Source organism: Peromyscus californicus, unplaced genomic scaffold (genome assembly GCF_007827085.1).
Source record: "Peromyscus californicus insignis strain IS unplaced genomic scaffold, ASM782708v3 Scaffold_8__1_contigs__length_139910024, whole genome shotgun sequence".
In the NCBI taxonomy this organism is placed as follows: domain Eukaryota; kingdom Metazoa; phylum Chordata; class Mammalia; order Rodentia; family Cricetidae; genus Peromyscus; species Peromyscus californicus.
In genome coordinates, this window is record NW_026294606.1 from 33917023 (window position 1) to 34061201 (window position 144179).

Sequence of the window (144179 nt, forward strand, 5' to 3'; positions counted from 1 at the left end):
TTCTGCAGGTGGCGATCCAGTGTGGCCAGCTCCATTTGTTGGTTAGGCTTTGTCCACTGCATGTTTTTGTTACCTTTGTCAAAAATTAGGTGGCTGTAGCTTTGATGGTTTAGTTGTGGATCCTGTCTTCTGCCCCATTGGTCTACCTCTTTGTTTTAATACTAAACTGTCTTTGTCTGTAGTGCTGTAGCATAATTTGAAGTCAAACCATGATACTCATTGTAAAAATTTTTATTTTAAAGTGTTTTGAGGATTTTATACATGAATGCTGTATTTACATCATTTCCACCCTTCCCTCTCCCCAACCAGCTCCTCCTGAGTGTCCCACCAAACACACACACACACACACACACACACACACACACACACACACACACACAGCCTACTGAGTCCAAATTAATGTTGCTTACATGTATATGATGTGTTTAGGGATGACCACTTGGGATTAGATAACCTACCAGGGTAGCTTGTTCCCTAGACAGCATTGATTCTCCCTTTCTCAGCCGCCATTGGTTGCCTGTAGTTCTGTGAGACCTTGTGAGATCTCCCCCATCCATGTTGACAATTGGTGTTGTCATTGTTCAGGTCCTGTGTAGGCAATCATCCTGTTCAGATTTCATGGGTGCAGCTTCCTGTCATATGTAGAAGATACTGTCTCAGGAGATTTCCCGGTCCTCTGACTCTTACACTCTTTCTGCCCCTCCTTCCATGATGTTCCCTAGACCTTACATGTAGAGGTTGTATTATAGATGTATCAGTTGGGGTTTGGCAACAAATGCTGTTGTGGATGCAGGGAAATGGGAACCCTCACAGTCAGTTGTTCTCCGCATTTGGTCAGTTGTGGATTTCTGTAACAGTCTACATCTGTTGCAGAAAGAAGCTTCTTTGATGAAGGTGAAGGCTACACTTTCCAGGCACACAGACACACACTCAGAAAGCAGTTACAATTACACTGGTTTGGAAAGTGTCAGTAGTGGAGTTCTTTTGTAGGGTCCATGACCTTATCAGCTAGCTTAGGGTCACAGTACCAGGCAAGAATTCCTTCCTATTGATAGGAGCCTTAAGTCCCTTAAGAAAACTGTTGGTGATGCCAAAGATCAAAGTGTCGATACTGTACCATGATAGCGTGCCAGGATGGCCATTGCTGTGGTTCATAGACTTTTTACAGCTGGGTAGGAATATTGATTGCTTTTTCCTAGGCAGCTTGCACAACACCATCAGATACTATGAGAGCTAGTCCTCAGGTATGAAGTTTACAGGTCAGTGCCAGCTCGATTCCTCCAAGTCCTGTGTTTGCAGTGTGTGATGTCTCGGCAACAGGGTCTTACTTTCAAGTCCTGGAAGACCACCAAGGACAGTGTCAATCGCCCATACTGTTTTGGGAAGTTCATAGATGCCCCTAACCAAGAACTCCAAGGGAAGTTTCCCATCCCGTGTCTAGCTGTTTGTAAGGTCTTGCTCATTAATTGTTGCCTTTTATTCCTAGGCAAATGACGTCCTGTTCTGAGAGCCCTTTCCTACACCTTGTCTTGAAGGTGTACTGCCTTTGCTTTCTTCCAAGTTTCACATTGAGCCGTCACTCATCTTTAAGGCTGTTGCGGGGTAGGGGGGTGGGGGAGGGAGATAAAAAACAGAGCGCTCTTTTGGGATCCATAGTCCCAGAAGTGAGGCTGTTTAAGTGTTTTCTACAGGAAGAAAGTATATTTGTGAACAAACCACTCTAGTGGGTCAAAAGACTGTGCTTCTACCCTCATCTCAAGTATGAAGGGGCCTAGTGATGCGTAGGGCTGAGCACTATAATCCCCAAGCTTCAGTTTCCTTAAATGCAGAAAGGAAAAACAATGCTTTAATTCTGAACCTGGTTACACATCAGAATTATGTAGACAGATAATTAATAATACTGACTCTGGGCATAGCCCCATATACACTCAACCATGATATCTGCAGAGGGAGACTCTGGGATGTTTGTAACCAAGACTCTGTGAGGCATCTCCAGGGAGCCAATGAAGTCCTGAGTAAACACATGTTGTTGACATTAGCATGGCCATGTCAAGGACACCGATGCCTCAGACCCATGGCAAAGCCTTCCCCAGGTCAGACTCCAGACATAGCAAAGCCTTGCTCTGGTTCTTGTGTGAATGCTGACTGACTGCACATACTCCTCCTCCCTGACATTTATAACCTGAGACTGCTCTCCTACATGCAGACTAGCTAATCCCTCCTCCTTATGCTGTACATAATAAGCTCACTGAGTTCCAGGGTTGTGAAATAGGTGCCCTCTGTCAGAGCAAGCACAACCCATCCAATCCCAGCTTTTCTGTATATGTGTCTGTTCTTTCTTCATCCACAAGTCGCCCCTGTCAGGTTTCCAGGACCAAAACATGAAGGATGTGGCAGGCATCCTTACCTTCATATCCCAAGATCTCTTGTATAGCTGGGGTTTTCTTCAGTCCTGCCCAGCACCACAGACCCCACAATAACTTATAAAATATCACTCAGAAACTTACATTAATTAAACTGCTGGGCCATTAGCTCAGGCCTACCACTGACTAGCTCTTACACTTAACTCAGCCCATTTCTGTTAATCTATCTGTCTCCACGTGTTCCATGGCTTTACCTGCTGCCTTTACATGTTGCTCCCTGGATGGCAGGCTGGCGTCTCCTCCAGCTCCCACCTCCCAGCCTCTCTTCTCTGTCATGCCTATCCTATACTTCCTGCCTGGCTACTGGCCAATCAGTGTTTCATTTATCAATCAATCATAGCAACATATGTTCATAACTTACAGGACATCCCACAGCACTCTTGCCTTATAGACAAGCTTGGAAATGCAAAGAATAGGTGCATAGCAACCTTCAAAAACACAGTATCTTAGCCAGTACAACTGGGGATCCTTACAGGAGGCTTAGCTGACTCTAGACATATCTTGGTCCAGTTTTTAGCTCCTTTTGTGTTCTCTGTCTTATCCAGTCTTTTCTCCTTTCTCTTGCCAATGTTAAGCAAAATTGGAACCAAGTATAGCGTTTTCTGGGATTAAGACCATTTCTAGGGAGCTGTGGGTTTGGCTCAGTGACAGAGCACTTGCCTAGCAGGCATGAAGTCCCAGCACTGAAAAGATAAGTCTTTCTAGCTAAGAGACAAACAACCCAGCAACTAGACACCTTCTTGTGCTTAAAGGTCACCAGAGCAGTCTACCTACCGGAAATTCTTCTCCTTGGACCTCCAACTTCTGTCATGCCCTTGCTCTGCTCCTCAGTCTCTGTGTTTAGACCTCCCAAAGTGTCATTCATTTCTAGAAAAGCAACTTGCTTTTCACAACAGCTTCAAATACCCAAAGTCCAGGGAAACTTTGAACCTTTGCATATCCTAAAATACATCAAGGGCCAGGAGCAGAAGATGCTAGCAGAAGACCTATATCTGCAATGCCAGCTTGGCTTCCACCCTCCTCCTTCACTCCTTGAGTTCCTTAGCTCCCCTGCCGCTTAAAGTAGAGATGAGGATTAATTACTGCTGCAAAACACAGCTCTCAGCTTAAATGGAATATGGCCAAGATTATTCTGAGCCACAAATGAGTGACTGTTGACCAGGAACACAGAATCATGCTGCCCTGAATGACTTGCTCCAATGTGAAAGTGGTTGCATGAACTTTACATCACATCAATTTCTCTACCCCTTGCATGTCCAGTAAGCTTCCAAAGTGCCAGGGCCAGCTAGGGTACATCTGGAAACCTCTGGTCCAGGTGAGTGCTAGTGTTACTCTTGGAACCTAAAGGTGTCTGTTGCTCTGAAAATAATCTCTGCAGTTGGAATGTAAAGTAGACCCTTGACTCATCCCATCCAGGATCCCAATCCCAGCTCCTCCACTATCTGGGTGAACTTGGGCCTGTTACTTGTGTTAACTAGAGTCTATGGGAGGCCACCATTTTGAACTGTGCTTCCACACTAGGCACCAGTAATCATAATCAAACCAGAATGCAATCAATTATGCTAAGGAAGCAAGTAAATTTCCAAACAGGTCTGTTTCTCCTAAAAGAAAATTTCAAATCTACCTTCATATCATATGAAGCACCCCAGGATTCACTTGTCACAAAAATATAAATAACCTGAACCAACCTGATGTCCCCCAGATTTTCCCATTGTTTCCACCTTATAGAACCTACTGTCTACCACTGCTCTCTGGTGACTCATTATATTTTGTCACCAGAAGCTGTTTGGTTAATGAACAACAAATAAAAGCCAATTGGACCTCCAGCTGAATCTGCCGTGACTTCGTCTCCACACCTATTTTCCCTGAGCCTCAGCTTCCACCTCTGCAAAGAAGTTCCCAGAACTGTAGGAGGGGAAACAAGCGAAAGGAAGCTGTTCATGAATGCTTTTGCTCTTCTTCACAGCTGGGAGTAGACAAACACAGGGAGTTTGACAAAGCTCATGTGAGCTGGGACTTTTCTAGGAAAATAACTTTCCTCGTGGGCCCCATAAAGTCACTTGCTGGGCCTGGAAATTACCTCTGCAGGCAGCCATGCAAGTGGAGCCTGCTTGATGGTGTAGCTGATGCCCTGACTATTTGCTTGAGGTCAATGTGTCTTCAGACAAGGGCAGATTTAACTTCTGTGGACAGCAGGCTAGGGGATGGCACAGTTGCTGTCCTGGGTAGAGCATTAGCCAGAAGAAATAGCCACTCTAAATTTGCAGGAAAGCAGGGGTAAGCCACCAGTCCAACAGTTTCCTAATTTAGGAGTGCTGCATGTTCCCAGGGCATCCCGGTGGTACAGGGGTCTGAACCAGATCTTCTAGGATCACTGTGTAAGGCATCTTTGACTTGCAGTGTCTAAGAATGTCAAGCCCACACCAAATACAACACATATGCTAACTAAGTAAATGCATTAATTAGTGAATGGAGGGAGCAGGCGGGTTCACACTATGTCAACTAGCTGTTTGAGTGATCCCCTACTCCCAAGCCATACCATGCTTCCAGCATCCTCTACAAACCTAGGCCTTTACCTCAAACACTAATTTTGAAAGGCAGGAACATTTCCCCGTGCAAACACAGCTCAATCAAAACTGTCAAGAGCAATGATGCATTAAGCTAATCCATTCAACCCTTTATTCACTCAACAAACACTTACTAAGTCTTCATTACACAGCAGGGCCTGTGCCAAGTGCCAGAGACAATAGGGGAAGAAAGATGAAGTTTCTAGACCACAGGCATTGATTTTTTTTTTCTAGGCTTCCTAAGTAGTTCAGATGTCCAGCAGAGGTGAGAAAGTGAGTCATCTACACACTGCCCAGACACTGGAAACGTTCAGCCCGAGCCCCACCAGTACCAGGAACAACTGTCAACTCCTATGTTCCTGTCCCAGCCTCCTCCCACTGCCCTTTCCTTTCACCAGTCGGAATCTCAGACTGAATTCCTTACTGCTTTTCTCAACTACTGAATAATATTGTTCCTTGGGGCTACCTAAAAAGCCAAGTACAAAAATAAATAAATAAATAAATACTAAAACAGACTATTTTACATTTATCTTTAAAAAATAAATAAAATCAGGAGCTGGAGAGATGTCTCAATAATTAAGGGCACTGCTGTTCTTGCAGAGGACCCATGTTCAATTTCTATAACCCACAACCATCAGGAACTCCAGTTCCACGAAACTATGTCCTCTCCTGCCCTCTGAAGGCATCAGGCACACACATGGTGCATGTACATACATGCGGGCAAACACTCATACGCATAAACTTTTTTTAGTTAAAAAAAAGGCAGAAAATATATTGATTTCAACCCAACCTCCCCCTGCCCATCCAACTCATTTTTATTAAAACACACCTTATATTACAGACAGCTTGGAAATCTATGGCAATAAATATAGTTCCAACCCTGGTCCTAAAGAGAAACCATACGGAAAAGGTTCTTGGAAAAATAAGGCTGAATTTCCCTTCTATGCGCTGTCCCTTCAGAGCTAATGAAAAGCCTCACAGAAGCAAGCTGGCTGCCAGCTCTCTCCTCCCATCACCAAGGTTCTTCTCTCAGAGGTGAGGATACTTAAGTACAGGAAAGTCTGGGAAGAAAGAACTTCTCTATTGCAGAAGTTCTATATGGATTACTCGCACCTCATGCCAATCCTGATGGCTACCGTTCTCTTCAGTGTGGGATTTTTGTTTGTTTTTTTTTTCCCCATGTTTGTACTTCACAATATTTCTGCTGGAGGCTCTGGTATGTTTTAGCACCTATATCCCACCGTTTATTACAAACACTGCTCTTGGGATTCTAAGGTGGGTTTGTCTCATGAGTTCCTAGTTAAAATGAAGTGAGCCTCATGCACTGGGTTCACACTACTTCACTACAACACTGTGGAGGAACTCGGGGTCCAGGATACTCTGATCCTTGCCTCTCAGCTGTTGCATGCAAGAAACCTCCCACTGGTTGTTGCATTCTCCCCATCACCATCAGCTTCCACACGTTTTCTCTTCTGCTATCTACTTCCTCTGGCTTCCTACTGGCTCATTTGTTTCTGTTTCTGCCACATTGGGAGGAGGGGATGGTTACACTGAACACATATAGGTATCTTCCTTTCTCTCTCCTAAACATCACACTATAACAATAATTTACCCAGAACTTACACTCTGTTAGCTACTATACGCAATTCAAGGACTGGTTAAAATACACAAGAGATTATGCATAAATTTTATGCAAATTCTATGCCATTTTACATAAGAAACTTGATCATCATTAGACTCTGGAATCAGAAAGTGGTTCTTGAACCAATCCCCCATGAAACCCCAGGAAGGGTTTTACATCCTCTTACTCAGCACCAAGACTGATACATACTTTAAAAGTCAAAGTAGAAGACTTCCTCATTTCACTGTCCTAAGACACACTGGAAGGGTACCTTGTAGCTAGAGTTTTCCTGCCTGGCCCACAGTCAGGACAAATCTCTCTCACCTGCCAGTCCCACAGCCGCTCAGACCCAACCAAGTAAACACAGAGACTTACATTGCTTACAAACTGTATGGCCATGGCAGGCTTCTTGCTAACTGTTCTTACAGCTTAAATTAATCCATTTCTATAAACCTATACCTTGCCACGTGGCTCGTGGCTTACCGGCATCTTCACATGCTAGTTGTCATCGTGGCGACTGGCAGTGTCTCTGCCTCAGCCTTCCACTTCCCAGCTTTATTCTCCTCCTTGTCCCGCCTATACTTCCTGCCTGGCCACTGGTCAATCAGTGATTTATTTATTGACAATCAGCAACACACTTGACATACAGACCATCCCACAGCAGTACCTCATGGAAAAGCCCATGGCCCTGGATTGAAGTCTCAGTGACATCACTAATTCTGTAACATGAGGCCACTAGCCAATGTCTGTACTCCACAGTCCCTTCCTTTGTAAGGGAATATAATGTGGTGGTATTGTGTTCCCCAAAATATTGTGCACTCTAATAAACTTATCTGGGGTCAGAGAACAGAACAGTCACTAGATATAGAGGCCAGAAAATGGTGGCACATGCCTTTAATCCTAGCATTCCAGAGGCAGAGATCTGCCTGGATCTCTGTGAGTTCAAGGCCACACTGGAAACAGCCAAGCATGGTGACTCATGCCTTTCATCCCAGGAAGTAATGGCAGGAGGCAGAAAGGTATTTAAGGCATGAGGATGAGGAACTATAGCCTGGTTAAGCTTTTAGGCTTTTGAGCAGCACAGTTCAGCTGAGAGGCATCCAGTCTGAGGAAACAGGATCAGCTGAGGAATTAGTGAGGTGAGGAAGCTGTGGCTTGTTCTGCTTCTCTGATCTTCCAGCTTTAACCCAATACCTAGCTCTGGGTTTGTTTTTATTAGTAAGTACCTTTAAGATTCATGCTACAATAAGCATACTTACAATGCTGTAAATGAAGATAAGAAATCATATAAAGAAACCAAAACTGTCCCCATTTCTGATGTAACACGGAGAGCACTGACCATGTTACAGTGCTAGAACTTAAGACAAAGAAAGCCTCAGTTGTGTACACATTTGTGAAAACACACACAAGTCGAGACAAACAAACAATTCTTCCATAAGGAATCATTTCCTAAAATAGAAATATATTATTTATTCAGTGAGAAACTGATTTTTTTTTATCATCTGATCAGATCAAATTTTCAGCTCCCAGGCCATTTGATTGAGAACACATCACTGAAGCATATATTCTATTATTATAATTACTATTATTATAATTATCATTATTATTATTTTCCACGTTTTAAATATGTGTTTCCTTCTTTCACACAGACTATTTCACCCAGTAGAAATGCCCCAAAGGAGCCACAGCACAATCATAATGAAGACAGAGTAGAGCATTATCATTCAGTTGCAGCTTCCCAGCATGACAGTTCACCTAAAATAAAGCTGCAATTGCATCCATTACAATGGAATTAATCCATTACAAAAATCAGCTTGTGTCTACATGTTGGCCATGATCACTGACACTTTCAACATATGCAGGGAGAAGACAGAGCCTCTACCTACTGAAAGCAATTATTTCTTGAAAAGGTATTCAGTCACCTTTGACAGTGTCAGTGTCTGGGTGCCTTCTCAGGGCCAACTCAGGTCAAGTCACACAGATCAAAGCAGTCAAAATGGAAAGCAGTAGCCCCCATCTGCTCCCCAGCTCCAGGGGCACACAGGCAGGAAACTTTCTGATTTCCAATCTTGGCTCAGTTCAGAAGGAAAGAAGGGAATGATGCATTTCTGGGGGAAGTAATGCAGCCTGCTGGAGGGCACATCAATCCATTCAAGCATTCAGGGTTAATCTTCCCAGTTTGTGGAGTTTTTTTTTTTCAACACCCTGAAAACATTCCTCCATAATCACTTCTTTCCAAGGGCGTCTAAGCATAGGAGTTGTGTCCACAACCCAGTAAGTCATGCAGCCAAGGGTCTGGAGTTGCCAGGGGAAAATCATGTCTGGGAAGGTTCTGATTTCAGAAATCTTGGACAAGTCGTCTCAGCAGACATCTCCTAAGTTCTGGAGGCAACGCCTGGATCCATGCATCCAGATTTCAGTAGGTGGAAATGATTTCAGAAGAGCTAACCCAGTGGCCTATTCTCTACACTGTGTCACTGAAAGGCCCTGTAATATATGAAGACAAAGCTAGACATGGTGATTTAACTGTACAAAAAAAAAAAAAGGATTTATAAAAATATTCCCTGCAGTGAAAAAAGACCGCATGTAAACATCTCCTCTAAGTCACTGGAGAACCCTCAAGTCTGTTGGTTTTGTCTTCACAATGTCCTGCAATTCTGCTGTTCAGCTTCTCTCTGTGGGTATCAGTCCACCTTCTTCTGTACAGAATTTGTACTTTGAGGCTTCCTTTGAAGCTGGTGTGGTTTGATTGGCAGGAAAAGGACTATCAGCAGACTTACGATGTGTAAGAAAAAGAACATAGACCTAGAAGTAAAAACACAAGAATTGCCTTTCAAAGAGGGGCATAAACGGAAAACAAACTCCATACACAATGACATCATCTTCAGCAGGGCAAAAGGAGGCACTGTGCTCAACAGCAGCAGTAGCAGTGAGGCACGATGCCTCAGGCTGGCCATGTGCTCCTTGTTTTGGCAGGCAAGCAAGCTAAGGATGGATGAAACCACAAAGCTGGGTGAGGCAAAGACAGACAGATGCAGCACTGCCCCATTGGCATAATCAGACCAAGAGAACTAACTGTGTGAAACCAGACATTTCTGCTGTTTCAAACACTGAGGATGACAGAGCACATGAAGTCCACCCACTCTGTGCTCCAAGCGCAAGCACAGCCTCATCTCTCATGTACTTCTCAAGACTGAGGAGCTCCGGTCTACATTAGAAACTGGAAAGATCTTGATTAAATCAAAAAACAAACAAACAAAAAAATCTTTTATTTTATGATTTGTTGTGGGGAGGCTTGCAAAGAAGTGCCACAGTCCATGTGTGGCCAGAGGACAACTTTTAGGCATCAGTTCTCTCCTTCTAGCATGGGTTCCTGGGATCAAACTCAGGTTGTCAAGCTTGCACACCAAGAGCTTTTAGCGGCTGAGCCATTTCACCGGTCCAGGGTCTGCATTTTGAAAGCTCCATTAGAGTTTGAAAATAACTTCCATCTAAACTAATAAAAACCAAGTTTTACTTTTGACAATGGTTGACTGTCATTGGCATAGTGTAAATGCCAAGTAAACACTGGGCACAACCTGTTAATAAACACATGTAACTAGAAATTGTTTCTGTTAGCATAACTATTCCAGATCCATTGGAAAGGCTAAAGTAATACTCTAGTCATCTCCCTCTGCCCTGCTTGCCTGCGCTTTTGCTCTCTCTGTCTCTCTCTGTGTCTCTCTCTGCCTCTGTCTCTGTCCTCCCCCCTCTCTCCTTACACCCTTCCCTTCTCTTGATAGTGAGGATTGAAACTAGGGTTTTGTGTATGCTAGGTAACACTCCATCACTGAGCTGTATCTCTAACCTCTCTAATGTTCTCTAAAGATTAAAGAAAACAGTTAAAAGACAAGGGATCCACAACTAATAATAATAATTAGGGTCCACGAGAAGTCCCACAAAAGACCACCAGACATGTATACAATCAACAAGAGCATTTAATTCTCCAAAGCAAACATTCCAGCATGCTGGGGTCAAACCATCTGACAAAGTGGCAAAATGGCAACCCCAAGAGATGCTTGCAGGCTCCTTTTAAGCACAGCTAGGGGAATTCCAGCTCTGGTTAGGTGTACTTTGAAGTGATTGGGTCTAGACCTCTACTGGTAGAGGAATCATTTTGTGATTGGCTCATGACATCTGGTCAGCAACTATGGTTGCAGTGTCAGGGACCTGTTTGACTGAAAATAGCAAGAACAGTTCCTTCTTGTGGCTGGGTAGGACCCTGATTGGCTACCAGACTGGACATACTTCCAGACATGAGTCAACGTAGGATGGTGGGGTAATATGGGGAGAGATCTTAGCAAACTGGCCCCTGGAGAAAGAAAAACAAAAACAACTGGCCCCTGCTAGGGTCAGTCCTGTTATAAGAGGGGACAGCTGCTTTGATATCATTCCTCAATAATGACAAGGCCAAATAACTCACATCTACCCTAAGCTGCTCCACCTTTAGCAAGAGGAATGGCTCCCTAGAAATATTTATGGAGTAGTCAAGAGCACTAAGGTATCTGCACTTGCTCATTTGTTCCTTAAACAGTAACTGCTTATGATGGATGAAGCACAGGGCCAGGATAAAGCTTAGTGGTGGAGCACGTGTTGGCATGTGTGGAGCCCTGGCTTCAATTTTCAGCACTAAAAAAGAAAAGAAAAAAAAAAACCCAAAATGTATTAAACTAGGATTTCCAAGAAAGGATGAGTTTCTACCCAGTTCCCTGGGAGAAGATCAACAGGAAAAGCACAGTGGTCCTTTGATACCCACAGGATATCAGTCCCAGGGCACCTACTTATGCCCAAATCTCCAGACACTCTATTTCCTTTATGTAACAGTACCATGCTTACATATAATCTACACAAGCCTCTCCTATGGTTTTTACCACATGTGGTATACTTAGAAAACTGAATAGACTGCAAATGGCCAGAGGAAAAGAGCAAGTGGAATGCTCTGTACATGTTCTACCATAGAACCAGTTTCCTCTGGACTTAACAGGACTAGCCCCATCTTGAAGCAGAATGGCTGTAGTGACCTACAGAAGACCCTGGTCTACAGTCATTATGGTGATAAACAGAACAACGTAACAAAAAGCCAATCCACAGAAAGGTTAAGGGGCTTTTTATACTCCCCCTTGGAGATAGAGAGGATATCACATGATGCTTCCCTGAGATTCCAATCACTTCTCCCTCCACACCAACTGTGCACAGTATTTAAGATATACAAAACTGACTGGGGTTTTGCTTTTCAGTAGTGAAACCAACATGCTAAAATTATTGATGGTTTGGTAAATAACCCCAGTAAATAAGCTGACTCCCCATCTGGTCTCAAGGGGTCTTTCTTTAATCTGTCAGCTTCTTTTCTATCTGGGGTGCAGATGTTTCTCTATGTTTTTCAAGGAAAGTCACAAGAGAGACATCAATATGGCACAGTGTCTTAAAAATATTCTCAGCCCATGGATCCGAGGGTCATCTGGGTATGATGAATAGCTATTTAAACAGCAAAGGAGGAGTAATCAACCATCTAACTTAGTGTGAAAAGAACACTGAGAGTGAAGGGGACCTCCTATGAAAATCCCTGGGCACAGACTGGATTCTCAGAGGTCATAAGCAGGGCTGCAGTAAACTACAACTTTAAAACGAACACACCTAAGATACTTTGTCCTTCTACTTTGTCCCATTTCCTGTGGGACATGAGGCAATCATGTTAAATTAAATCCAAGTAGACAATCAAGAAAAGCAAACTTCAGTTTCCTAGTAAATGTGAGTGACCTTTTCTGACAGTACACATCGCCTCTAAAACTATGTGCAATGTTTCATCTTTCTGTTATAGGAAGTCTTAAATCAGCTATCGTCTACTGAGCACACTCAACACTGACTTTGGTACTCCAGCTATAAATGATGTTTGTTTCCAAAGAGCTGGCTAGCTATAAAAGTTATTTACAAATTCTAACCTTCTTCTTTTATAAAGTGTGTGTTTGTGTGGTGCTTATGTGTGCATCTGTGTGGGAGAGCTAAAAGACTAGCTCGGGTGTTGTTCTTTAGAAACACTGTCCACTTCCTCTGAGGCTCGGTCTTTCACTGACTGGCCAGACACTCTCCAGTTAAGCTTGTCTGGCTAGGCAGTGAGCCCCAGAGATCCTCCCATCTCTGCCTCCCCAGCACTGGGATTATAAACGTGCTACCACATCCAGCATCTTATGCGGGTGCTGTCGACCTGAAGAGCATTTTGACATCAGACATGGAGATACAGAGTTTGCCCAGTTGGCTTTGGGTCTTGCTTTGGTCCAGTCTTTCCTCACTATGTCCCTTCTATACGTTTTGTAAAGGTAATATCTATCCTGTGCCATTATATGTTGGAAGTATGTAATCTGGTTTTTTTTTTTTTCTTAAATTTGGTTTTATAGGGGATTACAGTTAAGAAATTGCATGATCTCGGAAGAGACTTTGAACTTTGGACTAAATGCATTTTGCATTGTAATATTGTTACAAGTTTGTGGGTGTCAAAGAGTGTAATGTGGTAGTTTGGATGTAATTTGACCCCACAAGCTCATAGGGAATGGCACTATTAGGAGCTGTGACCTTGTTGGAGGAAGTGTGCCACTGTGGGGGTGGGCTTTGAGGTCTCCTATGATCAAGTGACACAGTGACACAGTTTACTTCCTGTTGCCTGCAGATCAAGATGTAGGACCCTCAGCTCCTTCTCCAGCACCAAGTCTGCCTGCATGTCACCATGTACCACCATGATGATAATGAACTAAACCTCTGAAACTGTAAGTCACCCCAATTAAATGTTTTCCTTAATAAGAGTTGTCATGGTCATGGTGTCTCGTCACAGCAATAGAAACCCTAACTAAGACAGGATCAGTCTCAGATCCTCAGCTTGCAAGGAAAGTGCTTTATCAAATAATCTATCCAAGGCCAAATTCTAACATCCTTACATATTGAATTTAAAAAAGCATTGTTTAAAGATAAGTAAGTGTGTGACTACTGGGTTTCAAACAATTCCATAGGTTTCTTTTTCTTTTCCTTTATTCAGTTTTTTTAACCTTTGTTTTTTAACAAGGTCTCATGTTGTAGAATATTATTTTAAGATGTGTTACATTTGTTCATGCTGTGGAACATTTGTTTAATGATACAAAGACATGTTGCATTCTTTTATGTTGCATTTGTTTAACTCTGTGAAGCTGTTTTACTGTGCCTGTCTAAAACACCTGATTGGTCTAATAAAGAGCTGAGCAAAGAGCTGAGTGACCAATAGCAAGGCAGGAGAAATAGGATAGGTGGAACTAGCAGGCACAGGGAATAAATAAGAGGAGAAATCTGGGAGGAGAAGATCAAGAAGCAAGAAAAGATCAAGGAGTGAGAGAAGAAGGAGGAGGACTCCAGGGACCAGCCACCCAGCTACACAGCAAGCCATGGAGTAAGAAGTAAAGAAAGGTATACAGAAACAGAGAAAGACAAAAGTCCGGAGGCAAAAAGTAGATGGGATAATTTAAGTTAATAAAAGCTGGCTAGAAACAAGCCAAGCTAAGGCCAGGCATTCATAAGTAAGAATAAGGCTCCTTGTGTATTTATTTGGGAACTGGGTGGTAGGCCTCCCAAAGAGCAAAAGAGCCAAAAGAGTGAAAAATAAACAACTACAGTCTCACACAAAGCATATTGGAAATGTAAATGCAAAAGACGGAGAACATCTGAGATGTGAATTTGTTTATAGCTGTCCTTCACTGTTGGCCACTGAACTTAACCCCAAACAAGCTACAGATCTGCAAGGCAACTACACTCATCTTCTCCAAATGGTCATGACATTTGAATTTCCTTTTACTAGATTTAGTGACTCTCTTTAGAGTGAGTCAGAGCTAGAGAGAGGGCTGGCTGTGCAAGCATGAGAACCTGAGTTTAGATCCCCAGTAAACATGTTTTTTGAAAAAAAAAAAAGCTGGGCATATGGGTATATCCATCAGGACCTGTAATTCTAGTACTGGTGCAAGGTTTGGCGCTGGTGGCGGGACGCAGGGACAGAGTCAGAATGATCACCTGGACTAGGCTTAGCCAAAATACGGCTGGAAGATTAGACAGTCTGAGGAAATTCCACATGAGCTCTGGATGCGGTGTTAAATCTAGTCTTTCTATCTGATCTGCTAAACATTCAGGCTTCAGAATGAGCACATTCAGGGGCAGTTCTGTCTTACACTTTGAAAGAGAAAACAATGATGCTTTGAAGAGGAAAAGAGAGGCAGGGACCGGAAAACAACCAGAGAGATTTTGGTTCCTTCAGTTCAAAGCATCAACATGCCTAAACATCACAGCTGGGGTACCATTCTCTGAGCGTAAACAATGGCACTGTCTATTTCTAAGTCACTCTTTATAACTAAACTATGTTAAAAAAAAAAAAACCAAACAAACAAAAAACTTAACCTTGGGGCTGGGGAGACGGCTCAGTCAAGCGCTTGCCACGTAAGCATGAGGACCGGAGTGTGATCCTCGGAACACACGTTAAAAAGCTAAGTATGTGCTTGTTTATCCCACGCTTGTCATCCCAGTTCTGGGCACCCAGGAGGATCTCTGGGGCTCACGGGCCAGTCAGGCCTGCCTCGTCAGTAAGCTCTGGGCCAAACGACAGCCCCCGCCTCAGAAAGCAAGGTTGACACCTTGACCTCTGGTCACCAAACACACACACACACACACACACACACACACACACACACACACACACACACTGTCATGCACACACACAAAAGTGAATCTGGAAAGACCTGGGTCATCCACTAAATGATGCATGTTAGCATTTACTGTGTAGAGGTACTGGCCTGCATCCCCCGCATGCCCCTCACTCAGTTCCCACACTCACTCCTAACAGAGATGCTTGGAGGCATTCTTAGCCTCCTTTTACAGTAAAATTACACAATTCCAAGGCCAAAGGCTCAAGGACTCCATGATGGGGAAAAAAATTAAACATGAACATGAAATATGAAAGTACATGATTATAAGTCATAGTTCATTTGGAACATAGACTTTCAAATACAAGGCCTGATAGACCTTTTCCTAAAATCTTCTGGTCCCCACCCTTGGTTCCCATATCCCCCACCATCATGCACATCTGGAAATATAAATCCCCATGCACACTCACTAGCATCACATCTCATCTGTAGGCACAGAGTGCTCAGTCAACCAGCAGCAACACCCTAGCGCCTACCCTCAGTCTGTCTCAGAGTATCATCCAACTCTCCCACACAGCTTAATCCTCAGGAAAAAGAGCCAAGGGCAAGAATTCACCCCTTGAGTTTGGGGGAGCATATTTGTAAGCTCTTTTTTCACCCTTTGTTTGAGACAAGATCTCACAGCCCAGGCTCAAGCTCAAGACCCTCCTGCCTCTACCTCCCAAGTGCTGGGATTACAGATGTATTCTACCAGGCAGACGGAGTGTGTGTGTATGTGGGGGGGGGGGGGGTGTAATCCTCTGAGTTTTTACTCTGTATCTATCCCTTCCAAATGCACGGCCACCAGAGCCCTTTCACATTAGGGATTACTTCGGAGATCCTTGTCAACCATCATCACAAGTATTGGAGCTCATGTTGGTATCTTTGGGACAGTCATCTGCTCTTCTACAGGCATTTCCACAGTCAAGTTACACTTAGCAACTCTTAGTACAGTCCCTTAGCATGTTGATCAGTTTATCAACTCTGAAGTCAAGAAAAGATAAATGTCCTAGGCATCAACTGAGAACACTGGAAACTTACTTGTATAAACTGATGGTAGGCTCAACTGCCAACATGACAAAGGGCGCTGCCGTGTAAGAGACAGCCAGCTGAGTGGTGGCCCAGGTAACCACGTCATAAGCAACCTTCCGAGCTTTGGAGGAAAGGAAGTGATGTCTGTAGTTGTTCCTCACCTGCAAACCAAGAAGGCAGAAGTAGGAGGCAGGAGTGAAAATTGAAATGACTTCCACTCAGTCACACACACAAGAAGTGGGACCACAGGAACACAGGCTAAAGAGCAGAACCAAACATCTGAGTTCCGTTTTCAACCAAAACCCCACCAGCTTTTCTTATTACATGTATGTATGTATGCATGTATGTATATATGTGTAAATATATGTGTGATACAATACATATATACGTATCCTTTTTAACATCTACCCCCCCCCAAAAAAAAACAGTTTAAGAACTTGGCACAGAGCTGAGCGGTAGTGATACATGCCTTTGATCCCAGCACTCAGGAGGCAGAAGCAGGAGGATCTCTGTGAGTTCAAGGCCAGTCTGGTCTACAGAGTGAGTTCCAGGATAGTCAGGTAGCCAGAGCTACACAGAGAAACTCTGTCTCGGGGAAAAAAAAAAGAAGAAAAAGAAAAAAGAAAAAAAGAACTTGGCACAGAGCCCTCCAAAGGCTTTTCTATTTATATGTATCTACATTTATAGTCCTAACGGCACTGGTGAATTTTTTAGCCAGCTTGATGGTTTTTTGTTTTGGTGTAATCTGTTGTATTCTTGTTGCCACATCCATAAATATTAATCTTCAATGTTATTTAAGGTAATTAGGGAGACTTAGCTTGTCTACTTGCCCCTTGTTTTGCTGCTACAGTTTTGTAGTGCATGCTCTTACTGATAAGTCTCTGTGTTATACCGTTTCCATGGCTACAAGGGTACAAGCATCAACTATTACCACAACTAAAAGCAACTGCTATTTACTGCGTGCTTCCTGTGTGCCGTGTCTGTGCTAATAGTTTACATGGACTGTGTCTGTTGAGTCTTCTAGCAAGCTACCAACACTTCCTGATGAAGCAAAAGACCTTTCTTAGGCTAGGGATGTACTCAGTTGGTAACTACTTGTCTATGACGCACAAAACACTGGGATCAGTCCCCAGCACTTCTTAAATCTGGGCACCATGGCATGGGCCTATGATCCCAGCACTCCAGATGTCCAGACATAGAGGCACGAGGATCAGTAGTTCAGAGTCATTTTTTACATGCATAGGGAGTTCCAGGGTAGTCTGAGCTACAGGAGATTCAGTCTCAAAATAACAGTAAACCGAGACAAAGACCCCACCAACAATGATTCTTTTCATCCACTCTCACCGCCTCAGAACAGAGTCTGGGGTTCCATCCACTCAGAAATGCTGGGCAGGAGGTGTGAAATTTTAATAGCTAAGTAGCTAACCTCCAGCCTTCCTGACTGCTGAGTTCATTCTCTTGCTAGAAAAAAAAAAAAAAACAACAACAAAACTGTAAGCTCTGCTCCATCAGTCCCCCTTCCCATCCCCTACCTAACTTACTTGTGAAAACTGTTTACAAGGCAGCAATAGACAGAATCTATATAAATCAAAGTCTGTTCCAGAAGAGGCCACTGGAGTAAAGATACTTTAAGGCATGATACTCTGAATACATCAACAAGCAAAGTGCTGACCTTTACTTCTTAGTTTGTTCAAGCAATCTGTTCTTTAGTTTTGATTCAGAGCTGGAGTTGGTACATGAAGAACAAACAAAAGATCTTTCCTGCTTCTTCTCATGTTCAAATATGTATTAAATATTCAGAATTTTTAAAATCAGCATGAATAGCAATTTTCTACCTTGTTCATATGTAGAATTTAATATATTTCACCTAAGTAAAACAGGAACCTTCAGGGGAGAGCTCATCTTATCCGATATGATATCTGGACACCTAGACACTGACTGGCATGTGACGGGGCTGCTGAAATATTCATAGAAAAGTACACTGAAGAATGAGTAAACAGTAAGAGCTCGGAAGATAACCCAGTGTGAACTGAATATCCAGAAGCCACTTTAAAAAAAGAAAAAACAAAACAAAACAAAACAGAAAACAACAACAACCAGGCATCATGGCATCCAACTGTAGTTCAGGAAGTAAGGGAGTGGACATAGGTAGATCCTTGAGGCTCATTAGCAGCCAGCCTAACCTGCTGTGAGTTCCAGTCCAGCAAGAGACCCTTTCTCAAAAAAAATAAAATAAAATAAAATAACAAAGGGTGCAAATTGAGAAACGACACCCAAGGCTGTCTCCTGTTCTACACACACACACACACACACACACATACAAATGCACCAACAAACACTCACCAACCCACACCCACACCCCATGCACACACCAGGCAAAATGAGTGAATAGCAAAATTTACATATAGTATAACTAACGTTATTGGAGCCTGAAATAAGAGAGACCATCATCATGATCAAAGAACAAAATGAAACCAAATCTAAAACTCTGTACTTAACACAGTAACTTTATGCTTAGATTGTATCAGACATATGAGGTTAGATCTGGTCGCCAATAGATGCGGTTCCTTAGGCTGCTACCTCACTGACTTCTCAGAGACATGGTGAATTACTTCTAGGTGTAGTATAATGACATGAGAAATTAAGCAGGGTATAAGCAAACTGAAGTGTGATAGAGCCTGCATTAATTAATAAACATGATCATCTGTACATGTACATTCAGTTTTTAATGATTAAAAATGTGTCTGTTTCTCAAGGGAGTCATTTGTTGCTTGTAAAATTCTTATTGTTTTACTCTCTGCAAATTAATCAGTTAACCACTTTTACAATGGCAAGTCTTATACGTTGAAGTATTTCTGTAATAAGACAACGTTTTATACATTATTTGAGTTTTCCAAATATCATTCCAAAAAAAAAACAAACAAACAAAAAACAAAACAAAACAGTATCCAGAGAGGAATTTATCACTCTGCATCAGAAAGTCACTCCCAACAACCTCACACCTTCACCACTGCTTAAAGCAGAACACGCACACACACACACACACACACACACACACACACACACATGCATGTGCACCCCAGGTTGCTAGAGGAAAAGAGCCAACAGCTGAAGGGAGCTTACCGCTCTAGCTGCCAATGTGACAGGGACTCCAGTTAAGAATGTAAAGTAGTATCCCGGGTAAACGCCATGCCACAGAGCAGACAGCAGGAAGGTGAGCTCGGTAGGGTACCAGGGGACCCGTTCATAGCACACACTGTAAAGAGAGGAAGGACCAGCAAACCCGTGGTGAAAACGCTGCATGCCTCCACCTGCATCCCTTTGGGGCAGACCTCATGGAAGTTCTGGATCCATTCTGAGAAGTGCCTGCCTGCCTCTTAGGAGGGGCTTGCAATGAAATGCATGTCACCTGTGCTTCTCTGGCATCCTGGAGCACTATCAGACATGCAGCTCATGGCTCTGCTATACATTTTAACCTCATTAGACTAAATGGTCTGGAGCCCATCACATGGTCTACTATAACAAAGGTCTCAGGGGTCTCTTTCAACTCAACACAAGTTCCTGCCTTACAGAAGCAGGGTCCACCAAAGGGCAAATCCACTAGAAGTACTGATATGAGTGTCAACAGCATTAAAATGCCTGGGCTCCAGATAAGCATCCGTAGAAATTATCTTCATTTAGCCAACATTAATTTATCTTTCCAACCAGGCCCCTATGACTAATCAACATGACAACCCTTTTTATCTTTCTGGTAGGAACCCTATTGAGAAATTAGTGTGACAATTAGAGGACCTGCTCAGAGCACATCAGATTTTAAATGAAGATAGAGGTGAGTAGCTCTTACCCCAAATGCCTGAGACAAGAAGCCTTTTCAATTTGGAATCTTTTTTCAGAGTTCAGAGTGTTTGCATACATATGAGTTATCTTGGGGTCGAGACCCAAGTCTAAAACACAAGCTCATTTGTGTTTTGTGTATACCTTGCACACACAGCTGGAATGAAGTGTCACCCAATATTCTAGTGTGTGTGTTCTGACTGCCATCTGTCACATGAGGCCAGATGGGGAATTTTCCTCATAGGACATCATGTTAGTGTTCAAAAGGCTTCAGACATGGGGACACTTATGGTTTCATGTTTTCAGATATGAGATGTTCAATGTGGGAACTATACTGAGAAGCTAGAAAAGTCAGCGGGTTCCTTTGAAGATCTTTGGCTCTTCTTGAGCCAAAATTAAAGTAAGTGATAAGAAGTGAAAGGGGGCTTTCTCCCCAGAACTCAGGCTATGCATTGCCAGTGGCAGTCAAGGTAGCCACTACATTCTTCAATAGTGACAGGGTCCCAATAGAAAATGCAACAGTAAATTCAAGCAGTTGTCAAGAATCCACCACTGATGGTTCAAAAGTAACTGATTTTTGTTGCTATCCTTGGCTGCACTGGTACTCACTGTAGACCAGGCTGGCCTCGAACTCACAGAGATCCATCTGCCTCTGCCTCCCGAGTGCTGGGATTAAAGGCGTGTACCACCCACTGCCCAGCAAAAGTAACTAATTTACACCTGGATTCAGGGTTTCATCTCTCTTTCATTGGAGGAAAACAAATGCAACAGAAAGAAAAACACAGGCTTGAAACTCTGTTCTCAGTAAGATTTCTTTTTGGTATGAGAACTAGGCATGCACCTTTTTTTTTTTTCTTAGTTCTTTGTATCTTTTTGCATGAGTGAAATATTTCATTCTCAATCATCTTGGGCTGTACACTCCTAATGGAAACTGTATGACTCTAGGCAAGCCAGGACTACTCAGCATAAAGAAATAAAGGCTGGTATTAAAATTGCTTACAACATTAATTAAAAACAATCATGTTCATATCAGAATTTAAAAACGACAGGAACGGGCAGTTTTCAGAGAGCATCACATCAGCTTTATTTGAAGAATTACTACATTGTGTCTCCTTTGCACCAACAGTTTTGAAGATTTATTATCATGTATGTATTTGCATGGTGCTGTGGGATGTTCTGTATGTTAAATGTGTTGCTCTGATTGGTTAATAAATAAAACACTGATTGGCCAGTAGCCAGGCAGGAAGTATAGGCAGGACAAGAAGAGAAGAGAATTCTGGGAAGTGGAAGGCTGAGGCAGAGAAACACTACCAGCTGCTGCCATGACAAGTGAGATGTAAGGTACCAGTAAGCCACAAGCCATGTGGCAACTTATAGACGAATAGAAATGGGTTAATTTAAGATATAAGAACTAGATAACAAGAAGCCTGCTGTGGCCATATAGTTTGTAAGCAATATAAGTCTCTGTGTGTTTACTCAGTTGGGTCTAAGCGGCTGTGGGACTGGCAGGTGAGAGAGATTTGTCCTGACTGTGGTCCAGGCAGGACCAGGAAAACTCCAGCTACAGCATGGAGGTTTTTACACATGAGTGCATGTGCCTTGGAGGCCAGAAGAGGGCACTGGATCCCTCAGAGCTGGAGTTACAGGTGGTTGAGACAACCCATGTAGATGATAGGAACTGAACTCGACTTCTCTGCAAGAGCAGTCCACGCTTAAGTCCACCCACCCCTTCAGCTTCGTCTCAGTGTTTAGAATTGTGAAAGACACTGCTCATCAAAAGCAAAACCTAGTCTCTTCCTATGCTCCCTGCAGGTTCAGGTGCATTCACGAGGTGGAGTTTGGTGTTCCAAAGACAGTATATTCATAGTTCCCTAACAAGTAATGCTTCCAAATTTAGAACACATACAGAAACAGGTCAGAGAAAGGTCAGTATAAACACAGGCATGTGGGGGATGGGGGATGGTAAAGCTCTCAGTGCTAGGAACAGCAGTAGCCCTCTTCAGGGATTTGATGTTGACACTGACTTCCTAAGATCTGAAAACTAGACTCTCCTGGGTATCAAACCAAACAGCAGAGAAGCCAAACGCCTAGTTCCGGGAACAGACCTTTGGTCCTGTATCTGTCACTCATAGATCTGTGACTTGGGGCACTCCATGTAACCGCTCTGCTCTCTTTCTTCAACTACAAAACAGAGTAATACTACTAATAGCATCTCACAGGATTGCTGCAAGGAATAAACGAGAGTGTGGAACTCAGTGATGAGCATTATGGGATGAAACAGGCACGTACTGGGATCTTCTCAAGTCGCTGTCCCCACTTTTCTATTTACAAGATGTGGATAATAATGTCAAAGTGTCAGATGGTGTGACTGGCAGCCAACTGTTGCCCCACCCACCTCACCCCCGGGAGTCCCTAAGCATATCCCTGCCATGAGCAATAAGATAGTTCTTGTGTCCCTTACCATTTCAGCCACGTAGATGTCTGAATATTCCAGTTTTCTAAGTACATTTTGAAACTCGTAGCAGTCTAGAAACAAGAAAATAACACCTATCATTAGCTTTAAAAATACCCAAGCAATGGAAAGTCCTGCCCAGAACTCCCTTGCTCACACAGGCGATGTGGATTTCAAGCGGGATTACTCAGACACAGTTCAGTCAGCTGTTCTGCCACAGGCAGTAACATTTTCTGGCATTTATAAGATTTACTTTGCAGCTAAACCTTGGCTTGGAGACTCAAGTCTGCTCAAAACTTATTTCTACATTAGAGCAAAACTGAGGGGGAAGTTCTGTCAATTCCCTCCCACTCTGATTTTTAAAAAACAAAGTCAAACGACTTAGAACTACTCTAAAAGGAGATTTACCACAGGGAAAGTCTAATTATCGGATTGTAGGGCTTTCAGGACAAGTTAAATGAAACTGTTATCTTTGTACTATGTGACCACGTGCAAACTAGGTCAGCCTTTTACAGTCACTTCTATAAATAGTTTCCCAGTCCCAACTGCATCCAATTTTGCCTGAAATAGTAAGAGACTTCACGCATGAAGGGATCACAATACAGAAAAGAAAATAAAGAAATATCACCCATCTGGCAATAGTGTAAGTCAGTCAACTGCCAAAGAAGACAGCCCCAAATACACTATGAACTGCGCTTTCTCATTCAAAAAGTAGCAAGAAGTGTGGCTTTTCCCCGTGGAAACTCTTCAGCCATAAGAAGTCCTGTTTAGGCCACACACCTGCCTAGTGGAATATGCTTGAAAGAGAGAGTAGGCCAAGAAGGTAGATGACACAGAGATGCAAGATGGCCTGACAGAGAGATAATACAGATGACAGACAGACGAGAGGGAACACAGGTTGGACAGACAACAGATGATAATAGATGAATGGCATAAAAAATATATACAGGTAGTATACTTCTTAGTTTTTTGTCCACTTGAAACAAGCTAGACTTATTTGGGAAGAGGATCTTCTATTGAGAAAGTGCCCCCTACAGATTGTCTGTAGGCAAGACTGTAGGTTGTTTTCTTCATTAATGATTGGTGTGGGAGTGGTGGACACTGTGGGTCGTGCTGCCCCTGGGCAAGTGGTCCTGAGATGTATAAGAAAGCAGGCTGAGAAAGCTATTAGTGAGCAAGCCAGTAAGCAGCACCCCTCCATGGTCTCTGCATCAGCTCCTGCCTCCAGGTTCCTGCCCTGTGTGAGTTCCTGCCCTGACTTCCCCCCAGTAATGGACTTTGATGTGGAAGTATAGGCTGAAATAAAGTCTTTCCTCTCCAAGTTGCTTTTGGTCATGGAATTTTATCACAGCAATAGAAACTCTAAGACAAGTAAACAGATATGGATAGATGACAGATAATAGATCAAAATACAAGAGGAAATTGGATGATGGGCAGATGACAGATGGAAGGTAGATGAATGATAGGTAACAAAACAGACAATGTAGGAGAGATTGTTAGGAGATTTATTACTTATTGAGTTTTTACTTCTAAATCCAGTTTGTTTCTGTTACATAGCTCACAGGATGCTGCAAAACATGGCATGAAGGACCCTAACTAATCAGACTTCCTTGTTATTCCTTTGTTCTTGCCCCACACCAAACACAATTAGTGTTCTCATTTTCTCTTATAGTAACTATGTAACTTACTATCAGCCTTTGACCCCAAGCACATGCCCATAATGGAAGGGAGCTGTCTTGGGTGCACAGTTGGGGTAAACTCACGGGCAGCTAAAAGCCAAGGGGGTCAGCTCTGAAGGACAGTCACCTAGATTGCTCCAAGGGAGCGAAGTCACTCTGCAGTCTTCATATGCTTTTCCAAGAACGGGAAAGGTAGTTATGACGTCTGGAAACTTCCCATTGAAGAAGTGGTTTACTATAATGGGGCAAATTGCTCGCTCAGAACCAGTTCTAAATTTGGGACTTTTTTTTTTTAACCATATTTGCCAGGGCTTTCTGACCCAAGGAACTCTCAGATTCTCTAAAATCCAAATATCAGCATCTCCCTCACCCCTAGCTGCTTCTGCGATCTGATAAGCCTAAGGCAGCAAACAGCACCAGGAATTTTAACTGAATACATAATGCAATTAGGTACAAAGTGCTAAGTGGCCGGGGAAGAGGAGGAAGAAGAAGATAAAAAGGGAAAGAGGGAGAGGGAGAGGGAGGAGGAGGAGGAGGAGGAGGAGGAGGAGGAGGTGGGAGAGGAGGACGGGGAGGAGGAAATCCAACCCTCCTTATAAACTTTTGGTTGGTGAAAGGCAGGCCAGCTTCCCGCTGGAGGCCTTCCAAACACAGAAGGCCTCAGGTGGAAGAAGGCAGAGGTTTTCTCAGAGGCTCCTTTTGGTCTGCTTTCCACCAAATGTGGGTGGAAGATGGTCAGTCTCCCGGGTTTCCTGCTCTCCCTGTCTGTCCCCGGGTAGATGGAAATAGAAAACTAACCCTGAGTGGGCTGACTAGGGGACTCATGCTCCTGCTGCCCAGCGAGGAGCTAGGCCTTCCTCTACTTCTGAAGGACGAAAGGCTCCATGGCTCCAAAGTCATGTCTATGCTAGTGCCAACAAGGTAAAGCAAACTGAGATGATGTGGTCTGAAGGGAACTGTTTCCGGAAGACACAAAGGGAACTGTGGTCCGAGAATAAAGACAGATGAAGAGACACACTATCCTGGTGGCCTAAAAGGTCTGCGTTGTGATAGTCCTCAGAAAATCAAATGAAATAAAATTGCCCCCACACACAAAAAAAAAAAAACACCACAGCTGAGCATGCTTAAGTCTAAAGGCATAAGCCTCTGGTCTACACTTGGACTGAAATTCAAGTCAAACACAAACAAAAGAAAATGACATTTTCACTTTCTGCTTGGTGGAACAAGAATTAAACAATAGAAAGATTTTCCAGGCTCTTTTTCAAATTTTTGGTGTCATTTTTCCTCAAATCATTAAACGTGTCAAGAAAGTAGGTCTCCTGGAGACAAGATGACGATAATGTGGAGAAGAAAGAGGAGGAGAGGGAAACAATCTGAAATACAAATGGTGAAGGGAATATGGGGCCGGGCATCTCCCCCCAACAGCTTTCCCCAGGATTTGGAAAACCTACGCTCACAGCAACTGCTGGCTGTATTCACTGAGGCCATTTGTTCCAGAACCACAGTGTTCTCACCTCTATCTTCCAGATGTTCAGGTTAGACAGCAGATCCCAACAGGAATGGCCGTCCGCGTCCACGCCGCTGAACCCAAAGCCAGCTGCATTGTGCACCGCATCCGCTGTGGGTTTAAGACAAAATGTCAGGAACCAGGCAAAGGTCTTTAAAAGAGTGCAAACATTGTCTAGCTCCAATACTGATGCTTATTCGGTAGTTTCTTGGAAAAGGAGCCAAAAACCACACAAAGGATTTGGCATCATTATGAATCAGGCTGTTTGGTGACCTTGGTTTCTATTAATTTGTTCTGTAGCCTTTGAGTGCTTGCTAAAATACACAGCACTGGATGTCCATGGAATGGACAGGGGAGCTTCAAGGGGGGTGAAGGAAAGAGGTAAAGACATCAGCAGTGGGATTCAGTGACTGGCAGGGTTTGGAGAAGAGAAGAAGGTAAAACACACCCCTGCTTAGAGGAAAAGGCAATGACCAAGAGTGATCACTAAAGATGTAACACACGGGATTTGTTACTTTCCCTGTTGCTATGAGTAAGGCAATTTAAGGACGGCTTCTTCTGGCTCATGGTGGGGAAGGGATGATGGAAGAGACATGAGGCAGCCAGTCACACTACACCTTCGGTGAGGAAGGAGAGAGAGAGAGAGAGAGAGAGAATATGCTGGCTCTCTATTCACTTTCTCTTTTTTATTCAGTCTGGGACCCTAGACCATGGTGCCACTCACATTCAGGGGAAGTCTTCCTACCTCAGGTAAGCCTCTCTGGAAATGCCTTCAGGCATGCCCAGAGGCATGTGCCACAGGTGACTTGAAATTGCACCAAGCTGGTTAACAACATTAACCATCTCAGGTGTGAAAGGGTAGGCAAGTTACCTCAGGAGAGACCCAGTTCTGGAAGAAAACAGGAGCTTATCCTTGACAGGCTACATAAAGGAGATGATTGGCTAACACAAGATACAATTAAGGAAAGTTTACATCCACAACAAGGTAGAGATGCTGGCCTGGGAACCGGGAGCCAGCTGCAGTGGAAGCCACACAAGGCCACAGTGATGAACACCCTACCAGTGTGTAGTAGCAGAGCTTGGGAGGTAGAGACAAGAGGATCAACAGTGTGGGGTTATTCTGGGCTACATAGCAATATAAGGCTAGCCTGAGCTATGGAGGAAGTTGAAGACCAGTTTGAACTACACAGTAAAATTCTGTCTCAAAAAGAAAGAAAGAAAAGAAAACAGCAAGTCGTCTTACTAACCAAGTCATTCTGAAAGTCCCTGCCTCTATCTTTATTTACTTAGCTAAACTATAAGAAAATGGCCCCCAAAGGAACAGTCTACCTCAAATCAATGCCTTAATGAGGTGTTTTGTAACCAACTAGAGTCCTGACAAGCCCTCACTGTTATGATGAAGACCAAGAGAGTAATTTTCTCCTTTATCATATTCCAAATTCTGTAAGAATATGCTCTTCAAGAAAATAGTCGTTAATGACTCACCCTAATTAAATCAAAGCACTTTACAGTTCTAGACTGGAGGAGGTCCTAGAGGATCCTCATAAAAGTTTAAGTCTAAATGCAGACAGCTTTTCAACCCCACTGGAAAGGAGCCTGCCTGCAGATCAGCCACTCTGAAGACAACAGTCTTCCCAGGTGGGAGGGGGGCTCTGAGCTCAGGGGTCCAGCATTTGTCCAGCACTTTCCTTGGGTTTCATCCCCAGGACAGAGAGGGAGGGAAGGAGGGAGTGAAAGAGGGAGGGAGGGAGGGAGAGAGAGAGAACACAGCCCTATGTTTATCTCTGCTATTTTTGGCATAGTTGATGATTTAATGATGATTATCTTAGGCTTGGCTTCAGTTGAAAACTATCTGGTTTCACAGAAGAAAGGATTTAAAAGGACAGAGCCCCATGCCATTCTCTCTCCTCTAGAGGGAAATTCAGTAGAGAAGAAAAAGAAAACAAAGCAAGCAAATGCCTGAAAAAGAGCCTCATGGTGTCATCTACGTGAGAACAAATCTATGAATGACAAATGTCAAGTAGGTGACAGCTAAAATCACAGCTGGACAGCCCATGGCAAGGCCAGCACAGCAATTTTTAGCTTCTAGCCTCCTCCTTCAATTTTGTTCCCAGCACTCCTGGTCAGAGCTGAAAGAGGCAATCAATGATTGTACATAGTGCACGCATGTGCGTGTGTATGTGTGTGTGTGTGTGTGTGTGTGTGTGTGTGTGTGTGTGTGTGTGTGTGTGTGTGTTCCCTAGTCATCATCTGCGATAGTCAGATGTTTTCACAACACACAGGAAAAAAACAACTTCAGGCAGGGACAGATTTACTTCAGCTCAGCCCCAGATATTGCAATCCATCACTGGAGGGAAGGTGGGGTGTGGCAGAGCATGCCACATCGTGGCGCTCTCGAAGCAGGCAGAGCAAGAATTCCCCTGTCCCCATCTTTGCCTTCTCCCCCCTCCAATCACATTTGAGCCCTCAGCCTATGCATGGTGCTACCAGCATGCAAAAATGGAATTCCCTCCCAGCTCACTGTCTCTGGAAATGCCCATAGAGACACACCTAGAAGTGTATTTTGCTAATAGCCTGTGTGTTCTCAATCCCAGCAAGCTGGCCCTCAAGATGAGCCATCGCACACCTTTCAGGGTCTCTGTACCCAACACCTTCCAGGTATTTCCTATTTACCCTCACAGCAGCGTGAGGAGGATCAGTAAGGTAGGCTCAGCAGCATAGTAATGGAAGAGCTAGAGGAGGTGACAAACTCCTGGAAACCTCTCCCCTAAGGATAAAATGTATACAACAGTAGCACCTATGTTAAAGAGCTGTCGAAATGTGCACAAAGTTCACAGCACAGGGTCCATCCAAGGAAGCACTCAGGAGATGATGGTGGGGGCCATTTTTACTGTAGTGGCCTCTGCTGATGGGAATGCAAAGGAGACTGAGACTGGGCATGCTTGCTCATTGTGCAGACCATTCCAGGGTAGGTAGCACCAGAATCTGAAGGCCAGAACTGATTCCACATCCTAAAGGGCTGAGAGCTCCTTTTTGAGATAACTGGCTCCCAGAATCGCCCTCTTTGGAGAGTCGGGATTCCCTGTTCAGCACGGCGCTTTCCGCAGAAGTTTATCCGAGATTCCATCACGACCTAGAGCAGCCAGAGTGAGGTTCTGACTCATAGCCCCAGACTGGCTCTCCTTTCCCCACGCATGGTGTAACTTACATGTCAGACAAACTGACTTGGATGCCCCTTTGTTGGAGTTGGTGGTCCCTAGGACACAGCCCAGACAGCTGGGCCTCTTGAATTAGTACCAATTATTTGGGGTGTGGGGGGATCAGAACTGAATGTTAAGTCCAAAGAAAAGTTTTATTATTTCTGTATAAACAGTAACTAGAGCAAGTCTAACACAGTACAGTACGGCTGACATCCATGAGAGGCCAGCTTTAAAGATTAAATTTATAATAATTTATAATTAGTACATCAATTATATGTAAATGGCATTTTAAAGAGCCAGATAAAACAATTATTCGGTTAAGCAATTTAAATATTCCCTGATGGACTATTCATTGCTTCTTTATTCATAAATAATACAAAGGTTAATTTCAGACTAGCCCATGTAATCGAAACTGGAGAAAACTTCAAATCTCAGCTATGCAAATTAACGGAGTGTTTCCACTAAACAACCAGGAAAACACAAAGACAGGGCAGAGGAGACTGGGGAGAAAAGGAGGTCTGTGAGCAGGGAAAGCTGTCCAGAGGAAACACATCTACCTTCCAAGAGCCTGGGGAGTTCTCCTCAAGGGCAGAATGACATCCTGTTCCCTGTCGCCCCTCCCACCCAGACCCTCTCAGCACAACCCACACCCACCTTGTGTCAGACTCTCCCCATAAGGCCACGGAATGGCCTTTTTTCCTCCTTAAATCTGGAGCTGATTTAGTCCAAAGCCAGCCCTAAAGCCCTGAGATACAAAACGTGGGAGCAGACAGGGTAGGGAGAGAAGAGAGAGAGCAAGTCAGTGAAACCAGAGAATGCAGTAAAAGGGAGGAAGACATTCTCAGCACTCCCCAACCCCCTCTCTCGTCATAAACACACACACACACACACACACACACACACACACACACACACACACACGCACGCATGCACGCGCACACACACACACACACACCTGCACACATTCGTACTCAGGTTAGAGCAGAGAAAAAGCATTAACTCTTTTGCATGGGAGAACACATAGATACAGGGATCCAAATAGACTCCTAGCTACCTGAGATCGAAATGCCTAGCTACTAGAGAAATAAAAAAGGGAGCATTATTAACTAGCAAAGCAACAGCAGAATGGGGAAGGAGGGGAACAGGTTTTTGAAGCACATTTAGCCTCCATATTATGCCCCTGGGGCAACTCTTGATGCCTCCTGCCTGGATGATGGAGAGGTCTGTGTTCCCACAAAATGTCATAGTCTTGAGATGCAGAAGATGTTTCCTAACTCAAAGCCTGGTGTTCAACAAATAGCCCCTAAACTAAACTGAATGGAGATGGAAACAAAACACAGCACACCACAAATTCTAAAACAGTTCTCTCTAATGCTGGGTGTAGTAGTTCACACCATTAGTCCCAGCAGAGGCAGAGGCAGGTGGATCTCTGGTCTACAGAGCAAGTTCCAGGTCAGCCAGGACTACCTAGTAAACTCCTGTCTCAAACAAAATAACAAACAGCTCTAAGTCTAATGTTCTGGCTAAACATTAGGGAAACACTGCTTTTGGACTGAACTTACACGTAGATATTTTTGCAGCTAAAAATAACCAGGCCCCAGGAGAAACTGCTTATTGGGCACAAAGTTTATGTTTGGGGCAATGAAAGTTTCTGGCTCTTATGCTTAACTGTCATGAAAAACCTGCCAATGCTGGACTGCATGCCTAAATGGCCAAAAAGTCTATTTCGTATTACACATATTTGAATGAAGAAAAAAATAATTCTGCATCTGCAAAGTTTAATTTGGACCATAAAATCTAAAACACAAACTAAGAAGAGGGTCTGAGTCATGTGCTATTCCTTAACCTGCAGTCTGCAGACAAAACACTGGGACCTGCTGAATGACCAGTTTGACGTAAGAAGTGAAGTCCCCACTCTCTCTAGACTTCCCATCTTAAATCAAAGTCTTTACCAGCCTTGGTAAGCACATAGGTTCTTCTCTTAGCAAAGCTTTAAACAAGTCCATCTAAACTTATTTCAAAGGAAAGAGATGAAGCCTTGAGATTGGCCAACATGCCCCAATAGAGAGAGAGAAAAAAAGATGTGTGATAAAAACCAAATGAGGCTGAACTTTTCACTAGGAGGAGGAAAACCTTGAACTCAGCTTCCTTCCGAAGCAGCAAGCTCAACCAGCATCATCACGTGCAACCTAATCTGACATGTGGGATGGTAAAATTCATCGTACATACATACAACCCGGAGAACAGCAACCCAGATTCTTCTGGAATCTTCTCTTAACTTTGCCCTGCACTGAATGGCCATGTTCAGTGGTTGGAAGCAGTTACGAACATTGGGTTTAAACAGCAGCCCAGATATCTCCTCACTGATAACTGAGTTTACGAAGGGTGGAAGAGAGGAGCGCAATGTTGACAGTTAAAATTGGCACTGGCTTCACCACCACAGGAAGGATTGGACTTAATCATGATTTCATGATCCAAATGATATTCAGGCTAAACCATCCAAGGAGGACCACTCCATTCTTCATTCATTTTGGGCCACTCCATCAAACTTACCTAATGTCCATGCAAAGTAGTACTTGGGCTTTGCGGCTTGCATGACGACATATAAGTACCAAAGTCGACTCAGAAAGTCGGCCTTATGTACAAACCAGTCATCAACAAGGAAGGTGACAGGAAAGGACTTTGAGAGTGTCAAAAACAACAGCAGAGACATCAAAGTCATGCACAACTTCTGTATCACAGCTCTCTAGAAATGGAGGGGAAAACCCATGTAACTACTCAGGTATGAGGATCACAGTTTTGGCAATAGCATTTAAAGAACATGGTTATCCAATAACTTCCCTAGAAAGAAGGGCAATGGATATGGGTTTTCTTCCGCAAGACACAAATCTGATAGGATTCGGTTAGGTGGTATATTTAGATACAGAACATACATGTAACCCTTGAGGATTGGAGGTATTCATTGTAAATATGGGACATATCTGAATGTGTCTTTCAGTATCTCCTACCAACATAGGTTAGGTAGGATTGTTGTCCAAAACATGAGGGAAATGGATACCACTATAGGGTAGCAATTTTCTTCCTGAAAGCAATAACCATTTGCTTTCCACTAGTATAGGCCTGCAGAGTCAGGGAATCATGCTGTGTCACCAGTCAGGAGGTAGAGGCTTCTGGTATAGTGGCTTCTGCACAGGCGATTGAACACCTGAGCCAGTTCGTGAGCAGATAATGGAGAGCATTAGCTTCCTCAGAAGACTCAAATGTTTAACCTGCAGCTCTGTCACAAGCCTACTGTGACCAGGGAAGAGGGGAGCTCAGTTGATGACATTCTTTCAGCAGATTGGCCTGTGGCGTGTCTATGGGGCATTTTCCTAATTGCTCATTGCTGTAGGGGGGCCCACTAGGCAGTTGGGCCTGGGCTGTAGAAGTAAGGTATCCCAACAGGAGCCAACAAGCAAGCCAGCAAGCAGTTCTGTGGTCTCTGCTTCAACCTGTCTCTGGGTTTTTGCCTGAAGTCACTGCCCTGGCTTCTCTCGGTGACGGACTACAACATGTAACTAAATGCGCCTTCTCCTCACCTCGCTGCTTTGGATCATGGTTTTATCTCAGCAACAAAGACACAAAGCAGAATATCTGGGGTTAGGGTATCCTGACTTTTAGGTTAGTCAGGATTCAGTAATTTTGCCCAGTTCCTCTGAGTTTTCAGGAAATGTCATCCTACATGTCTGTAATTTCCAACTTCATAGAAATGGGTGTCCTTTCTAACACGGCACAGCAATGGCCCCCTCCCCAGAAGTGACTGGGGCTTAAGTGAACAGCCATGATGAGGAGCGGAGAACAGTGCCTGGCTCTGAACTGAGCAATCTTACAGAGAGAAGAGCCTCAATAACTGCCTGGATTTGATTTAAAGCAAATGGGGGTGGGTGATCGCCCATGCTCTCTGCTAAGCTCTTTGACATTTGACTGTTACTGTTTTATTTCTCCATTCTAGGGACCAAACCCCAGGTCTCGTGCATACTAAGCAGATGCTCTATCACCAAGCTACACCCCCAGTTATGACTCTTTAGTTAGAATGACTATTAGCTAGGATCAGCCCTGAGAATGAAACCCATTCTCTGAAACTCCAAAAAAAACCATACTGAGTACTAAAAACTTACAGTGGGAGAAGGTTCTGGCAAACTCTGAAAACCTCTTTGCTTCCAGTTCATTTCCAGCAACTTCATATATATATGTCTCCCTTCGATGAAGGCTACATAGTCCTTGAAGTTATTACAAGGGCCAGCTATGACACTCATAAAGTTGAGATGGTAGCTTAAGTATTCCAAAAGCGAGGGCTTCACTCTGTGAAAGTAAATGAAATTTAAAACTTGAGTCCTCATCCATGTCCAATTCTCCATCAGCATATGCCCGTATACCTGAAAAGTTACTATCCATGGCAAGGCCTTTCACTCTTCTGTCTTCTATAAAATCCAGCTAAGAGAGACATTGTTAAGACAGGAACCATGGATGAAATAGGTGATTGAGAAGGTCACAGTTCCACGTCACCCTCTGCTGGTGAGGACACAGAGGGAGGGATCTCAGGCAAAGGTTACTCTGAGGCTGGGAACTGCTCTTTTCTCATCACCTCTATCTGCTGACATCACAACATGAAGGCATAAACAAAGGCAGGGTGAGAATCTGGCCTAATGTCAGTGGCTGAGATGCTCCAGAGAGGGGAAATTCTCTCCTGACTGCCAACATAAATACAAAGTAAATGGTGGGTGGACCCGACCGGTTTCCACTTGGAAGCCACACAAAACCAACTGTGACAGTCTGTTGTCTGCTTTGGTGTATCTAGGTCCTGAAAAAGAGGCCAGGGAAAACCTGGAGTGCACAGTTCTTCCTAATGCTTCAAGGGCACGCAGGAGGCCTGTTCTAGCAGAGTATTATTGTAGGAGTACTTGAAACACCGTCGCTCATTGGCTCTTCAGACTGTGCCTTACGCTGATTATAGCTACATAGTGCCGTGCAAGAGATCAGACTTATTCACACCTGTCTCCAAGTCTCAGTTCCTTAGTGAAGGCACCTCCCGGGACTCCTTAGGGATGCCAGCTGCTTCTGGTACCCTCTAGTAGGAACCTCTTCCCCAGCCATGGCTACTCTTTGTGAGCCACCCAAAAGGCATTTTTATCCCCATGTCAATGTTTTTCTCTTGATTCTTTAGGAACCCTCCTTTTCTCTCTAACACTATCCCCTTTCCGCTGCCTGTCCACACTGGCCAAAGACCACCTTCAGAATCCCTCTAACTTCCCAACCTGGGTAGCCTTCTGTCCTACTTCCTATCTTTACCTATGCTGGACCTAATCATACTACATGCATTGGCAATTACTGTTTCTCAAAGGCCCCCGACACAAGTTCAACAAAAGTAATTCTGGAGTGGACACACACATGCTGGAAAAGGAAACTCTCACAGGACGGACAAAATCAGAGATGAAATCCATCTGCTCCTGACCTCTGCCCTACAGCAGACTCAAACACACACACCAATGATCTATATGCAAAGTCAGCCATTGTTTAGCATTGTCCAAAGGCAAAGATTAGTAGACAGACAAGGGCCCATCAACAGCAGATTCAATAGTAATATCACATCCATATAATGGAATTAACATATGAGTATTAAAGAAACTCTAGAGAAGTGATTCTCAACCTGTGGGTCTCGACCCGCACAGGGGTCACATATCAGATGTCCTGTATATCAGATGTTTATAGTATGATTCATAACAGTAGCAAAATTACAGTTATGAAGTAGCAACAAAATAATTTTATGGTTGGGGGTTACCAGAACACAAGGAACTGTATTAAAGGGTCACAGCATTAGGAAAGGTGAGAACCACTGCTCTAGACACATCCAAAGGGCTTGAGAATATACTAGTAATTGCTAACTTACTTCACAGCAAGTCGGTGTTGCTCAGCAGAAAGGTCTTCAGCTTTTCGACCTAATCCTATGGAAGTGAAATGAAATTCAGAGTAAGGTGTTTAAAGTGAAATAAGTAACTGATCCTAAAGGAGTCTTCCCAAACTCATTTGGAAAAAGCCGATTGTTTTTGCTTCGTCTACCTTAAAGAATCCCTGCTTTTTCCATTTTTCAGAAGCCCTGCAGGAGGAAGGCATTGGTTGAGAGTGAACTTAGAATGCACAAGGCCCTGGATTCCATCTTTCTGACGGGTGTAAAGTTATCCTAGATTAGTCCCCCATGAGTCCATGTGAGGAAGTCTCCATAGGTTTGTGTGCACAAGAGAACATTCTGGGTTCCTTTATTTGATCTGCCTAAGTAGTATGTTAACTCCAGAAAACCCTGCCCATCACCTCCACTTAGAGATGCCTTATCACACAGCAGGATTCCATTGCTCTAGCAGTTGTAAGAGTGCCGTTCGTGAGCTGAACCAGTTCAGATGTCTCCCTCATGATGCTAAGTGGGAAACTTGGTGTGACGGCTGACAGTGACTGTCAACTTGACAGGACCTAGAATCACCTAGGAGACAAACCTCTGGGCACGCCTGTGAGGGAGTTTCTAGAAGTGGTTATGTGAGGTGGGAAAACCCACCTTACCTATAGGCAGCCCCACTCCAAGGGCTTAGTAAAAAGGAGAAAATGAGCAAGGCACCCACAGATAGTGTGGGTTAAACGCGCGCTGCTCTGTGGCTGGCCGCCCGCAACGGCCATGCTGGCGGAGGAGAGTGCTGGAGGAAAGTCACAAGCCATAGTTACCTTTCTAGAGCTTTACTGGTAGAGAGGGGAGGAGAGAGGAAAAGGAAAGAGAGGGAGAGAGAGAGGGGGAGAGAGAGAGAGGGAAAGAGAGAGCGGAAAGAGGAGGTCCAGATGGAAGGAAGGTGCAGGAGTGGAAAGGAAAGAGAGAGACGCACAGAGCGCCCACGCGCTTTGTAGGCTGGGACGACGTCACAGACTGATGATGTAATTAAGGACCGACTCCTTACAGATAGGCCTCTCTGCTTCCTGACTTCAGGTGCAATGTGACCGTGCACTGGTGCAGGCCGCCATGTCTTCCCAGCCACCTCCAACTGTGAGCCTGAATGAACGTGTTCTGTCTTAAGTGGCCTTAGTCATGGGATTTTGTCACAGCAACAGGAAAAATAGCTAATATACCTGAGAACTGGGACAGCCGTAACAGGGGAAGCTGAGAGGATTGAGAGGAGACCTAACGGGGGAAGAAACAGGGACTTTCTCCTTCCAGACAGCAAAAGGAACATAACCCTAACTGCAGGGAAAACACAATCATCAGACTTTTGTCTTTTGTTCTTTGAATTCATCCACAGCGGATAAACTTCCAACCACAAGCGACGTTTGCTTCCTGTAAAATGTACATGCTATCTTGGAGTCAAAGAAACTAAAGCATTATCTTGGTGGGTTTTTTTTTCCCCTCTTGTTTTTTTGTTTGTTTGTTTTGTTTTGGAGATAGGATCTCACTACATAGCCCAGGCTGACCTTGAACCTGAAGCCCTCTTGTATATGCTATGCAAGTGCTGGGAGTACAGAAGTGACCCACATATTGGCCCTGAAGTACAACAAGCAACGTAAGAACTCTAAATCTGCCTAGCAACCACGAAGGCAATTCCACAATGCACTTAAACTCGGGCCTGTAATCATAGCATATGGAAGGCAGAGACAGGCAGATAGAGTTTCAGGCCAGCTAGGAGACATAATAAGATCCTGTCAAAAGAAAATGCCTAAGAAAAGACAGAGTGTTTATGGAATTCCCTCATTCCTCCCACACACAAGGGGGAAAAAAAGAAAAGGAAAAAAGTAAATAAATACTTCCCTCTGTGTTAAGAATACTCCAGGAAATGTGGGAAAGGGAGAGTACTTTAAAATGTAAATTTAGGCCCAAAGTCTATTTCAAAATGAAAAAAAAAGAAGAAAAAGAATCAGTGTCAAGAAACAAAACAAACAAACAAAAAGACCCCACCCCTTCTAGCCCAGTATGGTTTCAGCTGAGAGGAAACAGGAGGATTCCAAGTTCAAGACTAAACTGGGACACACAGTGAGGCCATGTCTACACACATATGTACACACAGAGCCAACAATAAAACCCCACTCTCTTTTTTCCAATGAGATCTCAACACACCCACAGCAATGTACAGAACTGAACTGACTTGGACTATCAGTTCCTTCTGTTAGTCTATACTGGTAGGCGTGCCCAAACTTTTGACATGGTCACACAAAGTTGTCATGTATAAAATTTACACTCAAGCACAGAACAGCATAGCTAATCCCCACCCCCCACCCCCCAAAAAATCTTATAATGTTTTAAGTAAGTTCATAATTTGTGTTTGGACTACATTCAAAGCTATCCTGGGCTTCCATTCCTTAGGCCCATGAGCCATGGGTTAGACATTCCTGGCAGCCACCACCAAATAGCATTTCCATTTTCCTGGGACTTATTGATTCTGACAGTGTAAGTCACATTTGGGGATGTGTCTGAGCTCTGGGCAAATCAGGATGGTTGGTCACTCTGCAGACACCCCATTCTTGCTGTGGAATGACCCAGTTCTATGTAGAGTAGCTAAAGCCCCAAGTATGAATGAAATACAGGTGTCAATTAAAATGTAATCTGTCCTCACACTTGAAGTAAAGCAAGGAAACTAATTGTTGGAGAGAAATCTTCTCAACCGGTCTACTATAAAGACATGTCAACAGTTGAGGTCCATCTCAGAGCAGTACAAACCCACAGGGCACCTGCCCACTGCACCCCTTAACCCTGTATTGGAATCTTCCACCTGGCTGAAAGTCTCCCTCCCTTCCCTGGAGAACCACTCAAATGATGTAAATCGCATGCTCTGACCATTGTTAGGAAGGGCCTAAGTGAAAAAAGTGTTCTGTCTTACACAGGCAAAAGACTCTTCCTTCTCTCAGCTTTTTATAGGTCAGGCTAATCTTATCAGATGATTTTTCCAAGCACACACCTCCCCCAGGGGGCTAAAAACCCAGCATTAAACACCGATTAACCAGCCAATGCTGTTAAATTTTTTATTGCCCTCTAAGTTTTTCGGAGAGGAAATCAAAGCCAAAAGGAAGCCATTGTCTTAATAAATTTGGGTAAGGTCAGAGGGCATCATGAATTAACTTGAAAATGTAAACAAAAACCTCACTGTTCTTGGAGCAAACATGTTAGTAAATATGGACTGTGGGTTCAGTAAAGAAATGGGGACTGATGGCTGGGAAAGTTAAAGGGTGTAACTATGGAGGTCTGGAAACCTTGAACAAGAGAGAGCAAGGCCTGCCAGCGCTCACATAAAGCTTGGACTGTGTATGAAATACATGCATGGGAGTACTGGACACCTGGATGGTTCTGAGATCCAAGGGGAAGACTGTTTTCTCACCATCGTGAATTTGGAAAGCCAAGGTTGTAATCTTCTGAGTGACAATCATCAGAGGCCTAGAAAGAGGACAGAAAATAGAAACTGGTTCAAAAAAAGAAAAGAAAAGAAACTTCTATTACTTTGCATGGTGGTTTTCACCTTGAAGTTTACTAAATCAAATACAGAAACAACTCTAAAATATTCAATTTTTATCCCCCTTGCAATCTGCTTTACATGTGCAGACATAATAACAGTACTTGCCATGGTACTCTGTCCTCTCCTCTAGTGTTGATATTGCCTTTGCCAACTGAGACAGTCTGGGACAGTCTACATGAGACCTTCACATGACCGGGTCAATAAACATTGCATCATGAAAAGGGGTGAAGGAGGGCCAGCAGGATGAAATGTTCTTTTTCATGTTTCTAGCCTAAGAGCTAGCCCATATCGTTTAGACAGATGGTAGGCTAGACCATTTCTATTTGTCTAAGTGTACTCTGGGATGTTCAAATAATGATGAAATCACCCAATGACACATTTCTCAAATCATGCTCTCAATGTTAAGAGACACAGGATTGTTACTGGCTTCTTCATCCATGCCTGCTGCAGTCTGCTTTGTTTTGTTAAAGGCAAGTCTAGAATGCATACATAATAAGATATATCTGTCAAATGCAGCTGTCAAAAATAAGCAAGTAGTTAACAAAAGTAACAGCAACCTTAAATTGGTAAAGCCAGCCACTGTTGGGAGACCTTTCATGGGAGACACGGACAGACTTCTATTCGTCCCAGATAGGCGCCAATGAGAGCCAAGAGAAACGAATCTCCAGTCTAGCTTGGAGAACCAGTGAGTTGGACTAGTATTACAGGTGCATAGGTGAAGAGTTACCAGTAGGAACGTGGGCAACTTCTGGGCAGCTACTGTACGGAAGAGGACTCTGCCCCTATCTTCCCCTGCACATGTTGACTGTTTGTATATCCTTGAGGAGGGGTGAGACCCCATGAGCTTTAAGGGCCATCTTGTGAAGAACCTTACACACTCCGTTGGTGAGCCCAGTCATGTGAGGGACTTGTGGGAGTAATTGCAACTGCTCTATTTTAAAACAGCAACAGACATCTCATGCTCAGAAGATAGAGTCTCACAATATTCCCAAATCAAAACTTACCTGAAAAAGAGCAGTCATGCCAAAAAGCTAGGATAGTTGGATGAAGGTAAGAATCATCATTTTAACTTTCAGTTATTACATTACATCCCTGTAATCCCATCACCCAGGAAACTAAGCAGGAAAGAAGGCCAGGAGTTGGGGGCTAACCTGGGTTACCTAGAGAGACCCTGTCACAAAAGAAAAATAAATTTTTGTGCTTCAAAGTAAAGAAAATTAAAAGATGAATGAAAATATTTGTAAATCATATATTTTATAACTTAATAACAGACAGTTCAATTTAAAAGTAGTCACAGAATCTCAATAACTCTCCTCTCTTTCTTTCTGTGTGTGTGTGTGCGTGTGTGTGTGTGTGTGTGTGTGTGTGTGTGTGTGTGTGTGTGATCTGTAAATGGATAATAAGCACATGAAAAGATGGATGCTAATAATTAGCAGTCACAGAAATTCAAGTGGGAGCCACGGAGAGGTACCGTTCCCAAGCACCAGTACAGCTGTAATCAAAGTGATAGGCAATGGCAAGGGTTTGCATGGATGTAGAGAAATCAACACCCTCACACACTGCCAGTGAGAGTACGTGGTGATTAATTTTGATCATCCACTTGATTTGATTAAGGAACACATAGGAAATTAATGAAGCACACTTTGGGCTGTGTCTATGAGTGCATTTCAAGAGGTTTAACTAAAGCGGGGAGATTCACCCTACATGCAGATCGCGCCATAACCTGGGCTAGAGAAGCAGACTGAATAAAAAGAGGAATGGAGCTGAAGAGATGGCTCAGAAGAATACCAACAACTCTGAAATCCTCCTCCATCTCACAGCATGTTTGCAGAAGCCCAAGAGCCAATAGGGAGGACTTAAAACAACATAATGTTTGGGCTAAGAAAAATGGAGCTAGGTCTGCCTAGAAGAAGGGAGGGCATCTGTGCTCTGCTGGATGGAACAGGTGATAGCACCTACAGCCAACAAGAAGGGGACCAGGTCAGTCACTCTAGGGCAGCAAGCCATGCCATGTTCCTTTATGTTGAGCAATAATCGAACACCATGGTTTTAGTCTTCATAATAAGGGCTACCTCAGAGCTTCTAGAAGACCAACTTGGTCATACAGATCCATGTATCTTTGTAGCTCACCCTCTTGATGTTCAACAAGACCTCTGACCCGGAATGTACAACAAAGGCTGAGAGCTATTTTTCTTAAAAGAGGCTCACTATATATAGGCACTGCATTCACGGTAGTTTCTAAATATGGCTTTCAAAGTATCCTAGATGTCTTTCCAAAGCCTTTCTGTCTTTTTTTTCTTTCTTTTTTTTTTTTTTTTTTTGCTTTATTTTGGAAGTCTGGAAATGCTAAGAGTCAGTCTTCCTATGCAGATCCCAGCATATATTTTTAAATGTGTGCCACATTCTGTGGTGACCATCCTATTCGCAAAGCTATAAAGTTTTGCAGTCAACTTAACTCACACTTTCGTGGTGTGGTCTGAACACATGCATACCAATAAAGTGATAAGATATTATGGAATTAGCCTAGATTTCCATCTCTGTAAAAATATAGTATTTGTTTTCACCCAGCAAGGACTACATTAAATGTACTCCATTGCATAAACATTTAATAGTCTAACATGCACAGACATCTCCCTCCCTCTCTCCTTCTCTCTTTCTCTCTCAGTACCAGGGATTAAACCCAGGGTTTCATGTATGCTAGGGAAGCACTCTATCACTGAGCTATATTCTCAGTCCTTTCTTCAGAGTTTCATTTAGTTGCTTAGGTTTACTTTGAACTTACTATGAAGCCCCGGCAGGCCTTGAACCTATGACTCTCCTGTCTCAGCCTCCTGAGCAGCTGGAATTATAGGCCCGTGCCACTAGGCCTAGCTTAAATATCTGTCATATTTAAGACCCCATCTACCCGCATCAGTATCTTCCCTGTGTGGGAGGGGAAAATGTATCCAAGAAATCTCCTGCACCTCTGTTTCCATTTGCGTATCAGCTTCTCAAAGGAAGCAGACTAATGCAGGCTGTACTACTGGACTGCTCGGCCAAGTCGATAAATACTAATTAGTCAGCATGAACTCTCTACCACTGGAATATGCAAAAACCACACTGTTGCCATGCCTTAGAGAAGATGTCATTTTTATAGGGGGAAAAAAGCAGCAGCAGTTGTGAGTTAAATGTTATCTAGCAATATGTAATAATCTTGTGCATTATCTATTTCGTACTCTCAACAGGTAATGCTTTCATTTAAAATATCTAAAGAAGTTCCTAACAATTTACACACAAAGAAACAACTCGGGGATGAAGAGATGCTCGGCAGGTGAAGCATTTTCTGGGTGAGCCCGAACACCAGAGTTGGGATCCCAGCACCCACATAAATGCTAGGTGGGCATGGTGGCCTGCCTGAAATCCTGGGACTTGGGAGGCAGAAATGGGGGACCTGGAGCAAGCTAGTTAGCCATCAGTGCCGAATTGCTAAGCTTTTGGTTCACACAGAGGATCCTGCCTCAGTATATAAGGTGGAAATGATCAAGAAGGACACTCAACCTCAACCTCTGCCCTCAGCATACATGCATGCAGTTGCATACATCCATCTTCACACGCATGTGCACCCACATCCATACACATTCACACTACACACAAGAAAGTAAACAAGGCATGTGCTTCTAACATATCTAGAACCAGGACCGTCTGCTGAAAGGAAAAGTGGTTCTGAATCCTGAAGACTAGAATCTGCAAGCATGTTGACAGGACAGCAACAGACTGTCCCTCACAGAGCTACCCTGCACCCACAGCTCTTCAGTCATGACTGTCTCTAAGTGTGAACTGAGAACTACTGGGTGTAAACAGAGCCTCCAGACGATAAGGAGGCTTGGGAATTGAATCCTTAGAGGCTTCAACCTAAAAATGTAAGTCCCACCTGTGGTGGTATTGTGTTCCCCAAAATATTGTGCACCCTAATAAACTTTTCTGGGGTCAGAGACAGAACAGCCACTAGATACAAAGGCTAGAAAATGGTGGCACTCACACCTTTAATCCTAGCATTCCAGAGGCAGAAATCCATCTGTTCAAGGATACAGCTAAGCATGGTGACTCATGCCTTTAATCCCAGAAAGCAAGCCTTTAATCCCAGGGAGTGGTGGTAGAAAGCAGAAAGGTATATAAGGCGTGACGACCAGAAACTAGAAGCATTTGGCTGGTTAAGCTTTCAGGCTTCTAGCAGCACAGTTCAGCTGAGAGCCATTGGGATGAGGACACAGAAGCTTCCAGTCTGAGGAAACAAGACCAGCTGAGAAGTTGGCCAGGTGAGGTTAGCTGTGGCTTGTTCTGTCTCTCTGATCTTCCAGTGTTCGCCTCAATACCTGGCCTCGGGTTTGATTTTATTAATAAGAACTTTTAAGATTCCTCTTACACCCACCTATATTGTATTTCAATCAAATGAAACCATCTAAAGTACATCTTTTGGCTTATGATTAGTATTCATGCTCATTTTTGCCCAAAATTCAAAGCTCAGCATACAGGATGTGGGGGTTAATGTTGGCAACTGACAGGATCTAGGATCACCTGTAAGACAAACCTCTGGGAGCACCTGGGAGGAGTTCTGCAGACTAGGCTCCTCTGGGAGCACCTACGAGGGGTTCTGTAGATGAAGCTAGCCTCTGGGAGCACCTACGAGGGGTTCTGCAGACTAGGCTAGCCTCTGGGAGCACCAGTGAGGGGTTTTCTAGATGAAGCTAACCTCTGGCATACCTGTGAGGGGCTATCCTGAACTCACACAGCAAGCATAGAAAGATCAGGAGGAAATCCATAAATGGTTTCCTCATGCAGGTGAAGTCACTCCTCAGCACAGCGAGGTTTCTGAACCTGAGCTGTGCTCTGATTTCTCACCATCAGCACTCAGCCATAGCCTTAGATTCACACACCCTCAGCAACTTCATGCTGTGCCCTTGGCTCTGTGAAGCCTGTGAAATCAAGGAGAGAGGCCAGCATGGGGCACAGGGCTACCTCCCCATGTGTTATTATTTCCCCCATGATTAAAACAAAAATGAGTAAAATCATACTTTGTCTTCTTGAACTTAAAATGATTAGTCTAATTTGGATAAAGAAACATAAGTGAACAATTAGAAATATAAGCACAGAAATGAAGTAAGGAAAAACAGGCAGAAGAATATAAGTTTGGAACAAAAAGATAAAACACTGACAATCTCTAACCATGACCACACACACACACACACACACACACACACACACACACACACACACACTACTCTTTTCAAAGCTTTAAGCTCTATTCTTTGGCACTGACCAAGAATGCAGTCACCGCTTCTCATTTCAACAGGGCACTGGACAAATGGATATGGTGTAACTTTTGTCTGCAAAATTAAACTCTAAGTGATTGTGCCTGGAAACCTAGCAAGAGCCTGAAGTGGGGGTGAAATGTGACAAAAAGCCAACACTGAAATCTTTTGGCACATGTCTTCTCCTTCCAAACCATAGAATCCAATTATGTGGACACTGGGCAGAACATCAGATGGGGTGGCCAGATGTCATAAAGCCATAGAGGAAAACACTGCCCAAGGGCAACAGGGCAAATGGCCACCACCAGGAGAGGGAGCAAAGTCATAGTTCTAATGTGCACCCATACGATAGCAAGGAACACAAATGGTGACTGTCCCAAATGTCCATTCTGAATCTCCCTGATCATGTATTATGCATTTAAATATATTTAAATAACATTCCAGGAGTTTTCATCATGATACTACTAATAAAACAAATATAAAATCACCAGTAATGGTCCCTCCAGAAGAAACTCTCTTACATTTTCATTATTTCTTCCCATTCCTTTTCTATAGATATCCACATCCAGAGAAAGATATGGAATCTCAGCACAGATTCATCTTCTACACTTTAAAAACATTTTCCTCTTCCTCTGCTTTTTAATTTTTTTTTGAGACAGGGTCTCACTCCGTAGCCCACTAAGGTCTCTAACTCAGGACAATCCTCCTGCCTTAACCTCCCAAGTCCTGGGATTACAGGTGTGAGCCATTACACCTAGCTTAAAAACCTCAATGGAAGTATTAATTTAGCTCTTTGATTTAATTGTTCACCTATTTTAGAACAGTTAGGATACTTCCAGCTTTTCACTATTAGTGAAAATAGCTAAAAATTCTTGTGAATAAATTTTATTTCCTTACAGTAATTCAATTCCTATTAACTTAGCCTACTATAGAATATGAACTTAGAAAAAAATTCTTTCTTGAAACGTGTGAGAAAATCGCTTTCCAGAAAGGTTATGTGTGTCTCTCCTCCCACCGGCAGTGTGTGAGAGTTCTCGTTTCATGTTTTCAAAAGCATTTGGGTGACCTGAACTGCCAACATGAAGGCAGAAATCATCTGCCTGGATCTGGTCTAGACTGGAAAAAAGAAGTCAGAGTTCTGGCTGCCACCCTCGGAAAACGTAACTCCATTTGTACCCTTCTGTGAGTGAAAAAATAAGAGTCAAATCACCATAATTAACTTAAAAAATATCAGTGTTACTATAATTGCTGAGCTTCCCGAGCGAGAGGGGTGAATATTCTAATGCAGTGGTTCTCAACTTCCTAATGCTGAACCCTGTAATACAGTTCCTCACGTTGTGGTGACCCCAGCCATGAAATTACTTCATTGCTACTTCATAACTGTAATTTTGCTACGGTTATGAATCATGCTGTAAATATCTGATATGCGGGATATCTGATATGCAAGCCCAAAGGGGTTGCAACACACGGGTTGAGAACCACTGTTCTAATGCCTCTGTCGCCCACATTCACAGAGAAAACAAGAAGACATTCACAGCTATTAATACATGTATCGATTTAAATTGCATTAGTAGCACTGACCAAAGTGCATCTTGTGTGTGTTCTTTTCCAGGCCAGCCCACGGAAACTTGATTACTTTTGAATGATAAATAAACTTTCAAGTCCCAGAACAACCTAACATTCAAGTGCGTATGTTCTCCCAAATTAAAGACATCCACACATGTTCTGACACAAACACTAATCACATCCAATCCCACTAAACTCCGGTCTGTGCTCTTACACTTAAAGGTGCAGTAAAGAATGTTAAGCACTAAGATTTGCCCACATGCTCACAGGACAGACGCTCCCACATCAGGCTGCTTTGTGACACCACATTCCACTTTGAAACAACACTTTATCTCTTGACACAATCCTAAACACTGCATTTCAGTTGAAAGAAACAGCAAGGTTAAGTCAATTCCATTCTGAAAGAAAGCTTGTAGCTTCTGCATGCTTGTAGTAAGAACCAGCATTCTGGGCCAGTAAGATGGTTCAGCCAATAAAGGTGACTGCCACCAAGCCTGATGATCTGAGTTAATTCCTCAGGACTCATGTGGTAGAAGGAGAGAACTGACTCACAGAAATTATTCTCTGACCTCCAACATGGGTGCCATGCCATGCACACATACACAGATTAAATAAATGTAAAATATTTTTAATATTTAAAAAGTAATAATAATAATAAATTATTAAAGAATTAACCTTGGTGAAGATCCCCTATAATTGTTGCCAATTTATGATTGAAGCCCCTTGTCAATTTCAGGGTGGGGGTACCTCTCTACTTATGATGACTGACATTAGCCAGAAAGATGGGTTTATATCTGCCATTTTTATTCTAAAATAAAAAAGAAACAAACCTCCATGTAGTGGATAACATGGCCACTCATTCATCAGAAGACTAACTCACATACACTTTTCAAATAGTGAGCACACCTTCTTTGTGTCTGCTCCCTAAGCATGTCCTTGCAAGCTGAGAACTCAGCAGTATTTTGTGTAACCTCCAGAGATTTCTTACAGGAAGTTAAAAAAAAAAGCCACAGAATAAAAACCACTTGAGGAAATTCACCAAATGCAGAGAGTGATGAAGATGGGAGCTGATTTGTACCTTCCTTGTCAGTAAACACAGCATCAGCTCTGTGGTACAAGCACGTGACTGCTTCCCCCGAATTCCCTTGAACTTTCCATTCTGGTAACTTTCCATGGTTTTGAACATACTAAAAATAATGCAAAAGATGCTAGGTGTGTGATGCATACCCATAAACCCAGCACACAACTAAGAGGCTGATCTGAAGGTTCAAGCCCAGTTTATGCTATTGAAAAGAGACCAGTCTGGAATACACGAGCAGGACTGGAAAGAGAACAGGAGAAAAATGGACGGTGTTACTAAAACAAATGGAGGAGGAGGTATAAGACAAGCATCCAAGACGTGAACGGCGAGATGTTCTTACCCCACACAGTCAGGAACAAGAGATGTGTGTTGACCCATCAAACATCAAAAGATGGATAGTCATGAATCAATGTGTATGAGCTGCTTAAAGCTGCTATGACAAATTGTCATACGCTGGATGGCTTACAACAACAAAATTTGAGTTCTGTTTTTTAAATTCACAGTCCTAGACAACAGAAGTCCAAGGCTAATCAGATGCACATGGTGGGGGTTCTTTCTGGAGGCTCAGCAGGGTAATGTACCCCATGCTTCTTCCTGGCTTCTGCTGGTAGACAACAATTCTTGACATGGCTGGACTCTGGCTGCACCCCTAATTTCTACCCCATCTTCACACAACCATCTTCTCTCTAAATGTGACTTGGCTCTATCTATACAGACCTTCCTACAAAAACCAATCAGACTGAATCTAAAGCATATACTTTGACCCAGGGCCATCTCAACTTAACTAACTACATCTGCAAAGACACTGTTTGGAAATGAGGACACAGCCTGGGGCTGGGTGGACATGAGTTTGGGAAGGACAGCCAATCCTGGGCTTGATACTGGTCACATGTTAGTTTCTATGTGATCTAAAAATAGGAGTGCACACTCATTCTGCAGCTGTACTCACTCCTGTCTGTCTCTTCCATGTCTGCTGTACACAGAGTTCCCAGTCTATGTCTGCTGAATAATGAATGAAAGAGCCGTTGATGGAGGAGCAGGGCCTTTCCTTGGAGTGTAGATCCCCTGCACAATGGTAAGCTCTTGCATAAACTCTGCTTGAGATCGCTAGGGTCACTTCCTCTAGCATAAATAAGGGAGGAAAAACAAAACAAAAAGGTGCTTGCAAAGCAATCTGAGCGAAGAATCCTTGATATTTTCAGTGTTCTGTAATGTTCCCAGCAGCCTCATCCACATTTAATTCAGCAGCCATTGTTTTTACTGTACTAAACTTCCTTCAGTGGCTTCTCAAAGTCCCCCAACTGGTTTTAGACAAACTACTATCTCTCCTTTCATATACATAAATCCATATTTATTTATTTACATTTATAGATATGCATACACACCTATGCCCACACATTTATAGATAAGTGTATATATAATCAGCTTCTATGTAAGCTGAGATGGTTAAGTTTATATGCCAACTTAATTGGGTTAAAGAATGCCCAGGCAACTGGTAAACCTTCCTTTTGGATATGTGCATGAAGGTGCTGAGAATCAGTGGCATAAGTGAAGAATCCCTGTCCTCATGGGTGGAGGTATTATACCGTCCACTGCAGTCCTGGACAGGACAAGCAGGCAAGGCAAGTGTGAATTCTTCTAGTTCCACACTGGAACACCCATCTTCTCCCTTCAGAGATCTGAACTCCTGGCTTTTAGGCCTTAGGCTCTGGCTTAGTTTGGGTTTCTATTGCTGCAACAAAACACCATGACCAAAAACAAGTTGGGTAAGAAAGTGTTTATTTGGCTTATATGTCCATATCTGTTCATCATCAAAAGAAGTCAGGACAGGAACTCACACAGAGCAGGAACCTGGAGGCAGAAGCTGATGCAGATTCATGGTGGATCCTAGCCCATCAGTTAATTCTCTGGAAACACCTTCACAGACATGTTAAGAAGTGTACCTCACCAATCGAAATCTAATCAGGTTGACAATGGATCTTGACTATCAGCATTACTGATCACAGGCATCATCACTTCCCCTATGCCTATGTACAGCACAAGAACCATTGATTTCACACATTTAGGCCAGTCCCAGTTCTTAACCTTATTTAACACCAATGAAATAAGCCTCTTTTAATTGATGTTGTTAAACACCTCATAATTGGTGGCACATCCACTCGTTATGATTCATAGGAATTTACGTATTTTCCCCCCTTAGAGCAAAGCCTATTTACCAAGGATTCACTGAATGAAGAGTAATCTAGCTAGAGGAGAGAAGTTGGGTTCTCCTGATCCATGCTGGGGAATTCCTGTCAGATGACATAGAGTCACCAGGAACAACAATGCCTTCATTCCACAAGAGTCATAAAAGGCTGTGCTTGAACTAATATGAACATACATATATACATATATATCATACACACACACACACACACACACACACACACACACACACACACATATAGATATATATAGAGAGAGAGGTGTGTGTGTACGTGCAGGCTCATGTGCACTTGTAGAGGACAGAGGACAACCTTGGGTGTTATTCCTCAATTGCTATCCTAGTTATTTGAGACAGGGTCTCTCATGACCTGGAACTCTCCAAGTAGGCTGGGCTGACTGGCCAGTGAGCCCAGGAATCCCCTTATCTCCGTCTCCCCAGCACTGGAATCATGTGCATGTGCCACCATACTTGGCTTTTTTCTGTGAGTTCTGGCGATCAAAGTCAGTTCCTCATGCTTGCAGCTAAGTGCTCTATTCACTTTGCTGACTCCAGATGCCTCAGCGCCATGACACAGAGTTAGCAATGGCCTGTACCAGAGGGCCAGTACGGAGGGGGATGGCCCATCAAGTCACAGGTCACTAGCTGTACCAAGGACTTCCCTTGTAGTTGATACAAGTCTAGAGGATCTGGAGGTGGAATCATGGGTTCAGTAGAGCCAAAGGATGCTAAAAGGCATCATGGTACCACTTGTTTATCAGCTATGGTGTATTATTAACTAGTAAGAGGTGAAGTGTAGGGGGCTGGAGAGATGACTCAGCAGTTAAAATTCTTCCTGCTCTTCCAGAGGACTCAAGATCAGTTTCTCTGGCTGGCATCCATCTATAATTCCAGCTCCAGGGATCCAATGTCCTCTTCTAGCTTCCACCATAATGCATTCAAGTTGTACACACACACACACACACACACACACACACACACACACACACACACTTTTTAAATCCTTTTAAAAAAGATGAAATATATAAAGGAAGTGTGCTGGAAAGTTTTATATAAATTGGACACAAGCTAAGGTCATCTGAGAGGAGAGAACCTCAATTAAGAAAATGCCTCCATAATATCCAGCTGTAGGGCATTTTCTTAATTACTGATTGATGGGGGAGGGCCCAGCCAATCTTGGGTGGTGCCATCCCTAGGTCCTGGTCCTGGGTTCTATAAGAAAACAAGCTGAGCAAGCCATGGGGAGGAAGCCAGTAAGCAGCACTCTTCCATGGCCTCTGCATCAGTTCCTGCCTCCAGGTTCCTGCCCTGCTTGAGTTCCTGTCCTGACTTCTTTTGATGATGAACTGTGAATCGGTAGTGTAAACCAAATTAACACTTTTTCTTCCCAACCTGCTTTTAGGTCATGGTGTTTCATCACAGCAATAAAAACCCTAGCAGGAAACAGAATAGATACTTCAGGTTTTGTGGGCCATACGTATAACTATTCTACCCTGCCACTGTAGTACAAAGGTGGCTGCAAACAAGGCATAATCTCATGCCTAACTGTGTTCAAATAAGACCAAAGAAAACGGGAGGGGATGAGGTTCCTGGGTTGTAATCTGTGACCTTCTTATAATGTTGTACAGAACAAGTAAGATTTTTACCTCACCCTCATTAGCACAGTATCTCACTATAATTTAGCTGGTCATGATAATCCTTAATGTGTACTTGGTGTTTATAGACCCTGAGAGACTTAGTCAAAGTCATCAGTCAAACACATCCCCCTCCAATTAAGATACTCACCCAGAAAAGTCTGTAGTGAGAATTCCATAGTGGAAGATGTATATTCGGCTGATGTGGCATATCGTAAGGTAGCCCATTGCTACAAAAAAGGAATACCTGAAACCCAAAACACAGGGGACCAGATTAAAGTGCATGACAGTAAGGTACTCAATAAATGCTCTCCTTGTCCTCTCTCTCTCTCTCACCCTCTACAAGCGACTGATCACAAAGTCTTGAATGTTCCAGCTACATCCTAGTCCATCCCATCTCCCCTTTCCACTCCTCCAAGCCCTTCATCTTTTCTTACCCAGACTGCAGCTTTGGCAGCAAAACGTATCAACTGGAACAGCCTTACAAACTGCAAACCCCTAGGTTCTTCCTCTAGCTATTCTGGTTTAATTGGTACCAGGTACATATGGGCATGTTCTTGGACTCATTCTTGGCACAAACCATTATATTTATATGATGAACTTCACTAAACACATATCACTACCATATGCTCACGACTCTCCCTACCCACACCTCAGGCATCCATTATCACTTACTTGTGAGCAACTCCCCTGTGTTTTTCAGAGAGATGGCACAGACAATATGACATATGAACTAGCAATACACACCTGTGGCAATGAACACTGAGAGACATTTATGTATTTATGTATTCTTATCAACTTGTAATTTTAAAGACATATGATAATCTGTGCAATGGAAAGAATGCATGCCCCCAATTTAGAAATGCTAAAACCCTATATGTATGTTAAAACCCTAACCTCTAGTGTGATGGTATCGGGTGCTAAAGTCTTTGAGAGATGATTATGTCATAGGAATAGAGCCCTAGTGATTGGGATCAGAACCTATATAAAAGAGATCCTTCTGTGCCCATTGTGGTGGCACACAACTGTAATCCCAGCACACGAGGGGTTGAGGCAGGAAGATGAGAAGTTCAAAGTCATCCTCAAGTACATAGGAAATTTGAGGCAAATCTGGGAAAGCCAGGGGATATCCAGAGAGCTTTCCCATAAAAGAATGCAAGGAGATAGATGTTCACCAGAAACCAACTAAGCTGGTTAGAACCTAGCTTCCATTCTCCAGAGATACAACAGACTAATTTCTATCTTTTATTCAGAGGATATCCAGAGAGTTTTCCCATAAAAGAATATAAGAAGATAGATGTTCACCAGAAGCCAATTAAGCTGGTTAGAATCTGGCTTCCATTCTCCAGAGATACAACAGACTAATTTCTGTCTTTTATAAGCCACCTAGCTAGCCTAACTAGAGTGCTTTGTTGCCAGCCTAAGCAGACTAAGACACACTGATGAGCTACTGTCTCCCTTTCTTGACTGTACGTTCCGTGAAAGCACAAATGTCCCTTAGTGTTTGTTAGCCAAATCCACCTACTATGTGTTAAACGTACAAATAAGTATGTGAGCAGTACTTTTCTTTAAAGTGTCCAATGAACTCATCTTCAAGTCAAATAAAAACTCCTGAACGCAGTATGCAAGGGGCATCCCGTGCTAAGCTCTCCTCCACCGTGTAGACTCATCTTCAGCTGTGTGCCATGTCCATTTAATGCTCCATTACATTGGCCTGCCAGTGGTCCACAGTTGCATCTTGTGTTTTCAGGCCAGATGCCTCTCTGTATGCCCCTCCTTTTCCTGTTACTCCTTCTCTATCCTACAGCTCATCTGGAAACTGCCTGGTTTTCAGGCAGGACTCAGCCCCAAAGCCACCTCTCCACTATCACTTGCTCAGACATCCTCCCTGATTGATCCTGGTTGTCAACCTGACTAGATTTAAAATTGCTGAGGAAATACACCTTTGGACATATCTGTGAGGATATTTCCAGAGAAGATTAACTGAAAGGAGAGATCAGCCCTCAATGTAGGTTGTGGTGGTATTGTATTCCCCAAAATATTATGTACCCTAATAAACTTATCTGGGGTCAGAGAACAGAAAAGCCACTAGATACTTAGGATAGGCAGTGGTAGCACACACCTTTAATCCTAGCATTCCAGAGGCAGAAATCCATGTGTTCAAGGATACAGCCAAGCATGGTGACTCATCCCTTTAATCCCAGAAAGCGAGCCTTTAATCCCAGGGAGTGGTGGTAGAAAGCAGAAAGGTATATAAGGCATGAGGACCAGAAACTAGAAGCATTTGGCTGGTTAAGCTTTTAGGTTTTGAGCGGCACAGTTCAGCTGAGAGCCATTCGGATATGAGGACACAGAGGCCTCCAGTCTGAGGAAACAAGACCAGCTGAGGATCTGGCGAGGTGAGGTTAGCTGTGGCTTGTTCTGGTTCTCTGATCTTCCAGTTCATCCCAATACCTGCCTCAGGTTTGATTTTATTAATAAGAACTTTTAAGATTCATGCTACAGTGGGTAGCAATTCCAACACGTATATAGATATAAAGTCTAAGGGTGTGTACACCTACTTCTTTCTTTCTTTTCTTTAAAGATTTACTAATTTTACTTTATATGTATGAGTGTTTTGTCTACATGTATGCCTGTGCACCAAGTATGTACAGTCCCCACACAGGCCAAGAGAGGGCATCAGATTCTCTGGAACTGGCATTACAGGTAGTTGTGAGCCACCATGTGAGTGTTGGGAATTGAACCAAGGCCCTCTGGAAAAGCAGCCAGTGCTCTTAACTGCGAAGCCATCTCTCCAGCCCGAGCTGCTTATTTTTGAGCATGTGCAGCTATCATTAGACTCCAGCTTCTCCAGCCTTCCAGTGTGGGCTCAGAACCCAAGGAGTTCCAGGCTTTAGTGCCAGATTATGACTTCTGAGACATCTAAATTCCTAGAATAAGTAACTACAAGGTTCTCTGCCTTTCCAGTAGATAACCACTGATGAACTACTCTGCCTCCACCATGTAAGCCAATCTAATAAAGCCCCTTTATGTGTATATCTGTCTCTCTGTATCTCTCTGTCTGTCTCTCCATCTCTGTCTCTGCCTTTGCCCCCCCACCGTGTGTGTGTGTGTGTGTGTGTGTGTGTGTGTGTGTGTGTGTGTGTGTGTTTACACAGGGTCTCACCATGTATCTTTGTGGCTGGCCTGGATCTCACTCTGTGTAGACCAGGTTGGCCTGGAACTCACAGAGATCTACTTGCCTCTGCTTCTGCCTTCCAAGTGCTGAGATTAAAGGCATACACCATCATGTCTGGAAATATATATATTCTATTGGTCTTGCTCCTCTAGAGCATCCCACCTATTACACCACCCCTGTTCCCCAAGCCCAGCATAAATCACTGCTCAGCTGCTTGTATTCTTCTAGTACAGGACACTAATAAATTAAAATTATCCACATGGACATCTGCTTCCCCAACTCACTGGAACCCTGAGCATAGCCCTTAGCCTGACACACGGATTGGGGGTAGGGAGGGCATCATGACTATTAGAAGAAATGAATACACTTAACATTTTAAATGTCTCAGGAAACCAACAGATAGAGACATAAATCCAAAAGCTATAACTTCTAGCATATGTCATAAACCAGGGAAGATAAATATTCTGACATTAAATTGTACTGAAACTCACATGTTAGCATTAAATTAACTCATGAATTCTGGGTCAGCCCAGAGAATAGTAAAGTAAGGACAATAGCCAGATAGTGAGCATAAAGAGTTCTCTAAAGCATTACACAACATTGGTTCTCTTTAACCTTAGTCATGGAGGACGATGTCACAGGTGAAGGGCAATGATCGGCGTTTGCCTACTGTGCACAAGTAGGACCTGAGCGTCCTACTCAGCGTCACCAAAAAGAAAAAAGGAAAACAGTGAGAGTTAAATGGCCTTAAACAAAAAGTTCAAAATCTGAAACGTTCTAAAATGAAAAACACTCCACAATTAAAAAAAAAAAAAGAGTGTCATGTCAGCCCTCAAAAAATTCAGTTTGCCAAAGATCTCCAAGCCTAAGGTTCCAGATTCAATGTTCATGCCACTGTGGTCTACACTCACATTCCAAAATCTTAAAGCCTTCAAAACTGGAAACACTTCTTTCCAAAACACTTTCGATAAGAATAGTCAGCCTACTCGATACACAAAAGCTCCCCTTACCTTGGATCCATCCTCAATCCCTTCTAACCACGAAGCCAGTCGATAAAGTCAATGGCCAAGAACACGTGCCCTGAGAAGCAAGAGCGGGAGTGGGAGGAAGCCGTGCTGCCTCTGGCTTCCACTCACTTTCTCCAGACCATGAGCTCAAGGCGAAAGTACAAAGCAGATTCAACAGACAATAGATTCTTCTAGAACCAGGTCAACTATCGTTCCACCTGTTTCTTCCCTGGCTTACAAGGTAAACAGATTCAATCCAGTGGTTGTAACTAAATCGCAGCTGTCAATGACAGGGATAAGTACTGAACCCTAATACAAGAGGGCATTCTTGCCCTGGCTGGACCTGAATTCCTGTGTGGGGCAGAAAACATATATTGTGAACACAAAATAATAGGAGTTCAAACCCCAGCACTTGTAAAAGCAATCTGTGGTATGAGAAACTGGCATGGTGGCTATTTTTGGAAAGAGGAGTGTGGCAGAGATTGGGACAGGATAGTTAGTAATGTTCTCTTGTTGGCCTGGCTGGGTGTATTCTCTTTATAAGAAATCATCAACCTGAATTTACTTACATAAGCATTCATTACCTCAACTCAAAAAATAAAATAAAATCTATATCTTACACACTTGTTTTAGAAAGACTGTGTTAGCAATAATGAAATCAAGTATCAACTGATATATTAATCATTTATGTATTGAGACTAATAGAAATACATTAAAAGGAGCTTAGTCTAGTTTGTAGCACAAACAAGGTCTCCAGAATCAATTAACTAAATCACCAGTTGCCACACAAGGCCTCCATCCTGGAAGATATGGAGCAGATCTGCTTCAGCTGGTCCCAGTACAACAAGCTGATGCCTGTGCTTCCTGCCCAATACTGTGATTGGCATGGAAATAGGTGGTACCGAAGAATTCTCTGAAAACATCCTGAGCAACAGCTAGGCCAGAAATGGGTTCCTATAGAGCAGACAACACTACCTCTCCATATCTCTTCCAAGCCCCAAGATGGAACTCCCAACACTGGACATGAAAAGGAGAACAATTTAGATGGGATCATGAAATCATAGTCTTCAGACTTTGCAATCAAGAGAAGTGGGAAGATGACTGAGTGGGTGAGAATGCTTGCCATGCCAGCATGAGGACTTGAGTTCAAATCCCAGCACCCATGTAAAACCTGGTCATGGCTGTACTTGCCTGTAACTCTAGCAGTTGGGCGGGGGGAGAGACAGACAGATCCTAGAAGTTTTCTGGATAGCCAGCCTAGCCAAAAATAGTGAACTCCCAGTTTCAGTGAGAAACAGAGTCTCAAGCCAACGAGATGTCCAGCACCAGAGGAGAACACCAGGACATCTGACATTCAGCTCTGGTCTCTGCATACATGCATGCATGCATACCCATGCATGTACCACATGCATACGCCTACCTACACACACCTGCACACACATGAGGGGGTATTCATAATCATTCAGAAATAACCACACAACAATTTTTAATTTAAAAGAAAAAAGTCATTCACACTATTACAAACCTCAGACCTCAAGGGAGTTGGGGAAAGCTCATCGCAGGGAGGCTAAGCCACCTGTCCGGATTTCACATTTTCTGACCTCAGCCTCTTGTTCTTTCCCTGAAACAACTGAGGAAAACAACTTTGGGACATGGTAGAAGTTACATGGAGTTCTTCCTCTGGGAACTGCTTCTGCAAACTGGCAACCACTCAAGCAAACAGAAAGAGGAAGAACAAGTTTGAGCATCTTCCATGTTTATTCTCATAGCAGAGCCTTCTGCTACCACAAAATTATTATGGTGAAAATCACGGTCTGTCTGTGAACTGCTCAGCTCCGCCCAGGTTGGAGTGTCCCATTCCCAGACTCTGGAGTGGGACTTGGAAACCTAGGCCTGCCACGGAACAAGGGCTAGTTTTTGACCCTCTAAAACCCAGAACGTACCCCATAAGTGCCATGACAGTATGAGGAAGAGCAGACAAGATTATCATAGGTAATGGCAAAGTCCCACCCCTCACCAAGAAGCTATCTGCCGTTGATGACTGGCGGGATAAAGAAAACTAGTTTAGTTCAATGGAGTGATGCCGGGAGCATCGCCTCTACACCCAGGGCAGACAGTGTGCTCAGGAATAGCTGGCGAACATCTAATAGAATCCAGGAGGGCTTGGGGTTTTTGTTTGTTTGACTGTTGTTTCATACTTTGTTTGTCTTTTTGTTTAAGAGGAAAAAATAAAAGAAAAAAAAACAAATGCGACAAAATGGAAAAAAGAAAAGGAAATGTGCTATAAAATGTAGCATTATTACTAATCATTTAATTCAGTGGTTATCAACCTATAGGTCATGACCCCTTTCGAGGTAGATGAACATTTCACAGGGGTCACCCAAGACCATCAGAAAATACAGATAATTATATTACAATTCATAACAGTAGCAAGATTACAGTTATAAAGTAGCAATGAAAATAGTATTATGGGCCAGGCAGTGGTGGCGCATACCTTTAATTCCAGCACTCAGGAGGCAGAGGCATCTCTGTGAGTTGGAGGCCAGCTTGGGCTACAGAGTGAGTTCCAGGAAAGGCGCAAAGTTACACAGAGAGAAACCTTCTCTCTAAAAACCAAAAAAGAAAAAAAAAAAAAAAGAAAATAGTATTATGGTTGGGGGCTACCACAACTGTAGTAAAGGGTCTCAGCATTAGGAAGATTGAGAACCATTGATTTAATTGCTTTTCAAACTCATGTTTAAGAAGACAAGCAAGCCGGGCGGTGGTGGCGCACGCCTTTAATCCCAGCACTCGGGAGGCAGAGCCAGGCGGATCTCTGTGAGTTCGAGGCTAGCCTGGGCTACCAAGTGAGTTCCAGGAAAAGGTGTAAAGCTACACAGAGAAACCCTGTCTCGAAAAAAACCAAAAAAAAAAAGAAAAAAAAAAGAAGACAAGCAATCTCACCCCCAACCCCAGACCATGACATTTTTAAAAAAGCTTTTATAAGCATTATACATATTGTGTAAAGCATTTATGGAACTTATCCTTTTCAAATCAATAAAACAGACTTCCCAGTTTTCCTCCAGAAGGAATATCTTTTCAAGGAGAGAGAGCTTAAGAATCACATTTCCACAGCCATTTGGACACAAAGTTGGAAGACTATGAAATTTAAAAGCACATAAAAAGACTTTCCTCTGAAAATGAAAAATTTATTGTAACAACAAAATGATATACTGAAAACATACTTGCTAGTGTTTTGAAGAAGTATGGTGATGGCCTTACTAATTAAGGACTTCTGGAAGCCAGAAGGGGGCTTTCCATAGAAGCCAGAAACAGAGAAACAGCAAGTGCGAGCATCTTGTTTGTTTGTTTGCTTGCTTGCTTTGGGTTTTTTGTTTTGTTTGGTTTTGTTTTGTTTGAGACAGGGTTTCTCTGTACAGCCCTGCTGTCCTGGAACTCACCCTGTAGACAGGCTGGCCTCAAACTCCCAGATCCACCTTCCTCTGCCTCCTGAGTGCTGGGCTTAAAGGCATGCACCACCACACCTGGCCTGCAAGGATCTTTTCAAAGCACCCTGGCTGTTACTTTCATAAATATCTACTGAGCCTTCACTGTTGCCTGTACCAAGAATCGTTCTAAATGTTGAAAACACAATATAAGCAAAAGATAAAAGTCTTTATATTCACAAAGTACACTAGCAGCTGAAGAGAGGGCTCAGCAGTTCAGATCGTTTGCTGCTCTGACAGTGACTGATTCCCAGAATCTGTACCATGGGGTTTATAACCACCTATAACCCCAGTTTCAGGGGACCTCATGCCCTCCTCAGGCACCTGTACACACGTGGGACACATAAACTCGCACAGGCACAGGCATACATATAAATAAAAATAAATTCTTGAAGATTTACTTGATTTTTAATTGTGTGTGTATGGGTGTGAGTATGTGCATTTGAATGCAGGTGTCCAAGGAGGCCAGAAGGTGAGTTCTCTGAAGCTAGAGTTATAGGCAGCTGTGAGCCCCCACACTTGGATTCTAGGAACTGAACTTGGGTCCTCTGGATGAGCAGTATATATCCTTTCTTAAACAGTGAGCCTTCTCTCCAGCCCCCACCCCCGCCAAATAATTTTTTTTAATAAAAGAAACATTAAAAATAACTTTCTAGAGTTCACAAAAGGCAGAATCAACACTGAGTTTTCAGACAGACCACAGGAAAGACAGACAGACGTTGTCAAACACACTCCATCAGTCTATCTGCTGATCATGTTGATCATACAGACTTCAAGGGAGAATTAAACTACCTCTGAGACTCAAAAGCCAACAACACAGCACAACTTAGCTCTTTCTCATTAAATAGTTCTCTTATATTCTATACATTTACATATTCAAAGTCTACAACTAGTGAGTTTTGATATATGCAAACATTTAGAAAACTGTACTCAAATCTGAGAACGGACTTTGCCTCACCCCTGCACATTTATACATGCTTCTTTTCATGACCTTGACCCATCTCCTGGCACCACCCCACACCATAGATTAGCTTGTGTTTTCTAAAACATAATCCAGGTGGCTTCCTTCATTCAACACATTTATTCTGAGGTGCAAACATGTCATTCTGTTTCTCCAGAATTTATTTCTTTCTACAGCTGCATCATACTAAGAATATCTAAGTTGTGCCCAGCTTGAGGCTGCCTCATAAATGGATAAACCTTCTTTCAACTGGATCCCACTTTGCATCCTTTTTCCATAAGTCCTTTTCTGAAGATTCCTCTTTTCCCTGTTCTCTGACATTCTGGAGGCCCTTAGACACATCACTCAGGGGAAATAAGCAAAACACATTTCAGAAGATCACAAAATTCCTCCCCGAACACTGCTCAATCTCAGGATCTTACCTGTGAATATTGGATACACTTGCAGTGACCATGACTCCATAACACATCAACACCAGCACAAAGAGATGTACAGCATACCTTTAAGATAGAAGGAAAGGGGGAGGTGCTAAGAAAAATTCGTACTGACCTACGCATTGGATAACCCACCCCTACCCATTCCAAAGAGCAAAGGATTCATTAACGCATGAGAGAACGTAAGTCAAAGAATTGTTCTATGGAAGCAAAACACTATTTCTCAAAAAGACACCAGGAAACCTGGACACAGTTTGCAGTTGCAGCCGTTGGAACGTCCGGAATCAGTAAGTGAGTAGTTGAAGATGTTCGCATCCCATATAAAATTGAAAGCCCAAAAGGAATTCTTTTGGGTGGACTTTATGCTTTTTAAGTCCCATAGCTATTTCTGTAAGTTTCAGAATACCAGTACCAAAACCCCACATATCAGGGGTGTTTTGTTCTGTTTTTTTTTAACACAGTGGCTGATTCAAAATATGCATCCTTTCCCAATGGTTTGTGGCAGGGTTAGAGAAGTATCCTGATACCTTCAACAAACTCACAAATTTCCCTGAAGAGATACTTCTAGAAATGTTAATCTCTAAAGCATGTACCCTAAGAAGTACCACTCCCTAGGTATTTGCCATGTTTGGGTGTTAGGAGGTATCTACACTAAGTTTAACCCTCCATCTGATAGAGAATGACTCATGGCCCTAATCCCTGCACTGAAACCTTTGGACTAACACCAAGGCTCCAACAGCAAGACAAGAAACACAGCAACATTTGCAAAGATTAGGGAGGGGTCCCTTATTGGGAAAAATTAATCCTTATAACACTCCATCCGCATGACTCAAGGAGGTCTGTAGAGGTCTAATCCTAAGGGGAAAAGACAGCACTGACTTCCAATGGCTAGCTTCTTTGCCAGCTCTAGTCTCTGACATGAGTGAAGGTTCCCAGGACATCCCAATTAGTTTACAGTAAGGTATCTACAGCATTCACAATCTCACCAAACTTTTCAATGCAGGAGGTATTTTACAATGTCATGTATTTCTTACCAAGAATATCATCACAAAACATCCAAGTGATAAACATTAGAATTTATGAGGTTCATACTCACCAGCCAAAACAAAACACAACGAAATAAATGCCCAAAATGGTGGCCAATGTGTGACGGACCTCCGGGCTGGCTTTACCAGGATGTAAGTAGATTCTAAACCAGAAAGCAGCAGACAAGGCAAAGAGCTGGCAAGCCACGAAGTTAACCTGTGGAGACAGAGAATAAAGACTTTTTCAGTGCTTTGCCTACATATAAATCTGGTTGGGGCTTTTCAGGTGTCTATACCAAGATGCCTCTGAAACTTAGGTTTCTCCCTGAGCTGAGTGTTTGGAGAAGGGGTGAGCAACAGAAGAATGCTGCCTTCACATGATATAATAACCAGGGCTGGGACGATGGCTTAGAGGTTGACAACACTTGTTCAGTTCCCAGCACACACACAGCAGCTCTTACCCATCCAAAACTCCGTTTCCAGGAGATCTGATACCCTCTTCTGGCCTCCTGGGGTACCACACATGCATGTGGTGTGCAGCCATGCGTGTGGGCAAAACACTTATAGACAAAAAAATTAAAATAAAATAAAGAAATGATAAACCCAAAAGTCCCTTCTCCAGCCCCTTCAAATATTCAAATGCTCTCCTTCCACAGAATGAAATTTTAGTGTCTAATATTTAGCGGTCCTCAATATTCCTAAAGCTGTGACCCTTTAATACGGTTCCTCATGCTGTGGTGACCCCCAACCATAAAACTATATTTATTGCTACTTCATAACTATAATTTTCCTAGTGTTATGAATCATGATGTAAATATATGATATGCAGGATATCTAATATAACCCCAAAGGGTTCATGACCCACAGATTGAAAACCGCTGCTCTAAGGAGACAGGAAGTCTGTTGACTGGGTCTCCTTTCCTGACTTTCAGCACTTCCCTAAAAGGAAGGGTATATGGTCTGGCACGCCCTTGTGCTGTGGTTTAAATGCAGTACACCCCCTACAGGCTGACGTGTTGGAACTTTTGAGTCCACAGCTGATGATGCTATTTTTCGAAGGTCGATGTATTGTTAATAGGTGGAGCCTCCCTGGAAGAAGTACATCATGGGAAGGCCAAGGCAGGAAGATCAGTAGTTCAAGGTCATCATGCCTGGTTGCATATATGAGTTCAAGGACATCCTGGGCTATATATGCAAACCAGGGAAGGAAGGGTGGGAAGAAGTGAGGGAGAAAAAATATATTCCTCACAATCCATGGGAAAGATCAGCTAATTTTTTAGAAAGAACAAACATGTATCATTGCATTTTAAACTTGAGGCAATCTAATTCCAAACATGTTGAGTGGCTCAATCATTATCAAAAGTTAGAAAAGTAATGCAAATCCTTCAAAGTATTGAGGATGAAAATCTGTATCAAGGCACTTTGAGAAAGCAATAAGTTAAAAAAAAAAAGGATTTATGACACCACAAGATTTCATCAGCACTTTTCCAAGACTCAAAGGGGGGCAGCAGTTACTAAAATTCATTAGCTCTGTACCAGGGGAGAAGAGAGGGTGGGGGAAAGAAGGAAGGGAGGAGGAAAGAGGGGGTATCAGTTCCACATGCGCTCATTTTGTTTTCTCAATAAAAAGCAACCATACTTTAGATCCCTGATAGAAAAATAGTACTTTCAGAAAGATTTGTTGTCTTTAAGGATGGCTGTACTGTTTCTTCTGTTTAAAAGATTGTATATCACCAGGCACCCAAACACACCTGTTCCCACTAGATTCCACCTTTATTTATGACCTGAAAAGATCCAGAGAAAAGGACTTAGGAGCCTCTATGCAAGCTTTGGTCCTACCTTTTAATCTAGGCTAAATGAACAACTGGCATGCACGCACACAAAATAGAGTGAGAAACTGGTGTAGCAGAGCACTCTTGTAATTCCAGCAGAGGGGAGGCTGAGGCAGAGGATTGCTAGTTCAAGGACAGCCTCAGAGTACACAGTGAGATCTTGTCTAAAAAAGATTAAAAGTGTGTGTGTGTGTGTGTGTGTGTGTGTGTGTGTGTGTTTATCACACATTGTTTCCTCTCAGTCCAGGGAGCAGCCTATAACCACAGTACAGCATCTTTACTCAGGAGAGTGGCCACACAGAAATTTGCTTGATTCACTCTGTTTGGCCAGGAATTGTGGAGCATTTGCACATGAGAAATGATTTTATATATATATATATATATATATATATATATATATATATATATATTAGTTTATATATATATTAGTATTCCTTAGAGCACAGCCCTCAGGACAGTAGTGATAGCACTGCCTGGAAACCAGTTAGAAACAGACCTTCTCCAGCACCCCAGACCTACCTAGTCGGGGCACTTTATGGGTGAGATCCAATAACACGTGTTGTGCCCCCCCACTCTGCCCCAGCATAATCCACTTTGAAACTGTAGTGTGAAAGGGAAAGAAAGCTTTCAGTGAGCTAAATAACCAACGACACAATCCAGTCAGGCATAATGGTGTATACTTATAATTCCAGCATTTGGGAGGTGGAGGCAGGAGCATTATCACAATTTTGAAGGCAGCCTAGGTTATGCGCTGTTTTTTAGGCCAGCCAAGCTACATAGCAAGACCCTATCTCAAACTCAAACTACAAGAAAACAAAACAAAAAGAATACGGCTTAAAAATGATTGTATTGTTTGAACTGGCTAAGATTCCTTCCTGCCCAAACTTCATTGAGGTTCCTGTATCTTCTAGATACAGCCTTAGTTTTAGTAAGAACCATACCGCGGCCCTCCATGCCTGATCACCTTTGGTGTCTGATCAGTCCCCTGCTCCACCATCACCTAGGGTCATCTTTAGACTGAAGAAGCTAATACATATGACCTCTTGAAATAGTGCATGCACTCTCTAGTAGACTACATTCCCAAAATTAGCATGTGCAGAAGTTGAGCGCAGGATGAATTCACCAACTCTTGTAGGGCTGTTTCCAACTGACATCCCCAACCCCTTCCCTGCTTGCTCTGTACCCAGTCTCTCTCCCACCCAACATTCACATGGTACCCAAGTCACTTTCGTCCTTTGCTTCTGTCTGAAGAGGCAATAGAGCCCTGAACCCAGTTATTCTCTGGGTTTTCAGCTCCTAAGCTGAGTTTTATAAACCCACAGTAGAGACAAGCTTGAAAGTCAAGGAAGTTTCCAGAAAGGGGAATGGAAAGGAGAGAGATCTTTATTTTTCCCTTTTCATTCTAGAAACTTGTCTTCATGAAAAGAACTCAACATACACCAAAGCCCCCAAAGATTAAACCCCACCTCTTAGAGGAAGCATGATAAAGAAATTGTGCGGGCATGCATTATGATATTGTTTTATTAAATCCTTCACATTTACATGGAACACTGGCCACTGGTGGGTTATTTCCTTTTCCAGCACTGCAGCCTCCAGAGGCATGCTGGGGGCTGCAGTTTCATTCCTGAGCGCTAACAGCCCTGTCGCCACAATTACAGCATTGTGTGGACCTGCTGTACAAAGAAGTAAAGGGCAGCTGTTTTGTTGATCAGATTCCCAAACACAAGCTAAGCTGGCATGACTCAGATCCAGCACAAGCTCAATTTCCACAGCCTTTACAAGATTTCAAAGGAACTTGGAGGCAATCAAACACACCCCCAAAGTGTGCATTCTTATCCCACCCACCCAGGGTATGCTGTGCTGAGCTTTTCAAATGGGACTCATAAATAACCTCGGCTATTCACCCACTCCAGTAGAAAGCTGTTGTTTGGGGATTTCTGTCTCATGGCCTTCGTGGCTTCCAACTAAAAACAAACTGTGTCGGGACCTAAAAATATTGCCTTCCTCCTAATTGAAGAGAGGCAAGAGCACTATTTTTAACAGATAGCACATATCAAAAGTCTAAAATGATTTCCCCCTCTTCCTGCAGTGTACTAGCAGTACACCAAGAGGGGCAGGCAAGAGGGCAGGCCTGGAACGTTTTCCTCCACAGCGCAGCTTTATGCGCACCAAGACAAAACCAACGTGATTAAATGATCCCTGACTCAAAGGAAAGTCTTTCCACCACAAACAGTACTCTCAAAAAGCCGAAGGGGGAGCTCGGACTGCGACTCCCTTCTGTTTTCTGTTTCAATGAACAAAAAGTGTCTGTTCCACACCCTTTAGCTACTTTTCACTTTCAAAGAGATCCTTATTCCCAGCACCTTGGAATGTCAGCAAGACATGTTTTTAAGTCTGCAACAAGACTGTTTTTCTCCCCAGCCTGTGGGTAAGCAAATGTTATTAAAGATGGATAATCAATGTGCATAATTTTGTAACCCAGCAGATTTTTCCATTGATAGCTCCTCTCATCCTGAACATAAGTGTCTTTTATTGAGTACTTAGGATGGATGGAGGACAATGATTTTGCACTAATGATTCTGACAGTTTTATGCCGTAGCCTGCTTCCCTAGACACAGGGAGACGATTAGGAACACTAGCATGAAGTGCAATGGCTGAAGTCACAGCAAAGTCCACGGAGGTCCACAAAGCCCACGGAGGTCACTTGTGGTTCTGTACCACTAAGTCTCAGTTCCTAGCATTTCCCCAAGAAGCACTACCACTCAGGGAAAATTGCCAGCCGCCTGTAGAATTTCTGGTGCTGCCATATCAAAGTACCACACAGCAAGTGTCTTGAACAACAGAGACTTATCATCTCCTGATTCTGGAAGCTGGAAGGCTGAGACCGAGATGTGAGCAAAACTGGCTTCCCTGGTGCTTTTCTCCTTAGGTATACTGACTATCTTAACCTGCGTCCTCACATTGTCCCTGTGTGTCACTGTCTTAATTTTTCGTATAAGGACACCAACTATACTACATTCCATATGGCCTACCCTCATCACCACATCCTTAAAGACCATCTCCAAACATGGTCACATCCCAAGACACTGAAGGACTTCACCATGTGAATCCAACCTGTAACGCTGCCCAATAAAAACCCTCTTCCCAAACCCATGAGCTGAAGTAGACATCACTTATCTCAGAAGGCAGAGAATAGGCAGAGCCCAAAGCCAAGGCTGCAGGGGGTGCTGTGGGCCTCATCATAACCTGGAGCCAGCTACCTAGAGGCTAAACCAAAATGACTGCCAATAGGACCACCGAGCTGCTGACCCTGCTTGGATGCTACCACCCCTGTGGAATGATAGTTCACCCTAGGTTTGTGCGTGTTGAAAAAGCCCACTGTCCTTTGTCCTTTGTTTCAAACACACAAGCTTGAGAACAGTGACAAAAAGCACTTTTTAAAAATGTATGCATTCATGTATGTGTGCATGCACGGTGTCCATCCCATATCTTCTTCTGTCACTCCCCACCTTATTTTTCCAGACAGAGTCTCTCACTGAACCTGGAACTCACCAATTTGACTAAGCTGGTTGGCCAGCAATCCCCAGGGATCCACCTGTGTCAGCCCCCAGCACTGAGATGAGCGCTACTCACAACTGGAGTTCTTACAGGGGTTCTGGATGAGGGAATCCAGCTCTCTATGTTGATGCAGTAAGCAATTTACCTACTGAGCCATCTCCCCAACCTGGCAATCAGCATTTACTGAAACATATCATGTGTCAGGGGCTAAACAACTGTCAGTTGCTGTTCAAAGTGATTCACACCTACTATCTCATTTAATCATTGTGAAGAGTGTCAGTAACTGCCAAGAAAACTAAAATACCAACTCCTTAAAATACTCGACCATGTGGTAGCACTCTGAGTTAAACTGAGGCTCCTCATCACCTGCAAGACACCAGTGCTGTCCAGCAGAAACCTGAAGTAAAAGTATGAGGGCTAAAAGTTCTTGCCAATGACTGTTCATTGAGTGAAATTCTCCAAGTCCCCAGAGTTTGTATTCTCACGTACCAAGCCTCCTTCAACAGTTTTGAGCAAAATGAGATTAGCCCTCTTAATTCCCAGAGAAACAATCAGCACATACTTGGTGACAGTTTAATTTGCACAGGAAGACTTCTGGCTTGCCCTGTCCTGAAAATATCATGCAGCATTGTGTTAGTTACAACTGAGAATGAACAACCTTTAAAGACTGACACTATTGGGGGGCAAATGATTATGGTGTCTCTTTAGCCATGAGAAGGCTAAATCTACCCAAAAGTCATAGGTTTATAGTCCTTGACTCAGTAAACAGGGAAGGATACATAGACTTCAGGACTATGTGGGATCTGAAAAACCCTGTAATCAGACTCACTCTCACCCACCTCCTCTGGAAGTAAAATTCACTACTACTGTTAGCCAGTATAAAAAGCCAATAATAATGGTGGTGTGACTAATAATTATGGTACCAAGCACATGGCCAGAACTTGTCTGAGTCCACTTGTCTGTCTAAATAAGTCCTTTCATCTTCAAAACTCTAAAGATATTCGAAGTCTGTGGTAGACAAAGAAAATAAGTCACAAAAGGGTTAAGAAATTTACCAAAAGCTCACACACCAGAAAGACAGTGGTAATTCTGAATTTGAATTCAGGGGATCTAAGCTGAGAATGCGGCTCATTTGACACAGTACCTGCCTCGCAGGCACAGAGACCTGGGTTTAGTTCCTAGTACTGCATAAAACCCAATGCGATGCTGTGCACCTGTAATCCCCACACTGAGGAGGTAGAGGGAAGAGGATTGGGCGTTCAATGCTATCCTCAGATAAACAGCGAGTTTGAAAGCAGCCTGGGCTATGGGAAACCTTGTCATAAAGAAAAAGAGTTCAGGGAGTCTGGCTCCTGAGCTCAGCAATGAGCTCATTTCATTCCATCTTCTCACCCAATTCCAACATCCTGTTTTCTAGATGAAGAAACAAGCCTAGTACGCGTTCTGGGTCACAGAGTGCTGAGCCTCAGAGTTGAGAACTAGACCTCGGGTGTCCTGTATGAAATCTGTTTCCTGTGACTATGATGCACACATGGAAAAAAACATTTAAAAAGAAAAAGGGTATCATTTGGCTCATATTTTCAGTCCATGGACAATGAGCCTTGGTGATTCAGGCACAAGGTGGCATAGAACATCAGGGCAGGGGCATGTGGTAAAGGAGGCCTGCTCACCTCATAAGGTCCAAGATACAGACAGGAAGAGGCAGAGGTCCTAACATTCAAGGGCATGCCACAGTAACTAAGCTTCATCCAACTAGGCCTCACACCTTAACACATGGGTGTTTGGAAGACATTTTGGGTCCAAATATGGCTTCCTGACTCACATCCAGCAAGCCTTGCTGTGGCTCTTCACAGTCTTGGAAACAGGTGGAAGTAACACAGAGTGGGGAGTCAGAGGGGCCCGTGTAAGAACAGGGTCTTATCAAAGAACTCTGGATGTCTGAAGAGGATAAGGGACGGTGAAGAGGCCTGGAAGAGCATGTGGAACATTTGTGGATGATGTTGTAAGCTTGAATGTGTCAAGATCTACATATAGAAAAACAACCCTACTATTAGCAGGTGTGTGTGTGTGTGTGCGTGTGTGTTACATATAGGTAATATACATTTGTATAATGTCTAAATGGCTAATAGAAAATATAAGCATTGTGTATATATTAATATAAAATGTACATATATAGTGCATAAGTGTATATTATGTGTATTATATGTATTTATGAAATCTGAAATTTTTTATGTGACTCAGTTCCACCCAGCCAAGGTTGTAATCAACTTCTCTCAATCTAGATGAATAATATAACATCCAGTACAGAATTGCCACCATGTTCTTGGTTATATGAGAAAATAACGTCTATCCACAGGCTTGTTATGGGCATTAAGTGGAATGTGCTAGCCCTTTCTGAACTGTAAAATTCCATATGAGTTAGCTGAGCTACAAACGGTAAAGTTAATTGACTAACCAGACCACCCAGAGACAACGACTCTCAATTGACCACTAGAATCAAAGGTATATTTAAAAGAAATTTTTAATTTAAAATGAAAAGAAAATTCCTCCCAAAACAAAATTGAAAAGGGCTGATGTTTGAGCTTAGAGATGGCTCATCAGGTAAATGAGCTTACCGCCAAGCCTTGGTGATCTGAGTTCAATTTCCAGGATCCATGTGGTAGATGGTGAGAACCAATTCCAGCAAATTGTCCTCTGACGTCTAAACCCATGCAGCAACACACACACACACACACACACACACACACACACACACACACACACACACACACACACGTTATGTAATAAAAGTTTTTGCTTCCTCCCAAAACAAAATTTAAAGAGACTAATATTCATAGGGGCTGGGACCTCACAATGGAAGAGGGAGTCCTTTCTGCTGTAAAGATTTCCCAGGTGATTCTAACAGGCAAATAGAACTGAGTCCTGCTTCCACTCATCACACTGCTAAGTAGCAGATAAAGGGAACGTAAGTATATGCTACAGTAATTAACTGCATTACAAAAACGTATCAGACTTATATTGATTTGATCCAAATTTCTCAAGTGTTCCCCAGAGGGGTGGAGACCATAGCCCCACTCTACAGAAGGAGATGGAGTCTCCTGACAGATAGATCTGCGTTTACTACCTGACTCAAGGGAACTATGATGTCACTGGCACTTTTTTGACATGGCATTCCTAGGTGCTGGCTGACAAGTCCAGTGTGTCTTTTGTTAACATTCCCTTGCTCTTGCACATCCTCTGCTTTATGTATCGGAAGAAGGCTACAGGAAGACTCAGCACATTATAGACCTAAGTGTTTACACAGGGCTTAAAAACAAACAGGGATCTTCCTGTCTCAGCCCCTCAAATAGCACTGAGGTTGCAGGCTTGGAGGGCCATGCCTGGCTCTTTACATACGGGCTGAGGATTTGAACTTAGGTACTCAGGCTTGCACAGCAAGTACTCTTACCTTTCTAAGGCATTCCCTAGCCCAGGGTTTGGTTTTTAAATGCTGTTATATCGGAAGATGTCTTTAAATATGCTAAACTTCATATGAAATGTGTATCTCTAGGTTGCACTTAATAAAACCATAATGTGATTTGAAATTTTAATAATGAGCAAATAGGGAGGTGCTATGGGGGTGGTTCAGTTAACAAGGTGCTTGCCATGCAAACATAGGGACTGAGTCTGGATCCCCAGACACTGTGCCTGGCATCACAGAAGACATCTGATATCCACTTCTGCCCTCTACATACACACACATAGGCACAAATACATACACATGTACATATACACACATACCACATGTGCGCATGCACACACACACGCACACACACACGCACATGCACACGCACACACATGAAAACCGATTGGTTCATATGGAGTGTGTAGGGCCGTTCAGACAAATTAAACTAACACCTTGTGTTCCAGGACTGAATGAAACATACTGCAAGGATGCCATGCCCTTCCTTCTTCTAGGCACCGAGTAAAACCACATATAAATGAAGTCTATTGTAAGCAGCCATGTGAATTTTCACTAATTTCATTATATTATAAAATTAATAAATGCTCATTTTAAATAAGATGACAGGAATCTATTTTCAATGGAAGATGAAAAAATTAAATGAAGGGACAATCTCACCATCTACCTTCCTTCTTACAAGATCTGTGAACATTCCTTACTACATCTTCTATATTTCATTTAAATGGGAAAAGGTAGTTTCTATTTGCAGGCATTGGTTTCTCCTTTGGCTTCTACAGTCATGGTATAATGCCTACCCTGTGATGTGGTTTTCCACTCAGCTATGAAGATGGGTATCTTTCTCAATGTGGTGATTAATTCTGTCAACTTGATTGGATTAGCAAATGCCTAGGGCATTAGTCAAGCACTCCTCTGAGTATGCCTGTGAGGGTGTTTCTAAAGAAGATTGGCCAAGAGGAAAAGACCCATCCTCAATGTATGGCACCATGCCATAGACTGGGATCCAGACTGAATAAAAAGAAAAAGGGGAAAGTCAGCTGAGGACTGGGTTCCCTCCCTCTGCTTCCTGACCCACCATGATGTCAGCAAGCAGCCTTTTGCCATCACAGCCAGAGCTAGTCCCACAGCCATGCCTTCTGCTCCAGGCTGGACTGTATCCCCTGAACCTTGAGCCTGAGTAAGTTTCCCTTCCTCAAGTAATTTCTCTACAGCCATGAAAAAAGGAACTAATACACCAGATCTGTTCCTCTCAAGTTAACTTTTCCTTTTTAGATCTTCAGGGTATTCCACAGCACGGGGTAGTGGAAGGCTCAGTGAACATTCCTCATTCCTTAGTTTTTTACAGACAGCCTGGAATTTCCATTTCATTTCCCAGGAAGGTATGTTAGTCTGCTTTGGGCTGCTGTGACAAAATACTTGGCATAGGTCATCTTAAAGGAGGAGAGGGTTTGTGGCCCACAGCATCAGAGGTTTCCATTCGTGGCCACTTGGTCCCATAGCTGTGGTCTTGTAGCAGGGCAGAACATCACGGTAGAAAATAAATGAGGAAGGAGGTCTGTTCACCTAATGAAAGCTGGGAAGCAAAGTAGGAGAAAGGAAGGGCCAAGGTCTCCATTTGCCCTCCAAGGCATATCATACCCCCCAATACTCACTAGTCCCCATTCTTGCAAAAGGTTCCAACACCTCCCAACAGTGCCAATGGCTGACAACCAATCCCTCAACACCTGACCTTTGGAGGATGTCTAAGATCGAAGCCATAACAAGGAAGATGCGTTCCACTTCCTATCCACCCCAAGGAGTCCCCAGGTGGGGGGGGGGGGGGGTGACGTAACAAAAGTCAAAGGGAGGCACTGAGCATGCCCAGTCCAGGCCCTAAGGGCTTCCCTCATGGAGAACTAGCCTGTCTACACAGAGGCATTCTTAATCTGTGCTCTCTGCATATTATCCTACCCCAGGAGTCTTGCTGCTGTGAGGACAGGAAGTCGGTTTCATTCCAGAGTAAAAATGTAAAGCAGACCCTGATGATGCAGAGAGACCAGCCTGGGGAACTTGGAGAGATCCTGTCCCCAAATAAAAAGTGAAGAAAGGGGCAGGATTGGATATAGAGCTGAATGATAGGAGTTACAGCTCAGCATGCATGAGGCCCTAGGTTCAACCCTTAATACTCTGCTGTGGGATGGTCTGTATGTCAAATGTGTTGCTGATTGGTCAATAAATAAATCACTGATTGGCCAGTGGCCAGGCAGGAAGTATAGGCGGGACAAGAAGGAGAATAAAGCTGGGAAGTGGAAGGCTGAGTCAGAGAGACACTGCCAGCCTCCACGATGACAAACAGCATGTGAAGATGCCAGTAAGCCACGAGCCATGTAGCAAGGTAGAGATTAATGGAAATGGATTAATTTAAGCTGTAAGAACAGTTAGCTAGAAGCCTCCCACGGCCATACAGTTTGCAACCAATATAAGTCTCTGTGTTTACTTGGTTGGGTCTGAGCGGCTGTGGGACTGGCAGGTGAGAGAGATTTGTCCTGACTGTGGGCAAGCAGGAAAACTCTAGCTACAATACTCCAACAACAATAATAGTAATAATAATAATAATAAATAGTAAACAGAGAGAAACTATTGTGATCAATCAGTTCCATCATTATTAAAGTAATATTTTAATCTCTGGTGGTAGTTGCTTGGGTCTTATTTTCAAATCAGTCCTATATCTAGGAGAGAAAGCAAAGTGTACTCTGTGTCAATGGTCCAGGATGTTATCATGTGCATGACAGCATTCTCTCAACCATTCTATGAGTTCTCATTTGCTTACAGCTTTTGTTGTTACAAACAACACCGTACAGAATACTTTTCTACATATAATTACTCACTGGTGAAGTCTTGGATGTAAGATAAAGTCCTGGCTCCATTGACTGATGTAGTTACTCAAAATTCTAGTCCTGCTAGTTCTGTTTTCTAAATGCTGAGGTCAGTTTCAATGCCCGCTAGTCGAATATAAGACAGTTTCTCCCCGACCCCCACCCACACCCCTTGAGGCTGGCACTGGATGAGGAATCTGCCCAGCTGCTTTCAATCAACTGGTGGTGAGAAACTGGGGTGCACTGCTTTCAATTTCCTGGCTAGTGGTTGAGCACATGTTCACGGCTGATTGGCCTTCAGCCAGGGAGTCTCGCGGTCAGTAGACTAACATCTTCAAGCATTCACCGCAGAGGAGGAGCATCACCCAGAGGAGCTGAGCACAGTCCCCGAATCAGCAGAAAGCAGGAGACAGTAAGTAGTGCAATGGCACAAGTGTGAAAGTGACCTTGTGGAGCAGAAGCCACCTTGTTCCCTGGTGTAAGTAAGACACAGGCTAAATCGTGTGGCCTGTGTCTCTGTAAAGTGAGAGGAGGGCAGGGAGGATGGCTCAGCAGGTAAAGACGCCTGCTGCCAGACCTGAGTCCAATCCCCAGGACCCAGCTGGTGTAGGGATCCACACACATAAACACACACACACACACACACACACACACACACACACACACACACACACACACACAGATAAACAAGTAAATGTAAGTACATAAACCAGACACACAACAGTTGGAATAGTGTAGCTACTCTGACAGAATTGAGTTAATAGATGTCAGGTGGCGAACACAGCATACCCACAGCATTAAATGTGCAACACATGCTAGATGTTACAACCAGCATCGCTTTGGTTCCTTTGAACTGTTTTTCTGATGCTGAACAGAGGAGGGATGCTTGGAGGAACTAATTAGAGGCCACCAGTTTCTCAGAACAATCTTCAGTAGAAATCATGTACAGGATGCAGAGACTTCCCCCAAATCACAACTCCCTCACGAATAATAAACTCCTACACAGTTTATTAACTCACACGGCCTACATGTAAAAAGGCAACTGGCCCACCAGCTTTTCCAAATGGCATTTGGGTTAATAATTGTGTTTTAAAGACACAAAGTTTACAGCTCAGGTTCTATTCTCCTCTTTACTTTTAAATTCTTAGTTACTTATATTTACATACAAAATGTAAAAATTAATTTTAAAAATTAGTCCAACCAGAATCAATACTATGACAGAGTAGTGCCATCCCATTAAAAAGACAAAATCTCTCTCTCTCTCTCTCTCTCTCTCTCTCTCTTTCCACACATGTTTAGCTGTTTCCCATCACTAATAAGGCAGTCAGTAGAACTATCATCAGTTTTTTTCCCAGTGGGTAAAATGAAGGTTAATTAAGGTAAAGATAAAGAAAAACAAACTCTCATGTGGCTTCTTCACCCCATAGCCTATGTTGTCTCCTAAACAAACAAAAACTAACCGTGAACAACCTTTTCATGATAGAAACTTCATCACTCCAAATTAAGTAATAATAATAATAACTATGGTAGTAATAATAATAATTGCTATTTAGGATCTTAGCATGAGTGAGACCTTCAGGGACAAAGGAAAAAAGCACAGCCAGGGCTGCTGTCTTATGCAATACCCAGGGGCAAAACCAATTATCTCAGAATACTTTGTGAAATTCTCAGAAGTCTCAAAACAAAATTAATTTTAATTTGGTTTAATTTGAAAATAAAATACATTGCCATTTAGTTTTCATAAAACAAAGCTCTCATGGGGCTAGCTGGAATACAGCACAAATGTCACATCTCCAAAAGTGGAGGGACCTCAAGGATCAGTGGCCTTTGAGGAATGGAGGGTGGAGGCTGTCAAAAGAGGGATACTGTCACAATGTATATCCCCTAGGACCTACGCTATTCTGAGCTCTCATTACATCAGCACCTTCTCCAAAATATTTGTGTATAATAAAAAGGAAATCAACATGGACCAAGATTCGAAGCAACTGCACATCCCTACGAATCAACCTTCCTCAGTTGCAAAGACACAATTATCAACTGTAGGTTAATTTTAGTTTCAATAGTAAGCAAGCTTTTCTTTAGTGTGTATTAATTTTCCAACCTTCTCAGCTCTCTATTGGGGTTACAGGAAAAAGGAAATTATTTGAAGTTTTGTTTGTTTTGTTATGACAGGGACTTGGTAGTCCAGGCTGGCCTAGAACTTCCAATTGTCCTGCCTCAGCCTACCAAATGCTGGGATTATAGACATGTACCACCATACTCAGTATGGATTTTCACTTTCACAGTCAGACTCCATTACTGACCCTTGTCCCTTCATTCATAAACTAGAGAACATTCATAACATTCCACAGCTGCTCTGGCTGAGGCCCGGATTCTCCTACTTTACTAAAGCCAGTGAGCACCAGGACTTCTTAGTGTCACTTGCCCCCACATGACTCTGCTCTTCTGGACACAAGAGCCATGTTTTCCTGGCCCCCTTCTCTTGCCTTTCTGGTCACTCTTATTTCCTTTCCATTGAGGATGCTGCCTCCAAGGGCCCAGGCCAGGCCAGGCTTTTCTTCTGCCACACTATAAAGGCAAGGTGAGCGTGAGCGAGGTGGTGGTGGCGCACACCTTTAATCTCAGCACTCGGCAGCCTGGTCTGCAGAGTTAGTTCCAGGACTACCAGGGCTACACAAAGAAGCCCTGTCTCAAAAAAACCAACAAACAAATAAAAAAGGCAAGGTGATCAATCACTTCTACGTCAACAAAACCCAGCTGTTGCTTTCAAATTGTCTTCTCAACTCAGATGTCTCTCCTGAATTCCCAGGCATATACCCTACTGTCCTACTGAAATCCTCACTTGGAAAAACCACAGTCATCCATTTTATTCCATCTACAACAGCTCACCATTTTCCTCTTGCTTATTGAACTCTATCGTTTATCTAAGGGAAGGTAGATAACTAGTTAATTTATCCACTGAACTAGCCAGACAACTGCATCACTCTCTCTATATCTACCTGAATAGACTCAGTCTCCACACACTGTATATGATGCCTCCTTCACCCATTCTAAATCCGTCCACTCCCCTAGCTATACCTACTTTCCTCCCATCAAGCCACCCTTTTACCACAATGGTAACCTACGACAACTCCAGCAGCCATCTAACTGACCCCTGCCTCTGGCTTTGTCCATTTCTCCCCCTCAGTCCTGATCTCAGCTCAGAATCACCACCTCCTACCAGAAGCTCTCTTTCACCCAGTCCCAAGATAATAGACATGCTACGGTTGCTGGGGTAGCACCCTCCATGTCTGCAGGAACATTCTTCTGGAGCTCTTCTGTAGTGATCTCCTTACCTAAGCAAAAACCTTCAAGAAGGTAGAGGCCATGCTGCATCTGTGTAGCGTCACATGATTTTTGTTCTGAGAAGACACTGGCAAATGTCTATTCATTCTTCACAGGGCACCAATAACCAGCCAGAGGAACAATCCTACTCAAATCTAGCTTGAAAAATTAATGAGTTTACTGGGAAGCCTTACAGAAGCTTGGGCCAGGGGTTCTCATAGGAACATGGGTGTATCTCAAGCTGCTGCACCCCAAAAAAAACTTAACCTGAGTTGGATAACAGCTTATGAAAGTTACATTCCTAGCTCCTTCCCCACATGCAGGCAGCTCCACCAGAATGTCTACTCTCTCCAGCAACTGTTTACGACTTTTGTGACCATGGGGAAGAGCACTGTGAACTTTGAAACTTTCATGAACTTTTGGGGTCTTATAAGTTTAGTAAGTTGCCTGTTTTATGAAGTGCCTCTTCTCTCCAATCAGGGATGCTTCCATTCCAAAGAAACAGCTACCTAACAGTATCCACAGTGCCTACCATCTCCATTAGGGTCTCAATAATGTTAATGAATGAATGAAGAAAAGAATGAACGAAGGTTACATTCAGAAGCAAAAGAGGTGGTGAGCATGTCGGGGGAGTTTTCAAAAAGTAGATGAAGGGAGACAGAGTGGAGAACTGGTGGACTTGGGTCCCTGTATTCTGAAAGGACAATGTCAAGTTGGTCGAGCCTGGGTCAGACGCTCAGAAAACCTTTGTCAAAAGTGTGATATGTGACCATGCATGTTCTAGAACCATTGGTGATTTCATCAAATGTGTGACCTCTTGGGGGTCAGGTGACACTGTTTCATTATCAAAAACACTGTGTTCAGATCAAATCCTCATTACCAACGTGAATGGGAAGCATTATAATAATCCTGCTAATCTAACCAGGAGCATCACTGACAGTAGGAAACATGTTTACAACTTTAATGAAGGAAACTATAAGAAAAGTTATTACATATACTGGAGTAAAAAGGCTATGAAAACCAATTCTCAGGGAGGTTGAAATTTCTCACACTGTATTTACCAAGCCAATAGAGGGCCTGCAGCCTTGTCTCCTCAACTCTTGTTTTTAAAACTAACCAGAGTGGCTGGAGAGACAGTGTGGCTGATAAAAGCACTTGTTGCTCTTACAGAGGCCTCAGGTTCCATTCCTAACATGGGAGGCAGCTCACAGCTGTCGGCAACTCTAGTTCTAGAGGATCCATTGCCCTCTTCTGGTTTCTGAAGGTACTACACACACACACACACACACACACACACACACACACACACACACACAGAGTGGACAGACACACACAGGCAAAAATTCATACACATAAAATAAAAAGAAATAAAGTAAAATCTTTTGCCTTCCCAAGTCTGTAGTTACCAAGGCCCTTATATTCCTAAATTGTGCTCTAAGAAAATTCCAACAAGATTGCAGTGAGAACTCAGTAAACATGAAAATATAAAATAATTACGTGCATATATAATATTTACCTTATGTATCATGAGTATATTTATTAATAGCATATTTAATAGCAATGGCATATTTGATAATAAATTATATATGTTTCAACATAATAAAACATGGTGTTGGTTAAATACAAAAGAGTAGAAACATGCGATTGTCTAACTTTCCTGAAAAAACATGAGTCCTCATTCACTACACCAACTGGCATTTCTAGACCTCTGCTTCCATAAAGGAAAAAAAAACTCTGATAGTAAATCTAGGATTTAAATCTCAAAGTTCCATTAGATAATCATAGGTTAAAAGGATTTTAAGAGATGCCACAATCTAATGGAAATCTTTCATCAGAAATGATGAATTACTCATGCTGGAAAAAAAAATACCTGAAACTAAGTCAAAATGCACTTGGCTGCTTGTAAACCAAGCACACAAAAGAGAGTTTGAATTTGTTTGACTGAAGAAGAGGCAGGCCAGAAATCATACAGCTTTTTAAAATCTGAGAACTGCATGTAGAATTGGGCCATGCATGTAAAGATTTAGGAATATAGAGTTTAAAGACTAGAGGATGGAAAGATATAAATGTTTGGGAGGGAAAATAAATAAAAAGCAGAGTAGTAAAAAGGATGTGGAAAGAGTCCCTCTTCTCAAGACAGCTGTAAAGCTCAGCAGAAAGCCTAACATTGACAGACCGATTAAAATAATAAAGACTCTAAAGCTGGAACACACTCCGGGTAGAACAGGAGGCTCCATTAGGGAGCCATTTCCTCCAATCTGAAGCGCTTCCTCCTGGAGGGAGGGTAGGGGCTCAGAAGACTCAGAAATCAGAAAGCTAATGAGATTTCTGAGGTTTGGGAAACCCATGAAGGTTACAGGATCCCAAGACTCCATCCCAAGGCTCCCAAAGCCACGGACCATTGCTGGAGAAAGGAGACTTTCTATCGGAGCTGCCTGGGATATAGGGAATGAAAAAGGAGATCCAAGGATGCAACTTTTGTGAGTTGGTACCCATACAGGGGACCTTTTCAGTGATGCAGCTACCTGTGAGTCACCTATGCTCCTGTAGGCATTCCCAACAAACCCGCTGGTCCACCATACTGTACATACATGGACGAAATCATTTCCATCATCTCAGAGATTAGTTTGTATCTTCTTAGTAAAAGTCACATGACAGCCTCATTCACAGGAACCTAGAGGTTTGTTACTCTTTGGAACTGCATGCATTCACAAAGGAGACAGCTAAAGAAAATCTAGGAGAAAAAGTTGTCGTATTAAGAGGATTCCAACAGGTATCAATGGCTCCCCTAACTAGTGGCTCCAGAAATCCCTCCTTCTTGATTGAGCCTAAATATGTCATATACTCAGCCAGTATACGACTGGCAGGCATTCTGCTTCACTGAATGGGAAGACTATCTGGCTTCTGTTTTCGCTAGAGTTGAAAAGCAAGTGGAAACTAGCTCAATACTCACACGACGTGACTCACCTCTTTTCAACTCCCAAAGGTTCAATAATGCCACAGGGAAGCGTTACAGACCGGAGAGTGAGAACAGCTCTCCACACAAGTCAGAGGGCCAAGTTCACCCGCTACATGACAGAAGCCAGTGACGGGCTTGAATACAATGTGTCTCCCAAAGGCTCATGTGCTGGAGTCATGGTCCTCAATGCAGCAACCTTTGGGAAATGGGACCTACTTTGGGAAGGTGGTGAGATCACTGGGGGAACCATCTTCAGAAAGGATTAATATATTAAGATAGTCCTTACAAAAGTAGGTTATCAAGTGACACCACCCCATGCACTTGTTACTTTCTACAAATAGCTCCTGCCATGTTGTGACCCAGCCAAAGGGACTCTTCCCACAAGAGTCCAACAGACATGGCCATCTGGTTTTGAACTTCCACCCTCCAAAACTATGAGCTAAATAAACGAAGGTGATTCAGTAGGTAAGAGTGCCTGTTGCTAAACCTGGTGACCTGAGTCCAGTCCCTGGAGCCCACGTAGTAGAAAAAGAGAAACTGTCTCCTGAATTCAACCTGCATGCTGTGGTGTACACACACACACACACACACACACACACACACACACACACACACACACACACACAAATATGAAAAATATTGTGGAAAACATTCAAGAAATCAAATCACCTTTAGCACAGACATTGCTTCCTAAGTAGAGTATTAAAGCGTGGGTTCTCAAAGCAGATCTGTGGTTTTTGAAGGGGAGCTGAAGGCACAATGTCATCTGTTGAAAATGGAAACTGCAATGTGTCATGTAGCCCAGGGCATCTTCATGGCTGTCTGCAAAGCACTGAAGGCCTGGCCATGGAGGCTCATGTCCTTGTTTTGTCTCTGATTTAGAACAAACAAAGCATTGTGCCAATGAGCACAGGATCTAAAGCCTACCTGGACCCTCATCTGGTACTCACCCACTGCTTACTACCATCATCTACAGAATGGGCACACGCCCTTCCACATTCCAAGGAAATAAGGTCTTAGCACATCAAGATACATAAATAGTAATATTCATATCAGCACATTCAAGGACTCTGTTGATGAAGATGACGATATTTTATTTCTTTTTTTTTTTCTTTTTTTTTTTTGGTTTGTTTTCAAGACAGGGTTTCTCTGTGTAGTTTTGGTGCCTGTCCTGGATCCAGGCTGGCCTCGAACTCACAGAGATCCTCCTGGCTCTGCCTCCTGAGTGCTGGGATTAAAGGTGTGTGCCACTGCTGCCCGGCTGATATTTTATTTCAAAACAAACTATTTTAAGCTGAGCCTTTTTTATTACATTTTTTAGTGTGTGTGTGTGTGTGTGTGTGTGTGTGTGTGTGTGTGTGTGTGTGCACTGCCATGGTAGAGGTGTAGAGGTCAGAGGATAACTTGTGAGAGTCATTTCTCTCCTTCCACCAGGTAAGTGCTGGGAATTAAACTCAGGTTGTCAAGTTTACTGGCAAGTACCTTTACCTGCTGAGCCATCTCACCAGCCCTTAAAGCTTTTCCTTTAAACAGGCCCATTATATGACTCCAGGGAGAGGATGGCCAAAACTATTCATTTCTTTTTTTATTCCATTTCAAAGATTAGGGAGAGGTGTAGCTTCGTAATTCCAATTATAATTATAAGCAGAATTTGACCTCTTACAAAGCTACTCCACACAGAGAAGAAACCCCAGGTTCCTTGACAGTCTAACTGCCCCATCAAGAATGACTAGCTACTCTCACAACCCAGAAGGACACAGTAACAAGGACCCTGCTGGGGTGGAGGCTCAGCAGTGAAAACCAGGCCAATATTAGTCATTTTCTGCCAACGATCTGGTCTTTGATCTTCAGGAAGTTTCATCTGTTCCTGTTTCTTAAGCAGCAAACAAAAGGCCTCTGATCTACATGGAGATGGCTGTGATAACAAATAGGACTATTTTTAAAACCCACCAAGAAATGCAGCTATGCACACCAAGTGCCCTGGGTATCCTGATGTCTCCTGCAATCTGGCAGGCTTGTTGGAGACATTCCTTAAGGGGTGAGTTTTGTCTACCACTTTTTTCTTTTCTCATTTCTGTTCCTTTCCCCCAATCTCGAGCTGTGGCTCCACCCCCAAGGGCTTCCCTTGCCTCATCCGTTGACCTCTACCCCAGTTCCACGAAATCCTGCTGGAAGAACTGAGCATCACCTGAGCGACTCACACCCTGTGGCTCTCTAAAAGATTCTTGAATGTTCTGAACTGGCATCAAGGCTAGTCTCACCAAGTGTCATGGTGCACACCTATAATCCTGGCACTTGAAAATCGGAGGCAGGAGGATGGCGTGTATAAGAACAGCTTTGGATACGTGTCAGTTCAAGGGCTAGATGGCGGGATGCTATCTGAACAAGTGGTACTCACACCTCCAGAACTCTTCTAAGCCAACATGAAAGCTCCTGTCTCCTGTGGCGGTTCTTCTCTTTCTGTTTCACGTTGGAGCTGGATCCTTCCACACTGTCATCAGAAGTGGCCACCTGATGCTACTAGCTGGTTCTCAGGAATGCAAGTTCTATGAGGAGGGAGGGTGGTGTAGGGCAGGGGACACCTGCACACAGGGAAACAGAACACACGGAAGCCCCTACAATCTTGTTTGGGATGTGACCTGCCTGCCCCCCTCCCCAGAACACCACTTCCTTCTGAGCAGAAGCTAGGCTTGTTAGAGCTACCAAGTAAAATGCAGGCCCATCTGTACAATCCTTATCAAATAGCTAATGCCATAGGAACACACTAGTGTGGAGAATCATGGGAGATAAACATGTTAAAATTAGGAATCGCTACTGGGGTCTGGACAGATGGCTCAGCAGTTAAGGACACATACTGCTCTGGGGAGGAGCCCAGTTCTGTTCCCAACACCAATACGAGGCAGCTCTCAATTGCCTCTTTCTCCAGTTGCAGGAGAGCTGATGGCCTCCACAGGTCCCCACACATATATATGGCACACATATATTACACTCAAGCTCATACACATAAAATAAATAAATCTTTTTTTTTAATTTATTTTAATTTATTTTGCAATACAATTCAGTTCTACATATCAGCCACGGATTCCCTTGTTCTCCCCCCTCCCGTCCCCCTCACCTTCCCCCCAAGCCCCCCCCCCAATTCCCATCTCCTCCAGGGCAAAGCCTCCCCCAAGGACTGAGATCAACCTGGTAGACTCAGACCAGGTAGGTCCAGTCCCCTCCTCCCAGGCCAAGCCAAACAATCCTGCATAGGTCCCAGGTTTCAAACAGCCAACTCATGCAATGAGCACAAGATCTGGTCCCACTGCCTGGATGCCTCCCAAACAGATCAAGCCAATCAACTGTCTCACCCATTCGGAGGGCCTGATCCAGTGGGGACCCCTCAGCCATTGGTTCATAGTTCATGTGTTTCCATTCATTTGGCTATTTGTCCCTGTGCTTTATCCAACCTTGGTCTCAACAATTCTCGCTCATATAAACCCTCCTCATTCTCGCTAATTGGACTCCCAGAGATCCACCCGGGGCCTAGTCATGGATCAATAAATCTTTTTTTAAGAGGTGCTACTACCTTAAACATGATGGTCTTTCCAAGCACACCTGGTTTACAGTGAGGACACTGGTTCCCTAGTCCTGTATCAATCACTAACCAGCTCCGTGACAGACTCAGAAAGAGTGACTGTCAACCTCTGGTATGAATTTCATTGGACAGCCTTTAATGAAGATGCTATGCACACAGATACTTACTGCACCACACACAGGTACAGTGATGCTGCCTGTATAAACTGTCCTGGTCATCAAAAGGAGTAAAGACTGAGTGCTTGCCTCGCCCCATCTTACCCTTCAGGGCCAAAACACTCTGAACAGGAAAATCTGGATCTCAGATGAATGATCTATAAGGTTCCTAAAAACTTCCTATAAATGTGTTTAATATTTTGGCCAAGATAAAGTGACTTATCCTAGGAAAGAGGGTTTATGGCCACTCTGATGGCAAATGATGAGCTGATTCGCTACACATGAAGTTGCCATTGGTGAGATAATCAGAATACTATCAGATATACTGTGTGCACACTCTATGAGACAATCAGTACACTATCAGATAAACTGTATGCACACTCTATGAGACAATTAGTACACTATCAGATATACTGTATACACACTCTATGAGACAATCAGTATACTATCAGATATACTGTATGCACACTCTATGAGCCAATTAGAATACTATCAAATATACTGTATGCACACTCTGAGACAATCAGTATACATCAGATATACTGTATGCACATTCTATGAGACAATCAGTATACATCAGATATACTGTATGCACACTCTGAGACAATCAGTATACTATCAGATATATTGTATGCACACTCTATGAGACAATCAATATACTGTAAGATATGCTGTATGCACATTCTATGGAGAAGCAAGGTCATCCCATCAAACATCTTCTCACCAGTCATGAACATACCATGAGTACCTAGCACTCAGGAATTCCCAGCAAAAAGTTAATAAACAAGATGTGGGGGAGTGGAAAGTCCCTAACCTTTACCGCCTTTTGATGATTGCTACAATTTACATATGCTAATTTTATTGTGGCATCCAGTCTGGGACATTAAACATCTTCATTAATAGATTGAGTGATGTTTAATTTTGATTGTGAGCTTCGTTGGACTAATAATAATGCAGGGCATTAATGAGGCACACTTTGGGGTGTGTCTGGTGGGGGCTTTTCCAGAAACAGCTAACTAAGGAAGGAAGATTCACCCTGAATGTGGGCAGCACCCTTCCATGGGTCCAAAACTAAATAAAAAGGGGAAATGGAAAAAGCATGCTGAGTACTGACATGCCTCTCTCTACTTCCTGACCCACCATGATGTGAGGAGTCTCAGTGTTACACCCATCAATGTGAACTCCACCACGCAGGCGCACGCATACACACACACATGCACACACGCACACACGCGCGCACACACACAGACATATGTACACAGACAAGCACATACACACAAAAAAACACACACAATGACTGCACCCTTTTAAATTGTGAGCCAAAAAAAATTTTTTCCTTGTTTCATTCTCTCCTTAAGTTGGTTCTGTAGGGTATTTTTGTCACAGCATCAGGAAAGTCACTAATATAGACTGTCTTACCTGAAGAGTCCTACTTGGCTGTTTTTACCATCATCCAGCAAGTACAAGCTTTCATGGGCTCTTGACAGTAACCCAGAAACACCTTTATCTCCTCCAACTTGCCCAATGACCCCTCTCTCCAACCACCCCACTTACCCTGCCCTCACCATATGCTGATTTCATACATTCTCCAATGCCACTACCCTTTTTCAGCCCACAGCTTGCCAGGCCCCTCCAGTTGCCCACCCCCTTCCTCCTAAGAGTATCCCCATGTACACTCTCAGGACTCTCCCATAGCTCACTCCAGTAAATCCCCCAGCTCAGGCTGCCTCATCCTATTTTCTGACCCTTCCAGAAACAGCTGTTCCAATATTCTGTTAACTGAGCTCAAGACCCATCAACACTTAGAAAGCTGCCAGCAAAAATCCACATGGCACTGCCCTTGATGTCGCTGGAATTGCTGGACTTTGAAATGGAATTTCTGACCTCTAAATATGACCCCAACTCTTCCTTCGGTCATTTAAATACCAATTACTTGGGACTTTTTTTTCTAATTCAAACAGATCATTTATCCATATGTAAATGAATTTTATTAAAACTTTCATTTAATAACTGGCTTCTCTTAAGGAAACTTCCAAACTGCTTTAAATTGGAGGTTTATACAAAAGCTTAATTAGAACTTAAAAAACTAAGAACAAAAGGAAATGAGCTGACCAGAATGCAGTTGGATGTAGCCCAAACTGACTTTAATGAGACACGTAATTAAAATAGAAATGCCATTGAATGATTACCTCAACCAACTCAGGCCAGACAGTGCTGAAGATAGGTTAAAAGAGAACCTGCTTTCATCTGTCTACTTCTTAGTGGCTTAGGGACCTACCCATCTGAGGGCACTTTCAGGCTTGGTGGTTCTGAGAGAGTGGGGGTGGGTTATGAAAAACAATCCAGCCACAACAAAGGCCAGGCTGGCCATTGCTGCGGTGCTACCTGCCTCCCAAGCACCACAAGACAGAGAGGCCCAGGGCACACTGCTGGGTAGCTCCACAGAGGGACTGAAGCATCACGGATACAGGACCACCACATCATGGTCCATCTGCCTGCTGAGTGTGAGACCCTTCCACTCCTGTCTTTCTAAATTTCTTCTCTCTCTCCTAGGACCAGTTCCCTTCTGCCTTCTTCTCCCTGCCCCACTTCATCCTATTTGTATCTTGCTGCCCTTTTTTCTCATCTGTCTCCTTTCATCATCTATGTGTGCACACATGTGTACAAGTGGGCATGCATATGTGTGTGTGCATATAGAGGCCAAAGGTCAATGTTTGGGGTCTTCCTCAGTCATGCTCTACCTCATTTTTTGAGACCAAGGCTCTCAGTGAACCTGGAGTTCATCAATTCAGATAGTCTGGCTGGCCACCAAACACCAGGAGTCACACTGTCTCTGCCTTGCTCAGTGCTGGAATTACAGAAATGTGCTGCCGCACCAAGCTTTATACATGAATGTTGGGGGCCTGAGCTCAGGTCTTCCACTTGAATAGCTAGCACTTTATCATCTGAAGACTACGTCACATCTGCCGGGAATTTCAGGAGCACATACCAGGACACATGAGTTTTGGACCGGCAGCATGTATCACAAGATGACCTAGGCTAGACAGTCAGAAGTGCTTAGGGTTAAGTCCTTGTTCACCGTGTTCACCTACGTAGATGGGCAATGACTCAAGACAAATTGCTCAAATTCCTTACCTATAAAACAGAAGCATAAGCCAAGCATGATGGCATACGCCTTCATTGCCAGCAGAAGCAGAGGCAGGCGAATCTCTCTAAGTTTAAGGCTAGCCTGGTTCAGACAGCAAGGAACAGGACATGCAGGGCTACAGAGAGACCTTGTCTCAAAAAAACCAAATAACAATAAATATTAACAGTGATAATGCTTAAATGGAAGTATAAATACCCCAGAGCCGTGGAAGTAATTACATGGAAAGTGCTGAACAACTGTCTTGGTCTTTTGTGTTAGTACAGCAAATCACCTTGAGCTGGGTAAATTATAAATAACAGAAGCAGTTCTTAGAGGCTGAAAGTCCAAGATCAAGCTACCAGCAGGCTTTGTGTCTTCTGGACAGTGCTTCGTATATATCCTCACTTGGCAGGAGTTCCCCCCACTTTTTATAGGGACATGAATTGCCTTCAAGAGAGCAGCTCTCTCTCCCAATACTACTGCACTGGTCATGTGGTTCCATTACATTCATGTCAGAAAAGACTCAAGGGTTCACACCACCAGCCAAATTGAGCAGGCTGTCAATCCCTCCACCTGGATCCATACTCTATCAGGGATATTTCATTTCTAGACCACTGGAAAGCGGCCTTTACCATTCTTCCTGTCCTTCTCAGTCACCTTGCCTAAGGGAGGGGAAAGATTGCCATGAGGACTCTCTTCCTCTGAGGAGACCAATGTGCCAACGACTCACGCTCTCACCCTCCTGCTTCCAGCCCACAGGCTACTGTCACCCTCCTGGTGCATCCACCCACCCACCCCCAAACACAGGGCAGTCAAGCTCCCCAAAGCACTCCAGTGTCATGACCTGCAACCGAGACAGATCATCTCAGCCCAGGACACAGAAGCACCTACTTCATCTCTGGGTCCATATTGACACCTCCCCGTTAGCTTTGCCTATATCAAAGCTGGAATGTGGAGGGCTGGAGAGATAGCTCAGTGGTGAAGAGAACTGGCTGTTCTTCCAGAGGACCCAGGTTCAACTCCCAGCACCTCCATGGCAGCTCACAACTGTCTATAACTCCAGTCCCAGGAGATCCAATGTCCTCTCTGGCCTCTGCAGGTACTCTACACACATGGCACACAGATACACAATTAAACAAACACTCAAGACCAGCATGACAACTTAGTGTGTCCCTGGAGCAGATTTTCAAAGGTTAAAGAGATGGCTCGGTGAATAAGCATGACTTGCTGCCAAGCCTCACAGCTGATATCAGCATGCGTGACAACTTTCTAAAGCCACACCCCACCCCTGGTGTTCACTGCTCAGCTTTCAGGCCACTCCACTGGGGACTCTCCTCTGCTACAGCAACTGTGCATTGCTTACAGAACCTTGCGGTGAGGCTTTGTGAACCCTCCAACTTCCTGAGTGTCCTGAGCCTTGCAAAGTGTCATTAGACGCCTGATCTCTTGTGACCTTCTCCTCCTCCCTCCAGGAAGGAGTGTGTCGGTGTAGAGGAAATGGTTATAGAACACCTGGCACTAAAAGAAAAAGAGCTGACTGTGTGAAGATGCCCTACTGTGCTGAAGGTGTCGCCACCAGCTGCGTCAATTACAACCTGAGGTTAGAGGATGAGGGAAAGGAGAGGGATGGTCCTATCTAAGGTGATGGCATGTGATGACCAGTGGACAGAGAGGGGTAGGTAATAACCCAGTGTGACTGTGGTGGAAGGCCACACTGGGCAACAAGGATTCAAGAGACAAGAGATGAGATGACTCGGCAGAGCTCTAGTTCCAGCATCAAGGCTAAGGGTTAGGCCTCCCTGCCTCAAGGGATGACTTGCCCTGATGTGTCTATCAGTCTCTCCAGCTTTCATGGTTGTTAGTCTGCACATTCCCACAGCATCCTCTACCAAATGGACTACCCACCCACCCTTTCTCTCCCGGACCTAGAGCCTTTCAGATACCTCTCTGTTCCCTGCAGAGGGAAGCTCTGCCATCATCTAAATGTTTTGCTGCTTCCCTGATCCCCAGGCAACACCTGATAGACTAGATGTCTGCTTGTCCTACCTCTATAGTGCCTTGCGTACTTATATTCTTCTCTCTCTTTCTCCCTTCCTTCCCCTGTGTGTGCATGTGTGTGTGTATGTGTGTGTGTATGTGTGTGTGTGTGTGTGTGTGTGAGTGCATATGCACATCTGTGTGCACAGTAGCTAGACTACAGAGATGTAGGCTGTGAACAAGTTTGTTCATCTTTGTAAATGTGGTGGTTTATTTTACATGCCCGTTTGTCTAAACCCAAGTACTCGGGTATCGCTCAAGTGCTGTTTAGATGTTTCTTTGATATTTTAGATGAGGAGGGGAAGTGGACACAAATTTCCACAGCTAATTAAAAACACATTTGCAATAGACATCTTCTCCTGCAATTTAATGTAGTAACATTTAAATGAATAGAATGAAACAGTCTGCATTACTGAAATTAGTCTACTCAAAAAGAAGATAAAAACTTTTCTGAAGGGGGTGGGCCTCACCCAACAAGCAGCAACACCAGAGAAGAGACGTTTCCACCAGCAAGCAATCCTCCTTTGAACTTGAGCTGCAGCCTGCCCCGGGTCTCCAGCCTGCAAGCTTGGCTGTAAATTTTTGGACTTATCAAACCTCCACATTCTATGAGCCAGTCCTTTAAAAGACACCCAGATGGGGAGATGGAGGGATGGATAGGCAATCAGCTATAGGAAGAGTCCCATACATCTCACTGGCTCTTACTGAAACAAGTCATGGCACACACGGCAACGCAAATTAATTTTACTCTTGAGAGCGGGCAAGATGGCTCAATGATTAAGAGTATTTGCTGTTGAGTCAGTACGGTGGCACATGCTTCTAATCCCAGTACCTGGGAAGCAGAGGCAGGTGATCTCTGTTGAGTCCAAGGCCAGCCTGGTTTACCAAGCAAGTTCCAGGCCAGCCAGGGCTACACAGAGAGACTATGAAAGACTCCCTCAAAAGAGAAAATTTAAAAAAGGCGGTTCCCAGCACCACCCACATAGGTGGCAGGTGACTCTTCTGACCTCCTCCACAGCACCTGCAGGAATGTGGTGCACAAACATACATTTGGGTCCATGCACACAATAAAAGTAAGTTAATAAAATCTTTCTTAACAAATTAATCATATTCTTTAGGATCCAAGGGCTTTCTCCATTTTTTTTTTCCATTTCAACACCTCCTTTCAAAAGATGAAGGCTAAAACTTAAGGACTGGCTGCATGCCCAGAGCCTCACCAGTTCTGATACAATTCCAGCTGCTTCTGGCTCAAAGCCTCAGATCACCATGTGGAAGGAAACGGACTCAGCTTCGATGCCGGCACAAACTTGCTTGCGTGCCCTGTGCACGGACAACACAAAGAGGTCCTGGCCTCCTCTACTATGTGCTGTCCACACTATCACCAGTCATCCGTCTGGCAAGCCACGGCCCGGGGCTTCTGCCTCCACTGTCCAGGTCTAAGCCCTTGAAGACCCACACAGCCTGAGTTTCCTCACCCTTCCTGCAGCCACAGATGAGGGCTTGAGAAACAGAGAGAGAAGCCAAGTGTGATCCTAGGTAGAATGGGAGGCTGCTGGCTTAAAGTGAAGGACTTGAGACCCTGGCTTCCTTTGAGGCTCTGAATCAGGAGGGTCTACGGAAGGCCAGCCTCAAATCCCATCACTTCTAGGCAGAGCTTGTGGGAGAACCCTTCAAGACACAGCACATGTTGGGGTCACAACCTAAGGGGTGAAAACTGTGTCTTGCTGTGGGATTTAGGAGAGCTGCATGAGAAAGAATATATATGCTCCTGAAACAAAATAACTAACCAGAAATTCAGAAGGAAAACCACAACACCTGGGGCCAGTCACAATGATCAGTTCTAGTTCATTTAACAGCTCCACACTCTCAGCCTTCCGAAGAGCGAAGCAGGAGCTGTTGGCATGGTGACCTCTTCAGCTTTGGGCAAAAGCTAAAACTTGTAAACACAGTTTGAACTACTTACCAAGTTGGTTGGAAAAGTTTATGACAAATTTAAACGTCTTTAGGATAAAAATAGCTTTGCATATTTATTCCTCTAAAACTTCGTTGACTCCCCCAACTCACTCATTCAGATATTAATACCACGGCTTCCCAAGAACACCACAGAGAATTCCTAAGCTGCTTGGAATGCTTAAACACCAATCAACAACTCCATTTGCAGGAACCTAATTTGGATGTCTAGCCTTCTCTTTTAATTTTCTTTCTTAAAAATTATTTATTTCTTCATTCATTCATTCATTCATTCATTCATTATTTCTGAGACAGGGTTTCACTGGCTGACCTGGAACTCATTATGTAAACCAGGCTGGCCTCAAACTCACATGAGATCCTCCTGCCTCTGCCCCCCAAGTGCTGAGTTTAAAGGTGTGCACCACCACCACCACCACCCCAGCCTAGCCTTAATATGGTCACATTTTACTGATTCTGAAGAGATGAACAGAATAAAAAGCATGCAAAATTGGAAAGAATGTGGATTTTTGTGTCAAACAAATCAGCTCTGCACCAGCTAGGTGGGTGTCCTTGGGCAAGGTATCCAATTATGATGAGCCTGAACCTTCTCAGCTATAAAGTCAGAAAAGAAATAAGATCATAGCTGTGGTCATTCTTAAACTTCCTTAACAAAAACAAATAAAACATGTCACATGCCTCCAAATGGCCCATTCACAGCACACTGAATGAGGCAAGAATGCTGGTGTTCCAGAGCATCCGCTTTCTTCCTCCCATAGCCCCTCTGAAGTTTCAAATTCTAGTTTTCCAGACTGAAAACCATTTACAGAGCTGGAGGGATGACTCGATGATTAAAACTGCTTACTGCTCTTACAGAGCAGCAGTATTCAGTTCCCAGTACTTACATCAGGTGGCTCACAACCACCTGTAACTCCAGCTCTAGAGAACCCAATGCCCTCTTCTGATCCCTAAGGGCAACCCACAAGCACAAACCCCAGCAGACACAGAACACATACACAGAATTTTTTTTAACTTTTAATCCTTTTAAAAACTACAAAAGCAAAGAATTCAGCAATCTCTGCTTTCAACAGTGAAGGGGGAGTCACAATATTGAGTGCTAAGAGTTAAGTCTCAGACCCTGGACAAATGGCTAAGGTGCCTATTTAACTTATCAGAGTGAACCTGGCCACCAGGATCTCCCAGCATCCCTCAGCCAGTACCTGTTACAGGTTCTCCTGACTTGCATACTGGGCCCCCTACCCAGAACTCTCCAGCCCAGCAGACTGGGCTGCTAGCCCCTATGTAATCCAATCAGTGCCCTTTTTGAACCTTTGCCCTCTTGGCTGCTGCACCTGGTTCCCCTCTCTCCCTTTCCTTCCCTCTCTCCCCACACGGCCCAGCTCAGTCTGGTCAGGTCCACTCTGGACATTCCCAGATGTCCCTGTCTATGCCTACACTCGCCCTTTTATCTACAATAAATGTTTTCCTCCACCGTATCTAGGAGCAGCTGTGTCCTTTCTTTCTTCCTTCTTTCTTTTTTTTTTTTCATTCACTAAGTCAATGGATGGAGTCATTTGTGAAAGAAGTATAAAAAGGATAACAGGGCTGGGTGCTGGGGGCGCACACCTTTAATCCCAGCACTCGGGAGGCAGAGGCAGGTGGATCCCTGTGAATTCAAGGCCAGCCTGGTCTTCAAAGCTAGTTCTAGAACAGCCAGGGCTGTTACACAGAGAAACCCTGTCTTGAAAAAAATGAGAAGAAATAATAATAAAAAAAAAAGAGATAATGGGTTTTCTAGCTACAGTGGAAACTGAAGCATTGAACCAAGTATGGCGGCACACATCTGTAATCCCAGTACTTGGGGCATTAAGGCAGGAAGGACAGGAGATGAAGGCCAGCCTCAGCTACATAGCAAGTTTGAAGTCAGCTTGGGCTACCAGAAATGCTATTGAAAAGAAGAGAGGAGAGAAGAGATGGAAGAAAGGAAACGGAAGGGAGGAAGGAGCTGGCACACTTTACGGAAGGAAGAGGGAAGCCTATGAATCCCTAAACGGAATCTAGAGGGGAGGATTTGAGGGTGTGCACAGATTAAATGGTAGGCTGAGAAGAGTGGAGAAAACCAAACACAGAGCCACAGTTCAGAGACGGCTTCAGCCTTGGAAATAGTAAGCTGCCTAATTAGTATGGCAGACAGGAAATTTCCAAGGGGGAAAAGCTCAAATGACCCTTTGTACAAAGCTCAGACTACTGTGACCTGGAAAGGTCTGCTTCGTCTTTCAGCCCCCAGTGCTTCCCAGGCAGGCAGCATCTAAGACCCTCAGAGAGGTGAGAAGCAGGCAGCGGAACGAGGACAGGCTAACTGTGGTGGTGAGCAGCCGTGAAGAAGGACTTAAGACGATAGAAATGCTCAGTCCCATGAGAGACCCGTTCCTTCTGGCTTTGGGCCCCACTCCACCATCTGATTGGAAACATACAGACACAGAAGAAAAAAAAAAAGCACTTGTGTTCTTCCAGTGTGTACCCGGAAGTGGTTCTAACTCACCACCAACCCCAACCTCTTCCCGGGGTGTTCAGGCCATCAAACTCCTTATCCATCCTTTTCGGATTAACTTGCTTTTGTCTCTCACAGCTTCCCAGGTTTTGTGGTTTCTTCTCATCTGTCTTCAAATATAGCCAATTCCTTTCTACCTTTAAAAACATTAAACGTAACTCTCTTGCCCTCTTCCTGACATCATCTCTCTTCTTTGACGTCGTCAGGTTTCCCTCTGATACGTGCTGTCCTTTCCTCTCACCTCATCCCCTCCTGAACTCAGCCATTAGTTGTGCTCACAAGACTCCCTTCTCCACTAACCCCAACAACTTTCTTCTCAGGGAATCTGAACACTCCTCTTCCTATGGGCCTATAACACCCATTTCCTTGCTAAAGAGCCTCTGCCATGCTGTGTCTCTTGGGGGTCCTCCCTTGCTCTGACAATGGGTCATCAAAGACACAGGTTCAAGGTCCAATGCTTTCCCGATCTCTTTCCTTCAACAACATCTCAGTGTGCTAATGTCCTTCCTAAAACCCCATGAGTGGCATGACTTGACCTGCACAGCACGAACACTATGACCCAACTGGCACGGGACAATGGTGCAGAACAAGTCCCCTGGTCGCTGCACAAGCCAGAGAGTTGCCAAGCTCCTGAGGGAGCGGATGTGTCCCCACACTTACCCAAATGTTTTCAAGTCATCCCTGCTTTGAAGCATAGACATCAATGAGTCGATAAGAATGGAGGATTGGAATCCACATGGCCTGGGCCAGAATTCTGGCTGTACTGCTGCTGGTCAGCCACGCAGCCAACACAAGTCACTTACCCACCGAGGCTTTTATGGAGGGATGTTATTTCTTACCGCCTCAAGATGCTCTGAAGCTTAGAAGAGATAAGATGGTCATATAGGAAGCCCCTGATTTGAATGTCTCACTTGTAGCTCTGTGAGCAATATACCCAGAGGCTGAAAACAATATACTCCTAAGGAATGGGATGAATAAAGACACCTTAGCCCAGACCTTTTCAGGAACTAAATGTATTTCCAGACCTGGCCATGGTGGCCCATACCTGTAATCCCAGAAACTGGTAGCCTGAGGTCAAAAAAGAATGTTTGGAGATCAAGGTCAACCCAAGCTAAGTTCAAGGCCAGCAAGGGCTGCATAGTGAGACCCTAACTCAAAAGACAAAAAGTAGTCCCTTTTCATTAGAGGAGACAGAAAGCACATCTTTGTGTGTATCTAGTAGCCCAATGTCTGTTTAGAGGCAACTGACACTTTTTTTTTTTTTTCAGAAGTTCCACAGGCAGGGCTATTGTGGTGGTGAATGATATGAACCCACCACACTAACAATCACCACACTGGCAGCTCAGAGATAAGAAACAATCTTTATGTAATAAAAAGAGCCACTTCAGCACTTCCTGAATATTCAAACTCTCTTGAATCCTGATCATAATTCCATTCCATTCTCCAATTTCACTACAATCAAAACCTTTTCCCTCCCATCTGTCACTCATATACCTTTCCTTATGCCTTCCCCTGGCCCGTTTTTTGGTTTTTTGTTTGTTTGTTTGTTTGTTTTCTGCCTTAGAGAACCCTGGTCATTATCCCTAAATTGAGCTTTCTTTCTCTTCTAGGAGTTATCCAGACATCTCCTTGCCTCTGCATCCCAGACACTCATTAAGGAAGCTCCAAGGACAGACTGAAATCTGAGATGGTCCAATGGAGTTGTCCAACTTAGACCACTGAAAACAAGCAGCTAGGCCCACAGGTGTAAGCTCAGTGGTGGAACTTCCACACAGCATGCACAAAGCCCTGGGTTCTGACCCCAGAAGCACCAAAATAACTCTTAACGTAACTCCTGAAAGAGAATTCTTTGCCCACGTGTTCTAACAAAGAAGCCTTTCTCTCTGAGCTTCAAAACCGTGGGGGAAATACATGTGCTGACTGAACAATTTATTAAACCAAAGCTTTCCCCGGAGTCAGCCACACCATCTGAATTCACAGCCTCCCCTTAATGCAGGTATCATATGCTCTCTTTAAAGATGAGAGATCAGGCCCTGAAAGTTTTGTTTTTTGCTTTTGGTTTTTGGTTGGTTGGTTGGTTTGGGTTTTTTTGGGGGGTTGGGGGGTTGTTTTGTTTGGAGTTTTGTTTTTGTTTTGTTTTCTTTTGTTTTGTTTTTTGTTTGGTTGGTTGGTTTTGGTTTTTTCGAGACAGGGTTTTTCTATGTGACTTTGGCTGTCCTGGAACTCACTCTGTAGACCAGGCTGGCCTCAAGCTCACAGAGATCCACCTGCCTCTGCCTCCTGAGTGCCAGGATTAAAGGTGTATGCCACTATGTGAGAAGAGGCCTCAAAAGTTTAACTGGCTTATACTAATAAATATTGCCTATAGGTCTAGAATGAAATCTCCATAAACCAGCGCTTGTTATAACTGCCATCACTGAGCATGGTGAGGTCACAGGCAGATCTCAACAGGAAACCCAAAAGTCCAACACACAGCCTGACTCTGGAGTTCTGTCTGCTGTCCTCCCTTCAGCTTGCCACTCCAAGTCCCCTGCTTTATAAAAACCCAGTCCCCATGTACAACAACCTCTGCCAGAAGCTGAAGGTCCCAGAGCTGGAGGGATGGATCAGCAGTGAAGAACATACTGCCCTTGCAGAGGAACTGAGTTAGGCTCCAGCATGCATATCAGTAGTTCATGACTATCTTTAACTCCAGCTCCACAGGCATCTGATGCCTCCGGCCTCCACAGTCACCTGCACTCACACACACATTAAAAAAATAAATATATATATTTTTTTAGAGCAGAAGTTCCCATGAAACCAAAGACGGGGGCAGTCAAATGCAAGGTTATACAAGCAGCATTTATTAGAGACTTACAGAGGGGTGGATCCTTGCACCCCACGGTGGAAGCTGGGGGGCTCAGATACAGTCTACACAGAAGGGAGCTCAAGCCAATCAGAATGCTCTGACCTCTCACCTCTCGCAAACACCAGCAACATGGCAGTGTCAGTTAGGAAACAGCCAGAGTGTCCATGGCTGTCATGAAACTGCTGGCTATCTTAGCAACTTGGTCCTACAAGGGTTGGGACAGTTGTCACGGTCACCTGCCTGGCCTAATGGTGCTTACAAGCAAGAGGGCTGTAGTTATCTCAAGGCAGATACCGGAGTTCCTTACAAGTGGACTCCTGTGGTTTGAACAACACACACTTAAGGCATTCTATAATAAGGAGAGACTGAATGGAGAATGGAGGGGCAACATTTTGAGATCATTCCCTTTTAAGTCAAATCTTAAAGAGAGGAGCCTGAAGATTTAAGATGAGCCGAAGTCCTTACATCCTCACAGAAATGACTGAAGATGTATGCAAAGATTTTAACAAAGCTAACTGCAAGATGAAAGTAAAGCTAAGCACTATTACACACTGATGCAATTGCATATCCATGTTGCAGTCTTTCAACTGGAAGATTCTGCAGAGGCGGGCGATTGAGCTCAGTGGGATAGCACTGTCTAGTGTGTGCCCTGAGTTTGATCCCCAGCACAAGGAAAAACAGAAAAAGGAGAAGGGGAAGAGAAACAGAGATGGATGGGAGGAAGAAGGAAAGAAGGAAGGAAGAAGGGGAGGGAGGGAAAGGAGAAAAGGGGAGAAGGGAAAAAGGGAAGTCCCCCGAAAGTACGGGTCCTAATTCCATTTCCACCAGTATGTAAATATGATGTTCATCAGCAGAACAAAACTGAGAATCCTAGGTCACAGTTAAAAGCTATCAGCATCGGCTCTCCCAAGTCTCAATAGCAAGAAGTGTGCAGCAGTGGTAGTTCCCAAACTCCCACAGTGAACATCTCCCACCAGCTGACTGTGCTTACCACGGTCAATGAACTGTTTTGACACATTGTTACAATTAGATGATCACTGTTCTAGACCAGCCTCCTGCACCGGGTCCAAATAGAACCCACTAAAAATAAAAAAGGAAGTCACTCATACAAGGTCTGAGTTCTCCCACCAGCCCCCACACCAGTTTCAAAAGGCACAGTAATGAAATTCCCTCGACCTTACACACACACACACAATAACCTGGTGCTAATTTATTAGCTATTTTCCTAGTATTTTATTGTCTACAGTTTCCATCTTAAATGTGTCCCAAGGGCCCATGTGTTAAAGACCTGGTCCATAGCCTGTGGCATTATGGGAAGACGATTGAGCCTTTAGAGGTGGTGCCTAATACAAAAAGAAGTAGGTCACTGGGGAGTGTACCGTTGAAGGGGATACGGAGACTCCAGATTCTTCCTGCCTCTCTTTGCTTCCTGACCACCATGAGGCAGACACTCCTCTGCCAAATGCACAGTGGGATGTATTGTGACACCACAGCCCCACAGCAACATGACCAGAGCACCTGAATCCTCTGAAAGAGAGACCCAGAGCAAATCTCTCAGTTCTGAGTTGAAAAATCTCAGATAACTTGAGAAAGCAATGGCAAGCAGACAAACACCGTCTCATGGGGCCTGCCTTACGAGGGAAGCTGCTAAAGTGGCCCGTCCATGGTTTTGTCGTGTTTCTGCACGATTGAAGAGCTCTGCCCAAAAATCAAAAACCTTTTCCCAAATCAAAGGAATATTTATTCAATTTTATGGAATGGGAGGTTGCCTCGTTCTACAATTGAAAATAAAACCAAAAATAAGTAGATAGGTAGGAAGGTAGACAGATAATAAATAACAGACATAAAAGGTTATAGATAGATGAGAGAGAGAGAGAGAGAGAGAGAGAGAGAGAGAGAGAGAGAGAGAGAGAGAGATTTAAGGAAACAAAAACACCAAACAACTTTTTAAAAGAAGAAAAAAAAAGAGAAAGCCAATTAAGCTCATTAAACTGTTGTAACATGAACCTTTTGCATTAGTAACTAAAATTCATGCTTTTCCAGATTCCTGATTTTCCTGATGTTTCTTCTCTGTTTAAGGATTCCAGGATACCACATTATAATTACTTGTCATTTTAGGCTCCTCTGTTGTGATAGTATCTCAGGTTTTCCTTAGTTTTGATGACTGTGACAGTTTTCTTCGCCTATGTGGTAGGCTTATTACATGTGCACTACACACCACTCTGCGTGTTAACTTTAATACACTACATACTGTCTGGTGTGTTATTATACGTATACCAGACACTACTCTATGTGCTAAGTTTAACACATGCACACTCTACACCACCCCATATGTTAAGTTTAACAGATGCACACTCCACACCGCCCCATGTGTTAAGTTTAACACATGCACACTCCACACCACAGGTTCACTTTGCTCGGCTCTTAAGAGTCCAAAGCTGGAGGTGCACACTGTACTGTGATGAAATGTTGCACGGTCTCTGTCCCTTTCTCAAGATAAAGCTTGCTCAACTTTTTCATTCTGAAATAATTTTAGACTTACAGAGAACTGACTGGTCAGTTCCTGTATGTGCTTTATCCACCTCACACGATCATTTTCAAAACCTAGGAATTAACTCTGGTTAGTGTTCTTAGTTGGTTTTAGTCTGAACCTACAGGCAAGCATACTTATTTGTGGTGTAAGCGGGATGTTTCAATGTGTACATAATATGTAACAATTCAATCTGAGTAATTACCGTATGGCCTCAAGCATTTATCGTTCCTTCCTATCGTTCCTTCAAAGTAGGAACATCAAAAACTTCCTCCCATTTTGAAATAAAAATGTATTATTTTTTGACCTTGACCTTTGAAAAATCTTTGCAGAAACTCTCAATTAGTTGGGGTGTGATAGTGCACATCTGTAATCCCAGCTCTTAGAAGGGGAGTCAGGAGGTTCTGTTGCTAAAAACAACCCAGCTGTATAAGAGTCTGAGGTCAGCCTGAGCTACAGGAGATGATTTCTCAACAAATGAAATAAAAGCCAGAAACTAAAACTCAGTATCTGCCCCATACTTTGCTCATAATCATACAGGATTTGGGGGTTATGGCTTTCTGCAAGGAAGGTCAGAGCAGGAAAATGCCACTTGTGCACGTGTTCAGGGTGACCTGCTGTGGACAAAGCCATCACTGCCTATGTGAACACACATTGAAGCTATCTATGCCTACCTGGCTCCTCACCGTGAGGTCATTTGCTCCGCTCTGTTCACACACTATAACATGCAGAGCTGTAATAGAGGAGGTTGTAAATTAACTAGTATTCTATAGAACGTTCTAGATGTTCTGTGTAAAATACAGAGTATTCTATGTAAGTTTCTTCTGAGGGGAGGGGTCCTTACCGCCCTGCTTCCTCCACTTAGTTGTCTAAGCCATCATTTGTCCAGGCACTCATACTTCCTGGTGTGAACTTACGGAATATGTACTTCATACCTGTGAAATGTCTACCATCTCTAAGTATGTCTATGTTGTAAACTTCTCTAATACATCCTCCCACAATCATATAGTTCTTTCTTTATTAGTTGCTCACTTTATTCCAGGATTCTCCATTTTCAACTGGCTCCTTCGACAGACCACCATCATGTATAAATTTTATTTTATTTTTGGGGGGATAGTTGCTTTTGGGTACTTCTATACTTTCTGGAACTACAAACAACTCCAGGTTCATATTATAGATTTCACAGTTGAGCACTAGAAGTATTTCTCCAAGGACTCCAGTTCCTTGTGATGGAGAATGGCATTAGGAACTATGATCTAGGCTTAGGTCCACCCACTGCTGAAAGAGTTTAATTCTTACAGGCTGCTCGGCTGACAGCCAAAGCGAACATAAGCATGTGGTGCTAACCTTTGAATCCTCAAATGTCTATATTTTTTCGTTGTAACTTTCTGTATTTATATTAAGCTAAGCATGGGTTTATAGTGATGGATTGGTCATTTCCATGTACATCTGATCAAGTAAAAAAAACAGAATGCTTGGAGCCGGTGAGATGGTCATTTTTAGTTTTTATAAATATAGCAATGACGATAGAACCTTCTCCATGTTCAAGGTTCTCTTCAGGAAACAAGCCTCACTGATACCCCACCCTGCCCCACTGATACCCAACTCTGCCCCACTAATACCCCTCCCTGTCCCATTAGTACCACTCCCTACCCCACTAATACCCCAACCCTACCCCACTGATGATTTTCCACCCTGCCCCACCAATAATGCCTCACCCTGCCCCATTGATACCCCATTGACACCCCACCCTTCCTCACTGATACCCCACCCTGCCTGGCTGCCTAAACAGCACGTCGAGGTCTTCTTGGTAGCTCTTCCATGATCATATGGCTTTGTGCCCTTCTTCGTCAACCCATCTTACTTCAGTTCACTTCCTTTGGTTTAGCAGTCTTTGGCCAGCCTGATTTTCTTAGAGCCATGTTCCTTCCTCTTTCCTGATGTCTCCGATTCACCCAGAAACTACCATGTGGAACCAAACCTAGATACACATTACTCTAGACTAACAGGTGTTTGAAGGTTGCCAAGTACGCAGGATGTGGCTTTACAACTCTGATAAAGCCATGAGAAGTTCATTTCTAAATTACTTTATAACCCATTGCTTTCCTTCAAATTTTCTCTGTAATGTCCACTAGCTAAGACACACAATCATAATTTCTTATTCATTATCGTGAGTCAGGGCCCCACCTTGGATCTCGATGAAATGACTGCTTTTCATTTACAACCTCATTATCTTATAAACTAAGACAGCAAAACCAGAGTCAAATAAAGCCATCTCTAAAGACATTCTAAATGCTTAAGTGGAAAGATGAGAAATAGAGCAAATTAAGTTTTGTAAAGTGGAAAATTAACCATAAAACCGAGAATACGGACTAGGGATGCAGTTTGGTTGGGAGAGTGCTTGCCTACCAAGCACAGGGCTCAGCATCTGAGCCTCAGAATCGAATAAGGCAAGCATGGTATTGCATGTCTGTTATCTTGGAACTGGAGAAGTGGAGACAGGAAGATCAGAAGTTCAAGGCTACTTCCCCATACATATCGAGTTTGAGACCAGCTTAGGAGACATGAGTCTCTGTCAGAAAAAGAAGGAGGACGAGGAGAAGGCAGAGGAGAAAGATAGGCTGTGCAGAATGTTTATAAGGCAGCAAGCAGTAGGCAAGTTTGGCTTTTGTGGCTTTTGTGAAGTCCACTCATGCCCCACATATTTAAAAAACAATTTAAGAAAAAGTTAAATTAATTTTCCCTACACAATCTACCCACATGGGTTCCCTTTTGTTAAATAACCTATAGGTAAATTGGCAGCTGTTGTTGGGAGACCAGGCCAGTCGATGCTCCTTTCTCATGGAAAGAGAGGCTAAAAAGCTCTTCTCTGACAGACAAGAGTGAAAAGCTGTTCTCTGCATGAACTCTTCTACAGAGTAGCATGCAAGTTCCTAAGACATTCAGCCTTTACGCTACCAGGGAGAAGATTCTAGAATCACAAAGGCCAATCCACTTTGGCCAACACACACCAAAAGGAGCCCCTTTCATTTGGAGAAATAATAAAACTGTGAAATATACCGCTATGACCTTTAAGGCAAGCCCACTGGAAAGTAGAAAGGAAATGAAGGCTCTTAGTTTGTGGTGGTCCTGACTCTTAAAATGTCCTTCTTTATCACCTAAAGCCAACCCATCCTTGATACCATACCAGAAGGAGCCTAGTTTGCATGGCTTCTCAGCTTTTGGCTAAAATCAAGTGTAGCATGTGTTCTTATCAGTTTAATATCTGGTGTGCCTTCTATCTAACAACAATAAAGTCAATGGATTTTTATTTTAAACGGGGAGAAAGATTAAGAGCCTTCTCCAGGCCGGGCGGTGGTGGCGCACGCCTTTAATCCCAGCACTCAGGAGGCAGAGGCAGGCAGATCTCTGTGAGTTCGAGGCCAGCCTGGTCTCCAAAGCGAGTTCCAGGAATGGTGCAAAGCTACACAGAGAAACCCTGTCTCAGGAAAAAAAAAAAAAAAGAGCCTTCTACATCTACCCCAAGTGCCATGATCAGCAAGCTAGCCAAAGATGGAGCCGTTTTCAGCCTGCTGCACGGGGATGCTGGAATCCATGTCCTTACACGTATGTCTCACTTCTCTTGTCTGTCTGAGGGGGGCAGTGAAAACAAGTCTCTCCTCTCACAGCTCCCACCTGAAGGGACTATCAGAACTCTCTGTATTCCCAGGTCAGGTGATCAGAGACCCTGCCTAGCCCCTTTCACCCCAAACAACGGCAGGTTGGTGTGTGCAAGAGGCCATGGCTGTCCCTAAAAGGACAGAAACGGAACAGAAAGGGCAGAGAGGAAGTCAGGTATCTTCAAAGCTCCACGGGATGATATGAATCAGTTTCTAAGAAAGAAGGGTAAGTGGAGGAGGAGCAAAAAGTAGCAGAGGGAAAAAGCACGCTGAAGAACTGTAGGTTGTCACGTGTGCAGAGAGCAGACAAGATTCTGGGTGCACATAGACACGGATTGTGTCTGAAACATAGTGAAGGGGAACAGCCGTCTGGAAAATGGACGAGCAGAGGAGAGAGACGGGCCAGCACTATCCATCCTTCTCTGTCTGCCTATGTGTTTGATACCAAGTGTATACGCTACCTAGTCTAAAATTTAATTGTGTGTTTGTTTGTTTGAGACACTATTTCACTATACAACAAGGCTGGCCTGGAATACACAATGTATCCCAGGCTGGCATTGAATTCATAGTGATCCTCCAGCCTCAGCCTCTAGAATGCTGGGATAATACTCATGAGTATACATGCCTGACAGAAAGGTTAATTTTCAAAATTCATGTACAACAACCAAAAAAAATGTAATGATAAAATATTTAATAGACTAGAAAGATATATACTAGATTCCTATTGTCATTGGCTTCAGTAAACAAAAGAGTAAAAATTAATACCCTTGAGCGGAAAAAAAGTCTTAGAAACAAAGAACTTTTGAGTGGGACACGTGACTTCACTGCATGACCTTTGGATCTGGTGAGTTCCTCTTTGCACCCTCTCCGTGTACCTGGGCTGAGTCATCCCTCTGAATCACCTGCCACAGGTTGGAGCTGCAGAATGATCAAGAAGGACCAAGCAGAGAGGGGAAAAAAACCCAGAGAGCATTTTTCACCTTAACCCCCGATGTGAAATGAGAGTTTAGAACGAGCGAAAAGCAAACGCATCACATCACTTGTCCCCTTGTTCTTTTCCAAACCTGACTGGAACCTGAGCAGAGTTCTGTGTTGTTTAGGGAACTAACCCTAAAGATGGAAGATGGTGGTAACAAATGGATGGGTGGTCCCCCGCTGCTCAGCCCAGAAATCTGAATTCAGTGTTTTCAGCTGTGTTGATGCTAACATGGACCTTCAAATCCATACCTAAGGCAGATAGGATCACAAACACACAAAAGAAGATTAACCGCTGAAAACTTAAGTAATGGTACAAACAGAGCTTGGGTATTACAAGGAAGTTGGTCAATGATTCACCAAGCCCACATTTTTTTTTTAAGAGAACTAAAAGCACATTAGAAATGGGTTAATAAGTTCAGTCGGCTGGGGGTAGACACAGTTCAGCCTAGGGGATGGTAGTCTTCTACTAAAACACATTTTTACTTCAAGACTAACTAGTCTTGTGCTCCCGGCAAAATTTCTAAAAATTGTCTTTCAACTGAAGAAAGTTCTTCCTGTGTCTATCTGCTCAGAGGCCTCACTTGCTCAAACAGAAGATCTCTTTTCTCAAGGACACACACTGAATTTGCACAAGCTGCCGCCACTGAAGCTGTTTGCAGATTGTATCTCTTCAAGTACATCTGTCCCTAAATTTCTCTTATAGACTTCAAGGACCATGTTTGGGAATATTTGAGAGATTTTTTTTTTAATGTGTGATTTGACTCTAGACAGAAAAAGAAAAGCATTAAACATTATATACACAAATTGGAGGCCACTTATCCAGAAACAACACAGAAATCAACAGTAATCTCCAGATATGGTATTTCAACTCCACATGAAGAGAACAGAAATGGAGTATGTTATAATTAAGCATAATTAGATTATTAGTAATGGAGCCAGAAAGTAGAAATAGATCTAATCAGCATGAAATTCAGGCTCTAAATAATACACAGGCCTAACTCCCTTGGCAAAAAAAAAAAAAAAAAAAAAAAAAAGCTGCTTCCCAAATTTATCTCAACTTAGTCATTCATTCCAGACCAAGAATGTAAATAAAATTCCATCACAATTCAACAAACATATATTTAACTCCTACTCTGTTGTAAGCATACAAAGGTGCCTCACTGACATTAACGAAAAATGACTGGAGGCCTTTGTTAAGAATCGGCATCTGCTCTTAGATCCAGATCCTTATAAACCAGAGCAGGGTCACGCACACAAACATCAACCCCCAAATGGACCAGTGGCTTTGTTTGTTTGTTTGTTTGTTTTGTTTTTAAAGGGAGGCTTGCAGCAATCAAAGCTACATAGGTCCCCCAGGGGTTGGGAATGTAGCTCAATAGATAAAATACTTGCCTGGCATGCCTGAAGTTCACTTCCCTAGGTTTGATTCCTAGCAATCCAGGCACAGTGGTAAACCCCTATTTTTGTTGTTGTTGTTTTGTTTTGTTTTGTTTTTCGAGACAGGGTTTCTCTGTGTAGCTTTGCGCCTTTCCTGGAACTCACTTGGTAGCCCAGGCTGGCCTGGAACTCACAGAGATCCGCCTGGCTCTGCCTCCCAAGTGCTGGGATTAAAGGCGTGCGCCACCACCGCCGGGCTGGTAAACCCCTATTAATCTTAGCAATCTAGGGGTAGAGGCAAGAGGATCAGTAGGTTACGGTTATCTTCAGGACACAGTGAGTTTGAAGCCACTCTGTGCTATATGAGACCCCCTCAAAGGGAGAAAAAAAAAAGACTTCCCCACCAAGGTAATCTAAGCTACTTGACAAGGGAGTCCCCCTTGTAATGTAATTTTGAGTTTTCCGTCTGATTGGGGGGGGGGGCACCATCAGAGGATAACTTTATTCAGGCAGTCAGGCTTTGTGGCAAACACCTTTACCTGCTGAGCCGTCTCACTAGCCCTGAAAAATAACTTTGACATAACGTGTCTGGTTTCATTTCTTATTTCTGCTTCCCTTAGCCTTTCAGCCTGTAAAGCCACCTCCTCACTACAACTCAGATTCCTAAACCACTACTAAAGGACAATCGGGCCTTTAAACTCTGTTTGCTGACATTCTGTTTTGTGATGGTGATCGCTACCCACAAAGAATGTGACTCTCCTAAGTCTTGGCGCCTGTGCTGAAACTGCTTCTGTCTAGAATATTCTGCTCGTCCCACCTAGCCCAGAACCCCCCCCACCACCACCACCACCAATTCCTCTTTTCTCTCTCTTCTCCAGGAGCATTCCTTCTAGCACTGGGAGGGGGGAGGGGAGGCACCCAGAGGTTCTGAGACCTCAAGGTCTAGGCATGGAGTGCACGCATGCACACTGAACACTTTGACATGCCAAGAGAGCACTTTAACAAGCATCTACAGGTCCTCCTGGAAGGCACAGACCACGTTTATCTCTGCACTTCACATGAGGCAAGGTGTGCTTGGCCACTGAGTACATGGGGTACTCAAAACGTAACTTTTAAAAGAAGACTTTCCAGTGTTGGGCGGGGCAGAAAACACTGAATAATAAATACATGCCCGAGACATAAGGAAAGAGGCCCCATAATAAGAAAGAGAGTGTCTGCAGAATCAAAAGAGTGGGAATCAGGGGTGTGGTTCAGCGCTACAGCATTTACCTGGGTTCAAACCCAGCACAGGAAACAAAATACTGACTTTATAAGTTTGAACTTTCAAGAGAAATTATACTTGGTGTTCACTGCTATTACTTTACATAAATTACAAAAAAAAATCAGCTGCAACAATATTACCCATTTGTTGTGATGACAATAAAATGTAAACCAGGGGCAAGTTCACAATTTTTGTTGTTACTGTTTTGGTTTGGGGTTTGTTTGTTTGAGACACGATGGGGGTGTGTCTCTACATAGCCCTGGCTATTCTGAAACTCACTATGTAGAAACTCACTGGCCTCAAACTCACAGAGATCCACTGCCTCTGCCTCTGCCTCCCAAGTGCTGAGATTAAAAGTGTGTGCCACCATGCCCGGCATAATTTTCTTTTTAGAAACCCAATGTACCTTAGGCATGAATGCAGCCATTTACACAGGATGGCATCCACTGTTTTAGGCCTTTATCTAGTCAGGAGACTGTATTCTCATTCAAACTTAGCCTTTTTTCAAATTCTAAGGTGCTGGGCCAGCTGAATAGTCATCAGATATCTGTATAAATTTTAAAATATAATAACCATGACAGTCACAAAAAGAAGAACCATGGGAAAAATCAAGAGCTCTCCCAGGTCCTGGGGAAGAGGGGACCAGGAGGAATGGAGGCGGACAAGAAGGCACAGGCTAGGAACAACGTGCCAGGGGAGGAAGTGTGTGCCCAGAGGCTGGAAGCTGTGAAGACATTGGAGGACAGGGAAAGAACCATCCACTGGGGTGAGAAGGTGGCTCAGTGTGGATGGGACACAGTGCAGTAATAACACAGAGCCTTCAGCAACAGCACGGGTTCAAACCCTGCCTTTTCCTCTTCCTACCTGAAGAACTACAGACAAGCCCCACAAATCCTGGGGATGTGTTCCTTCATTTGAAATTAGGGGAATGCCTCTGAAGTGTGTGTGTGTGTGTGTGTGTGTGTGTGTGTGTACACATGTGTGTGTGGGTATATATTCCAGTTCATGTGTATACGTATAGGTGTGCATGTGGAGACTAAGAGTCCCAGAGATCTGCCTCTCTCCACCTCCCTAGCCCTGAGATTACAAGTGTGCCCAGCTTTTTACAAGCGTTCTTGGGATCTATCTCAGGTCCTGATTACCAAATGAGCTGTCTCCCAGCCCCTGCCTTTTGATTATTTAGTTTTGCCTATCAGTTGATTGAGATCATGTAGCCATAACAACTGACTAGATGCCAATAGCACAGGCCTTCGATATGTAGAGTTTAGAATGTCATTAAGCCAGATAGGCAAGTTGAGGCCAAGATGTAAAGACCACCTCTTATCTACAACAGGAAAGTTAAAGTCCCAGAGTGCCTGCTTCAAATGCTAGGGAATACATGGTCACATAGACAATCTACCAGCCCTTCTTCAGGCCACCACACTTGGCATAAACCAATATTCAGTGTGAGGGACATCCTGGAGACCCTAGGGTGGAGACTGTTCATCTTCCTGCTCCATGTGTACAGGGTCCTTTTCTAAAAGGAGAGGGCTGGAGTGAGAGGCACCCCCACCCCACCAGCCTTGTCCCTCAACAGTACGGAATGTAAAATTTATACCTATGTGGCCCTAACACGCCCACGTGATGTTCTCTGGCTGCTCCCCAAAGCCACCTTCTACCTCCCCATTGCCATCTCTTCAGAGGCACAAAGAAACTTACCACCACAGTCATATACTGCTCTAGGAAAGACTGCAACCTCTGAGGAAGGTCTCTGGACTCACTGGCTTCAGGGAAATACCTGCACCTCCCTAGACCATCCCATTAGCCTAACCTCAGACTCAGCACACAAGCTCCACTCTCAACCTTCACCAGTGCACTCCTCACTTCCTCCTCGTGACTCATCTCCCCACAGGCCTCCTCCTTCCCACTACTAACCTCACTTCGCTCCCATTTCACCACTAAAACTGCAAAGTCAATGTCAGGAGAAAAGGATCAGTGCTTCCTCAAAACCCCACTGCTGCCTGGGATCATTTTTCTTCCACCATTCTGCAAAACCTCTTCTCCTTCCAGACTCCCCCCGGTGCTGGCACTCAATGAGACAATTCAACAGGAAGGCTGGCACTGCGGGTCATATCCTCCTTTGCTCTTTTTTCCTGCTGCCCGAAACTTTCCACAGTCCTGAGATCTTACATACTTCATATCTTCTCCATCTCAAAGCCCCAAATACACAGGAGCAGCTTCAACCATGAAGGCAATCCATCAGCTCCCTGGCACCTGGGGCTTGTTCAAGTGACCCGGCTTTTACCCTAACCCCCACGCCCACACCCTGCCTTGCTCGGTAGCCCAGAAATCTTCCACTCAAGAATCTCAGCCCCCACCCTCACCTCTACAGCTCCCTTTTCACTGTGGCCTACTTGTCAGCATCCTTCAACACCCCTGCTTAACTTCGCAATAGCCTTCTCTGAAAACTTCATGTGTTCCATATTGCTCCTGGAAGGAGCTGTTGAAAGAAATGCAAACGTGTGACGCATGCTCTGAAAGTTGGACAGCCAGGGGAAATGGCTCAGACAGTGAAGCATGTCCCTTACAATCATTAGGACCTGAATTTGATCCCCAGCACCCATGTGAACACTGGTGGTGTGGTGGCACTTTTCTAAGTGCAGCCTTGATGCTGCAGAGATGGGAGGCTCCCTAGACTGGCTAGTCAGCCGGCCTAGCCTAAGGAGTGAGCTCTAGGCCAGTGAAAGACCCTGTCTCAAAGGAGACAGATGATAACCCTGAGAATGGCACTGGAAGTTGTACTCTGGCCTCCACACACAGATATTTATATGCGCACACATACATACACACACACACACACACACACACACACACACACACACAGAGTAAATCACTAGAAATTTCATTTCCAGTGAGTGGATTTTACGTGGTAGCATACTGCATTGACCTCTTTCTTCAATCCCCTGTTAGGATTTGGGTGTGTAATGTCCCCCCAGGCTCCTATGATTGAATGCTTGGTGCCCAGCGGGTGTCACTGGTTTGAAATCTTGGGGAGGTGAGGTTTCACTAGAGAAAATGGGATGCTGATGACAGTCTGACATCACTTCCTGTTCTCTCTTTGCTTTCCCTGTGGATGCGAAGAAGCAACTACCATGAGTTCCTGCTTCCACTGGCCTCTACCACCATCTGCCTTCCCCACCATGGTAGACGGACCCAATGCTTCCACTGGCCTCTCCCACCATCTGCCTTCCCCACCATGATAGACAGACCCAATGCTTCCACTGGCCTCTCCCACCATCTGCCTTCCCACCATGATAGATGGATCCAATGTCTCCAATGGCCTCTCCCACCACCTGCCTTCCTCCATCATGGTAGATGGACCCAATGTCTCCACTGGCCTCTCCTATCACCATGCTTTTCCTATCATGATAGACTATACCTTCACATTATGGGCCAAACATATCTTTCCTCTCACAAGTTATTTCTTTTCAAGTATTTAGTCACAGAGATAAGCAAAGTAACTAATACACCCCCTTAATGATCGCTCTAAGCCAATGGTTCTCAACCTTTAAGGGAGTCGAACAACCTTTTCACAGGGGTCATATGTCAGATATCCTGCATATTAGATATTTACATTATGATTCATAACAGCAGCAAAATTACAGTTGTGAAGTAACAAGGAAATAATTTTATGGTTGGGGTGTCACCATGACATGAGGAACTGTAATCAAGGGTTGCAGCATTAGGAAGGCTGGAGGACCACTACTCTAAACCTTCACCCATCTTCAATGATGCTGCACCCTGTATCCTTGCCTCCTTCAGCAATGACCTCCTGTATCACTGTAGCATGACAATCTTTCTGTACTTCAACTCTTCATTGTCTTCCCTTGGACTCACTCTATTAAGTCTCAGAAATCTTCCTGCCTTAAATTGCTAAAATTACAGATGTGAGCCACCACACCTGGCTTAGATGGGTCATTGCCAGCAAGTTCTGAGGAAGACTCTGTTAGTCCAGGTGGTATCCAGAAAATACATCCCTGTCTTACCCCAAATGAGCTTTTAGGGTCAGTATCACTTTACTCATGCTTGAATCACTGCTTCCCATGACTCTGGAATCCCTCTGAACCCAACAGAAACTTGATTCTTGTGGCCTGAGGTCTAACTGATCAATCTCCTTTGTAACCCAGTCATTGACAACACCCAACAACGGCAGGAATATTAACTGGGAAGAGATTTGGCTTTGCCAAACTGACTGAAGCTGAAGAAGAAGCTAGAAGGAGGGGGAGAAGAGGGATGGGGAGGGGAGCTGGAGGTGGGAAGGCTTTCTCTTGCCTGATGCTCTGTGTCCTGATGGGTGTTCACGCCCATCCTGAGCTGAGGCTAGATGTAGCAAACCCAAGCCACAGTCTGGAGGCTGCACAGATAATGGCGGTGTTAGAACGAGGTCCCTTCTTTCAAAAGGCCAACCTCTCGTCCCCTTTAAAAACAAGGTTCCAAGCCAGTCATGGAAGTGTACACCTTTAATCCCAGCACTCAGGAGGCAGAGGCAGGCAGATCTCTATGAGGTCAAGGCCAGCCTGGTCTACAAAGCAAGTTCCAGGACAGCCAGGACTAGAGAAATCCTGTCTCAAAAACAAACAAACAAACAAACAAACAAACAAGGTTCCTGGGCTGGGATCACCTCCTTAGTAGAGAGTGTGCCCTAGTGTTTTCAAGGCCCTCAGTTCAATCCCTGGGACCAAAATTCACAAAATCAAAATACTGTTCTTTGCATAGAACTTTAATAATTAACAACATTGGCATCTTCTGTTATGACCAACAGACATTTTTTTGGTATCTAAAATCCCCCGGGGAAGCAGTTTCATGAAACCATGAAGAAACTTGAGTTTGAAATCGTCTGCAAACCCAGCAATGTCACAATACAAGGTGACTTTCATGCAGTGTCTTGTTTGTATAAAGTCTACAAGAGTCAAATGTGTCCTTCACTTCTCTTCCCGCTCCCCTGAGGTGCCAGCTACAAACTGGAGCATACACCCGTTTACTTGCGTGAGCCTCTCCTCTGCTGGTACATAAACTTTTCTACAGTGGGGACCTTGACTTTATTTCACCACACAGCCAAGTACCTGGTACTAACAGGATTAAATAAATGTTTAATGTATTTAACAATGGCTGTGGAATGTGAGCCGAGCTTTTAATGTGAGGCAAGACTTAGATAAGAACAGAACCTGGGTTTTCCAAGCATAGCCAAGGACTTCAACCAGGTGACCAAAAGCTCAAGGAAACCTGAGGTCACAGATCTCAGCGTAATAATCTTCCGCTGGGTCACCATTAGCCTAGTGCCAGGTCTCCAAGGCTAGCCTTCATGAGTGCATTTTAAAAAAGGATGTATTTTTATGTGTATGAGTGTTTTGTCTGCATGTATGAATGTATGCATGCCTGGTGCCCTCAGCTGTCAGAAGAGGTCGATTCCCCTGGAACTGGAGTTACAGATGATTGTGAGCCATTGTATGTATGCTGGAACCAAACCCAGGTCCTCTGCTGGAGCAGCAAGTGTTCCTAACCACTGAGCCATCTCTCCAGCCCCATGAGTTCTCCTTTAAATGGGATCACAGGTCTGTGTTAAACTCTTAAACACTGGCTACTTTAACCTCAGTATCATTTCCTGGATTCTAATTCTAGTCTGTCTCTTTCTCAGCAGATGATAAATTGAGAGAAGGGGAGGGGGAAAGGAAGGAAGGAAGGAAGGAAGGAAGGAAGGAAGGAAGGAAGGAACAAATGAACAAACGAATGAACAAACAAATGAATGAATGAACAAACCTGGGCAAAGCATCATGGCCTAAGGCTGAACTGACCCTTAATAAAAAAACACATAAAGTTTGGGGACACCATTAGGCACTGATGTCCTCGGCCCCCAGAATTCACCACCACCACACTGACATCCCTCAAAATCTGAAAAATAATTCTTTCCTATGAGCATTGCTCCCAAGCTACAATCACACACCGCATGAATGAATAATGTCAGAACTCCAGATTCCACTCAGGTGGCTGAGTCGGCCATGCTTTGTAATCATGGAGGCTACGGTTCAATTTAAAGTTCATCATGTTGTACTCCAAAGCCAGAACTCTCTAGAGAACATGAGCCTTCACCTCATCCTCCATTCCTTACCTAATTTATCCTAAGTGAAGGTTAGTGTCTAGATAATCCATGGCCACACAGACAAAGGCTTGTTTAGAAAATCAGGTTTAGTCTTTTAGGGTTTGTGTGTGTGTGTGTGTGTGTGTGTAATATATATAACATATATAATAATATATAGTATAATATATTATATATATATATCATTTATATTGTGCACGAGTGTGTATGCACGTGCTGAGGTCAGAGGACAGCCTGTGGAAGTTGGTTTCCTCCTCTCATCACGTGGGTCCCTAGGATTGAACTCAAGTCATCAGGCTAGCCTCGAATGCCTTTTAACCCACTGAGCCATCTCTCTGGACCTCATGATACAGTTTTCAGCAAACATATCCAAGCTGCAGAAGCTCTGAGTCATCCCCATTTCCTATACTTCATTTGAATTGCAGTGCTCTAGCTGTCTGTCATTAAATAAGAATTTCACATTTAACAGCTTCAGGAGTTTGTCAGGCAAGGCAAGTACCTATTAAAAAAAAAGCTATAAAAACAGCTATAGACTTCTATCGTAGACATAACTGGACACAAGCATTCCCATCTCAGACTGCCCTCAAGAACAGGTAAAAAGGATCATCAGATGAGCAGAAACAAAGAGTTCCTCTCATAAGCCAGGACACAGAGCATAGTACAGGGTTTTGCAGATAATAAACTTTTTAAAAGATTTCTTTTCTTTTGGTGTGCGTGTGCATATGTGTGTGTGTGTGTGTGTGTGTGTGTGTGTGTGTGTGTGTGTGTGTGCAAACTCATGCATGGATCCTCTGGAGCTGGAATTACAGACGGTAGTGAGCTGCCTCACATGGGTGAAAGAAACCAAATTCAGGTTCTCTGGAAGAGCAGCAAGCACTCTCAACTGCTCGCCCATCTCTCCAACCTCAATAATAAACTTCTTGATGCAGGGAAAGCCAGAGATTGAAGGCAATCACAGAAATGTGATTTATTAAAAAGTATGAACAGGAACGTGAAACCTTGAGACACTGGGGAAAGGATCAAAGACAAACCCACTGCCACAGTTTGGTCCCAAATTATACTAGTTATGGCTCAGGATTTTTCCCCCAGGCTGAAAACAAATGATTTAAGGTATCATATAATGAGCACTTCTTTCACCAAAGCTCAGACTGACCCCGCTGGTCAGGCTGACCTAAGATCTCAGAGATGCCAAGTGTTCCTGAGGATTTTCCATTCATCCCATGATCTGAGTTCATTTGTGGTATGAACTAAAATCATTCACGTCTGTAATGCTCCTCTCTTCCTTTTCATAAATTCAAAACAGGATTGCTTTGGGGGCTGGATAGATAACTCAGAGGTTAAAAGCAAAGGCTGCTCGTTCAGAGGACCTAGTTCAGTTATTAGCACCCACATCCCGCAGCTCACAGTTGCCTATAACTCCAGCTCCACAGGACCCAAGACCCTCTTGTTCTCATGTACACATATCCACCAGGGGCTTGTGTGTGCACACATGTGCAGATGCACACACACACACACACACACACACACACACACACACACACACACACACACACAATTTAAAGTAATAAAATAAATCTCTTCTAAAAACCAGGTTAACTTTTACAAAAATGTACAGCTTGGGGAGGGAGGTTGATGTGGCTAAAAGCTTGATAACACACTAGGGCCTCCTCTCAATTTGCCTTAGTACTTCACCAATCTGTTTCTTTCTGTACAAAGGGGGAGAAGCCCCCTCTGAAAATAAATAGAAATTATTTTCTATTATTGTAAATAGACTATTGTAAAATAGAAAATGAAGCTACAATAGACTCTGGTAGGAATTAGAGAGGTCAATGCAAAATGAACTCGTCCTATGGAAATTCAGCAACAGATAAATTTAGTTTCCGAGTGACAGAATTTGTTCTTGTGCCTGCCTGCCTGGGTCCCTTGGACTCCTGGTCTTTACTACAAAGTGAAGAGTGATTGACTTAACATCTGATACATCTACCAAGTTCCTGATTCTCAGAGTTTCGCAACTGATGAGAAGGCAGTAGGCAGAACCCCAGAAGCTGAGGGGACGCTGAGTAAATGCCAAGGCCAGGTCCAACTTCATCATTGCCAGAGGAATGCAAATGGAGCGGCAGCAGGTACAGGTAGCTCTAGCATGAAAGGAAAGAAAGAAAACAGCTCCAAAAAGATGGGAAATCTCTGTTCTTGTTTTGCATTTTTGAGCCACGGTTTTGCCATGTAGCCCAGGCAGGCTTGGTGCTCTCCACATGGCCTATCCTGGTCTCCAACTTGAAGACGTTAAGTCTCAAAGCCTGGGACAGATGGCTGAGGTGCCATTTAACAGAAGCAATCTTCCTGCCTCAGTCTCCCAAGTACTGGAAATACAAGCATGCACCACAATACCCAGCAAAAGAAGGGAAAATAAACATGGAAAACTCAGCAGAAACGAAATAGTAGGGGGAGCGGGAGTCTTATTCCCACCTACCCTGCCTGAGTCCATTTAAATCAATAGGCATCTTACACAAGCCTGAGGCCCGAAACCAAGTAAACAAGGCTACAACCCAGGAAGACTTTTCCCCTAGTCCTGGGGCTAGCATCCAGACCCTCCTGGATACTACAAGCTCTACCTCTGAGCTGCAGCCCTGGCTGTCTTTATACGATTGCTTACCAAGTTACTGTTGCCAATTTTAACCGTAATGTAGCAGGCAATTCCTGAACAGTTCAAAAGATTTCCCGGCAGCCCCTCTTCTCCCAAGAACCGGCCCTACTCATCAGCTTCCCACAGCAGAGATGAATAAAGACTGATAACAAAGGCCCTCGTGGTCTGATAAGCATCTCCACACAGAAGGAAGAGGATCACCACAAGTTCTAGCCCAGCCTAGGCAAAATAGAGAGCTCAATGCCAGCCTGAACTACAGAGTGAGTGTCAAGGAAGTCTGGGCTGCACAGCCAGATGCTGTCTCAACAAACAAGTCACCGCCATATGCTAGACTATATACCTACACACCTACGTAGTCGGACTTTTTACTTCTTGTGGTTGTTTGGTTTTGTTTTGGGGTTGAGACATCTCACTCAGTTACCTAGACAGTAGACAGGAACATGCAGCAATTTTCCTGCCCCGGGCTCTGGAGAATTGGGATTAGAGGAGTGAGCCATCACCACGCCCAGCTCGATCAGACTTATTCTTAAAGTAGGCTCGCTTAAATTTAAAATCACAAAGACCAAAGGGCACTAGTGGGAAAATGCTGGATTCGTGAATCTCACCACTGAAGTTTCGATCACAGACCAAAACTTAAGTTCAGTCCAACTTGTCGGTTTAGGTGAACTGGTAGCTTTCACACAGAACAAGCAACCGACTCAAAAGGAAGCCCTCGCACCTGTGGCCTGTGGGCGGGGACCCGGGCGCATCCCTCTCCCCAGACCGAGGGTCGGGGTCGCGGGTGGGTCGCTGTTACCTGGTCTAGCGGGATGCCGAGGAGCTGGCTGAGCGGGTGCAGGCAGGTGGAGCCCGTGGTGCGGTAGGAGAGGCTGGCGGGCGATTGCGCAGCCATCCTGCATCTTCGGGTATGCTATCGCCCGGGCGCTGCACACTGGTCACCTCGAGGGTTCTGGAGGATCGCGCGGGAACCCGTCGCCTACTCCAGGGCGCGGACCTGGTGCTAAGGTCCCCCGCGCCTGGGAGGGCTGGGCCCCCAGCGCTCGGCTTCCCGCTCCGCACCGCCCGCCGCCCATTGGCCGGCAGCCGGGGACGCCCCGGAGGAGGAGCCGGGCAGAGCAGGGCGCGGATCCCCGTGAGCCCGGCCCCGGGCGGCCGGGAGACGCCCAGCCTGCTCCCCAGCTCGTCGGCCTCCGGGGGTGTGGGGGACCGCCCTGGGTTCCTTCAAAGTCGTCTACCTCTCCTCCCAGGCAGCGGGGGTGTCCTGTGCTCTCTTTACAGGCCCGGTTTCCTGCTGTCATTCCGGAAGCCAGAAGAGACCTTCGGCTAGCCAACACCCAAATTCTGCTCACTTTTAAGATTTATTTATTTGCTATTAATAGGCAGGATGGCCTGTAAGCCCAAACTAGCCATGAACTCCCAAATACTGGAATTACAGGTGCGCACTAACCATAAAACTCCACTCCATATTCCTTTTCTTCTTAGCCCCCCCCCTTCCTCCCTCCCTCCCTCACTATTTCTGTGTGTCTCTCTGTGTCTCTCTTTCTCTCTGTCGTTGATGTTTGTTTTCTGTTTGTTTGTTTTTGTTTTAAACTCCTGGTCCTCCTGCCTGAACCTCCCCAGTGAGGGATAACAGGTTTCTCTCTCTCTCTCTCTCTCTCTCTCTCTCTCTCTCTCTCTCTCTCTCTCTCTCTCTCTCTCTCTCTCTCTCTCTCTCTCACACACACACACACACACACACACACACACACACACACACACACTCAATGTTTATTTTACTTTACACATTTGTGTGTCCTTGTGACTGGATGCCTCTGGAGGCCAGAAGAGACCGTGGAGTTACAGCGATTGTGAGCCACCGGGTGGGTGCTGGAAACTGAATTCAGGTCCTCTGCAGGAGAGTTAATGCTCTTAGGTCCTGAGCCATCTCCCCAGCACCCAAGGCTTGTCTGTCTTTACCCTCTCTGGTCAAGCCGCAGTTTCCAGCAGCCCGACCCACAGGCCCTGCTTCACACAGGCAGACACTGGAGACTGCTAGCTTCTGTGCTTCGTCTCACTTTGACCAGGAGCTGTTTTTCTCCTGTAAACTGTGTTTGCTCTTTACTATGCACATGCTGGCAGCTCTTCACTGGCCACAACATCTCTGTATGCTTGGGAAATCCTTTTCAACTTTGATACATATTTAAAAAACGTCAGGGAGACCCTTCCAGCACCCAGGACGCTGCTGCATCTAGCCAGTGTCAAAGTAGCTGTTCAAATTGGAAGTTTGAGAAACACCCAGGAACCTACTGAACCAAAAGGAAGCCAGAAACTAGAGCCCGCAGCATGTGTGTGTGTGTGTGTGTGTGTGTGTGTGTGTGTGTGTGTGTGTGTACCTCTGGAGGCCAGAAGACAGAGTCAGAGCTGGAGTTACAGGCAGTAGTGAGCAGTTCATCATGGGTGCTGGCAACAGAACTCCAGTCCTCTGGAAGAGCAGGAAACGCTCTTAACCTCTGGGCCATCTTGCCAGCCCCTACAGCCCTTTGCTTAAACTGTAGAGTGACTGGGAAATCGGGGCCTTTCTGTTGGAGTGAGAAGTAGTTGAACATGAAGTCCACCTCAGCGAAGAGAAGATCCACATCATGTCTAAAGCTATTTCTCAGCATCCTTACAAGATGGTGATAATGACAAACTGAAGATGTGCCACATCCCCATGAGCTTACAGGATCTATAAGGTACTATTCATGCAGCCAGTGAGAGGCTACAGAGTAAACCCTCGTTTTGTCCTATGGAGCCCCTGCACAGAATACTGGGATACAGACACAGAAGAATGACTACTCCCTGTGATGACACTGCTGACCTCCTATCTCCCATATGCCTCTACCTCCAGTGTTCCTGACACAACTGTGGACCTCCATCCTCCGTGGACCTCCAACCTCTGTGGACCTCCAGCCTCTATGTACCTCCAGCTTCTATGGACCTTCAGCCTCCATGGACCTCCAACCTCTGTGGACCTCCAGCTTCTGTGGACCTCCAGCCTCTATGGACCTCCAACCTCTGTGTACCTCCAGCTTCTGTATACCTCCAGCCTCCATGGACCTCCAACCTCTGTGGACCTCCAGCCTTTGTGGACCAGCTTCAGGACTATGGCATCCTAGATACATTCAGGAAGTTTCAGTAGGCCCCATTACCAGTCATCCATCATCATGGGGAGGGGGTCTTCTAGCACCCTGGAGGGAGCCTTGAGTCCTCCATGGGCAATCCCACACCTGTTTCTTGCCACTGGCCCAGGAAAGCCCATTCTCCAAAGCAACGGACTGTGACAATCTAGACTTGCAATGAAGACAAGGGAAACACTGTTGTTTTTGGAAGAACCACAGAATTGTGCAGTTTCGTTGCTGATAGCTCCTGTTTCCACCTAAGATGAGAGTAAAATGTGAAAATAAAGAAACATCAGCATCATAAGTCTGGCATGATGCCACACACCTGTAGTCTCAGCTACTTGGAAAGCTGAAGCTTCAGGATCATTTGAGCCTGAAGTTGGTGACCAGCCTAAGCAATATCCTGAGACTCCGTTAACATCCTTTCCAGGAACCTCGAAATGTTAGCTGATAAAGAGGCATTTAGGAACACAGGACTCTGGGCTGATGTGTAGAAAGCCAAAGAAAAAAGAGCTTTGTGGGCCCACTGTGAGGCATCTGGAAGCTGCCAGTCAAGGATTGGCTGGCAGAGTATCCAGTCAGAGAGGGAGCCAGTGACTTTAGGTAGATGTTATGAGTGTGGACTCAGGTTTCAAATTAAAGGAATAGCCTGTCAAACACAGGCAAGGACTTCCTCCCAGGGGCGGAGGTTTTACTGTTGACGTTTAGAAATGTCATCCCTAGAAAGTTACAGCCAACATTAAACCAGTAGGTTTTTAGACCCATGCCCCCTACCAAGGAGAAAAGGGAGAAAACCTCCAATATGCTACTCCCAAGCAGACTCACAGCACAGGCACAGGCACACACCTACACACATACAGGTACACACACAAGCACACATGCATACACATAAACACAGTACACACACACACACACACACACACACACACACACACACACACAGGAATATGCTTGAGGCTAATGAGGCTAGACAGACTCACTAAGCATCAACTATGGAAGATAACCAAGCTGAAAAAATACTCATGTTGCATGTGACGAAAGCTTATGGGCTATTGAAATTAGATAGGGGCTGCACGCATTTGTTTAAAAAATGAAAAGGGAGGATCGTGGTATATGTGCAGTCTTAAGTGTTGGGAAGGCAGAGTCATCCTGGAGCCCAGACGTTTGGAGGCAGCCTAGGATATGTCTAGATCTTGTCTAAAGAAAGGGAAGGAAACTCTTAGATGGGAATGGACAGAACAGAAGTAGGCCACTGGCTTAATATCCTCAAGCAAATGGTTTCCATAATAAGGCTAAGCTCCTTGGACTTCTAGAAATTGTCCTCTGGGGGTGAGGGGGCTGGAGAGGTGGCTCAGTAATTTAGAATACTTGAAGCTCTTCAGAGGACCTGAGTTTATTTCTCAGCAGCCAGGTCAGTGGTTCACAACTGCCTGTACCTCTGGCCTCAAAGGGCACCTGCACTCAAAATCATAAGCAAACCAACAAGCAAACAAAAACAAGGAGGCAGGGATAGCTCCATGAAAATGAATGTTATCTATAGCAGTACATCATGATAAAAACTGAAGGTCAGGTACAAAAAAGATCTGATAAAGATTGTGGCCTGTTGTGGAAAGGTATATGCCACTGTTGTTGGGGGAACCACACCCGTGGCACCAGACTGTGATACCAACACCCAGAGGGCTCAGGCAAAAGATCATGAGTTCTAGGTCAGATGGGGCTACAGAGCAAGAACCTGTCCTGCCATGTACCCAGCCCCTCACACACACTAATAACACCAGTCATATGCTAGTTCCAACAAGCCTAAGAAAAACAACTGAATTAAGATCATCTTCAAAGTTTTCAAAGATCCAAACCCCTTCTTTGAGGACAATGAAAACTATCTTCACACCATGTATGGAGCTAAACTTGCCTCTTAATGTTATGTCTACACAATGGCAGCATAGACTCGTGGAGAACTAGCATTTGTACGCTTTTCTCTGATCCTCCCGACAACTGTGGGAGGGTGGGGGGACCACTCTTCCGTTATGTCATCTCCATTCTTATTCGTAAGAATATTGAGTTACCGGTGACTTGCAGATGTCACCAGGTTTATTCAGCCAGTACACGGTACAGACGCAAACAAAATTCATGATTCCATTTAATTATTATGAGATCTTTTTATTATACTAGGAGTCCACCTTCAGGAAACAGAAGAAACTGTTTGCATGAGATGTTAAACCAGAGGTTCAACATCTGTGAGCTGATCAGAGAAGGGTGGAAACTTACCCACCGGGGGCATTGTCATTGGCTTTGAGCAGTTTCTACACTACCCACAAAGCCATGAGGAACTTACATTTTGCAATCCATGCTCCAGTTTCCTCATGCTTTAGCTCAACTGATAGATGTGTATTTGGACATATAGTATTATCTATTGGCCAAACATGTTTTCCAGGCTGGAGATCAAGGATAAACACTAATTTTCTATTTCACATGTTCAGAAAATAAAGAAACTAATAAAACTGAACAACTGTCCAATGTACTACCACAGTTACCTCATTTTTTTCCTTAAGAATACTTTGTACATGTAGGCATTTGAGATGTATCAACACCAGTTATCTCAGTGAGCTAGCTTCTCACATCCAGGGGATGCTGATAAATCCAAAGACAACAGAATCTGTAATAAGATAAAATAAATCGGTCACGAGAAATGCAAAGCAGAAAGCCAGATGCAGAGGGCAAGGCTGCTAAAAACACTCTGTTAATTAGAATACTCAGACCAGTGTTTTAAGATATGATTTTGTGTATCTGTGTGGTCATCATTTAAGCCCAAATAAACAGTAAAGGGAGGTAATGAAATCCCTCAAAGCCTGAGTGGGTGGAAAGACTACTGCTCTTTTTTTCTGGTTTGATGACTTTGAGCCATCCACATCTCAGGCTTCATATTCCTCCATCACAAAGTAGGCATTAGAATGATGGTTTTGTCCAGTATGATGGTATAGACTGTAATCCCAGCACTGGGAAGGTACAGCAGGAGATCTGGAATTACAAAGCCAGCCTCGGCTATGTAGGGAGATACTATCTGAAAAAAAGGGGGTTGGGGGAGGAGGAAAGGGAAGAGAAGGGGAGGGGAAAGGGGGAGAGGAGCTGGGGAGATGCATGCTGATCAAGTGCTTGCCTTGAAAACCCAAGGACCTGAGTTCCATCCCAAGTCCACATAAAATAAACTGGACATAGGGGCTCCTGCTTGTAATCCCGCCACTGGGGATCCAGAGACAGGGAGATCCCTAGAACTCACTGGCCAGCCAGTCAAGCCTACTTGGTGAGTCCTAGTCAATGAAAGACCCTGTCTCAAGGAAGTAAAGGTAAACTGCTGGGGATGTCTTTCTGTATGCTGTGAATGTGTTGCTCTGATTGACTGATAAATAAAACGCTGGCCAGTAGCCAGGCAGGAAGTATAGTATAGGTGGGGTAAGCAGAGAGGAGAATGCTGGGAAGTGGAAGGCTGAGTCAGGAGATGCTGCCAGCTGCTATCACCATGAGAAGCAAGATGTAAAGTACAGGTAAGCCACAAGCCATGTGGCAACTTATAGATTAGTAAAAATGGGTTAATTTAAGATATAAGAACTTGATAGCAAGAAGCCTGCCACAGCCATACAGTTTATAACTAATATAAGTCTCTGTGTGTTTACTTGGGTCTGAGCAGCAGCGGGCCCAAGCGGAACTGGAGAAATCTCCTCTGTCACATATTCAGAGGCTTTTCCCTTCTTATTTCCTGCTTTGGTAGGATCCCAAGTAATTTTTATTGCAAAAAATATATTATTTATGAATAATAAAATGTGGTTACAGACAATGCTTCAGGATGTAGAAACTGGCATAGCCAGAACCTGAGGTAGGCTGCAGGGTTTGGGGGAGGGGGTTGTTGTTGGGGTGTTGTTGTTATTGTTGTTGTTGTTGTTTAAAGGAACAGTTGACACATGGTCTTGCTATATGTCCCCAGGCTGACAATGAACTCATTGCAATCCTCCTGCATCAGGCTCCTGCATAGGATTACAAGCATGAACCACCACACATGGCTTGGGTTTTGCTTCAAAAATCACCTAGATCTCTACTATGTCCCTGAAGGCTTTGGGCAGCCTAAGATGCTTGGGCCTGACACGCTCCATCCTTACTCCTTTCACATCCCTCCAGGGGTGCTGGGGGTGAAGTAGCAGCTGTCTTAAGCTTCACAGAGCTCTGAAGAACAAGCCTTTCAAACCCAGACTGTGTTCTTGGAGGCTGTTCAGAATCACCTTTGACCCTTATATTTTACCCTCTTCTCCATGCCCTGCTCAGCAACCTCATTCCCCAGAGCCAATGTTAGGACCAAGCATAGTGGTGTTATTGGACAAATAGATGGATGTTTCCTGGCAATCAACACAGCCGACCAGGCTCATGACTGTCTCTTCTATTGTTCAGTGAAATCCTCATGACCTAACTCTTTGTACTAAGCATGGACAGTGATCAGTCAGCACATTAGACTGGCCAACACAGGTGCTACATGTTAGAGAAGCTAAGGTTCATACACCCCATGGCTCTTTTCAGGTACCCCTAACATACCATATCTTAACCTTGGATTTCATTTTGGATTTTTCAATCATTCAAATATCAATCAATATTCCAACTATCTTGTTCTGTTTGTTATTGCTATTTTTAGTGGTTATTTCATTTTGTTTTGTTTGTAACAGGGTCTCACTATGTGACCCAGGCTGGCCTTTAGAGCACCATCCTCCTGCCTCCACCTCCCACGTGTTGGGAATATAGGCATGCACCATCATGAGTGATACCAGGGAGTCCTTCTTAAACTGTTTCCAAGAAGAGACTTCAAGATTATCTGACCACAGCCTTGTCTGCAAATCTTGCTTCAGGATTTACATCCCACATGTCACACTTGAAGAATTTGTGCCTTCTTTTATGAACACTAATTCTATATTCAGCAAATATTTATTTTAAGAGGCTATGTATGGTTTGATTTTTGTCATTGATTGGTTGGTTTTGGTGGATTTGTTTGTTTGTTTGTTTGTTTTGAAACAAGGTCTTACTATGTAACTCTATCCAATCTGGAGCCCACTATGTAGACCAGACCCACCTCCGATTCACAGAACTCTGCCTTTCTCTGTGTGTTGGGCACTGGGATTAAAGGTTTATACCACTACTCAGGGCAGGGCTATGATTTGTAAGGCTCTGTTCTCTGTGCTCCAGATACATAGGAAGCAGCCCACCTACAAAATCCCTCCCTCCCCCTGTGCATCCTCAAACAGCCAACAAACCACTTAAAACTAGTACTAGTTACTAGACAATGCTAAGTACATAGAAAAAAAAAGAGAGGTACTGCAGGGCAGAGGGGGTGGTGGGTTACTTATGTCAATGCAGAAACAGCCCTGATCTCTGAGAAATAAGGGATACTTCATTCTAGAGCTGAATATGAGTGACCATAGACTAAGAAAACAGATTCCGATTAACCCGTACACCCCACTCTAATGTGGTAAGTTTCATGAAGGTTTTACAGTTTTTAAAGTTGTAGAACAAGAGAAAGTCATGAATCAGTGTACTTTTTTTAAATGGTGGTAAAACCATCAGGCAAGTAGCTAGCAGCTAAGTGAGGAAAACTCTACTCTAGGCCTCAGATGCTATCAGATGACATTCTTAGCTTTTAAACTGATGGAAGCTCATGACCTGTTAAGTTCATATGTCCTAGGAGGTTTCACATGATAATCACGGAGCTGTTAGAGCTGACAGAGGTGGACAAGGAGTGGCTAGCAAGGATCCTAAAGTTTGCAAGACAATTGAACATCTCAGATGCAGCACTCCAACTCTCCACAACAATGACGTTCTAATCAGTCAGTCAACCTTGTAGCATCTTTAACACAGGTGGCACTTCTTTCCTGTGAACCTCAACTCACTTATACATGGCAGTGTTTAACAGAGTACGTACAACTGGTCCCAATGAACAAGATTTGTAGGAAGTAAATGATGGACCCAGCAGATCTCTCTTCTCTTTTCAGTACACGAGACAGTTGAGGATATGGTCACATTGGTCCACAGTCATGAAGCAGGGAAAGAGAAATGCTGTCACTCAGCTGGCATCCTATTTTGCCCTTTCTGATTGCTGTGGCAGACTACTTGGCAACAGCAACGGGAAGAAGGAAAGGTTTCTTCTGGTTTATAGTTCATGATGGTGGGGAAGGCACGGTGGGAGGAGCTTGAGGCAGCGGGTTGCATTGCACCTACAGTGCAAAGAGAGAGATGAACACTGGTGCTCAGTTCACTTTCTTATTATCCAGTTTTGGACCCCAGCCCATGAGCTGTCCATAGTTAGGGAGGATTTTTCCACCTTAGTTAACCCAGTCTAGAAAGTCTCTCACAGAAATGCCCAGAGATTTGCCTCCTAGGTGACTCTAGATTCTGTCAGGTTGACAATATTAGTAACTATTCCAGCTACTAAGTGAAATAAAAAAGATAGATAAATAGATAGATAGATAGATAGATAGATAGATAGATAGATAGATAGATAGAGGTAGATAGATGACAGATAGATAGATAGATAGATAGATAGATAGATAGATAGATAGATAGATAGATAGATAGATAGATAGATAGATAGATAGATAGAGGTAGATAGATGACAGATAGATAGATAGATAGATAGATAGATAGATAGATAGATAGATAGATAGATAGATAGATAGATACAAAGGCTAAAGCTGTGTGTGTGAAATAGTCTAACTTGATCTGACTGTTGCCATCTTGGCTATAACCTTCATTTTGCCTGTCACATGACCCTGGTGTGTGTCACAAACTCTATAGGTCAATATTGTTAAGGAGTCAGCCAGGGATATTGCGCTGGCCACTGATAACTGGACTGTTTGTTAATGGACCTTGGAAACATTCAGGTTTTTAGAAAGGCTGGCCACATTCCAGCTGGTTTGGGCCACCATCTGTCTAACTCAGCATATAGACCACTTCCTCCTGCCTTGGAGCTCTGGGATCCATCACAGAAGTCCCTTGTAAAACCAACTTGTGTGATTCAATTTGCTACCTCTGTCTATGGCCTTTTGACATAGTCTGCCTTTGGTGGCAGGTTCTCATACCAAAGAACCAGGTCCTTTTTGAACATTATTTCCTTAAATAATACACAGCAGTAATGGTGGGGAAGGTGAATGTGACTATAATGGTCCATCTTCACTGTCGGCTTGGCTGTATTTGAATTGCGTAGGAGACACACCTCTGGTGGGTCTGTGAGTGCATTCCCAGAGAGTTAGCAGAAGGATGATCCATCCTGAGTGTGGGTAACATTATCCCATGGGTTGGGGGTCCAAGACCGAATAAAAAAAAGAAAGTAGCTGAGCGCCAGCATTCAACTCTCTCTGCTTCACGACGTTAGGTGCAGTAGGATTAATGGCCTCCAGTCCATGTCTTCCTTCCCCACCATGAGGGACTCTAACTTCAAGCTGGAGCCAGAACAAGCCCTTCCTTCCTCAGGTTGCTTCTGACACGTGTTCTGTCACAGAAATCAGGACAATAACTAACACCAGAGCTAGCAAGGCTGCTCAGTGGGTAAAAGTGCTTGTCACCTCAGCCCAGCGTCCTGAGTTCAGTCCCCAAGAGCTATGTAACAGACACAGCTCCATCCACAGTCTCTATGCTTTGAAGATTGGTCAATGGCCGTCTTGAATATCGAATTCCTCTATGAAGGTGCCATTCCCATGCAGTCTCCGATCTGCCCTCTTTCAGTTGACAAGTTGCCTGACATTCTAGTTTGATCTCTGCTGCTGTGGCAAAACATTCTGACCAGTAACAACTTAGGGGACCAAAGTGTTTATTTCATCCTACAGGTTACTGTCTGTGCAGTCAGGAGTTCGAGCAGGAACTTCAAGGAGGGCCTGTGTGCTGTTCCACACAGCATTACCTCTGTAATGGACCGAGGAACTCATTTCACAGCCAAAGAAGTACATCAGGACCCCTGGATGCTGGCTGCTAGCTGGATCACAGACCGGTTTACACTCAACTCACTTTCTTGCATAGTCCAGGACCACTTGTCCAGGGTACTACCCACATCAATTAACAATCAAGACAACCCCCACAGACATGCCCACAAGCCAACCTGGCTTGGACAGTTCCTCTCAGCTGACTCTAGACTGTGTCAAGTTGACAGTTTAAGCTAACCAGGACTCTCAAGAACCAGACTCATTCTGTCCTTCCAAGTGAAACCCTACGATGGACTCCCATTGGCCCTGGGTGAGTCATGTGCTGACTTCTGAACCAAGGAATGAATGAACCCCTCTAATTTGTACCATGTACTCTTCTGCAGGGCTGGAGATAGAATTGGATCCTTTCAGACTGAAAGTAGGGTAGGGGCAGTAAAAAGGGCTCTGTAATCAAAAGACAGGGAAATGAACAGCAGGCTTCCAGTAAAAACGGACGTCTACTTCAGCTCTGAATTTTTATGTATTAATCCCTCTTCCGATTCTGTTGATGTCCCCAACAGCTACCTCTCTGGTTTTGGCTACATTAGTTACTCTCTTGGAGTTAATTTACTCACTGTAGCATGAAGAAAAAGGTAAAATAATTACCAGAGCCATTTCCATTCTTAATTCCCTCATTTTGTGATATACATGTTAAGTGAGTGGAGAGAGGGAAGGCTTGGAAATGCAGTCTCAACAGAAAGCAGTGATAGAATTAGAATTCCCGTGGCTGTGAGGTTTATCAAGTACATAAGCTCCCTAGGAACCCCACAATTAAATTCTAACAATCACCACCGAATAGCTGGGGTCAATTAGTGGGCAAGGCTTTTTCAGTGGAAGGACTCTCAGAAAGTGCTCAGGAGAAAAAAAATCTGATTTACTAATTAGAGGTGACCTCACAAGGGTGAAAGAAGATGACGACAAAAGGGATTTAATTATAGGCTCTTTGTAACTCAGTTTTTACACTTTTTATTACATTGATTTTGTGTGTGTGAGTTCATGTATGTGTATGAAAGCACACATGTCCTACCTACAGTGTACATGTACAGGAAAGAAGATAAACTGCGGGAACAGGTCTCTTGTCCACCATGTGGGTCCTGAGATTGAACCCAGGTCATCTGGTTTACAGGAAGCCATTACCTGCTGAGCCATCTTGCTGGCCCATAATTCAGATGTTTAAAAAGATACTCACTAATCAAGTGTGTGTGCATACATGCGTTCATGTGTGGTTGTGTCTGCGTGTCTGTGTGTTGTAATTTGAAGTGTGAAGTGTTCCCCATGGGTTAATAATGTGTTGAAACACGTCATTTCCAGCTGGTGGGGTCATTTAGGGTGATAGTGGAACCCCTAGGGTGGGAAGCATGGCTAACAGAGAAGAGTCACTGGGGACCATTGAAGGGGACAAGCGAGCCTGCTTTCAGCCCACGCTCTCTCTGCTTCCTGTGTACTACATATGACTAGCTGCTTCATGCCCCCACTGCCATGAACAGAGTTTCTGCAGCCACTATGCCTTCCCTGCCACAAGCCAAAGCAAATCTCTCTCCTCTTAAGTTGCTTCTGGTAGATATTTTATCACAGTGATGGGGAAAGTAGCTAAATATAGTCTATATGATATATCAGGACGTCCACAACCCAGGTATCTGAGTCCACATCATGAGACCTGGCATGATGTACATGAAAGGAAAGAAGGGCCTTGGACCATGTGATGGACATCTCCACTCTCTCTGTTTGCAGGCTGCAAAACTGGAGCAAGCTCCCAACCCACTTCATCTCTTTGCTCATGTGCAGAATGAACATAATTATCTCAAGAGAATGGGATAACATAAAGTCCTTGACCTTCAGAAGAGTCCCATCTTCCACCAATAGGACTGACCTTATAAACATTCTCATCAATAGCTTGCCTGAAATTAGACATTCACTATCACAGGACGTCTGCATGGGCCACAAACACAGCTCCATGCTGCCACAGTTAGCAGCCTGAGGCTTGCTTTTCACAGGCCCCTCCTCAGCCGAAGACAGGATTCTCGACTCTACTACAGAAAAGAATCTGGGGACCTAACTGTGCAAAGCAGACTTGGAGCTTATCAGGGAGAGATTTTAACATGGATCTAAGCAAGGGAGGTAAGAAAAGAGATGCTCAAAGAAACAGTACAACACAACCCAAGCTTGCAGGTGGGGCTTCTCAAGAGAGGATGCTCTTGGTGTCTTAGCTAGAATAGGAATTTGGAGTCTTCACATTTTCAAAGATTTTCTAAAAAACTCCTTCTCTTTATCTCCTTTTTGCACCAGTTTTTGATAAATGGGATTATAGAATAGCTCAGCCTTAGATAGAATTACAATATGATACTGTTAAATCATGAGCCACAAAGGTAGGACAAGGAGATGAAGATATGTCTTTTACTGTAAACGGGGGTCCTTGGGAAATTCCTAGAAATGATCAGGTTTGCAGCGTGGGAAGGAAAAGAGCCATACATGCTTAGGCCTTAAGCATGATTCATTGCTATTTTAACAGTTTTATTTGAAAATCCATATAAAAGGAGTATTGTCTACATGCGGCCAGCCTTCACAGCAAGTGTTAATTGTGCTGGAATTCCTCTGAGCTGGTGAGAGTCTTCCCTCAGACTACAGGGTGAGGGACACCTTTCCCTTCCTATGTACTAAGCTGACCCTGTATTTCTATCCTGCCTCACAATGGCATGAAACAGTGGCACAAGGTGTGTGAGATGTCTCAGCAGCTAAAGGTGCTTACTGCCAAGCCTGGAAACCTACGTTTGATCCCTAGGCCCCACATGGTAGACAGAAAGAATTCTTACAGCTTGTCCTCTGATTCTCTGCACATACACCAAAGCACATAAACATTCACAAATTAGTTAATCAACTGCTTTCAGTGTGTGGTCCATTTTCCTAGATACTCCTCCAATTTTCTTTCTTTTCTTGAAAGAATTTTAGCTTATTTTTAATTATGCCTGTGTGGCAGGAGGTATGTATACATGAGGACAGTGCCCCCCCAAGGCAAGAAGAGGGCAATGGATCTCCTGGAACTGGAAGTTACAGGCAGTTTTGAACTGCCTTGTGAGTGCTGGGAATTGAACTTAGGACCTCCAGAAGGGTAGCCAATGCTCTTAACCATTGAGCTTCTCTCCAGCCCCCATCCCACCTTTTCAACCTTCTATCCTAGAGTTATTTCTTATTTAAGAACCATTTTCATGCACAAGCGACTTGCTTTAAACCAAAGCTCACAGTGCTGGCTTCACCTCAGAGTCACTGGGGGGACCTTTTATCTGAATATTGCTGTCACAGATCTATTCTAACCCAACTAAAATACAAATCTTCTAGGTTTATTCCCAGCAAAACATGGACAAGTTTGTTCTAATTAATGGAAAGGTAAAGGACCCAGGATAGCTAAGATCATTTTAAGAAGAATAAAAGGTCCCAGCTGCCCAGCCCAACCAACTCAGCTGCCACCCAGCACACATCCAAGGCTTGGAGTTGGCATACCCCAACATCTACCCCATTTATGATCTGCTGGGGTATTTGAAGGGACTGGTCCTGCAGAACCGTAGCTGCAGAATTTCCATGACTTGGGGGGGGCGACAGCAGTATATCAGAGAGGAAAATCGGTGGAGGTCCAGTTTTGATCGTGTACCAAAGCCAGAGGCCTTGAACCTGACCAACAACTCATTACACAGTGAACACTTGCAAGTAAAGCTGTTTGGACAAAAGGGTTTACTGCACAGTGCACAGCAGCTCCCAACGCCACTAAGATGAATGAAGAGGAGATGGAGAGGCCGGAAAGACGAGGATCAAGGTATTTTCCCCTTTTTTGTTTTATTGTTTATTTTTATTCTATTTTAGCTTTCCTTTGCGTGGGACATTACAAAAGTGAGAAGCAGATATGGAGGGACTGGGAGATGAGCAGGGTTGGAGTACATAATGTGAAATTTCCAAAGAATCAATTAAAAGAAAAGAATAAAGTGGGAGCCATGCTAACAACTATTAAAGCTTGCGTGTCGACAGTATTAAAGATCCCATGGCACTGATGGGGGTAACAGATAGACCAGTCAAGGAAATAGAACTGTGTTTCACACTGACAACTAGAACCAGATCCACATGAGCATGTCTGGGAGGCTGGGAATGGGGAAAGGCACAAAAGCTACTTATTTGAGTAAAGAGGTGCTGGAGCGATGAGATTTACATAGACAAAAGAAATGAGCTATAGTGATATTTTATTTGTGTTGAAATGTGATTTTATTTGTATGTTAATAAATAAAGTTACCTGGGGGTCAGAGCTAATAGCAAGCCATAGAAGAAGTCTGGCAGTGGTAGCACACGCACTTAATCCCGATCACATGACAGGCAGATCTCCGTGTGTTCAAGGACACCACCCTCATGGAGACACACTCCTTTAATCTCAATACCAACCATAGAGAACTAGAGGTCTGTGTAGACATGCAGTGACAAGGAGGTCATGTGGTTGGGTTTACAACCAATAAGAAGGCAGGACAGAAAGTCAATAATAAGTCAGATACACAGGAAGTAGGTCTCTTTCTCAGGGGAAGGATGGCAGCGGCAGCAAGGGGTAAGAAAGGGTTTTAGTCTCTACTCTTAGCTACTGCTCTGACCTCTTGGGCTTTTAACTCTGCATTTGGCTCTGTGTTTCCTATTTAATAAGACCGTTATATCTATAATGAGCCTCATGGGTTCAGGCAATGGTTCAGTGGGCAAAACTGATTGTTGTATAAACCTAAAGACCTGAGTTTGGTTCCCAAAACCCGTGGAGGAAGGAAAGAACCAATTCCCAAAAGTTGTCCTCTGACCTCTACATGTGTGCTGTAGCATATGCACCTGTACACACCACACACACACACACACACACACACACACACACACACACACACACACAGAAATTAAATTTAAAAAATTTAAAACATGAGTCTCAGAATAAACCTCACACATTGTACAAAAAGAAAAAGTGGATCACTGGCTTAAATATAATAACTACAACTGTTCATCTTACCTGGGTGTGGTGGTCCACCCTGTGATCTCTGTACTAGAGAGGCTGTGGCAGACAAATCATGGATTTGAAGTCACAATGAGCTACATAGGAAGACCCTGTCTCAAGAAACAAGAAAAATGTAAAAATAAAATAAAAATAAAAATAAACTGGGCCAAACAAACAAACTCAGTACTAATCTTGAAGGAAAAAATTAAGATAAAACCTTCGGGATATAAAAATGATTGCTTTCTCACTCATGTGCTTCCGGCACTGAATTTGTGGTTTCTCCTGAGCCCACCACCACTCCAGCTCTCCTGATACAACTGTCCAGAAAGTCCATTCAGATCTACGTAAGGGGCTTCTTCCCAAGACCAACACTTGCAGCTGTATTTCTCACTGGCAGGCAGTCAGGGTTTCCCTGGCCCGTCTGCATACTGGATTAGTTTCTAAAATGTTTTCATAAGAATTTATGGAAGTGCCATAGTAACTATTACCAGTTTAAAAGAAAGAATATTTCTTCTTTTGTATATAAATTACTATCCAAGAGAAAGGGCACATAGGTGAGGTTCTGGAATGGATTTGATTGACCCACTGACCTCATGAGGGGTGTGTTTGCTGATGCAAAAGCCCGAACTCCACTGTTCAATATTGGTGAAATTATTAAGGCCACTCCACGTAGTTAAAAGGGATGTTTTTTTAGTGGCGTAACTTACAAATGAAGGGATAGGTAGGTTGCAGGGTCTGGGAAAGATGCAGCACAGTCCGGCGGTGTTCTCTGGAGAACTCTGCTCGGTCTACCTCCAGCATCCAGGGTCCAGGAACTAAGAGAGATGATGGTGCATCCAGATCTCAGGTCTTCAGGGTCCTCTCTTGGCCCTGCCTTGTAGGCATGACAGTTACCGAAGCCTCAATGGGGGTTGGAACTTCCAGATCAAGGTTGGAATGGCTACCTGCTACAGTTCAGAGTGAAAAAAAGCACATAGCAGAGCAAACTGCTCATCTCATTGCCAGGGAAGAGGAGGAGAAGAAGGAGGAAGAAAAGGAGAACGTGGAATGAGGAAGGGGAGGAGGAAGAGGGAAACAAGAAGAATAGAGAAGAAAGGGAGGGGGAGAAGAAAGAGGAGGAAGAGAAGGGGAACAGAACAGACCATAAAGAAGGAGTGGAAAGGGAGGCAGACGTTGGGGAGGAAGAGATGGAAAGAAATGGAGGAATACGAAGCAGAGGAGGAGAGAGGTTCTACCACCTCCACTGGGGACCAAACTTCTAGCACGTGGACCTTGGAAGGAACTTGACCATGAAAACTATAGGAGGGCAGTGGGATGGACTGCCCTCAACAGCAGGACCTGGACAGGTCATGGCTCCATTGTTTACCATGTAACTTTGGTTGGACAATTTGATCTTTCTCTCTCTCTCTCTCTCTCTCTCTCTCTCTCTCTCTCTCTCTCTCTCTCTCTCTCTTTCTCTCTCTCTCTCTCTCTCTGTGTGTGTGTGTGTGTGTGTGTGTGTGTGTGTGTGTGTATGTGTGTGTGTGTGAGAGAGAGAGAGAGATTGTGTTCATTAGGGGCTCAGAGTTAGAGCTATATTGAATGTTATTTCACTGTAGTTTAAATAAGGAAGAAGCTGTGTTTAGGGTAGTTGGAAAATTAAACAAGATAATGCACACAAAGAATCCCCCTAAGACTCAGGGAACATCATAGAAGGTACTGAGAAAGGATAATAGGAAATTAAAATGAACCAAAATACATTACATATGTGTGAAATTACCAAAGAATTAAAAAAAGAAAAGAAATTAAGAAAATCATCTCATTTTCAATAGCTACTAAAAATATTTAGGGATGCTGTGCTGTGGTGGCGCATACCTTTAATCTCAGCACTTACTTGGGAGGCAGAGGCAGATGGATTTCTATGAATTCAAGGCCAGCCTGGTCTACAAAGCGAGTTCCAGGACAGCCAGAGCTGTTACATAGAGAAAACTTGTCTTGAAAAAAACAATAAAATAAATTTTAAAAATATTTAGGGATAAATTTGACTGAAGAGATAAAAAAAACTTATCCACTGAAAACTATAAATTTTAGTGCTAAAAATAAATGAAGATCAAATAAATGGAAAGATAACCCATGTTCACAACTGGAACTATTAAGAAATTCATGCCACCCGTGAAACAGTCTACAGACTAAATGCAAACCCCATCAAAATTTCAGTAACGTTTTTCACAGAAATTGCTGTGGATATTACTCTGTGTAAATAAAATGCTGATTGACCAGTAGTCAGGCAGGAAGTATAGGCGGGAGAAGCAGAGAGGAGAATTCTGGGAAGTGGAAGGCTGAGGCAGAGAGACACTGCCAGCCGCTGCCATGACAAGTGAGATGTAAGGTACCGGTAAGCCACGAGACACATGGCAACTTATAGACTAATAGAAATGGGTTAATTTAAGATATAAGAACAGCTAGCAAGAAACCTGAGCCATTACGTCAAACAGTTTAAATAATATAAGCGTCTGTGTGTTTATTTTATAAGTGGGCCGTCGGACTGGCAGGGCTTGGCGGGGCTGGAGAGAAACTCTCCAGCTACAAAATAGAAAAGATGATCCTAAACTTCATCTGGAAACCACAAGACAAAGTCAACAGCTAAGGCACTCTGGAGCAAAAAGAACAGAGTCAGGGTCATTTGTTCCTGATTTCAAACTATGCTACAAAGCTATCATACCTAAAATAGTATGGTAATGACACAAAAATATATACAATGGCCAGTGTAACACAACAGATCTCCAAGAAATAAACCCTCACATTTGTGGTCTGTGATATAACAGGAAAAGAGATGCTCTCTGGAATAAAGAGAATAAGGAAAACCAGATAGATGCAAATGAATGAAATTGGGCCTCAATCTTACGCTGTACGAAAAATTAATACAAAATTGAAACCAGTTGCTGTGGTGCATGCCTTTGATTCTAGCATTTGAGACATAGAGGCAGGCAGATCTGTTGAATTCCAAAACAACCAACTTCACACACTTTCTCAAAACAATAACAGTAACAAATTAATACAAAATTGATTTTAAGTTCAAACATGAGATATGAAACTATAACATTACTAGAAGAAAACAGAAGGAACTATCCAGCATTAATCCAAGCAAAATGTTTTTTAATTTGAGCCCCAAAGCTCAGGCAACAAAAGGAAAACAGACACAGGTTCGCAACACACAGGAGCCCCTGTGTGACAGAGGAAAGGGCACAGGGCAGTCACCCTGCAGATGAAGAAGAGATCTCTGAGTCACACGGCTGCTAAAGGGTCAATGTCTAAAATAGATGCGGAACTGTAATTACTCAATAGTAAAAAAAATATAAATAGCTGAGGTTTTTTAAATTGAGCAAAACCCTTGAGTAGACATCACTTAACAGAAGACTATGAATGGTTGATTTTTATGAAAAACTTCTCAAAATCACTATTATTAGAGAAATGAAAGTTAGACCCATAGCAAGATAACATTTATAATTAAAAAATAAATTAAAAGCAGGTGGCAGCAAATCACAACAAACAATGTGCTAAGAATGAGTTACTCCTGAGCACTCAGCCCTACATGGGACATCTGTATCACACCCTCCAAGAGTCAGGAGCATGCCTGGAGAAGGGAGGGAAAATGTCAAAGTCAGAGTTTAGGAAGGATGCCCTGAAACGCTGCTGTCTTCGGGACATGATGTGGCTTTTGCATTATGAACTCAGCAGCTGAAGTTACCTGGCAAGGTGGGTCCTATCAACCTTCTATAAGATGGGGGTAGGCTCCTAAGGCTCACCTCTTCCTGAGGAATGCTGGGAGTTAATGGTTTCTGGGGAAGGGGAAATTTTTTCCACCAGCAGTTTTGTTATTTGCAACACAGGTGAAACGTGGAGAAACCACCATAATCCAGAACACCAGCTGTAAGTACCACACATGTATAAGTACCACACATTGTATAAATGCCACACACGTGTACAAGTACCACGCATATACAAGTACCACACTTCTTCACTTACATGTGGAATCTGAAAAAGCAAACTCACAGGATAAGGTAGGATGGTGGTTACCACAGGCTCAGAGAGATGGAAAGATGCTGGCCAAAGGGTACAGGGTGTCAGTTACCCCAAAGAAACAGAAATAAGTCTCAAGATTAATTATACAGGGGGTGACATTAGTTAACAGCACTGTGGTTTATATTCAAAATTGCTAACTGTGTAAAATTCAGTTGTCTTAACCACAGAAAATGGTAAGTACTTTTGGTGACGAATATGCTATTTAGTTTGATTTAGTCATTCCACATTATACATATAAATTTTACAGCAAATTATTATTTGACAAACCATTACAGCTTTTCTCCATGTAGAAAAATCATGTAAGTGTCAAAGAGAAAAATAACCCATAATCTTTCTAATATATTTCCTTCCCAGAGTTCTTAAACCTTCTAAATTATATAAAATGTTTCTACATTTCCTAATACTGGCATCTCTGTAGCACTTTCTACTTCTTGTGTTACAACATTCTATCTTGTATTGTATCTGTAAGTGAACAAATCCTAAATCATCCTTTGATACTGAAAATCAGAAGGGCAGGTTATTTCTTGTGCACATCCCACCTTTTAAAACTCTCCAAGACATAATACTTTGCACAGAGGAGAATGAATTAGGGAATGAATGAAAGTTTGAATGGCAAGCATTAACCTGGTGGCAGGTTCTTATCCAGCCCCAAGTACTTTTGGTTATTAGAGAAAGATGACAACAAGCACATCAATGTACTCACAGGGTAAAACAAAAGGGTAGGGGTGTGCAGTACATGCTTAAAAACTGGGTTCATAGTGTGTGTGTGTGTGTGTGTGTGTGTGTGTGTATGTGTGTGTGCACATGTGTGTTCCTGCTTGTGAAGGCCAGAGGTCATCATCAGATGTCTTCTATCACTCTCCACTCTGGTTTTTTTTGTTGTTGTTGTTGTTTTTGTTTGTTTGTTTGTTTTTTGAAGCAGGATCTCTCACTGAATCCAAATCTCACCAGCTTGCTAGACTGGCTGTCCAGTGAATTCCAAATGTCTACCCATCTCTGCCCTCCCAGCACTAAGATTTCAGATGTTCACCACTATGCCTGGATTTTATGTTGGTGCTTTGGGATATGAACTCAGATCCTCATGATTGTGCATCCAGACTTGACTAACAGAGCTATCTCTCCAGTTCCAAGTGATCAGATTCTTGCCTTTTGCAATTGTTCTAACAGGAAACCAATCAGAAATCTTTGGTTAAAAGGCTCGTTTTTTCTTAGATTTGATATCTTTTTCTCTAAAGAAAATAGATGAGGAGATTAAGTAACGTGGCATTTTAAAAAGGGTCCATGCACAGAGGAGCAGTGCTAATTGGATTCAGTTTGTTGAAATAATGAAGACTTGAAGTTGGAAAGAGGACATGGTGATTGGGCTCTGGAAGGAGTTCAAGGGTATAGCAGGGTGGGTATGCTCAGAATAAATTGTACACACATATGAAATTCTCAAAGAATAAATTTCAAAGTATTTTGATGCCTTACCTTTATAGTATATAAAAATAGCCTTTTTAAAAAGGCTGTTGTGATTGTACCTGGAGCAGGCACTTGCTCACAGAAGATCAAAGCTCTGCCTCCAGGCCTGGCTTCGCCCTCCACTGAGCTATTGCATAATCCCAAACTGGCCACTGCCAGGTCTGAATCCTCCCTCTCAATCTAAATGAGATTGAAGGATCTTGTCTATTATCTTTGAGATCTCTGCAGATCTAGGGCTTAGAAAATGAAGTTTAGTATATCAATTCACCATAGTACCATGCTTGACATTCCATGTTTGGTTCGAAAAGCTCCATCCTCTCCCTTGCTTTTTTTTTCTTTTTGAAACTATAATTGTAGTAGTTTAAATGTAATTGGCCCCCATAAGCTCATAGGGAGTGGCACTATTAGGAGGTGTGGCCTTGGAGTAGGTGTGGCCTTTTTAGAGAAAGCGTGTCACTGTGGAGGTGGGCTTTGAAGTCTCATATATGCTCAAGCTGCTCCCAGTGAGACAGTTGACTTCTTGTTGCCTGCAAACATGTAGGACTCTCTGCTACTTCTCCAGCACCATGTCTGCTACAGGGCACCATACTCCCAGCCACCATGCTCACCATGATGAACCTCTGAAACTGTAAGCTGCCACCTCAATTAAATGGTTTCCTTTATAATAGTTGCTGCAGTGGAGGAGAGATGCCTCCCCCCATCAATGCCTGCAGCAGGTGGGAGAGTTGGCCCTGAGATCATAAGAGCAGGAGAGCTGTCCCTGCCCTTTACCAGCTGCAGCACTTGGAAGAGTGGCCCCTACACCTCCCCTGAACAATACAGTAGAGCTGGCCCTGAAGGTACAGGTATAGGAGAACCAACCCTGAGGATGTGAAGGTGGGAGAACTGGCCCCGCCCCATGCTCATTGCTGCAAGGGGCAAACTAGCCAGGGCAGAGCTGGAGAGCTCACCCTGGTGGTGAAGACAGGGGAGAGCTGGCGGGCTGACCAACCCTGCAACTACCCAGTGTTGCCTGCCCCAGCATCCACCCCAACTGTGATCTGCCTGAAGGAGGACAAGGTGGGGGGTGGGGAGGAGGGTAGGGTGGGGGAGTGTTAGTCCTGTGGACCCAGGGCTGCAGGATCTCCAAGACACAGGGCAGGAAGAGTCCCAGTGAGGGCCCAGTGTCAATGGTGCAGCAGAGAACAGGGGCCTCAAACCAGACCAATGATTCCTTGTGATAAATGCCTGTATGTAAAAATGTATAGATAAAGGGCTTTACTGCGTGACTCACTGTGTCACACTGCAGCTTCCATGATGAGATTTCCCCCCTTCTTCCTTTTATTTTTTCCTTTTTTTCTCTGAAATTTTATCTTGTTTTATTTGGGGGTGAGGGGAAGGAGAAGGGTGGGATCAGGAGGTGAGATGTGAAAGACACAGAGGAGAAAAAGAGAGGAAGAAACAGAGACAGAAACAGAGACAGAGAGAGACAGAGACAGAGAGAGAGAGAGAGAGAGAGAGAGAGAGAGAGAGAGAGAGAGAGAGAGAGAGAGAAAAGAAAGAAAGGAAGGAAGGAAGGAAGGAAAGAAGGAAGGAAGGAAGGAAGGAAGGAAGGAAGAGTTGCCACAGTCATGGTTGTCTCTTTACTTCAATAGAAACCCTCAGACAATAAGACAACAATATTATTACAACATTTCTCCCTTCTCCTTCTCGCATATCCCCCTTGTTCACTTTCAAATTCATGTCCTCTTTCTCCATTAATTATTGACACATATGTGTACACATATACTCACATATATATTTATACGTATGTGTATGTTGTATAGATGCAACCTGCTTAGTCCATATAATGTTACTTGTATGTATATGTTTTCAGGCCTGGCCATTTGGTATTTGATTATCAACTGACATGCTCTTCCCTGGGGAAGACTGTTTCTCCCTAGCTCAGCCTTCTTCAGTTGCCTGTAATTCTCACTGTACAGCTGGGTCCTCATGGATTTCCCCCTTCCACGTTAGTATGTCTCTTACTGTCCTTGTTCAGCTCGTGTTTAGGCCATCATTTTGGTGAGATTTATAGGTGTGACTTCTGACATTACTATGAGACACAATCTCACAGCAAGCTCACTGTTCCTCTGGCACCAACAATCTTTCTTCCTCCCTCTTCCACAATGACCCCTGTGCCTTAGGTGCAGGAGTTCGAGTGTAGATATATCAGTTTGGACTGGGCTCCACAGCTCTGCATTTTTTATTGGTTGTACTTTGCTGTAGTGGTCTCCATCTGTTGCAAAGAGGTGTTTCCTTGATGTAGGGTAAGGACTACACTTATCTGTGGGTATAAGGGCAAATATTTAGAATGTAGTTAGAGGGTTATGCTGGTTTGATAAAATAGAACTTGTGTCTTCTCCTCTGTGATGCATGACTTCACTAGCCCTGGGCAGTTGAGTAGATTTTCCTCTTTTTCAGCTGGTTTTAAGTCCAATAAGAGAGCTGTTGGTTAACACTAGGGTATGTGTGCCACCATTTCACCTTTAGAGTTATTGTACCATGATGGTTATTGCTGTGGTTCATAGGCATCGTAGCTGGTAGCGTATGATAGGCAGGACTGTTGGTTGCTTCCCTCCTTTGGAAGCTTGTATGACCCTTCTGGTACCATGAAAGCTAGTCCTCAGGGAGGAGGACTTCAGGTCAGTTCCGGCTCGGGGGCCTTTAGGTCCTATGTCTGAAGTGTATGGTGTCTTCAGCACTAGGGACTTAACCTTCCACCTAAATGGGACAACCAAGGGCGACAGCAATATCCTGGTTTAGGGGTCTCTTGGACAACCCTGACCAACAACTCAGAAGAGCTTCTCATGGTTGGTGTTGGGGCTTTTATTAAATTGTCTTTGACTCTTGGAGGCAACATTGTCAGCCCAGATGGGAAATTTTCATTTAAACTATGCCTATATATTTATATACCAACTTAAATGTATTATAGATATTTTTAAGTAGATAAATAGTATGATTTCTTATAACTTTTCCAGGCATCCTTATTGTTATTCTACCCACTTCTCTCCTTCTTCTGTATTTATATCTCTCCCTATCCATCCCTAATTAGACACCCTACCCTGTTTTTCCCTTTTCCCCTATCAGATCACTTGTACCTTACTAATCTGCCCCTTTTCTGTCTCTCATTAGAAAACAAATGGGCTTCTAAGGGATAATAATAAAATCAAATAAACTGGACAGTGGTGGCACCTGCCTTTAATCCCAGCACTTAGGAGGCAGAGGCAGGTGGATCTCTGAGTTCAAGGTCAGCCTGGTCTACAGAGGAAATTCCAGGACAGCTAGGACTGTACAAAGCCAAAAGTAAATATATAAACTATAATAAGATAAAGCAAAAATAAACACATAGGACAGGACAAAACAAAACACAGAAGGAAAGGGCCAAGACACAGATACAAAGAGGCTCACTCGTTCGTACAAGATGCAAAAGACATATAGGGTAAAAAAAAAAAATAAAAGGATAAAAAAATTTTTTTTAAAAGTTCCAACATGACATTATGACATAAAAAGCCTCCAAAGATGCCATTGAGTTCATTTTCTGTTGGCCATCTACTGCTGGGCATGTGTCCTACCCTTAAGAGTAGTCTGTTTCCCCAGTGAGACTCCCTTGGAGAAAACTAAATTTTCATTTGCAAGTGGCTGTCAATTGGAGATGATTTCTGGGTTAGGGATGGGGGGTGTGTGTCCACTTCTCCTTTCAGCTCTAGGACCCCATCGGGGCAGACCTGTGCAGGCCCTGTGCATGCCGCCTCAATGCCTAACTTCACACACGAGTTGATCCTGTTGTATTTAGAAGGCTTTGTTTCCTTGGTGTCCTCCATCCCCTCTGGCTCTTACACTCCTTCTACCTTCGCTTCCACGAGGTTCTCTGAGCCGTGAAGTGAGGCATTTGATGGAGATATTCCATTTAGGGCTGAGTGTTCCAAGGTTTCTCTTTGCATAACATCCGGCTGTGGGTCTCTGTATTTGTTCCCATCTGTTGCAGGAGGAAGCTTCTCTGATGATGGCAGAGCAAGACACTGATCTATGAGTATAGCAGAAAGTCATCAGGAGTCATTTTATTGTTAAGTTCTTTTAGTAGACAGTAGTATTTCATTTTACCTTAGGTCCCTGAGCTATCTTGGTTAACGAAGCAGCATTGGCCATGGGTTCCAACCCATGGAGTGGGCCTTAAGTCAAATCAGATATTGGTTGGTGCTGTGGAATAATCCTTCTGTACACTGTGAAAATGTGTTGCTCTAATTGTTAATAAAAAGCTATTATAATCATCCCAAAATAAGAGGCCTAAACACCAGTGTAAGAATGCAGTCAACAACAGCAAGGGCAGTATGACACCCCAGACACCAGCTATCCAACCACAGCAAGACCTGAATGTTCCAAGGCAGCTGAAGCACAAGAGAACAGCCTTAAAAACAGCTTTATGGAGATGGTAGAGGACCTTAAAGAGGAAATAAAAAAAGAAATTGAGGAAAAGACAGCCAAAAAATTAGAGGAAATTAGTTAATCCCTTAAAGAATGCCAAAATAATCAAGAAAAATCAAACAGATGAAAGAAACTGTTCAAGACCTGAAAATCAAAATAGAAGCAGTAAAGAAACCACAAAGTGATGGAATTCTAAATATGTGAAATCTGGGTAAGCAGACAGGAACTATATAGATGCAAGCAAGCATCACCAACAGAATACAAGAGATGGAAGAGAGATTCTCAGGCATTGGAGATACAATAGAAAAAATAAGATTCATCAGTCAAAGAAAATGTTAAATATAAAAAATTCCTAACACAAAACATTGAGGAAATCTGAGACACTATGAAAAAACCAAACCTAAGAATAATAGGAATAGAAGGAGGAGAAGAATCCCAGTCCAAAAAACCCAGAAAATATATTTAACAAAATCATAGAAGAAAATTTTCTAAATTTCCTAAAGAAGAACATGCCTATAAAAGTACAAGAAGCTTACAGAACACCAAATAGAATGGATCAGTAAAGGAGATCCCTGTGCCACATAATCAAAACACTAAACATATAGAACAAAGAAAGAATATTAAAAGCTGTAAGGGGAAAACGCCAAAGTTAAATTAAAATAATATCAGCTGGGCGGTGGTGGTGCACACCTTTGATTCCAGCACTCGGGAGGCAGAGACAGGTAGATCTCTGTGAGTTTGAGGCCAGCCTGGGCTACAGAATGAGTTCCAGGAAAGGCATCAAAGCTACACAGAGAAACTCTGTGTCTCGAAAAAAATTTTTTTCAAATAATATCTATCCATAAATCCAGTCCTACAAAAGGTACTAGAAGGAAATCTCCAACCCAAGGAAGTTAGCTACATTCACATAAACAAAGGCAACAGATAATCTCACACCAGCAAAACCCAAAAAGGGAAATATATACACACAAACACACACACACACACACACACACACACACACACATACACACACACACACACACACAACAACAACAACAACAATAACAAAACAGGGATTAACAATCACTAATCATTAATGTCTCTCAATATTAATGTACTCAGTTTTCCAATAAAAAGACAGAGGCTAACAAAATGGATACAAAAACGGGATCTATCTTCCTGCTGCATATAAGAAATACACCTCAACATTAAAGAAAGCTATTACCTCAGAGTAAAGAGTTGGAAAAAGATTTTGTAATCAGATGGACCTAACAAGCAAGCTAGTGTAGTTATCCTAATTTCTAACAAAATAGACTTCAAACCAAAATTAATCAGAAGAGATGTAGAAGGGCATTTCATACTCATCAAAGGAAAAATCCACCAAGATAATGTCTCAATTCTGAACTTCTATGCCCCAAATACAAGGGCACCCACATTTGTGAAAGAAACATTATTAAAATTTCAATCAAACATCAGAACCCACACATTAATTGTGGGAGACTTCAACACCCAACACTCACCAATGGACAGTTCATCCAGACAGAATCTAAACAGAGAAATAACAGAACTAACAGACATTATGACTCAAATGTACCTAACAGATATCTACAGAACATTTCACCCAAACACAAAAGAATATACCTTCTTCTCAACACCTCATGGAATGTTCTCCAAAATTGACCATATATTCAGTCACAAAGCAAGTCTCAACAGATACCAAAAAAATTAAAATAACCCCTTGAATCTTATCAGATCACCATGGATTAAAGCTGGAGTTCAAAAACAGCACAAACTAGAGAAAGCCTACAAACTCATGGAAACTGAACAACTCTGTACTGAATTACCACTGGGTCAAGGAAGAAATAAGAAAGAAATTTAAGACTTCCCAGAATTCAATGAAAATGAGTACACAACATACCCAACCTTATGGGACACGATAAAAGTGGTGCTAAGAGGAAAGTTCATAGCGCTAAGTACCTGCATAAAGAATTTGGAGAAATCTCATACTACCGACTTAACAGCACACCTGAAAGCTCTAGAATAAAAAGAAGCAAACACACCCAAGAGGAGTATACAGCAAGAAATAATCAAACTCAGGGCTGAAATCAATAAAATGGAAACAAAGAGAACAATACAAAGAATCAACATTGATTCTTTATGGAAATCAACAAGATAGACAAACCTTTACCCAAACTAACTAAAAGGCAAAGAAAGAATACTCAAGTGAACAAAATCAGAAATTAAAAGGAAGACATAACAACAAACACTGAGGAAATCCAGAGAATCATTACATCATACTTCTAAAACCTGTATTCCACAAAATTGGAAAATCTAAAAGAAATGGGCAAATTTCTTAATAGATACCACATACCAAAATTGAATCAAGATCAGATAAACAATTTTAATAGACCTATAGCCCATAAGGAAATAAAGCAGTCATTAAAATCTCCCAACAACAATAACAAAAGCCAAAGGCCAGATGATTTTAATGCAGAATTCTAAGAGACTTTCAGAGAAAAGCTAATACCAACACTCCTCAAATTATTCCATAAAATTGAAGCAGAAAGAACATTGTCAATTTTTTTTAATGAGGCCACAATATGCCCATACCACACAAAGACTCAACAAAGAAAGAGAATTACACACTAATTTCCCTCATGAACATTGATGCAAAAATACTCAATAAAATACTGGCAAACTGAACCCAAGAACACATCAAAAAGATCATCCACCATAACCAAGTAAACTTTGTCTCAGAGATGCAAGGATGGTTCAACATATGAAAATCTGTCAATGTAATCCACCATATAAACAAACTGAAAGAAAAAAAACCCACATGATCATCTCACAGATGCTGAAAAAGCCTTTGACGAAATCCAACACCCCTTTGTGATAAAAGTCTTGGAGAGATCAGGGATACAGGGGCATACCTAAATATAATAAAAGCAATATACAGCATGCCAATAGCCAACATCAAATTACATGGAGAGAAACTCAAAGCAATTCAACAAAACAAGGCTGTCTTCTCTCTCCATATCTATTTAATATAATACTTGAAGTTCTAGCTAGAGCAATAAGACAACTAAAGATGATCAAGGGGATACAAACTAGAAAGGAAGAAGTCAAAATATCTTTATTCACAGATGATATGATAATATACATAAGTGACTACAAAAACTCTACCAGGGAACTCCTACAGCTGATAAATATCTTTAGTGAAGTGTCTGGAATACAAGATTAACTCAAAAAAATCAGTAGCCCTTCTATATAGAAATGATAAACTGGCAGAGAAAAAAATGAGGAAAACAGCACCCTTCACAATAACCATAAATAATATAAATATCTTGGGGTAACTCTAACCAAACAAGTGAAAGACTTGTATGACAAGAACTTCAAGTCTTTAAAGAAAGAAATTAGTGCTGGGCGGTGGTGGCGCACGCCTTTAATCCCAGCACTCGGGAGGCAGAGGCAGGCGGATCTCTGTGAGTTCGAGGCCAGCCTGGTCTACAGAGTGAGTTCCAGGAAAGGTGGAAAGCTACACAAAGAAACCCTGTCTCGAAAAACCAAAAAAAAAAAAAAAAAAAAAAAAAAAGAAATTAGAGAAGATATCAGAAGATGGAAAGATCTCCCAAGCTCATGGACTAGTAGGATTAACATAGTAAAAATGGTCATCTTACCAAAAGCAATCTACAGATTCAATGCAATCCCCATCAAAATCCCAACACAATTCTTTACAGGCCTTGAAAGATCAATATTCAACTTCATATGAAAAAACAAAAAACCCAGGATAGCTAAAACAATCCTGTACAATAAAAGAACTTCTGAAAGTATTACCACCCCTGATTTCAAGCTCTACTACAGAGTTATAATGATAAAACCTGCACGGTATTAGCACAAAAACAGACAGGTGGATGAAAGGAACTGAAGACCAGATGTAAATCCACATACCTATGGATGCCTGATTTTTAACAAAGAAACCAAAATTATACAATGGAAAAAAGAACAAATGGTGCTGGTATAATTGGATGTTGGCATGTGTTCTGGGATATTTGATCACACTGTGAACCCTGAGTTTTCATTTGTGTTAATTAAATAAAAAGCAACCTTTGGTCAGGAGGCAGAGCTAGTAACTTTGATAGGAAAATAGTCATAGAGAGTCAGAGGGCATCTGAAAGACAGAGAGACACACAGAAAGTAGTGGGGAGGGACTTTGAGTGTGGTAGTCTCTTTTTTTTTTTTTTTTTTTTTTTGGTTTGGTGGAACTGAAGGATGCTCTCTCACTGAGACACTGGTGAAGAGGAAAGATCTGCTAGTTGCTCCTCAACTTCTCTGAGCTAGCGAGTTTCCACCCCAGCCTCTGACTCCTGAGTCTTATTGATAAATAGAACAATATATATTTAGTTAAAACTACATTTGGTGGCAGGGGCAGGAGGCAGATCTGACTGGAAGTAAAAGTCCCGCTAGGCTGCTGCCAGAAAAGAGGGCCAGTAACTGCAGAGCTGCAGTTATTGGCTGAAACAGCAGTAGATTCAGGTGCAGCCACTGTGACAGAGATAAAACAACAGGCATGTAGCAGAATGTAAATAGATTTGTTTCTATCACTCTGCACAAAACTCAAGTCCAAGTGTATCAAAGACTTAAACATAAAACCAGATACACTGGACATGATAGAAGATAAAGTGGCGAATACCCTGAACATATCAGCACAGGAGACAGCTTCCTGATTAGAGCACCAATAGCACAGACACGAAGATCAACAATTAATAAATGGGACCTCATAAAACTGAAAAGCTTCTGTAAAGCAAAGCTCACCATCAATAGGACAAAATGGCAGCCTACAGAATAGGAAAAGATCTTCACCAATCCCACATCAGACAGAGGGCTGATAA

General features: G+C 43.5%; 1 protein-coding gene and 1 non-coding gene across 3 annotated transcripts; one reads left to right on the forward strand and one right to left on the reverse strand.

Moving 5' to 3' along the window:
• Positions 1–6327: 6327 nt before the first annotated feature.
• Mboat1 (membrane bound O-acyltransferase domain containing 1) lies at positions 6328–114253 on the reverse strand. Of its 2 annotated transcripts, XM_052728957.1 has the most exons (13): positions 114021–114252; positions 60484–60629; positions 59376–59453; positions 50474–50569; positions 38416–38471; positions 34965–35019; positions 33196–33379; positions 31592–31784; positions 25846–25949; positions 22662–22726; positions 19490–19622; positions 16376–16527; positions 6330–9416 (listed from the first exon to the last, which is right to left on the reverse strand). In XM_052728957.1, exons 1-13 carry the CDS (start codon positions 114114–114116, stop codon positions 9296–9298), a joined length of 1479 nt encoding a protein of 492 aa, XP_052584917.1. In that variant the 5' UTR covers positions 114117–114252; the 3' UTR covers positions 6330–9295. The 2 variants fall into 2 exon arrangements, with proteins under 2 accessions (XP_052584918.1, XP_052584917.1); XM_052728958.1 differs by lacking the exon at positions 50474–50569 and having other exon boundaries at positions 6328–9416; positions 114021–114253.
• Positions 100379–100560, forward strand: LOC128104881 (U2 spliceosomal RNA). Its single transcript, XR_008216169.1, has one exon. It is a non-coding gene; the product is annotated as a U2 spliceosomal RNA (small nuclear RNA).
• Positions 114254–144179: the final 29926 nt, after the last annotated feature.

Excerpts from the sequence above, each read along its gene's own strand:
- Mboat1 (XM_052728957.1), bottom strand. The coding sequence starts at position 114,116 with ATGGCTGCGCAATCGCCCGCCAGCCTCTCCTACCGCACCACGGGCTCC. Across the intron at positions 33,380-34,964 it reads CAACACCGACTTGCTGTGAA|AGTGAAGCCCTCGCTTTTGG; the intron begins GTAAGTTAGCAA and ends TTACTTTCACAG. Across the intron at positions 16,528-19,489 it reads TCACATTGGCAGCTAGAGCG|GTGAGGAACAACTACAGACA; the intron begins GTAAGCTCCCTT and ends CTTGGTTTGCAG.